The sequence below is a fragment of the Juglans regia genome, chromosome 12 (genome assembly GCF_001411555.2).
Source record: "Juglans regia cultivar Chandler chromosome 12, Walnut 2.0, whole genome shotgun sequence".
NCBI classification, from domain to species: Eukaryota; Viridiplantae; Streptophyta; class Magnoliopsida; order Fagales; family Juglandaceae; genus Juglans; species Juglans regia.
This window is the reverse complement of record NC_049912.1, coordinates 20,612,810-20,741,564: the sequence shown is the minus strand read 5'-3', so window position 1 is coordinate 20,741,564 and position 128,755 is coordinate 20,612,810. Positions and strand designations below refer to the sequence as shown.

Genomic DNA, 128,755 nt, shown 5'->3' with positions numbered 1-128,755 from the left:
CATACACCTTCAAAACTACGTCTAGTGTTTATTAATGGATCGAAAAAGAATGATGAATGTGATAAACAGATAAAACTACAAGGCAATCTAAAACTTGCACCAGCTTTTCAAACAAGTGAAGGGCACAATCATAAGGTTACTCTAATGGACTCTTTACAAGACCTATCCCTCCAACTTGATCCTAAAAGAATGAAAGAGGTCATCTCAGTGTTAATGATGTACTTAATTTAATAAAGATGTTTTAGTGGCTAATTTAATGGTACTGATCTCCAATGAGTCCCCTAAGTGGAATGTAAGCTTTTCAAAGCGACTCGAGATTGGAAAGTTGACACATTCACATACTTTTTCAATTTATCAAATTCTACGAGAATAAAGGCTGGAAGCATAGACAATTAAACTTCATTAGAGTCCAATTAAAAAAAATGAAAGTTCATTGCTTGCTCATTCTAATAGGCCCTAACTATTCAAGACACGAATTTCTTTTCTTGGATGAAAATATAGAAGACTAAGGGCGCCCTTAAAAGCATATTTCTTCATTTGGATAGCCTTTTTAGGAAAGATTGTAAGAGAGATAACTTAAGGAAATATCAGATTATTATAACAAACTGATGATGTATGCGCAAAAAGGGTGGTTAAACTGTAGACCATCTTCTACACCATTTTGAGGTTTGTAGTGCTTTGTGGTATGATTTCTTTAGTAGAGTTGGTTTAACACACTCACCATCTGCTGAAGAAGATCTTGCGCCTATAAAAATCAGTTTGTTGATTCAACAAAGATTGGATGCCAAATCACATCAACTAGATAGCTCAACAATTGTGCTCAGGAAAATAAAAAAGAACAAAAGCAAAGAAAAAAAAAAAGACTTTTCTATTGCAAATTGCATGTGAAATAAATTTGAAAATTTTAAGAACTTACAACAACTGTCATATCACTAATATTTTGTTTTGGTTCATCTCCATCATGTCCGTCTGCAAAACTGAAATGAAGATGTGCCCAAAACAACATTCCACACACATGAAGGCCACTACGAGTTTCTAGTCATGCCATTTAGGCTGATAAATACACCATCCACATTTCAGAGCCTCATGAATGAGGTGTTTAGACCAAACTTGAGGAAATTTGTGTTGGTGTTCTTTGAAGACATATTGATCTACAAGAGGAGTGAGAAGGAAAACATAGAACATCTAGAACTGACTCTGAGTCTTTTAAGGAGACACCAGCTGTTTGGGCTTGTTTGGAAAAAATTTTCAACTCAAAGTTCTTATCTCATCTAATCTCATCCTATCACATCTTCCCAAACATCACTCAAATAAAAATATTTTCAAACTAATCGTTATAACTTTCCCAAACTGTTAAACAAAAGATAAAAAATAATTCAACTTTTCAAATCCCCAAACAAGAATAATATTAAAAAATTATATTCTAACAATATTTTTAACTTTATAACATTTCTTATTCAACTGTTTCTCTCTCCTTTGCCAAAACTCCATAAAATACTAACTCAAATTATCTCTCTACTATTCACAAATTATCTACTACTATTCACAAAATTCTCATCTCATCTCACTCTCCAAGCTTCTCCTTTATGTTTGCTAAGCTGTCCAAATATAAATTTGGATGTATTGAAGTAGGGTATTTGGGTCATTTATTTTCTAGACAGGGAGTGAGAGTAGATCTAGAAAAATTGAAGGTCATGATAGACTGGATACAACCCAAGAAGCTAAAGGCCCTTAAAGGATTTCTAGGCCTTACAGGCTACTACAAAAGATTTGTACAAGGGTACAAAAGTAAAGCTACTGCCCTTACTGCTTTGTTAAAGAAAAACAATTTCAAGTGAAGTGATAAAGCTAAAGCAGCCTTTCTGAGTCTAATGGAGGCTCTAACACAACCCCCCGGTATTAACACTCCCAGATTCCTCCAAGACATTTATTATTTAATGTGATACCTCTAGTAAAGGCTGAGACCTATGTTGATGAAGCAAGGTAGAGCAATTTCATTCTTAAGTCAAGCCCTTAAGGGTAGGGCCCTTTCTCTATCTACATATGAGAAAGAACTGTATGCATCGGTGGTGGCAATTCAAAAATGGAGTCCTTATCTGCTAGGAAGACCTTTTGTGGTCAATACTAACCATCATAGTCTGAAGTACCTCTTAGACCAAAATATAGGCACACCCATGCAACAAAGATGGGTGAGCAAACTGTTGGGTTATGACTTTGTTGTTGAGTACAAGAAGGGCCCTGAAAATAGAGTGACTAATGCTCTGTCTCGAAAATAAGAGATGGAGTTGACATTGGCTTTGATAAGTGTGCCCTATCTAGAATTGTTAGAAGAAATTAAGTAAGGGTATAGTTGTGATCATAACTTATAGGAGTTGGTGGCTAAATGTAGGCAATGGTAGTTAAATCAACATTATTCCTTAAGGGAGGGGCTATTGTTTTACAAAGATAGAGTGTACATAGCTCACAATCTAGAGTTTAAGGCTAAACTACTACAGTTTATACATGCAAGTCCCTGGGGGGGACACTTTGGGTTTGATAAAACCATGTAGAAGATGAGAAGAGAGTTTTTTTGGCCGGGTATGAAGTCTGATGTCAAAGGGTTTATTAGGAGTTGTGAGGTTGCCAGTTATAGAAAACTGACACTTCCCTTCCCAGAGGCTTGTTACAGACCCTACCTATTCCCTCTCAGTCGTGGTCTCACATCACCATGGACTTCATAGAGAGACTACCTACTTCTGATGGATTCAACACTCTGTGGGTCATGGTGGATAGGCTGACCAAATATAGCCATTTCACACCCTTAGGCCAGCCTTATTCAGCCAAAACAATGGCCTAACTATTCATCAAGCACGTATTCAAACTGCACGGATGCCACAGTCCATAATCTTAGACTGAGACACCACCTTTACTAGCCTATTCTGGAAGGAGATGGTCAAGACCAAGGGGCAATCAGAGGCTGTAAACCAGAGTTTAGGGTCCTATCTTCTATGTTTTGTAGGTGACCGACCTAAAGACTAAGTCAAGTGGGTGCCACTTGCAGAATGGTAGTATAATATCAATCCACATATTTCATCCAAACTGACGCCCTTTGAGAACCTATATGGGTACCCCTTTCTAAGTTGATGTCCTACACACCGTGCACTACTAAAGTTGAGGAAGTGGAGTTGACTCTAAGGTCTAGAGACCTCATAATCCAACTCCTATGCCATAACTTGCACAGAGCCCAGGATAGGATGAAAAAGAATGCAAACTTGAAGTAAAAGGAACAAAATTTGCAAGAGGGGGACTGGTTTTACATAAGACTCTAACCGTACTGCCAGATCTCAGTGGTTCAATGCTGAAATTTGAAGCTTGCTCCCCGGTACTATGGGCCCTTCTAGATTGAATGAAGTATAGGAGAAGTGGCGTACTGGCTAAGGCTCCCAACCACGACCCAGAGCCACCCAGTATTTCACATCACCTATCTCAAGAAGTGTCTGGGAGAAGGGATCGCGACCGTGACCCAGCTACCTCCAGTTGATCAACAAGGCGTGTTACAACCTGCACCAGAAGAGGTCCAAGATCGCAGGGTCAGGCCCGTGAACAACCGACCAATGACAAACCTCCTAATTTGATGGCAGGGACAAAATAGGGAAGAAGCAAAGTGGGAGAACTATTACAAAATCAAAGCAGTCTTCCCGCACCTTGTGGGCAAGGTGCTTTAGAAGGTGGGGGCATTGTAACACGCTTGGCTAACGAGTAGCGGAGGTAACCAGGGCATCGAAGGCAATTCGTATAGGTTAGGATTCAAAGGAAGGAAGAGATAGAGTTGGGAGAAATGAAGTTGATTAGGGCAACTCAGAGAATAATAAAGGGTTCGGGCCATGTGGGCCGACATTAGGCTACAGGACTCTGTGGGCCGACATTAGGCTACAGGACTCTGTGGGCTTATTAAGTCCAAAAGCTTGTTATCTTTTCTTATGTTTAGTGCTGCTTAATAAGATGTAAGGGGTTCTGCCTAGTAGAGTCAAGGGCTCGTTAGGCCCATTAGTTACTTGTCTGTTGTTTTCCTTAGTTACATACGTAGGTGACTTTACAGAATTCCTTAAGAGTTTGTTACAAAGATAGTGGATATAACGTTTGATGTAAAGGAAATTTCCCTTATGCTAAATACAATAATAAATTCTCTTTATTCTCTTGTCTTCTTCCCCACCCATCTGGAGATCCCTCACCCTTGAAGTGAGCTTTTTCCCATTGATTTCATTGGCGTGTAACAATTTTATAAAGATGAGATTGAAAAAACAAAATACCATTTTCGATGTTTTCTCCTAGGTGAGTAAGGACTTCTTAGGCTTCAGTGAATAGCAGCTATAGTGCAGAACAGAGAAAGGAGTAGTGTTGTTACTCATTTCGTTGGAGGAGTGGCCATGGGTCGTAGTTTAGCGCTTTCGCCGAACTAAATTTATAAATTGATATAGTTTAGTTTTATGCGATATGTTACGTCTATCTATAATAAAAATAATTTTTTAATTTAACGTATCATATAAAATTATATTAATTTAGAAATTTTTTTAATTTTTTTTTATAATTAATTTTTTTATATAATTAAAATATTTTTTTATTTTAAAATTACTACATTTTTTTATTTTTTGAATTAATCTCTTAACTCTATAATGCGTACTGTCTGGAACCCAGTTAAAGGCGTAAATTCTTTGACTCGGGTGACAACTTATTCTTGGCACAACTTAATGAATGGGTTGATAAGGAGAGGGTTGTTCATTATAGTCCATAATCTTTTGATAAACATATAGTGCTTTTAATAGACTATGTTAGGATTTACAACCATAAAGAATTACCCTAGATTTTGCAGCCTTTTGGATTAGATTGTATGACTTGCCATTAAAGGGTATGAATATTATTGATACTGTACGCAGTATTGGGGAGACAATTGGGTTTATTGAAGATGTTGACTTGTTTGAGCAATCCCTTGCTTGGGGTGCATTCTTAAGGGTGCGTGTATGGATTAATGTTTGCAGACTATTGCCTCGAGTTAAAAGACTCTGCCTAGAGAAAGGAGAGGTGTTTTGGAAATGACTCCCTAAGTTTTGTTATTTTTGTGAGAAATTGGGGCATTCTGATCGTGAATGTGAATTGTGGGCGACAAAGAGGGTGATTTTTGAAAAGGAAGGCTTTCCTTTCGATGCTTGGTTGTGTGTGGAGGTAGGAATTAATCTCTCTTGTGGGCGTAAAATTGCTTCTATGGTGGGCTCACAGTCAGATCCTAAAATGCCATTAGTGGATGGTACTCGTGAGAGGGATGATTCTATGATGTAGGAAAATATTGTGAAGGGGCTCCGAGTCATGGAATCTGTTGGAAAGGATTTAACGTTGGAGTTGATGGAAGTTACAGTTACTACTGAGAGTAACTGCGTGTAGATGTTGAAGACGACTAAGGAGGGTCTTTCTCAATGTGGGTCGGGTGGTCAGTTTTTGAAAAGGAAGGCTTTCCTTTCGGTGCTTGTGTGTGGAGGTTGGAATTAATCTCTCTTGTGGGAGTAAAATTGCTTCTATGGTGGACTCACGGTCAGATCCTAAAATGCCATTAGTGGATGGTACTCGTGAGAGGGATGATTCTATGATGTAGGAAAATATTGTGAAGGGGCTCTGAGTCATGGAATCTGTTGGAAAGGATTTAACGTTGGAGTTGATGGAAGTTACAGTTACTACTGAGAGTAACTGCGTGTAGATGTTGAAGACGACTAAGGAGGGTCTTTCTCAATGTGGGTCGAGTGATCAGTTTTTGAATGGGCTTGGATATCTTTCTAGTTATGATGCTGGAATTGAGCCATCGGGGGCTTCATCTTTGAGTGGGCCATTTGAAGGCCCACGTGCACTTAGTTAGCCAAAACTAAAGAATAAGCAAGTATCGGACTCTTCACTATTGATTGAGTCATTTGAAGGCCTAGACCCACTTACATGGCCACAAAAAACGAATTTGTAGTTTGTGAATCCTAAGGCTTCTGATGCAAAGAAGAAGATCAGATCACGACGGAGGGGCAACGGTGTCTCTCTAGGGACTAAAGGTAAGTGTCCGAACATATTACCCTCTAAGCATATTTTTGATTATGTGTTATTCTCTAGGCATTCAAATTTATGTGAACTTAAGAGAATCAAATCCTCTTATAAGAATAGTGTGGATGGTGATTTTGTGGAATCAGCAGAAGCTGATAATCAGCCCCTCCGACAATCATGAAGATACTCAGTTGGAACTCCTATGGGCTTGGGAACCCAAAGGGAGTTCGAGTCCTTCGAGACTTTGCCAAAAGAGAAGCTCACAATGTGGTTTTCATTATGGAGACCAAATCTGCAGCATGTTCTATGGAACGTTTAAAGTTTTTAATTGGATTTTTCTAGTGTTTTAGCAGTGGATTGTGATGGACGTAGTGGAGGTCTAGTGTTATTTTGGAAAGGGGATATGGATTTAACTTTGTTATCTTACTCTAAGCACCATTTTGATGCGTGGGTTATGAATTGAAACAAAGGAGTAAAAAGTAGAATTACAGCAGTGTATGGACACCCTATGGTTAGTCAGAGATGTTTTAGTTTCAAATTTATTGAAACAATTGTCGGGTTGGGCTGATGGTCTTTGGTTATGCTTCGGTGATTTTAATGAGATTATTTTGAATGCTGAAAAAAGAGGGGGCAAGGTTCGTATGGGTGGTCAAATGCATGATTTTCTAGATGCAATAGATTTATGTGGTCTGAAAGAGATTGATGCTGATGGTTCTTTATTTACTCGGTCAAACTTACGTGAGGGAGAGGCACTGATTGAAGAATGTCTTGATCATTTTCTTGCTTCTTCAGATTGGCTTTCTATGTTCCCTCATGTTACAGTAAATAATTTTCTTACATCGCATTATGATCACCACTACATGTTATTAAACATTGTTGGTTCTGTTGAACGTTTTCAAAAAGGGAGAAGACCATTTTGGTTTGAGGCAATGTGGGTGGGCAGTAAGGGTTGTGTAGAAACTATTACTCATGCATGGCAGGAAGCAAATTGCATTGATGTTGTGAATGATTTGTGTACTGCAATTTCATCATGTCGACATGATTTGAAATTGTGGATTACTGTTTAGTTTGGTGATATTAATTCACAATTGAAAAATAAAATATTAGAGCCATCTCGTGCTTTGTGGTTCCTAAGCAGATTATTCTAGGTCTTATATTCAATCATTACATTATGATATTAACATGTTATTAGAAAGGGAAGAATTAATGTGGAAACAACGATCTTGTGTGTTATGGTTGGCTTCGGGTGATTAAAATTCAAAATTTTTTCATAGAAAAGCTTCACAAAGAAAGACCAGAAATTTTATTACTAAATTACGGGATGATGTGGGTATTTGGCATGAGGGGCAAGTTTTGGAAAATCTTTTCAATGATTATTTTGAGGCGTTGTTTGCTAGCTCTAATCCCTGTCATATGGAGGCTATTGTTGATGCTATTCCATTGAAAGTAACTGCTGCTATGTATGAGGAGCTAATGAAGCCATATTTTGAAGAGGAGGTCAAATCTGCATTATTTCAAATGCAACCTTTGAAGACACAGGGTCCCGATGGTATGTCTCCTTTATTTTTTTCAGAAATATTGGTCTATGGTGGGGAGTTTGGCGACAAAGTCTGTTTTATCTTGTTTATCTCATCAGTCTATTCATGCAGATCTTAATGAGACATTTGTGGTTCTTATTCCAAAAGACAAGAAATCTGAAAATATGAAGGATTTTAGGCCTATTAGCTTATGTAATGCGGTGTATAAAATTATTGCTAAAATCATTGTTAATAGGCTTAAAATTATATTACCCCCAAGTAGTTTCAGATTGTCAGAGTGCTTTTGTACTAGATCGCCTTATTACAGATAATGTGTTGGTTGCTTTTGAATCTGTTCATGCTATTAAGAATAGAAAAAGAGGTCGCAAAAGTGTTATGTCAGTGAAGCTTGACATGAGTAAAACTTACGACAGAGTAGAGTTGTGCTTTTTAGAACAAGTTATGTTGAAACTTGGATTTAATAATCATTGGGTGGGTTAATCCTATCATGTATCAATTCAGTTTCATATAGGGTGTTATTGAATTGGGTTCCCACCTCATCTTTTGCTCCATCCCGGGAATTGAGGTAAGGGAATTCTTTATCACCTTATTTATTTGTTTTATGCACTGAAGGTTGATCATCTCTACTAAGGAATGCTGAGAGTCTTCTGTTGATTAATGAAGTTAAGGTTTGTTCTTGGGCTTTAGCGGTTAGTCATCTTTTTTTTAAAGATGATAACTTACTATTTTGTCAAGCCACTCGTTTCGAAAATGAAGCTTTGCGACAACTATTGGCTACATATGAAACTGCTTCTGGGCAACAATTGAATTTAGATAAGACTGAGCTGTTTATGAGTCCAAATGTAGGTGTGGAAGAGGTTAATGCTATAACGTCTATTTGGAATGTTTCTTCTCTATAGCACCATTCTTGATATTTGGGACTGACTTCATTTATGGAGAGATCTAAAAGTACTACTTTTCAAGATTTATGGTGCGTTGTTTTGATCTTCTGAGTCAGCTGTTATTAGAGTCATCCTACGAGATGATTATGGAAAAGTTTTGATTGCTTCAAGTCATAAGAAACATGGTATTTTTGAAGTTGATGGTAACGAAGCTCTAGCACTTTAAGGGATCTACAATTAATTTTGCATATGGTTGTGACTAATATGATTTTAGAAGGGGATTCTTTAACTATTGTTGAAGATTTTCGTTCTAAAGACACTAATCTACCTAATCAGGGTAGCTATAATTCAAAATCTTCTTCTTCAGTTTGGCTCATATGATGTATGTCATGTTGGTCGTCAAGGGAACGAAGCTGTCCATCTTCTTGCACCACGTGCTTACTTTATTGAAGATACCTTACAATGGTGGCATGCTTGTTTAGATTTTATTCATTCTAGAGTTATGATAGATTCTGCCATATAATTGTATTGTATTGTATTGGATTATGTTCTTATCTTCTTTATGAATGAAGGCTTGCTGTTTTATTAAAAAAATAAATAAACAACGTTAAAACATTTTTTTAATCTAAATTTAATTATTAAGATGCAAACTAATACATGAACATTAGGAAGGAATTAAAAGCACACGAAGCGGAATCCATATTTTATGTAAATTTCTTAAATTGTTCGGTCAATTGACTTTATTTGAATAATAAAACAAGTTAGAAGTGTCAACTTGGATAGCAAACAACGTAGTAACAAACAATATTACACATGGATTGATTTATATTTGACTTTGAATCCGACTGATTCAACACGGAGTCCATTCAATCCGACACTGACACAAATTTTAAAGTCATTATAAATATTATTTTTCTATCAAAATCAGTTGCTATCCACCGCGTGACACTGTATGAATTCATTACACAAGTCAAAACTTTGATTTTGTCTCACCGTAAAAACAGAGATATTTAGAAAATGAGATAATATAATTAAAAAAGAGATAGTTTTAAATAAAAATTAAAAAGAATATTATTAAAATATTATTTTTTAATATTATTATTATTATAGTATTTACAAAAGTTGAATTGATATTTAAAAAGATTAAATTATTTATTATATTTTATATAAAAATTTAAAAAATTTATAATAATAAAATGAGAGAAACGAAACATAATTTAATCGAAACGGACCTCAGTAATAATACACATCGCATCCAACGTATGCTCTGGATCCCAATGCCTGTCTATCTATCTTACTTCAAGTCATTATGTTTTCATTCAATATTAGTGGATGCCATTATGTTTTCATTTAATATTAGCTGTACCTTTCAGTCAATGTCAATGACTTTACATTAATTCGATCTCATTCATCTGGTCTCTCTTGGTTAAAAATGATAACAGAATTTAATTATTTAACAGAGTACATCTATAAATAAATTACATAAAAAATAATTTTATAAATTAATATAATTTTATTTAATTTGTTAAATTTATTTTATAATAAAAATAATTTTATAATTTAATAAATCACATCAAATTACGTCGATTTGAAGAATTATTTTTATATAATTTATATTTTCTTTTTTTTTATTTTCAATCATCTACTATCATGTCGAGATAATAAAAAAAATTACAATAAGAGCAATTAAATTTTGTGTAAAATGATATATGAATGTATGAAATTTAAATAAGTAATTTAAGATTAAAAAAATATTTAATAAAATAATATTGTGATATTAAATGATTAAGGTTGGATTTGGATATTAAATTGAATTGAGATGATAAAATATTTTTTTAATATTATTATTATTTTAAGATTAAAAAAAATTAAATTATTTATTATATTTTATATTAAAAAGTAAAAAAATTATAATAATGAGTTAAAATAAATTAAAATGAATTTGATAATTAAACGAAAAAAAAAAAAAATACCTCTCACAGTTTTCCAACTGGTGGGACCTATCAAAGAACGTACGCTGGACAGTGCAGTGGTATCCTACGTTATCAACCGCGATTACGTGCGAGAACGAAGAAAACCACAACTATTCTGTAATATAAATTTCTAAACTCAACAAATAAATTATTGACAGGCAACATTCAAGAGAAAAACAAATAAAACAGAACAGTGGAGACAAAGGTGTCGGAACATACTCGGTATTTCTTCTCTCTTCGTCCTTCCTGTGCCTTTCTTGCTTCTTCAGTTCCACCGACGTCTAATTCCCAAAACAACACCCTTTACTTTCTCCCTATTTACTGTCTCTGCCCATCAATCAAGGGCTCCTTTCGAATTGGAACTTTCGTCTGAATCGGTCGCCTCGCCAGCCGTTCAATAGTAGGAAAATGCTGGTGCGGTGCCTGGGGGCCCGCCGAGTCCGCCAGATCCAGCGCGCGATTCGACACAGCACCGTCACATTCCTCTGCCTCTTCCTCACAGTCGTCGTCCTACGCGGCACCATCGGCGCCGGCAAGTTTGGCACACCCGGGCAGGACTTCGAGGAGATCCGCGACCACCTCTACTCTCGTGGCCGGCGCGTCGAGCCCCACCGAGTCCTCGAGGAGGTCCAGCCAGACTCCGAGTCCGACCAGTCCAACAACTATGCCACCTTCGATATTTCGAAAATCCTCGTCGACGACGAACCCGAGGATCAAAAGCCCGACCCGAACAAGCCATACAGTCTCGGCCCGAAGATCTCGGACTGGGACCAACAGAGAGCCGAGTGGCTGAGAAACAACCCGGATTTCCCGAGCTTCATCAGACCCAATAAGCCCAGGGTGCTCCTGGTCACCGGGTCCTCTCCGAAACCTTGCGAAAACCCAGTCGGTGACCATTACCTATTGAAGTCCATTAAGAACAAAATCGATTACTGCAGGCTGCACGGGATAGAGGTTTTCTACAACATGGCCCTTCTCGACGCCGAGATGGCCGGTTTCTGGGCGAAACTTCCACTGATTCGGAAACTCCTGCTGTCGCACCCCGAAATCGAGTTCCTCTGGTGGATGGACAGTGACGCAATGTTCACCGACATGGCGTTCGAGGTCCCCTGGGATCGCTACAAAGACCACAACTTCGTTATGCACGGTTGGAACGAGATGGTATACGACGACAAGAACTGGATCGGTCTGAACACTGGTAGCTTTCTGTTAAGGAATTGCCAGTGGTCGTTGGACATTCTTGATGCGTGGGCTCCAATGGGACCCAAGGGAAAAATCCGAGACGACGCAGGGAAGATACTGACCAGAGAGCTCAAAGGTAGGCCGGTTTTCGAGGCCGACGATCAGTCCGCAATGGTGTATTTGTTGATGAAGGAGAGGAATAAATGGGGAGATAAAGTGTATCTAGAAAGCGCGTATTATCTCCACGGTTATTGGGGGATTCTGGTCGATAGGTACGAGGAGATGATAGAGAACTACCATCCGGGACTCGGCGACCACCGGTGGCCGCTGGTCACCCATTTCGTGGGTTGCAAGCCCTGTGGGAAGTTTGGCGACTATCCGGTGGAGAGGTGCTTGAGGCAGATGGACCGGGCGTACAACTTCGGGGACAATCAGATTCTGCAGATTTATGGGTTCACGCACAAGTCCCTTGCTAGTAGGAGAGTGAAGAGAGTGAGGAACGAGACCAGCAATCCGCTTGAAGTGAAGGACGAGCTGGGGTTACTTCACCCTGCATTCAAGGCTGTCAAGGTATCAACGTCTTCTTCAATTTGATCTTCACTGCCACATTACCCTTCCTCTGTTCCTCATTTTGTTAAGTTACTGATACGAGTCAATGTTGTATGTTGTTCCAAGTAATGTTATCTTTTTTGCTTTCTTTTAATCTTTTGTGCGTTAGTGATCGAGAACTAGAAATTATATTGATTTTTGGAAGGAATTACAGCCGTTCTTACTTGTATATTAATTTGTTGGAGAATGCAACTGTAGTCTTTACTTAAGCTCTCAGCTAGGTGGTATCCAACGTACCCCACCTAAAATAACCAGTTTTTCCATCTTAGTGCTTTGTACTGGTGCTTCAGAGCTCTGGCTTCTGGACAGTTTGATAGCCAAAAGAGTTGAGGCATGGAAAAGTTCTGGCGTACTATGTATTGGACACATCTTATAAAAAAAGTGCCTTATATGATATATGTTACAAATATGAGAAATTGAGGACACTAAGATGACCCTCTAGGACACCAGAGTTGTCATTATCAAATAAAGGCAGATGGTTGAACGATGTGCGACTCGTGAGCTAACATACCCTTGCCCCATCCCTTGCTTTACTCGGCAAATATTGTGATTTCTGATTGCGGCAGTCATTAGCTTTCCCATTGTCTTTAATTCAGGTGATGCTTTTGGGAATAATTTCTAGATAGTAAGAGGGCTGTTATAAATATGTGATGTTATTTCAGAATTAATCATCTGACATTTTATCTCATGGAAGATGATAGTCATCTAGTCATTGTATGTCAAAACACAAAGATGCAAACTGCATTTAGCAGCAAATTCAAGTCCATTTAGCATACATTGCAACATGAACATATCAATTGGTAAAGTATAGTCGTGGCTATAAAATTCTCATCAATGTTGCACACACCACTGGATGGAATCTATGACTAATAGGCTAATAGCATCTTCGCGAAGGTATGAATCTTGGGTTTCCAATAGTGTTGTATAATACATGCAAATTTCTGGAATTATGTTGATGACCGGATGGTTAGGGCTTAGGCAGTAAGGTCAGCATTGGATCATAATTAGCTTTCCGTTTCTCCATTTGAGGTATATATCAAAAGAGAGGAACCCAAGTTTATAGCTGCTTCTTAAGGAGAACACTTTCACCTCCCCGATGGATGATTATAGCTCCAAGCAGATTAATCTTGATTGCCTCTTGTTCTTCTGCCATCTTTCTCTTTATGCATTGTTGTTTATTTTGCATGTAGCTAAATATTTTCAGTAACCATAAAAATCAAATGGACAAAGCAACTGCCACGTGATTGATGAGTATGGTTTGATCAGTTGTTTCTTTACCTCCTTTGTTACTGCATTACTGTTGATTATATAAAGAGAAAATTTTCATACACACAGAAACGGCATTTTGTCATTAAGCATGCCAATTAACATGAGGTAGTTGGTATTTTATCATAAAATGTGCATTTTAAGGAGGGAAAGATGCTGATTAAGTTTGTTTAGAAAATGACTGGAATTTGAGAAATGGCATGAAGACTCAGAAAGAAGCATGAAGTTTGAGAAATGGCAGAAAGATGGTTAAAGACGCTGGGGATGTCAAACATGGAATACCATTCAAAGTTTGAGGTTGGACATGGAAGACAGGGCTGTATCTGCGCACCTGGGTGTATGTGAATTTACAGTGTCTCTTGCAACTACAATTCTTGTGAAACTTAGGAATGAATATGCAGGTGAATAGAGCAGTGAGAGTGGAATGTTTTGGCCATGAAGGGGCAAATTGTGACGAGGAAAGGGATGCTGTGCAGGGAACAATGGGAATGAATTACAGTTAAGTGAAGGAATAGTGCATGCAGTTTGACTGGGGGGATCTTTTCTTGAGTTGGGTAACTGGAAATTGATGAGAACGAAATTGGAGAATGGTCTGTGCTCAATGTTAATACGAGGGGTTCCTTTGTTTAGTGGAAGGAACTATGGTAGTGACTTTGAAAATCTTTTTTTACGTGACATCAAATGATTAATAGATGAGTTATTTTATTATCGAGTCGGTGTGTAAAACATACTATCTACATCACTTAAATGATAATAGTTGATTTGTAGGATTTAAATTTTAAATTTTATCTTCAAAATCAAATTATGTCATATAAATGTTTTATTATGTATGTTTTACATACTGATTTGAAAATATTTAATTTTTTCTTAACAAATAAATTAAAAATAATCGAAAATATTTTAGACATCTAATTGCTGGGCAATAGATATTCTAAGTTACATGAATCTTGGTTAGGGGTGAGATTTGGCCCGTTCGGACCGGAGAAACCGACAGAACCAGCCATTTTAGTCCAGATCGGACCGACTCGGGACTAGGTCTAGTCAGTCTCGGTCCAATTTCTATAGGATCGAATATTTTCGATCTAGTCCAGGACCGAATCAAAATAAATAATTTTTTTTTATTATTTATATAATAATTGTATATAATTAATTATAGAATTTTTATCTAACCTAATCTTATCACTAACTCACCATTAAGTAATTATTAACTAATACTAATAGTCTGATAAGGTATAAAAAAAATATTAATAGTCTAATATAGACTATAGTTATACTAATCACTATAACTAATACTAATATATAACTATACTAATAGTCTACTATTAATACTATTATATAGTTATACTAATTACTATAATTAATACTAATATATAGCTATATAGTATACTTATACGGTTGTACTAATACTATTAGTCTATTATATAGTCTAAATTCTAATATAGGTTATATAGCTATAACTAATACTAATATTTGTATTAATACTAGTACTCTAGTCTCTAATATAGTAATGTAGAATATAGTTATACTAAACCACTGATTCACCATAACTAATATATAGCTACACTAATAGTCTAATACTAATACTATTATATAGTTATACTAATCATAATAACTAAATCACTATAAGTCTATAACTATATATATATATATATTTAGTATCGATGTATTATTATATTCTTTAATGTATAACTATAATATATAGTACTAGTATATATTAACATATTATAAATTTATAAGAGTTATAGTATAAATTATAATATATGTATAAATTTGTAATAGTATGGATAATTAAATTATTTGTGCTTATTGCTTCATATACAAAATGTAAAAAGTTGTATATGGTTCATTATGCATTAATTTTGAACTATCATAATACATTGACATACTCTAAGTTAGTAACAAAGTAACAATTAACATCATCAATATAATTATAACTAAATCATTGCAAGTCCATAACTATAAGTCTATATATAGTATTAATATCACGATGACTAATGACTATATCATTATGAGTCTATGAACATATATTATTATATAGTATTAAATATTAATATCACTATTAGTATAGTATATAGTATTAGTAATAATTTAGTATCAATGTATTATTATATAATATATAATATATATTCCATAATGTATAACATATAGTTTTAATATCACTAATGTATGAAGTAAAAGCAATTACATCTCCATCAATTACAAATATTAATGTATTAATTAATGTATGATATGAATATCAATTAACTAATCTATCACCAATTCACCGTTAACTAATTATTAACATCTACATCTATAATCTAATTAAAGTTACTAGATAAATTTTTTGTAAAATACCTACGGATAAATTTTTTAATATAATAAGCATGTATGGACCTATGGATAATTCAATTATTTATGCTTCATGTACAAAATGTAAAAAGTTTAATATAACTCATTAATACACTGACATACTCTAAGTTAGTAAAATATCAGCAATTAACATCATCAATATAATTTTAGTTAACTATTTTTTTTAATGAGTTAGTTAAATAATCCACATTAAATAATTTACTTAATTTTAAATTTACTAATTTAAATAATTTTTTTTATTAATTTATGTGCCAAAAGGATAAAAGAATTGAAAATCACATTTTAATCATTATAGAAAATGGTGTCGTTTAGTGTAAAATTGGACCAAGCACCATCTAGGTCCTGTGGTAAGGAAATTTAAAACTAGATTGCGTGAAAATGCGCTAGTTTATTTTTTTTAAACTTCGTTATGTTGAAATGGTGCCATTTAGGGTTATTTTAACCCCAAACGGCGCCGTTTTGGTCTTCGTTTTAAAGGACCCCCTCCTTCTCTCCCTATTCTCCCATAATCCCTAATCTCAGTCCTCTCACCTTTCTCAGGAACCCTAGCCCCTCCGTGACTCTGTCCCTGCCAGCCTGCCACGTTGCCCCCTCTCTTGCCCCTTCGTCCGTTTGTCACCTCTCCAGCCCATCTGTCACATGCCCTCCCATAAACCAACCCCTCCGTCGCATCCCCTCCCACAAACCAACCCCTCCGTTGCGACTCATAACCCTTGCCAAGTTGCCCTCTTCAGTCCCTCCTTTGCGACTCACAATCCCTAAAGGTTATAAACTTATACATTGCAATCTCTTTTTGTTGTTTTTAGGTATTGTAATTTGTATTTGTTAAGGGTAGCCTACCATATATTAATCGTTTTGATCTTGATGTATTTGTTTTGATCTTAAGTATTAATCGTTTTATCTTGATGTATTTGTTTTGGTATTCGTTTGGTCTTAAGTATTGATCATTTTATCTTGTGTATTTGTTTTGGTATTGGTTTGGTCCTCAACACGATGGAGGTCTTCGTTTGCTTGCCTATATATTTGGTGTCATTTTTTAATTTGTTCACATCTCTTGTTTTGTGTAAAAAAGCTTGTGCTTCCTATACAACAGCTTTTTTTTTTTAAATATCATGCAATCCTGGTGTAAAAACTAAGAAGGTCCCTAATAGTGCAATATGTTAAATGAAAATATATGGCATTTCAACCACTGAAATACTATCTACTATTTTTATATGTTAAACATGGACCCATGCATGTTGAAGGCATTTTTAGTATTTTTTTTTTTTTAGTTTAAAAATGTACAAAATGTGAAGTGAGCCGAAAATAATTGAAATTGGACACATAAAAAAAAAAACAATATTTAAATTGGGCTGAATGGCCCATTTTGGACATGCTTCAAACTGAATGGACTGACCGGACTAGATCGAACCTGGTATGTATTACTCGGTCTGGTCCAGGGTGGAAAAATTCTGGACCGAATAGGTCCGTTCCGGTCCACAAAACTCCCTGGGGACCGACCGGACCGGACCAGATCACCCCTAATCTCGGTACTTATCAAAAGTTACTGTAATTTTTAACAAAAAAAATTACATCAAACCGATAGTCGAGTCAAAAGGAGGGAAGAATATTTGTATATTGATTGAGGCAACAATCAGCTAGGGTTGCGTTGACAAATAAGAATAACAATGTCAACATTTTCAAGACATAATCCTCATCAATTAAAACTAGTGGTTCGGATTTCGCGAAATATCTATTAAATTGAAGAGTTTTGCTACACACAATTATGAGTTGTATAAGTGACGTACACTTCTGATAAAGAGTAGAATTTACTATTAAAAAATTAATTTTTTAATATAAGTCTCAAATTTATTCATTTTTCAAAAAGTGCTTATGTATTCTATAACTACAAATATTATTTCTCTAAATCGAAACTAATGTATTTGGATTTAAGAGAACATGCACCCTTTTGATCCACGCTCAACAAGGTGCAATCAATCCACAACCCTTTTGATCCATGTGCTAGATATTCTCTCAAGATCTGTTCGTGGAGGAGACAAGTTTTCCCCTTTAGACCCAATGGACCCGTTACGCAGCCCAGGGGCCAAGCCCAGATAACTGGCCCCTAGTAAACACACCACACGGGCTATAAACCATAACCAAGGCTCCATAGCAGACGAGAGAAGAGTCTAACAAACTCCCAACGACCAAGAGATCTCGATAACTCTCCATAGATTAGATAAGCCGCAAGTAACAAGAGGGAAATTCAAATAATGAGCCCTCGATCTGATTTCAAATTAAGGATAACGCTGTTATAAGGCCAAAAGGGAGCACACGTTGCCACTTGATACATATCCGTCAGCTAGCACTCCAAGAGATACGCAAAACATTACTTTTCTATCCTACGACTGACACTAGACAATTCTCTTAACTTAAGCATCGAAAGTGTCTCTACACCGTTGAGCCTCTTCGTTCCTTCTTGTTGTAGGTTGCGAGTGACCGAAGGTGCGAAACATGTTCATAACAGTTCGCATTCTAAAATCCAGCACGCCATCAATTGTATCAAAACTAACATGTGAGCGTAATACACTTAGTTCTCGTTTGGTTACACAGAAGAAATGAAATAAAAGTTAAAAATTAAATAAAATATTGTTAGAATATAATTTTTTAATATATATATATATTTTTAAGATTTGAAAAAATTGAATTGTTTATTATATTTTATGTGAGTGCTTGAGAAAGTTGTAATTATTAAATAAGATAAAATGAGATGATTTGTAAAAACAAACGAATCCTTAGCCTGTATTTGGTGAGTAAAGTAATTTCACTATTATTAATAAATAGTTCATTATGTCTTATAAAAAATAAATAGTTTATTATTATTTATAAATTAATTAATTAATTATTTTTATTATTCACAGATTATTTAAAATAATCCTCAGCACAGTCTTAAACGCACACAACGGGTAGCGCATGAGGACAAGCGCATGTGTCGTGTCTCCCTCGGAGTACACTCTTCGCAGTTCACACTCACGCTGCTTTATAAAACTGAACCTTCTGAACAGTGAACACCCACACACACTATAAAGTCCGAAAGCTGTCGTATGTATATTTGCTTCTCTCCAGTCTCTTTGTCGGCTCTCAAAGCATCTTCGAAGATTTCTTCTGTCCTCATAGAAACCCTAAATCCCTTGCAGCATATATATACGTTAATATATGTTTTAATCAATTTTCTTATTCTGAATTTGAAAATTTTTGGACCTGAGCTTGGTGAGAACGATAATGGAGGGTCCGATAGGGCAAAAGCAGCAACAGCAAGAGTTCGCTTTGGTCTCGGTCTCTGAGCTTTCTTCGTCTTCTTCAGCATCTTCGTCTGAGCCGGCAGTTGCTCGGTTCTGTTCCGATTCCGGAGTCGCCGAGCTTCGATTTCACAAGGAACCTGAATCGATTGCTGCCAAGAATGTTAATCTTCGGATATCTCAGGTGAGTTTTTGCTTTTTGAAGTTATATTTTGGTTTCATTGCTGGTGTTTGTTGAGAAAGTGGAGGAAAAGAAGGGAATGGGAAATAAAATAGATTAAATGAGCATTATTATTGTTTAGTTATAAATAAGTCATTAATGTTGTTATTTCATTTTTGTGGAGACTGAGCAAAGGAACAAAGTTCTCTGAAGCTAATAAGTTGAACTATTAGATTAGACAATGTGGTTTTACTATGTTTTCTATGATATAAATTTCTTCCCCCCCTCTCTACAGTTTCAATGAACAGATGGAGACATTTTTTTCTATGTTTTTAATAGATAAAGTTGTGCATTAGATTTGAAACATTTGAAACTGACGCTTCAAAGAGGTATAATATGATTGGCTGTGTTTTTTTTTTCCCCCAGCTTTTCAAACTGGGACCTGTTCGATCAGTTTGCATATCTGAAGGTTCTGATGCCAGCAAGGAGGTACGGAAGACAATTTTTAAGTATATGGGTGATCTAGTTTGTTCACTATATTTATATATGCACACACTTCTGTGTGCGTGTGACAGAGAGTGCAGGTTAGTATTCAGCTATATTTTATTTTAATCAAGTGCAAATGTCATGCATTTGAAATCCCCGCATGAAGATAAGCACCATAACTTATGTGGTATTTACCATGCAAAGTGCAATATGTCAGTACAATTCTGCTGCATGTTGTTTTTGAAAATATGCAAATCAATGATTGTGGTCATGTCTGATGTACTTGTAATGTAGGATTGTTGAAGCACAGTGAAATGATTGTGTATTTTAATAATATTAGTTTTGAAGCAGACATCATATACAAGCGGAGTCACTGTTGAGTTCAGAAACGAGGAGGAGAGCAGGGCCTTCCATTTTGCATTTGAGCAATGGAAAAATGAAGTTATTCAAGGTATTTTGGATATCTGCTCTCTCTACTCACCCTGTCTTGCTTTGAAATAGGTGGATATATAAACAGATGTTTAAATAATAATTTTTGAAACCTTAGTTGGTTTTGTAACTAGTTATTTTGTGGTAATTTGGTTGAAGTCTGCTTGCAGAGTGCTTATATTATGCTATAACTTGATTGATATGATATAGCATTCCCAGCCATGTAAAGGTACTAACTTATTTTTTGGATGAGTAATTCAAATTTCATTAATAGTGCAAAAGAGCACAGCTCAAGTACATTGATAGAAAGCACCCAATTTGAATGGAGGAAAACAAGAACTAAGATGGCCGGAACTACTCTAAGCATATATCCATACATAAAGCATTTTCAAAACTAACGAATTTAGCTTGTCCACTGTCTTTATGCAATCTTTGAATTTCCGAACACTTTGTTCTATCCATAAGCACCGCATCAGACATTAATGAGCCGGCCTAGAGGTTTCCATACTGTAATACTTCAAATTGTGTGATTGTGTATTGGAATTTGGTGAATGGGACCCACATTGCTTTGGAGGGAGAAGTACGAGTCCTTTATAATGATTCCAAGGTACTGTAGTCGTAACATTGACTAATACTTTTGGAGTATGGGCCCAGATGTGGTTTAGGCCTCCCTCATGTTGTTACAAATGGTATCAGAGTCAATCCCAACCAGCATAGTGGGACATGAGTCGTGCCACTTAAGATGGACTTGGCCTAATGAAGATGTCATAGATTTAAGGGGAAGATTGTAATATCCCGCATCATGTATTGGGAGGTGGTGAATGGGATTCCATAGCATATATGCCCTCTTCAACCAAAAATTCAAACCACTTTGCTTCGATCATAATCTCACTCACTTTAGAGTTGGTTATTTGGTAATGAAAACGGGGAGTTGTTCAACATTGAGGGTGTACAAGTTGTAAGGGTCATTAAGCAGTGGATAATCAAGCTTAAAAAAGACAATCAAATCACATAAGTTATCACAATAGCTAATTTTTGGGAGCAATTTCTGCTGTCAGACTATTGTGCATCTGATACTTGATACAAGTTAAGCTATGACCTTGATGGTTGAGTTACTCTTAAAAGTATTTTCCGAAATCTCACCGGTCATTAAATCTTATCGGTCATATAATGATATCAGTTAAATCTTTCTACAAAGTGCTGGCTGGACATCAGCCCATTTGGTTCCCTTGGAAGGGTATTTGGAGAGTCCCCGTACCCCCTAAAGTTGCATTTTTTACTTGGACTGCAGCTTTAGGAAAGATTTTGACGGCTGATAATTTAAGGAAACATGGAAAAGGCGTACGATCATGTTAATTGGGAGTTCCTCCTTTATTTACTGGGTAGGTGTGGGTTTGGTGAGAGGTGGAGGTCATGGATCAGATGGTGTATTTCTACGGTACGGTTCTCGGTGTTGATTAATGGTAGCCCAACGGGTTTCTTCCCAAGCTCTCGTGGCTTGAGACAAGGGGATCCGTTATCTCCTTTACTATTTGTCATTGTTATGGAGGCACTGAGTAGGATGATCTCAGCCTTAGTGTCTAATGGTTCCATCAGTGGATTCCAGATTGGAGCACCGAGTAGGGGTATTACAACTGTTTCTCACTTGTTGTTTGCAGACGATACGCTTATCATGTGTGAGGCTGATCATGCTCAGTTGAGGGCGGTGAAGGCTTTGCTGCTGTGTTTTGAAGCAGTATCTGGCTTGAAGGTGAATTATGATAAATCCGAGTTGGTACCGATTGGAGAAGTTCAAGATATAAGGGCTTTGACGGGCATTATGGGGTGTAAAATTGCGTCTTTACCTATGACTTACCTGGGATTGCCGTTGGGTATAGCTCCGAAATCTCGTTTGATTTGGGATACAGTGATTGAAAAAGTAGAGAGGAGATTAGCAGGGTGGAAGAGAATGTATTTGTCGAAAGGGGGTCGGACTACTTTAATCAAAAGTACACTTTCCAACCTTCCTACTTACTTTTTATCCTTATTCCCTGTACCGGCAAGTGTGGCGGGTAGACTTGAGAAGTTACAGAGAGACTTTCTGTGGGGGGGCTTGGGAGATGAGTTTAGATTCCACTTAGTTAAGTGGGAGATGGTATGTCGGCCTATCTCCAATGGCGGTTTGGGTGTCAGAAATTTGAGAGTTTTTAATCGGGCTTTACTAGGCAAATGGTTGTGGAGATATACCAAAGAACCAGAGGCCTTATGGAAGACTGTGATTGCAAGCAAATATGGTGATCTAGGGGAGGGGTGGTGTTCCAGAGAAGTTAGAGGAACAGCGGGTAAGGGGTTATGGAAATACATTAGAAGAGGATGGGAGGTTTTCCAGCGTTACACTAGATTGCACTTGGGGACAGGTGCCAAGATCAGATTTTGGAAGGATGCATGGTGTAGTACCAGTGTTTTACTCGATCTGTTTCCATCTCTTTTCTTGATTGCAAGTAACAAAGAGGCCACAGTGGCGGAGGTTATGGAAGTCTCAGTCTCAGGTAGAAACATTCACTGGAACATTAATTTCAACCGGGCGGCACAGGATTGGGAGATGGAAAGTTTTGCAGAATTCTATAGCCTCTTATATTCTGTTAGACCGAATATCCAGCAGGAAGATGAGTTGTGGTGGCATCCTGCAGGGAAAGGGGTATTCTCAGCTCGCTCTTTTTATAAGGTTCTCACACAAGAACCAGAGATACAGTTTCCTTGGAGAAAGCTTTGGCGTCATAAGGCTCCTCCCAAAGCCTCTTTCTTTGTGTGGACAGCGTCTTTGGGGAAGATCCTCACTACGGATAATCTAAGAAAGAGGAGGATAATTATTGTAGATTGGTGTTGTATGTGTAAAAGTGGGGGTGAGTCGGTAAATCATTTACTTTTACACTGTGAGATAGCTAAGGCTATTTGGGACGCGGTGTTTATAAGGATGGATATGGCGTGGGTGATGCCGGAAACAGTTTTGGATGTATTGGCTTGCTGGAATTCTATCCGTGGGGTGAGACAGATTAAAGCAGTATGGAAGATGATCCCTATCTGTATTATGTGGTGTCTATGGCAGGAACGAAATGAGAGGACTTTTGAAGACAAAGAGAGATCTGTGGAGGAGCTTATATTGTTATTTTTTAGAACTCTTTGTACTTGGGCCATAGCTGTAGACTTAAATGGCATGGACTTTCACGAATTCCTAGTTTCCAATATGCCTACATAAACAGGGCATTTTCTTTGTATCGTGTTACTTTGGTGATTTAATAAAGTCTTTTTTTACTTATAAAAAAAAAAATTTAACGAAACATGGGATGATTGTGATGGAGTGGTGTTACATGTGTAAAAGTAATGGCGAATTGATTGAGCATCTTTTTTTGCATTGTGAGGTGGCAAGGGAGTTATGGGCGGGTATTTTCAGTCGAGCTGGGTTGTCTTGGGTCATGCCCAAGAGTGGTGGAACTTTTAGCTTGTTGGAATAGGCATCATTATTGCTCCCAACTGGCAGCAACGTGGATGATGGTTCCTTTGTGCCTATTGTGGTGATGGATGGAACGTAATGAGAGGTTCTTCAACGACAAGGAGAGAACTGTGGGGGAATTATGGAACATTTTTGTATTTTCTTTAGTTCAATGGTTTGCTGCTATTGTATTAAGGGGAGGGAATGCCCATGAGTTCTTGCTTTCTTTTCAGCTTTCTAGAATGTAATTAGGTGTCTCTTTTGTATACTTTCTGTGTATATGGGTTGTGCCTAGTTTCATTCAATCAATAAAGTTTCTTATAAAAAAAAAATATAATGATATCAGAATGAGTTAAAATTCAATGTCTATACTTATGCTAGCAATTCTTTTGACTGAGTTCTGCTTGCTTTTTGAAGGTTTTTTTATATGCCTATCTCCTAATTTTTTGTTTGTTTGTTGTGTGTTTTTTATAATGTTTCAGGAAATCAGTTACCAAATGGAACAGTTTTGGATGCTAGAAGCAAGTTTGATGATAAAATAGAGCCATCTTCTGCTAAAATGTATTTCCATTATTATGGACAACTGTTGCATCAGCAAAATATGTTACAGGATTATGTGAGAACAGGTTATATCATCTTGATCTTGTGTTATGCTCGCATTCAAATTTCTAGTTGAGAAATTTCTTATGCCTTACTCATGTTATGCATTGAGATAATCTACCAGTACTTGAAATGTGCCAAAAGAAAGCTCACATTGTGGATACTTCAATGATTCGTTATGATCATTGTCTCAGGAACCTATTATGCTGCTGTTCTTGAGAACCGATCAGATTTTACTGGTCGTGTAGTTGTTGATGTTGGTGCTGGTAGTGGAATTCTATCATTATTTGCTGTTCAGGTACCTAGCGTTTTCAGCCAACAGTTTATCATACCATGTATAATGTTGCCTGCATCCTTGTGTCTTGTGTGTTGTTACATATATCTGCGGCTTAATTTCTTTTCTTATGGTTGGTCTCTCCCCCCCTCCCAACAAGGCCGGTGCAAAGCATGTTTATGCTGTGGAAGCTTCCGAGATGGCAGAATATGCACGAAAACTTATTGCTGGAAACCCATCTCTGGGTCAACGGATTACAGTAAGATTTTATTTTGTTGTCTCTTACTTTTGCTAGTGTCATTGGTCAGTTATCTAATTGAGTTCATGCACCATGCCATTGTAAAATGTAGGTAGTCAAAGGTAAAATTGAGGAAGTTGAATTGCCAGAGAAAGCAGATATTCTGATCTCAGAACCAATGGGTTAGCTTATAATAGAACTTGCTTTACAACAGAATCAGCAGAAAATATTCCTTTTTTCTTACTTAGAGTTTGTTGGATTTTTATTTTATCTTTATTTTTATAGGAACGTTGTTGGTTAATGAAAGAATGTTGGAGTCCTATGTTATTGCAAGAGATCGATTTCTTACCCCAAATGGGAAAATGTTTCCTACTATTGGCAGGTAAATCTGAGCCTTTAAATGCCTTCCCTTCCTCTGTTATCTGAGAGTCGTACTGTAAGTGTTATCATTGTTGCCAAAGTTTTCTTTGTTCTCGAATTAACAAAATGACTTCTTGTTCGGAAATGATATAGTGGATATGCAGTCTGTACATGAGAGAGTTTTCTTTACTTGATATTTATCTGGGTTTTTGGTGATTTAATTGCTCTATAATAATGCAAATGATGAAATGATGCACTGGCAGCTATTATTGGATCATAACAGCATTCTATGGATCTTCTTAGAACTTTTCTCAACTTAATTCTTGATTTTGATATGTGAACTTTGTACCCATTAAGTGCAACTCTCATAAACTGATTCACATCCCTGTCCTTCCTCTTTTCATGAGTGCTATTAACTCCTTTTTATGCCTAGGTTATATCATAATTATGTTGATGGTTTATGTGAACTTAAGATCCTTAGACTTGCATTTTTTTTTACCTTCCTAGGGTTTCATGAGTTCAAAGATCTATAGTTTTTAAGATTTGTTATTTCTTGGCTCTCATAATTTTTAGTTGATTCCTCTTGTAGGATGCATATGGCACCTTTCAGTGATGAATATTTGTTTATTGAAATTGCAAATAAGGTGTGTATTTGAAGTAATTTTACTCAAGTTTCATTTATATCTTTATTCTGTCTTGTGCACTTCAATTATGCTATGGTTACATTCTCAGAATAAGTAGCTCAAAAATATGAAAGGGATTTTGCCTTTTCTATTGAACTTTTCCAGGAATATAAATATTCACTCACCAAGCATTACTGTTGCACTCCCTTTTTGCCCTTTTTCTAATGACTTATTCAATGCGCCTTGAATTATACTCATTTTGGCAGAACATGTAAAATTAGCATGATGTTCTTTTCCTACAAAACCTGAAAATAAAACAACAAAAATACGTACTTACCTCACCCCACCTTGCCCCAACAAAGAATAAAAAACATTTAGCAAATTCCTCATCAAGTTACCCACATTTGGTGAGGACATTAGTGATGATCCTGACTTTTTGCTGAGAGACATTCAGTAGCAACATCTTATGTATGCATGGAATTGCTAGTATGGTCAAGTTTTCATTTGTCCCTTATCATCAGTTATCAGTTTATATTGATATTCATCTTTTCTTATTCTTATTATCATTCTTTATTTGTGAACTGCAATGTATTACTCTCTCTTTTTTTTTCTTTTTTTCCCCTTTATTTTCTGGAGCAGGCTCTATTTTGGCAGCAACGGAATTATTATGGTGTTGATTTGAAGCCCTTACATGGGTCTGCATTCCAGGGATACTTTTCTCAGGTCCATAAATCTTGCCGTTAACAAACTGTTTGTCTTTTAAACTGGAAATTCATTCTGATTGAGTTTAGGTGTAGATCACACTCTTTGGAATTTATAGCACTGTTTTTCTAGGCGACTATCTCAGATATCTCTGTCTAGAGATTAAAATTCAGTAATCTCACACCTCATCTCTTCTTAGTAACTTCTTGTTAAAGTTCTGGCTTGTTCAGTCATTTTGAGGGATCTTATGAAATATTCGGGCTCTAAATTCTTTTTCACTATTAGCTCCAAGGAACTCGATAAGTTCAGTAGGTTACAAAGAGAATAGAGGGCTGTCTGCCCTTGTGTTTTGTAAGGAGATGCTTGGGGAATGAGATGAGATGAGAATTTTGTGAAGAAAAAATCTATTCATCATCCATTTTTTCATCCTCTCATCATCCCATGATGTGACATTGGATGATAGGTTCACAATGAAATATAATAAATAGTCTCCAATCATTTAATGTCACATCATGGGAGGATGAAATGATGATGAGAATTGGGATGATGAGTAGAATTACTCTTTTATGAATAGTAGTAAGATGATTTGTGAATAGTAGTGAGATAGTTTGAGCTAAGTATTTATTGGATTTTGGGAAAGTAGAGAGAAAAAGTTGAATAAAAGATGTTATAAAATTAAAATATTGTTAGAATATAATTTTTGTTTCGGGATTTGAAAATGTTGAAGTGTTTTTTGTTTTTTATTTGAAAGTTTGGAAAAGTTGTAATGATTAGTTTGAAAAAATTGTAATGATTAGTTTGAATATATTTGTGTTTGAATGATATTTGAGAAGTAAATGAGATGAGATGAGATGGAATGAGATGAAAAAAAATTTCAAACATCCCCTAAGTGATAATTAACATGTTTGAAAGCTAAGGTGTTGATATATGCGTGCTTCAAGTGTTTTGTTCTTTGTTGTGATGGTAATATTTCTCTATTATGTTGTAATAACCATTTACTGCATTTTGCGATGCTTTCATGTTTGATGGATTCTGTTTTACTCGTCACACAGCCCGTGGTAGATGCTTTTGATCCCAGATTGTTGGTGGCTCCTCCAATATTTCATGTGATAGACTTTATGAAAGTTAAGGTACGAGTTAACTTGTTGGAGAAGATCTTATGCGTTTTACCGGCTATATACTCTTCCATACTCTTTGAAATACTAGTAGTCCTTCTAAGAAGGATCTGTCCGAATTTATTTCTGTCTTGAGATTTATTTTCAGCCAAACTAGGGCAATTTGGTGTGCCTTATTGAGTTCTATATTTATAGAAAGAATTTATTAGAAGCATTTAGAAAGATAATCTTATATTGTCCTAGAGTCATGTTATTGTCCATGTAGTTGTATCTTCTTCTTTAATTGAAGTTTTAAATTCTTCACAATAGTTGATTGGTATTTTTTTCTTAATTCGTCCTACAGGAAGAGGAGTTATATGAAATTGATATTCCATTGAGATTCATCTCCTCTGTGGGCGCCAGAGTGCATGGGCTAGCTTGCTGGTTTGATGTATTGTTTGATGGGAGGTAATCTGTTGATCCGATCGGGATCAATAATATGTGCTTTTAGATTTGCATAGGCCTGTATCTTCCAAATTTTCTTTACCCTGCGTATACCTGGCTTCCATCTATTTAATCTTTTTTTTTTTTTCCTTTCAAAAATGTTTTGATCTACAGCACTGTACAAAGATGGCTTACTACTGCACCTGGTGCACCAACAACGCACTGGTATCAATTGCGCTGTGTTCTCTCTCAGCCGATTTATGTCATGGCAGGACAAGAAATTACTGGCAGACTCCATATGACTGCACACAATGCTCAGAGTTACACGATATATCTTACATTATCTGGTTGGGTTCTATCTTTCTCTCTTGCTTCTTCTGTGTTGCTGCTCTTTGGTTTTCTAACAAGTTATCGTTGACCTTCAACAGCTAAAATGTGGGGCCCTGGTGCTGAACAGGGAGGAATACTTCAGGCATCATCATGCAAACTTGATCTCAAGGAGCCCTACTACAGAATGTCTCAACCGCAGGCTTATCCATTAGCCCAAGATCAGCAACCACATCAGCTAATAAGTACACAGGTATTGAAAATCCCTCTCATCACATCTCTACCCTTCTGATATTTGATATCAATCAGGTGCCGAAGAGCAGAAACTTTTTACTTGGGGCAGGGGTGGTCAATAATTAAGAACTCCTATATATTTTATTCCTCATCTCTACCTTATCTTGCCATCTTATCAAAACAATACACCTGCTCCAGTATTTGCATACTAATTTGAGGACCTTCAATAATATATATATATATATATATTTATATGAACACGTACAAAAAGAACAAACTAGATTAAGAATCTTCAATAGCAATTGAATCTAAATGGTTTCTTGGACCATTGGTAGTTTCTGTTTTTACCTCTATGTTGTAAGGGAAAGTGAGGGGGTGGGCTTGAGATGGACGCAGCAAGCAATGTCACCCTTTTTCTGGGGCTAGCTATCATTATGCGAAGACCTTTTTTCTTACTGGTAAGTTGGACACGCCCTGAGTATGTCATTGGACCCGTGTCATCACTTTCCATCCTGTTCTTTTGACAAGGGGAGGTGCTGTTTAAGCTAGAACTCGTCGGTGTAATTGAAGAATTCATTCTGAACCTAGGTCTATTTATAGAGTTTTCTGGTTGGGTTCCCTTCACCCGCTTGGTTTCACTATGATTGATGCGGGCATTTAAAGTTCTGTAGAATAGTTAGTGTTTTTGCATCAAGGAAAAAAAATTCCGATAGGAGAAACCAATTGAACTCCTGTAATTAATTGGGGTCCTGAAGAGGTACTGTTGAGTCTAAAGTTTTTGTGTACATGTGGGTCAAAATTCTCTTATATAGTACTCGTATTGGCATTTAAATCTTAGCAAATTTCATAGTGTTCTTATCTTAACTCCTGGTGCGAGAGGAAACCCAATTATCCATGTGACTTTCAGTTGCACTTTTTCTTGCATTTATGTGCAGCATTATTTCTGATTTTGTTGTTCTGTCCCAAGAAAAGAGTTGTGACACAGTCTATTTGTGGCAGGATATACAAATTTCGTCACAAGATTTAGAAGAGCCTGAGTTAATGCAGCAACCATCACCAAACTCTGGCGCGCAGCTCAATTCTATGATGGAAAATATTTAAATTTAGAGATGCAAACGGAACATTTTTAACACTTGCATCTGTTCGTAACATAAACCTGCTTTCCCTAGCAGTGCAAGGATAGGCGTCCGTCCAACAAGTTTATTTATGGCCCCGCTTTGGCTCCGCTAGGTCTGATCCCTGTAAATTATGGTGGCATGATTTAACCATGTATTATTTGAGTGGTTGTGCAGCAGGTCCTGTTCAACCATCATGATTTAACCATCCAGGTAATAAAAATACCTTTTGGTGCAAAATCTGAGCTCGATAGATTGCCTTCAATTCCTGATAATCTGCTCCTTGGAGGTAATGACCTTGAACTTGAGGAAAAATTAGACAAATTGTGGAACTAGTGCCCCCTTAGAATTGGTTTCGACTAGTTGAGGTGCCCCCCAATCCATTTACCCCGGTGAGTTACTCTTCAGGTTATTAGAAGGTGAAACTTAGCCAACCATTAGGCCTGGCTACATGCCACTTGCAGGTGGGCAGCCGGCCACCCCGCTCCCGCACATGGGTAGGGGGCCTAGTTTGGTCCCTGGATTGTGGCCCCTATCTCGCAAGAGTTGGTGACTCCTTCCGGATATCGGGCTGTGGATTGGCCTAGAGGTTGTCAACCCACCTGTGATTGCTGTTGTAGCGATGGCACTGGTTGAACTCGAAATTCGAAGAGACTAGAGACAAGTTAGAATGAGGGAGATTCTTACGTGAGGGCTGGGAGTGGAAAGTACGAGATGGAGACGGCTACGACGCGTAGGTCCGTTTGGGTAGTGAAGTGATTTTAGATGATTTATAAATAGTAGTAAAAAAATAGTTAAAAAATAATGATAAAATATTAAATAATAATGAATAGTGATAAAAAGTAATAAAAAATAATAATAAAATATTAAATAGTAATCTATCCAAACACATCTTAAATGGCACTGTTTAGAAAGTTTTAACTACCTAAACTTATTTGTTTTGATATATATATATTTATATATCAATGAAATATAAAATATTATATATTTGTATATATTTATGGAAAATTTTATACATAATACTACTATCTTATTTTTATTTTACTAAATATGATGTTATATATTTATCATTATTAAATAATTATTTATTATGTATTTTTTTTATCATTTAATAATAATAAATTTAACATATTATATTATTAAAATAAAATGAGAGTGTAACGTATAATATTATTTTATATGTATATATGCAGGCGGGCGGTATCTCCTGGCAAGTGGAACCCGCACCTAGGCCCTGCCTGCACTGTTGGTAGGGATGGGGATCTGCACACCTGCCGACAGTGGATGAAAAATTAGACACAAGTAGGCTGCTTTGAGAGTTCTTTAAAATATATAATTAAAATTTATTTTTATTTTATTTTATATATTTATTTTTATAATATATCATATATTAATTTATTTTTTTTATATTATTTAAATATTATATTTTATAATATATTTTCTTTATTTTTAATATTTTCTTTAACTATTAATAATATTCTCTATCTTTTAATATTTATAGTATTTTTCTTTATTTATTTATCTTCTTCTTGACTTTTCTCTTCGAAAATCAGAAATCACTACCTCCTAAATAGAAGTTGAAAAATTCTAGAACTCAACATCAACTAGCTTCCGATTTGAACCCAACCCCACCACTTCACGTTCCTCTAATCCACCAAAATCACCTTTAAATCCGTACTCAATCGAACTCACTAAGCACCATCACCTGCTTTGTTTCCAACCAAAGCAAATCCCACCCTCATCTCACACTCCAAAAACGCATCAAAATCAGTTTTATCGCAAACCCATTTCTGGCAATTCTTCAACTTCACAAACCCTTCATTTTGCGTCTCATAAGTGAACTTTGGATGCGGAAGAAATTTTACCCAGAGGCCAGAACCCACTCAGACAAGGAAGAGCAACTAGAATTGCAAATTTGAACTGGATGACAGGATTTTTGAACTGAAATTTGAAGCAAACTAAATGCGTGGTTGTTGAAATTGACGAGAATTGATGAAGGGAAGATGACGCCAAACACACAGAGGGGCTTTTGTGAAATAAGATGAACTTTGATGCAGATGAAAGAGTACAAGAAGGCGGAAAAATTAATTAAAAAATATTTACATTCATGAATAGTGTCACGCTACATATAGCAGTAATACCAAATTGTAAAATAGAAATGAAGTAGATAATCGGTTGAATGTGTATTTTAAGCTAAATCTTTTAAATTTTACAAATAGATGGATTTTACCTAATCTATTAGGAGTGCTCTAAGTGAAATTGATTGTCGTGTGCTTTTAATCCGTTTTGGTAATGTCCAATCGCGCCAGAAACAATGTCCAACTCCAACTTGTTGAGAATGTCTACATGGTTGTGGTTGGTTGTAGCAATCTGGGTGCAATTTTATGCATTCACAGTGTTTCCTCCTGGAATTTAAAATTTTGAGTTTAGTTTCTTTTAGGTCTTGTTTAGATAATGAGTTGATCTCAACTCATTTCATTTAATCATTATAATTTTTCTAAACTTTTAAATAAAATATAATAAATAATTCAACTTTTTTCAAATTTCAAAATAAAATAATATTAAAAAATAATATTTTAATAATATTTTATTCAACTTTCATCTTAACTCAATTCACTATCCAAACCTCACAATATATTATGTTAGAGCATTAGCATTGGTCTATGCATATGCATATGCAAAGTTATATTTGCATAATATGGCCTTAAAATCCTCCACATTGACTTATGCATATCCAAATATTTAGCTACCTATAAATAGTATTTATCTAAATTTGGATAACTACTATTCACCCTACAAATCATATTTTAATAATTATTTATCTCTCCTCCCACTCTCTCTCACACAATCCTTTCATTTTCTCCTTCCTTCAACAACAAAACAAACATTCACTTGCACATTTATTTTATTATTATAATATATTATATTTTGTTTTCATTTTATTATATTTTTAATATATTATTATTAAAAAATTATATTTTTTATTATTACATTTGTATCATTAATGTCAAATGTATGTAATGGATATTAATTGTAAAATATATATAAAAAAATTGATTTTAGCAAAAAAGTAATAATAATAAAATAATAATATTTTATTATTATTTTGTTTCAAATATGCATAAGCCAATATAGGAATTTTACTTAAATGACAAAGTGGATATGCAAAAGAGGTAATTTTGCATATGCATATATATAAACCAATGTTAATGCTCTTAGGGATGTGAAAGGTGTGTCTTCCGTGGCAAACCAAAAGTTTTATGATTTATAAGGCCTGAATTTAGATGCAAAAAGTGTTTCATCTCATCTCATCGTTATAATTTTTTTTCATATAAAATATAATAAATAATTAACTTTTTTTAAATTAAAAAAAAATTCAACTTTTATTTCAATTTTTCTTATCTCAACTTACTATCCAAACGACACCTTAATGATCCAGCAACCCATTTAGCCATTGATCAATTGAATTCACGTGATTTAACGTGGCAAATCCAATCATGACACAAGTGCTTTCAATTAAAAAAATGAATCGGGCAGCAAACCATCAAAAATAAAAAAAGGGTAAAATTCTGAAGTTCTAGCAAAATCAAAATTATGAAATTCTGATGCGCAATCGCGTAATCTATAAATACCAACTCGTAGTTCAAACCCGCTGCATCGTCTCTCATCCGTTTCACAAGAAGAACAACATTTTCACCACATTTAGCAATCAAGAACCTAATTATTCTCCGTATGTGAAGAACAAGTATAGCTTTATAGTTAGTCCATAAAGGGAAATAGTAAACAGACAGCACAACTATCTAACTCTGCAACTACTCCGACCTTAACCTTCTTACTAGCCTCCCAGTTGTTCATATACTTTTCCAATGAAAGATTTCAAATTTACGCTCAATTCGTTGTGCGTGAAGGATCAGCCGAGTGTATAATTAAACTAGATTTGGATTGGGTGCGCCGAGCCCTTGCATTAGTGCAACGCATGGGCGACGCTCGAAGTCCCCAGCAGCAAGCTACTGTGGTGGGGCTTCTCCCTTGAAAAATTAATTTAATATCATGTGACCCAATGGGTCACGTATCAGATATTAAACTGATAAGAACAGATACTACACTTGATCTTAGCCAAAAGGCCGAGAAAGGTATGCTTTGTTCTCGCACTCTGCTCTGTATTTATAGTTGGCTATTCACTTCGGCTGCGCTTATACCCTCGATGTGGGACTGCAAATTCTTCCGCGCTTAGAATTTTGAGTTTTGAAGACAGATATATAGGTTACTCTGTTTCTGGGTCAGAACCTCTATACACAATTGTTGCAAGGAATTGAACGAATATCAACCTGATGATTAGTTGGAATCTTGGAGACAAAGAAAACGCTTATTATTACTCAAGACACTGGAAATGAAAGTTTTTCATAGAACAATAAAATCACGTAAGATATATATATATACACACACACATGTAACAACAGGACCTCAGCTAACACCAAAGCAAATGAAGAAGAAATGAGTACTTTCCCATGTCGTAATAGGTTTATGTTCTCTGTTAATGACTTCATTATACTTAATTAATAAAATGGGAAAAAGTATGGTCCAAACTTTCCCCCCCAAGGTCTCGGAGACTCAGAATTCCTCGACCTCACCAGCTTCTCCGACATGCGATTTGTGCCGGATATTTGGTCGGTTGAAGAGTCCAAATGAAGTTGTCGAGGGGAAACAGTTTGAGGGCCATGAACAAGTTATTGTCATTTTCAGCATTTGTTACCATCTTGGTATATATGCCTGAAAATCCTAAACAAGTTACTGCTCGAGAGGTCCATATAGCGTCTACATGGATAGGAAAGTTGTAAGCAGTTAATTAGCTCCCACCATTCACAGTTGTGTGCATAGAAAAAGCGAGTGAACCTACAAACAAATGCCTCTCTCTCTCTCTCTCTCTCTCTCTCTCTCCAATTTTCTAGAGCAACCATCTCAAGTGATCATGAAGTGTGGAATTATTTTGGGAGTCTCTAATAACCTCCTAAGTCATGGAGAGGTGCAATCATAACAATCTAATGTGAGCCGTAAGACAAGTAAAGATTTAGAAACTTGTGAAAATTCCTCTCCACTTGAAGTAATTCAAATTAACATCATCTAACAGTGTTGACGCCACATTTCTATTGGAATTATTCCAAAGATCGGCATAATTTTAGTGTTAACATTGTTTTGGTATCAATAAGAATAGATATAATAAGGAAAATATTTTAGCTATAAATGGATTACATAAAAATAAACAAACAAATTGATATCGTTTGATATGATATGTCAGATTGTAAAGTTATTTTTATTATAAAGTAGATAGATCTAAAAGATTTCATGAAATCAAATCTGTTTGTGAGTTTATTTTGTATAATTTTTTTGTGTCTGTAGCAATTCTCATGTAATAATTACTTGAATTCCTTAATCTTTGACTTTACCTTATGCATAATGTTTTAAGAGTGGCACTACAGCCACCAAAAAATTGTCTCGAAGGATGTCCCGAATAATGCATTTCAATTTTTATTCTTTCTTTTCTTTTCTTTCATGTATATTTTAATCATCATAAATATTTAAAAAAAAAGTAAAAATAAATTCACAACATCATTAAAAAACAATTCCTTAATCATTAAATAAAAAAATAAAAATAAAAATTAAAAAAAAACCTTTCAGGAGAAATGTCCAGGACTCATTTTTAGGATCCCCAAGCATTTCTCATTTTTTAAAGAAAAACACTATGCTCACATAAGATTTATAACGAAATCTTTTTTATTATGTTTAAATTTGTTTTCTGACTTAATGATTAAGTAAGTATTTTTAAATAAATATGTAATTTTTTTATTTTTGAAAAATATCTACATAGTTTAAAAAAATGTATAAAAAAAAAAAAAAACAGTTTCAGTGTTCGATAGGTACTAGGTAGAAATTCGACGTAGCAACGTCATTTTTTAAATGAGTAATGCTAGATACAAGTTTTAAATAGATAAGTCACATACAAGTCTTTTATAATATGGAGTCCACTTTTTTCAAAAATTTATATGAGACTTGTCTATTTAAGACTCGTACAAATCATCTTTTTAAGATAGAGTCCACTTTTTTAGTGCTAACATTGTTCCTTTGACTTTATACCTTGTGCATATTTTGTGCACATTCCACACCTGCGCAGGGTATTTTATGGCTGCTGGGGGATGTTGACCTTGGTCCAGGAGCGTTGGCCTTGTTTCTATCATCTTTGCAATAATCGCTTCGGGCTTCTCTTCACTATGTTTTCCTCCATCTGTGCTTTTGGGAAAAATAGCCTGCAGTTCTCTCTTACTTGTGGATTCGAACTTTAGACATCACTCTGATACAAATTATTTAATTATTTGTATTCTTGACTAATTTGGTTTTTGTTGTTGCAGTGGCGCACTGTAGGTGGCTGAATAAGAGATCTAAAGGTAAAGGACTCTCTCGGTTTGTTTTGAAATTAATTTATATACCAAGCGGCTAGTTTTTTAATGTCGAATGTGAAAAACGACATTCATACAAGTTTCAATATTCCATGTAGAAAAACTACATAAATCAAGTGGACACAACAAGTTATTGAAAACTACATAAAAACGTGTCACAACATCTTTCCATATGTAAAAGGCAGCATTTTACAGGAAACAAATGTTCATTGTGACAAGACTGCGACCGGCACCATTATCTACTGAGAAGGGATGATCTTGAGCATGGACTGAGCATGAATGGGTGTTAAATTAGACAGGCAAAAGCTTTGCCATGCCTCCTGCTTCTGCTCTTCATTTTCTGTAAACGCCTCATATATCGAAATCACAATACTTCTCGCGGCTTCTCTTGCCTCAGGCAGCCTATCTTTCAGCAAGTCCGCTGCCATTTGAACCAATGCCACCAATCCAACCTCTTTCATTCCTTCCAGTTCCTGCCATTTAGACCACACCAATTTTATAACCTGCTTTCATATTTACAACTTGAAAAGCTGCACAAAATTACCACACAAGAAACAAAGAATCCTAGCTTAATACTGTTAAGTGGCAAATTTACCATCTTGGAGACACAGTTTGAAAGAGAAATGGCGGCCTTGGCTCTGACTCTAAAGTTACCATGGCTAACATATGCCCGGAGCTTATTAAACAGAGGCAGAGGAGTCATTGCCTTAACCATTGCGTTCAATGCCTTGTCTGCTTCTTCACACACAAACCGTTTGTCTTGGGACGCTTTCAGTATCAACTGCAGCAACTGTAGACCCACCACAGATTAAAAAAAAAATTATTAATCATTATACATTCCTTTTGCCCTTTTGCCCAATCCTTTACCTACACATGAAATTAAATTGAAAAAAGTGGATGCATACCAAGTGGTCAAACGCCTCAGAGGGGAAGGAGTCGAGCAACTTGTCACCGAAAGCGTTAAAAATATCAGATGAAGCCATGATTGAGGTCTTGCACAAAGCGCTTCTTGGATTCTTCATCGCCTTCACCAGCACCAGCACTACTTTTTCCCTGTGCACACCATCCATGTTAGCAAATCCCATCTCGACAACAGAAAATTGGATACCATACGTGATGACACATTCATTTACCCGCTTAGCATTGAACGGGGTAAGAAACAAAACGAGGAGAAATATCTTACAAGAGCGGAAGCAAGAGAGTGGAATGATACAGTGCAAACCGCCTGGCATTATTCAGGAACTCGCAGACTTTTGTCCAATCCTTTGAATCTAGCCCTTCAATCAAGCTCTGCATTTCCAATCAATCGAAAGTTACTTACACACACAAAAACGACTGAAAAACAAACGCGTATCATAATAAGAATTTCTGTGTAAAATGTCCGAAGGACCGCCTTTTGAAACAGAGGACCTACTTGGATCTTGGTTTCAGGATCTGGTATGGCCTTCAGATTCTCAGACAAAACATAATCAACGACGGGATCAGCAGACGGTGGCTTGTTTTCGTCCTTCACAGCAGAATCAGATTGTTTTTGAATCGGAACCACGACCTTGGCTTGCTTTTTGGGCCTTTCTGGTGTTGTTGGGAGAGCATTATCAATTGGTCTCAACGCCATTGTGAAAGAGAAATCGATAAGGGGCAGGTGGGAATGAAAGAGTGTGATTTAAAGGGCTTCCCCGGAGGTGGGTTGGGGGTGGGGTTCTGATCTAGCAGGGGAAAGTAGCGTAAGAAAATCCATCCTTGCATTTTTCTTTTAAATTCAAATTTTGAAAAAGTTTTGGAAAAGAGACGTTGGGCACTTTCGGCAACGGTTACATGCGTCAAGGTTATTCTGCAGCGGCAACATTTGAGTCTGTTTGGACGCGCTGCATTTTGGTTTTGACCATCATTCATGTTGAGCAATCAAGGGCCGTTGATCCTGGTATCTGTCACCTTTTAAGGCAGCCTTGATTTTTACCCTTTTCTCATGCCCAATCGGTAATTACATCCATCGAAAGGCTAAATTTCACTCTATTCTGGAACATATCAACTATCATCGAGGACATTCATCACATATTCCAACATCATCAAGACTGAAAATTTGTAAAAAATACATCGATTTCAAAATCGATATACGTACTTAGTGGCTCAATGGGCATCTACCAATCATGCTTTTGGAAGCTTTTCTTTAAATAAAATTCATAGTTGCTTTTTATATATTGTTAGTGGAAATGATCCACCTTAAACTTTGTACCTTTAAATATTATTTTATAATATGCTTGATTAGAAAAAAAAAATCAATTTTACCAGCCACCTAGAATAAAAAGAAAATTAATTTATAAAAAAATTTTATAAAAATAAATTTACAAAGTGAGTTAATTTGATATAGAGTAATGCTAGATACAATCATACGATATGCATGCACCGTCCACTCTCTTTGAAATAAGTGGAGTTTACTATTAAAAAAATAAATTTTCTTGTGAGTTTTAGATTTACCCACTTTTTTTTCGAAAGGAGTGCATAACATTTGTGCATTCCAAGACTGCAAATATAATTTCTCTTAGCCAAATTCCTCGGGAGCAAAACTGGAAGACTGATAAATTGACGCGATTCGTGTCAAACTTGGACAACACAATTCTACCTTGGAAAGTGACCATCAAGACGATAGGAATCCCCGTTGTTGGGCTAAAAGTCTGGGAGGTAAGATCAGAAACCCAGGAATAGGCACTAGACGTGACCAAATTCCTATCATGGGAAAGCTTCTTGGTAACAAATGGGAGGCGAGAAATGTGAAGAATAGAGTGGCCCAATTCACTTTGGTAGATGGAGTGTTGTATAAGCGAGACTTCTCCACGCTCCTCCTGAGATGCATATCACCAAAAGAAGTCTTGAACTCGAGTGGTAGGCCTATAAAAAGATATTACAAAACTGAAATTTATAAACTGATGTATTTTAGATAAATGATATTTGTAATTATAGAGTGTGTAAGCACCGCACACTCATTTTGTTAAAAATTGAATAAATATGTGACCCATATGAAAAAAATTAATTTTTTAATAGTGGACCTTACTTTTTTTCAAAAGGAGTGGGTATCACTTGCACAACCTGTAACTATATATAACATTACCCCTCAACTAATATGGGAATACTATAAACGATCACGCCTCTCTCATACTTGCGGCGTATACTTCTTGAGTCTTTCGCCCTTCGCTAGGTATTCCCCTATTACTTAGTTGACCACAACTTCAAAGTTTGCCTTCATATCAACTTCGTTGGCACCCATGGTCTCCACCATGGAGAGTCCTACCAATTTAGCCTCGTACCCTGCTTCATTGTGATAACTTTCTTTATCATCACTTGCTACTACGTGTAAATTGCTCCCTCGCCAATGTGGCAAGAGAAGCCATCGACCTAGATTTGTTAGGCTTGCCGACTAGGGTTCTTGGCACTTCTTTGGGAAAGTTGGTAAACTCAGTTATAAAGGTTGCTAATACATGCCCCTTCACTGTGGTCTAGGGAAGATAATCGAGATCGAACTCACTTAGCTTAATCGACCAATTCACTAGGCAGCCCGAAGTGTCTGGCCGCTGCAGTATCTTTTTTAATGGTGCTTTTGTTAAACCTTTTTATTGGATGTGTCTGGAAATAAGGTATTAACCGACAGACGGCTACCACTAGTGCAAATGCCAACATCTCTACTCTGGATATCTAGTTTCAGCTTCTCTCAAGGCTAGCTCTTGTAATAAAACGATCTTTGTACCTTCTCTTCTTCTCGAACCAAGGCAGCCGACACAACTTTTGGTGAAACTAATATATACAAATACAGGGTTTCCCCTTCTCTGGTTTGGCTTAAGAGTAGAGGATTCAACAAATACCCCTTTAGCTAGACGAACGCCCTTTCGCATTTGTCATCTCATTCATGGATCTTCCGCAAAATACATAAGAATGGACACGAACTTGTTGAGCGTTACTATTCCTCCTGTTAGCTTCTACGCCTCGTTCAGGTTTTTGGGCGACTTCATGTCAATGATTGCCTAGATCATCTTTGGGTTGGCTTTGATTCCTCTCTCTTATACAATGAAGCTTAGGAACTTACTCGACCCAACTCCGAAAGCTCACTTGGTCGGGTATATGTTATTTAGGATTCTTATTCTTAACCAACATGTCATCAGCATATATTTCCATATTTCGGACAATTTTCTCTTTGAACATCTGGTTCACCAACCTCTGGTTGGTAGCGACAACATTTTTTTATCTGAAGGGTATCACTTGGTAGCAATACAATCTCTGGTTTGTTATGAAGATGATATTTACTTGATCACCTTGGCTCATCTAGATTTGATTTTATCTTTCAGAATAACATCATGAAACTCACCATCCAGTGGTCTACTGTCGAGCCTACGATTAGATCGATGCGAGGAAGGAGAAAACTGTCTTTTGGGCATGTTTTGCTCAGGTCTGTGAGGTCAACACACATCTTCTACTTGCCGTTTGCCTTCTTGACCAATACGACATTGGAGAGCCATTTGGGATAGTGGGCTTCCCGGCCAAGAAGCGCTTGACCTCCTCCGCTATCGCGACATACTTTTTTGTGCTAAGACTCTTCCTTTTTGCTCGATTTTTTTTTTCTCAGGGTCCACTCATAGGCGATGTTCAATCACCTTCGTGTCGATTCCAGCCATGTCCTTATGGTTCCAAGTGAAGATATCCCTGTGCTCAGTGAGTAACTGTTTCAACTGTTGTCTTATTTTGGGCTTCATTTTGGTGCAAATTCTCACCATTGCTTCCGAGCAAGCCTTGTCCAAGGCGACTAGGTCAAGAGGTTTATTGACCTCACCTTATTTCAAATTTCACTCTTCTTGGGTCTTGACCTCACATTCGATGAGCTCAGTTGGTAGGGTTGTACAGAAACCAACGCAACCGACCGCCGCCGATGCGAACCAATCGGCTGCGTCAGGAACCGGCTGGAATGGATGGAGAATCGGCCGGCGTGCGGTGGAATATTACAGAAACCGACGTTCAACGATTCGGTCCCGGTTTGAGGCTGGGCCAGACTGCTGAACCGACCGATATCATAAAACTTATTTTTTTTTAATATACACTAATCAAAACGACGTTGTTCCATTTAAACTTAAATGGAATGGCGTCGTTCTATACCTATATGTATACGATTAGATAATAGAAACGACGCCGTTTGGTTTTAAACCAAACGGCGTCGTTTTATTTGGGACGTTAAAAAAATATATATGTCTGAAACTATGCCGTTCCACTTAAACTTATATGGAACGACGTAATTTCGGTATGGGGTTTTCTTGTTCCACAACCTTCTTTCATCTCCCGTCTCTTCTACAACTCTCTCTCTCTCTCTCTCTCTCTCTCTCTCTCTCAGTAGAATCTCGCCGATAGGGGAACCAACGCCGACCGAGAACCGCCTCCATCGGTTTCCTCCTCCCCATCGACTGGTTACGGTCGGTTGCTCCCCCAGTTTTTCATACGTCAGTCGGCGTCGATTTTGCCCAAAAATTACGCCGACAACGTCGGTTTTCACCCCTATTAGGTGGCGCTCGTTTGTCGAGCTCGAATGGTTCGGTTCCCTTCACATCCTTTTCCTCGTCCTTAAGTTCCTATATGTAGCATTCTCTTGTTAACATGTAACACCCCTCTCCCCAAAGTAAAGAAAGACATTTTTTTTAGAAAATCACGGAAACCGGAATGCTACTACCGAACCTACTTAAAAATATATTTATTTATTTTTTCTAAATGGAGCGCCAAGTACAAAGATTCTTTATAATAAATAGAGTCGTTTTGAATTAAAATACTAAAATCGTAAATAAGAGTGTGCGGAAGCATTTACTAAAATTTCTCAAAGTTCGTGCCATCAAAAAATCATAACTTAAAATTTCTGTATTTGATCTAGGCTACTGTCACATCTTCCTGGACTAAGTCTCATCTTGCAGCTCTACCTTCATAAATATTCTAACATGGGGTGGTTTAAAAACATAAAACAAACTAAAATGAGTCGATGACATAGTAAAACACCATCATAACATAAATATACTTAACATAAGATTCTTCATAAAATATTTCATGTTGAAAACTTAAAATCATAATTGTTCATACGTATGGTATGATATGCATGACTTATCTTGGCTTATTTGACTTAGCTTACTTATCATACTGGTCAACACACTTAACCATTTATGCAAGGTTGTGCACCGGTCACACATCTCACAGTCGCAAGGGGAGCCGCTAATAGTATTCTAGCATACTATGGTGGATCACGCTTAGCTCCATAGCTTGCACATTCACCCATAAATTATATTGGTATCATGCATCTAAATGGTCATCTGATTAACTGTTCTAAGCTTATCTTACACTTAATCTTATGAAAACTTACGTTTTTTATGCAAAATGAGATGCATGAGGTGCATAATACATACATAACTATAATATGCGGAATGAAACATGATGAATGACATGCTTGCAAATATCATGACATGTGTAGTACATAAATACAGACTTTCAAAGAATTGGTTTTAATAATAATATATATAACTAGCTAACATGTAATAATCCTAATTTATGATCAAACTACTTATTTCACAGTGTTAATTCAATATTTTCGGCATGAAATCGATTACGTGACCTAAAAGGAGAGAGAAAACGTAAGGGATGTTGTGAGAAGAATGAGGCAGTCGGTTATTAGTGTAGTGAACGTGGGACATGCATGTTGCTGGACTGAGTATCATGGGTTCGGCCGCTGCACTTACGGAGGTTATGGTTTTTCTAAATAATACACGGAAGGGAAGATATTTATAGAAAGATTTGGGAGAGGGTGCCGATAAGTTCGAGTTCGAGTTGGACTCAGACTCAGTTTCAATCATTCAAGAAAAGAGTTTGAATTTAAAAACATGATCTAGTAGTTCATTCAATGTAGGATTGACATTGACTGAGACTGCATAGGAGACTTCAATCAGTGATGATTTTAAATTAAAATAAATTTCTCATGATAAATCTTTAAAGTCTAAAATGAGTTTAACTCGTTCAATAAATAATAAATGTGATTTAACCTAGTTATTGAGTCTAATTAAAACTCCTAATCAATCTCAATAATTTATTACTCGTAAGCTTATCCACTATGGCCCATTAAATATAATTTATGCCCAATAAAAATTATCAATATTCTGGCCTTAGAATTATTGGGCCAGGTTGTTACATAACGCCTGCTTGTAGCCCACCTCTCCGACACCTGCCTTGGTAGGGAACTTCATCTTCAGATGGTACATTGAGGTGATAACCTTCAGGGCATTCAAGGTTGGTCACCCAATGATGAAGTTGTAGGATGATCGAGTCTTGACTGCCAAAACATCAGTCATGGTGGTGGTCGTGTCTGGCCCGACCCCTGTGGATACTTGTAGGCTGATGGAGCTCATTGGTTCTACCGTTTCCCTTGAGAGCCCTTTCAGTGAAGTGGCGCTGGGCGCAATCGGCCTTGGTCGTCTTCACAAAGGCATCCCAAAAAAGGATGTTGGCTAACTGATGTTGTCGACCAATATTCTTCGGGTGGTGAAATTGGCTACTAACATTGTTACTACTAGCTCGTCATTATACAAGTAGATTACCCCCTTACAGTCGTCGTTGTTGAAAGAGATGACAACTGTTGTTTAGGTTATTGCTTACTTAGTCGGCCTCCTGATGCTAAAGACTTCTCATGCCTTGCTCTTTGTGCATAGGCCCTCCTCCTCTTAGTTGATGTTAAACCGCCCCAGACGAATCCCCCTGCGATTGTGCTGATTTGGCCAAGGGGGTGTTGCTCCCTTCTAGGCTTTGGTCAGGGGCTCTCATGGAGCTCTCTCGCCTGGTTCTCCTTCTTTTAAAACTCTCACTCCAGTGGGGCCTTTGCTGCCGTTCTTGCCTCCTTTCGTCTGGTCTCCTTAGGGGCAAGGAATTCTGGGCAACCAACCGCTCTAGCACCCATTCTCTTGCATTTCCTTAGTCCTCCGCTTCAAGAAGTGACAGTCTTCTACCTGGTGCCCTTCAATGTTGCAAGCAATACCGACAGGTTCTTTGAGCATGACCGTTGTCGCCTCAGGTTCTTTCTCCATCCCTGGTTTGCATATTCATGCTAGAATACGTCGCCCTAGTGCTCAGGGTTCTTGAAGGTGTGTTTTCCTCTCTCCTCCTATTGTATGGGCCTTTCCTTGCCTTTTGCTCTTTTTATCAGTCTTTCCCATTTTTGGTTCCCTTGATTGGCTTTTGGCCTGTTCCACCTCTGATTTTCTCAGGGTGGTTAAAGCCTAGATGCTATATTTGGTGTTGACAAAGTCATCACCGCTTTTTATAAATTCCTGCAACGTGGTTGGGGTTTTTCTCACCAACTCGGCCATGAAGGGGTTTCTAGCATAGATTCCTCCCAATAGCACTGCCAACGTGATTTTCTTACCTTTGTCGTAATCCATCATGCGTTCTTTGTTGAACCTGGCGCGGTACACTTTTAGGCTCTCATCTTCTCTCTATTCAACAGTGAGGAGATATGCAGCGAGTTGTCTCCTTCTCCTATTTGTCATGAATTGGATCAAGAACTGTCTACCTAACTCCTCGAAACTGTCTATGGAGCTTGGTTTATACACTCCAAACCACCCCCTCCCTGCTCATTTGAGGGTTAGGGTAAAGGTCGGCACGATCTTTTTTGGAAATTCGTAGAGCGTCGTGTTGGTTTTAAACATCTCCAAGTGTTCGATTGGGTCTTTCGATCCATTATACATTTCGACATGTGGAACCTTAAACTTTGGCAGGAGTGGCATTGTCATTATTTTTGTAATGTAAGGTAGGTTTGTGCTAGCGAGCAGGTGGTCGATGGATGAGGGTGCACCTATCCTCCTGGTCTTTTCTTCATAGTTGTCCATAAGGCTGTGTAAATCGTGATGCATCTTTTTCTTCTCGTCATTGTCGAAAGGGGGCCTGCCTATGCTCTATGATTCCCCTTTGGCCCGCTCGTTGTGGCTTGGAGCGGCGTCTTCCCTTGAACCAGCATTCCGTCATTTCAGGACTTCATTCTCATGTTGGAAAGTCTCCATCTCCTAGGTCATCTTTCCCAAATTCTCCTCCATTTATGCAAACCTCTCTTCCATGTTTGATGAGGTGGCCTCCAGATCTCGGGTCACTTGAGAACGCGTTGTGATAGGTATACAAAGAGCAATTCGAATTTACTTCAGTTAATCCCACAGATAGCGCCAACTGTTACGAATGTGTTTCTCACTCCTGCCAACAGTGTCCAAGGACCTGCACCAGTAAACCAAAGAAAGTTTTGGGTGATGGGGATAACTCTGAGGCCTAAGTCAGTATAATGCTTGTATGGTATTTTTTCTCTGGGAAGAGAATGATTTTGGAGTTACCTTGGGTGTGTGCTTCCATTTTGTATATATAGAGCTGACATTTAGGTGATATGGCTTATCAAATGGCTCAATTCCCCCAATCCAGGTTAGGTTACGGGTTGTTAGTACTTTGAACCTACTCTCATGTCAGGCGAAGGTATTATTCTAGGCGAGCATTCTAGGCTTTTATCTCGTTGATAACGGTTTGCAGTAATCTTATCACCCTATTATTAATGGTGGTTGGACCGGAGTTCCATGCCAACATGTCTAATAGTCACTCTTTGATCTTGGATCCATGGGTCTTCATAGCATGGCGGTTCGGCCAATTTCTCGAGAGAAGATATTTGTCCCTCCAATATGGTTGAATAACGGTGAATATTACTTGATGATGTGATGTCGGAGGAGGGAATGAAACTAGATAAATATTTCTTTGGATTAATTACAATGAGAAATGTTTAGTCTACAATTAAATATTGAAATATGTAGTTTGTTAGATTGTAAAGCTTATTTAATTGTAAAATAGATCAACGTCTCGTATTAAGTCATGTCAATTTATAAGTTTACTTATATATATATATATATATATATATATATTAGATGTAGCACTTTTCAATTAAGATTAAACTTAGGAAAATACTTTAACCATAAAGTGATTACACAAAAATAAACATACAAACTGATATGGCTTGACATGGTACGTCAGATTGTAAAGTTACTTTTATTATTAAGTAGATCTAATGAATTCTATAAAACCACATCAATTTGTGAATTTACTTTGTATAATCTTTTTGTGTCTGTAGCAGTTCTCTTAAACTTAACGTTAAGTCGCTAACTAAGGGTTCTAATAATATGATAGAATTTAAAATGCAATAAAAGTTGTGTTTGTGTGTGTGAGAGAGAGAGAGAGAGAGAGAGACAAGTGCAAAAGCTACCATGAGTCCATGACTCCCATCTTTATTAGTATGAATCAACTAAATTGCATAGGTATATATTTATTGGAAATTATGAAAATCAAATATATCGATAACAGTTCTGCTTTGTACAACCGCCCTTGCGGAATCGTGTCTAACCGGATGACGTGACTCTAACAGAATTTAACAACTCAGCTAAATCACTATCACACAAGCACTCTCTCTCTCTCTCTCTCTCTCTCTCTCTCTCTCTCTCTCTCTCTCTCTCTATTCTCTGAAAAACCGAAGTGTTTGCAGACTCAAGCGAACCCACCATGTTATGTCTGAGACCATGAGACCAAACCCTTCGTTTTTTTTCTTCTTCTTTCTTTATCTATCTTCCTCTTCATCTCTTCAGCCTTCGCAAGCTCTCGAGTCCACTTATATACCTCTCTCTAAAATTCGAGATCATCCGTCGTTGCTTAGCACAGGATGGAATCTCAAGTGAAGCATGTCGTGGTAGTGAAAGTAATGGGTCGGACCAGATCGAGAGGACATGTGACTCAGATGAGAGTCAAGTTTCAGGACGATCAAAACCGGTTCGTCATGAGGAATGTCAAGGGACCTGTGAGGGAAGGTGATATCCTTACCTTACTCGAGTCTAAAAGAGAAGCAAGAAGATTGCGTTAATTGGCTACTCGTTGCTCCCCTCCATCTCAAGTTTTTTTTTTAAAAATAAGATCAAACAATCTTGCAATCCAAACTTGAAGTTCATATCCATCAACTATCCGTCAACAATTAAATCAACAATAGTACATCTATAAGTGATATATACAAGTAAAAGAGAAGTTCGTATAATAACTTGGTATGAAGTTTCACAAGTGTTTCAATACTACAATTGCATCAGGCTTGAGAGGTGACATATCCATTTTTTCCTAGTTCCTGCTGTCTTGCACGTTCCATCTTCCGTTTACGCCATTCCTCCAAATCTTTCAAGCTGCCAGCATCATTTAGGGAACGAAAATCCTTTAACCTTTTAGAAAGATCAATTGCAACAGTTTGCTTTGGATCTTTTTGCTGGACCGTCTCTGGCTTTGCATATGCTTCTTGCTCAATTTCCATCACTCTTTTAATCAATTCCAATGGTTGCATAGCAAGGCGGATCCCTTCAGATTCTTTGATATACTGGATTTGCTCAGAAGTGAATTGAGATGTAGAGATTCTGTAGCGGGAAGAGGCCAAAGAGAAGAAGTTCTGAAGCAAGAGAAGAGCAGCAACGGCGTTCAAGAAGCAAACCACAATGGTTGTGTTCTTGAAGGAGAACACTCTCCATGAGTGCAGTACCTCCATGTTTCTCCTCTTTTTTTTTTTTTTCTTCTCGAGCTAAAATAGCAACAGAATTCCAACAAGAGTTGCCTCTCTCAGCAAATTGCCTTGTTCGTGGGTCCCCGACAAAGACTCCAACTTTGGTTGGATCTTGCCTCTTAGGGTCCCCCGTCTCTAGTGGGCGGTACCCCTGCGTCTAAGCCATCCCAGTAACAACAATTTGCGGTCCTCCTTCTCAAGTTCTTGATGGTTTCTCTTTGTGGTTAGCCAATGACACTTTAAATACTGTTGGTTTAATGAAGTTTGATTTTGCAATTACTGAGTCTATTATTCTTTGAGGTGTACACAATACCGTTCCATTTCAGAAAGTTTTGATTGAAGAGGGTCAGAAATGTTTTGATTGAAGAGGGATTGCACTTGGGAGTGATAACTTTAAAAAATGTTTGTGATGTGCAGAGGAGAGAAATGCAGAGAGAGGAAGAAGAAGGTCAGAAAAAATTGATAGAGAAAGAGAGAAGGAAAGACATGATAAGGTCAAAATGTTAAAAAAATAATATTTTTCATCAAAAGGAGCGCCTGTTGCATGAGGTTTCCCAAGCCCGGTTAAAAATAGAGTTTCTCTATTGATAAAGCAAATGATCAAATAATGTTTTGACTTGGTTTTATCTCCTAGTAATCGCTACGAAGGATGGCCCTGAGATTGTATCGGTGTGTTTCCACGCATTGGTGGGGTTAGAGTGGCATGATCAACCTGTGCCTCGAACTGCACCACCTCGACCTCGATATTATTATAATTGATTGTGGAACATGTCTCTTTGTTGCAAATTATGCTTCCCATTAACTAACTGATATTGTGAAATTTTTTATTTTTTTAAAGAAAGTATACGAGATTTATACATCTTAAGTAGGAGTATAATTAGTTCAGTTTAGTCTATTTTGGATAAAATTTGAAACCGAACCAGAATATATCGTTTTTAAAAATTTAAAAATTTAAAAATAGATACGGACTAGTTCATCGCTGAAATCGAAACTTTCAGTTTTCCAATTTCGATTTGATCAAATTAGAGTTGTAAAAAAAAACCGAAAAATCGATTTTTTGGTGCGGTAGTGATTCTTAAGAACCAAAACTGGTTCTAAACCGATTTTTATATTTTAAAAACTGGTTTAAACCGAACCAGACCGGTATATATATTTTAAATTTTTTATATTATATTATATATGTCATATGCTAAATTGCTAATTAATATAACATGAAATTCTAATCTTATTATTCAAGTCTATTAATCTTATAACATAAAATTAATATAACATTTGATGTAAGTTAGACATTCCTTATACTAGTATAATTAGACATTAATTATATTATTTTAATCTTATTATTCAAGTTTATTAATCTCACTAATAAGTTAATCACTACTTATACTATACAAATATAATTGAACATTAATGAATTAGTAATTGTTAATAATAAATACTAAATTTTAACAATTAAGTTTAGTATTGAAAAATTATAATATTAAACTTATATAGTGCGACATGTGTAAACAGTAAAAACTGAAAAACCAAACCGGACTGGAGCGAAACCGAAAAAATCAAAAGTTTCAGTTTCGGTGATGAATCGGTCTATATTGATTCTTAAATTTTCAAAACTGCTGTATACCGGTTCGATTCCAAAATTTGTCTAAAATCGAACCGGTTATACCGCTAGGTCCAGTTTACTGTTTACACATGTAACACTACATAAGTTTAGTATTATAATTTTGTCAATACTAAACTTAAATGTTAGAATTTAATATTAACAATTATTAATTCATTTGTGTCTAATTATACTAGTACAATATAAGTATTGACTAACTTATTATTAAGATTAATAGACTTGAATAATAAGATTAAAATTTTATATTATATTAATTAGCAATTTAGTATATAATATAATATAATATAATAAATTAATATATATATCAATCCAGTTCGGTTCAAATCGATTTTCAAAATATGAAAACAAGTACCAAACCAGTTTAAAATTGATTTTGGTTCTTAAAAATAGATACCAGATCGAAGTGGTTACGAACCGGATTGAAACCACTGATTCAGTTTGGTTTAATCAATTTTTTGATTTTTTTTTTACACTCTTTAATCTTAAGACTATTTAATATTAGTCATATAATTAGTGTATCGTTAATCGCTAATGCTTGTTTAGTTATTTTACAATAAAAATGAAAAAAATTGATTATTGAGTTATTTTATTTAAGTTGATGTATAAAATATATTTTTTATGTCAACGATATGCCAATACTTAATTTATAAGATTTTTAATTTTTTTACAATTAAAATTTGACGTAAAAGATTGTTTTACACAGTAGTTTACAAATAAAAGTTTTATTGATTATTTTCCATTTGTGCCGCGAAAACAGAAACCCTTGCAGAACTGAACAGAAACATTTTCAACCCGAAAGTCCTTAAAAGATCCGAACAGACTAGACGACACCGATACCACCGTCCAACTCTACGATTGCTTTCTTTTGCCAAAACAATCCCGAACTTCACTCCCTTCTTTATCCCGAAAATTGATCTTGCTTGCCTTTTGCGCACACTTTCCAGAATTTTTGTTTCAAATCAGCCCCGCTCCCTCCGATGCATTATTAGGGTTTTCGAGTTTCTCAATTCACGGTTTTTTCCTCAGTTTTTGATAATTTGGCTCCAAATAATCTCTCCCGCTCCCTTGTGACCCCCAAAAGACTGATTTCGATTCCAATTGCGTCTCATCTAGGGTTTAGCAAGCTCATAGCGTTCCCCGCCCCAAAATAAAGGCCCTAATTGCCAAATTCCAAATGGTGGTTCTCTCCGACAATGGTTTTGTTTAAATGGGTTTGCGATTTCTAGGGTATAAAATTCCCGGGTCGATCAATGGGTGCCCGAACGACCAACCGTAAGCGCGGTGACGAGTGCTTGAGCTTCAATCACACTTATCCATATCAGAATTCCTTAGATTTTCACGTTTCAAAGAAACCCAGGTTCTCATCCATTCATCAGACCCCGGACCGACCCATTGTTTCCTCGAATAGCACCGTTGCAAGGCTTTCTCGGTACCCCGAAGCAACACCACGGCTGGGTAGAGAAGTCCACGCCCCTTGTAGAATACTCAATTACGGGTTTTCCTCAACGTGTTTGAATCGGAACTCGGGGCCCAGGACTAGTGGGATTTATATAAAGGAGGAGCCCCTTGATGAAATGGGCAGTACTTTGAGTTACAAGTACAATAAGGCGAAGAATATTGCACTCCGAACGATTCGGTACATGACAAAGGAGAAAGAGAAGGAAGTGATCGAAATAGATACGGATAATCAAAAGTATGGGGGAGTGTCTGAAGACTCGAGTATTGAGGAAGTCGAAGTCCTGGAAGATGGGCGAGGTGGCCGGTCCGAGGTGTCGGAACATAGGAAGGTCGACAATGGGGTTGTGGCTAATGTACAGGATGCACATGCCAAGGTTTTGGATCGTGGGCTTTTGCCATCATCGTCTTCAGCCGTTTCAGACTTGACAAATGGGAATAATTTGAGAGTGGACGATGCCGAGAAAATGTTGGATTCTCTGCAGCTGAATCCTGAGCGTGATATGAGTGTCTCGGCATTCAGGAAGTTACTTGAGGTTGCAGAGAGGCGGAATCCGAAGCTGAGAAGCTTGAGTTTTGAGATTGAGCTAAATGAAGAGCGTAGGTCTATGTTTCAATCATTGCGTCCAGCAAAGAAACCGGTGGAGGTGAAATTCTTGTACTTGCTCTCCTAATAAACTGCTTATTGATTATAAGATTTTTTTTAATAAGGTAAGTTTTATTAATGATTGAAAATGTGTTATCCAAGTACACAACTATTCATCATATTTACTTTTTTTTTTAATATGTAAATTCATCATATATACTTAATTTGAGAAAGTAAAGAGACAAAAAAATCCCCGAAGTTAAAGCTAGAGAAAAATTGGTGGGTTGCCATTCTTTGGTAAAGTGAATTAATAATGAAAGTGATAACGTCCTCCGTATTCCTTATTCTATCTTCAAAATTTCGATCATTTCATTCTCCTCATGTCTCACATCACACAAAATGGCACCATTTTCTATGAAACCTGACTATGATGTCTTATAAGGACCTGTTTGGGATTGTGATAAGAGTCTTAAAAAGTGCTTAAATAGCCTTAAAAGCTCTGTAATGGAAAAATTAGGTTGTTTGGATGATACATATTAAAGCGTGTTTTGTCCCAATAGGGCTTGGTGTATATTGGATAGGTTTCTAATTTCTCCCTCTTTGGGCGATGTTCATTTAGGGGCTCTCTATTATGGGCTAGGTGTTCTATCTTGTATACACTCAATGTACTTGGTTACGTCTATTGATATTAATATATTTTTATTTATGAAAAAAACATATTAAAGCAATTTTTATAATATCAAACGAGTTTTTTCAAATAATACGAAATGTAATTTGAATTTTAAAAAGACTGTCAATGAGCAAAAATACCCATACAATTTTCAGATAATTACAACTTTTAAGAATATGGTCATAATCTTTAAAAAAATCAAATAATCGTCATTTTTACCTCAGAAAACACCTTTTTAAATTTTTTCTAAACAAATGTAACATGTTAGGAAGTGTTTTAAACATATGGTTTCCAAACAACAAATTACTTATTAATAATAGAATTTATTACTTAAGTTATAAGCTATAAGTCATAAAGCTATAAGCTATATTTCCCACTGCAATCATAAACAGGCACTAAATCGCCCTTTGCAATACGCTAAGAGTTTTACCATCCATCCAGCTATCACCTAATCTAACCCAATAGGATTAAAAACAGCTTGTCAAAAAGTGCTAGTTACCATAATGGAGTAAAAGATGATCCACGAATTTCTCGTTCCTCACACACATACAATATCATTCTATCATCTTAAATTTTTGTTTCTTAATTATCCAAAGTAAGGATCTTCCTTTGTATAACCATCCAAACAAAGAAAGTGGCTTTTAAAACAGACAGACTTCTCCAAATGGTCTTTAATGGGAAAGTATTATTGTCATGCGGAACTTACACCTTATAGAACGATTTAACCTCAAGCATCCCTCTCTTAGATATGGTCCTACGCAGCTTGGTTTCACCGCTTTATCTCAATCTAAGAGAACACGACCAAGCATAAGATGGTGCTAATGTGGCCCCCCCAGACTTGTGTCACTCGAACAAGTACACTTTCCATTGAGGAGAGCCATTTGAAATTCGTGTTATTTGCCACCGATGACTCCTTAACCCTAGCAATGTTCAATAGATGCTTTATGGATAGTCTTTGAAGCAGCTTTGTTGCTTCTGAATTGCATCAGGTGCATTTCTATGATGAAATAATTAGTGATATGAATCATTTAATTATGTTTACATGTTTTGCAGGATGTACCTGGAGAACCTTTCCTGCCTCTTACAAAGGAAGAAGAGGCTGAAGTTGAACGTGCATTTAACTCCAACAGGTATGGTTTGATGCACATGTTTTGTAATTGAGATTAGTGTCATTCTTATTGTAACACTATTGGGTGGACTCGTATAGGCGGAAGGTGTTAGTCACTCATGAAAACTCGAATATCGAGATTACGGGAGAAATTCTGCAGTGCCTTAGACCGGGTGCATGGTTAAATGATGAGGTAATTATTGGTAATGCAATGATATGTTCTATTACAAGTCATCGAGTCCATGAATATCTTTGTTATTGCAATGATGAAGGGTTTTTTTATTTGGTGACAGTGGATAAGAATTAGGTGGTTGCGCTGAGCTGGTAATGTAGTTAATTGATACAGATGGTCTTCCTTCTTTTGCAGGTCATAAATGTGTACCTAGAGTTGCTGAAAGAGAGGGAAAATAGAGAGCCACAAAAATATCTGAAGTGCCATTTCTTCAACACATTTTTCTATAAAAAGGTTGGTTACTGGTGTTCCTAAGATTTGCTTCAACTTTGGGTAAACTTTGTTTTATCTTTACGAATGACTTCGTTGATGCACCTAACATTTACATTCATTTTTCTGAAGATTTATAGAAGGTTTTCTTCACGTTGCTTGCTTTTGTATGTTTACTTATGCTCTAGTTGTTGGAGTTCAAGATATTGTCTTCGTATCGATTTTTTCTTGAGTCTTAGTTTCTGGTTTTTGAGCATCAAAAGATGAAATTCCGGCTACCTACTTTGTAAGGCTTGTCTGTGTTTCAAATATTTTGGTAGAACCATAGTCAATCAATCCACTTATCAAAAAACGTAGTCAATCATTATATTATTCATATAATATAATATATGAATAATGTGTACATGGGCCATGCCTATTTCATTCATATCAATAATAGTATTTCTTACTTATCAAAAAAGAAAAAAAAATTGTAGTCAATCATTTCATTTTGTAACGACCCAAGGGAGGTCCAAGCTACATCTGGACCCATACTTCAAAAGGACTAGTCTGGTACAATTGGAGCCTGTTGGAATCATTATAAAGAGCAAAAACTTCTCCCTTGCAAGTAATGTGGGACCCCATTCACCATCTATAATCACTCACTATAGGGTATCACAATCTCCCCCTTCAATTCCCAACATCCTCGTCGTGCCATTCCATCATAGGTGGCACGGCTCAAGTCCCACACTTCTAATTGAGAGTGGTTTTGATACCATTTGTATCGCACCAAGGGAGCCCAAACGATATCCAGATCCATACTCCAAAGGCCTAGTCAATGATACAATTGGAGCCAATTGGAATCGTTATAAAGAGCAAGAAATTCTTTCTCCCAAGTAATGTGGGATCATTTTCACCACCTATAATCACTCAGTACAGGGCATCACATATTTTCTAACTTTGATTGCGTTGCATGTCTTCTTAGTTCTTTCTGAAATTAAACTTTCTTTTTTCATTTTTGCTGCTATTATTCTTAGGAATTGGTCCACCTTTTTTATATGTTTCCTCTTTATGCTCTTACTACTGCTATTTGTTTTCATTATTTTATCTCATTTCATCCGGTGCTAATATCGGTGCCTTTTGTTGTTCCTAACACGACTGTTAATGCCTAGTTAATAAGTGGGAAGAATGGCTACGATTATAAATCTGTCAGAAGATGGACAAGCCAAAGAAAATTGGGATATGGCCTCATTCATTGTGACAAAGTAAATTATTTATTTGCCTTTACTTGTTTTCTCTCTGTATATTTTGTTTTATTGGCCACTTTGAACTTTAAATTGGATTTTGGCATTGTGTACAGATATTTGTCCCTATCCACAGAGAGATACATTGGTGCTTGGCAGTTATTAATAGGAAAGATGAGAAGTTCCAATATCTCGATTCACTTCGAGGGATGGATAACAAAGTGCTGAAAGTACTGGTATGCTTTTTGGTCATTGGTTCAGCTTTATGTTTCATATCCTGATGTCAGGAAAATAAGTCAAAGAACTATACATCCATGGTGAAAAAGCTGTGGAGATTTTCTTTTAACTAAGCTACAGTTCAGTCAAACAAGTCAGTAGTTTATAGGGTAATAGGGCTGTAAAATTCTATGTAGTTTATAAACGTGAAAATATAGTGAAATCAGGAGCAACCAGTAAATGCCACCAATAACACTTGCATATTACCACTGCCCAGCTTTACCTGCTCACAGTTGCTGTCACCATGATCATTATTATACATGCTAATTATATCTCACCAATCTCATTATCACTTTGTGTGCCACAACCATTGGTGATACATCATCTATCTATTTATATAATTTTCAAAGCATGAAGCTTTACTCCTATGAAGTCTCACCACCATCTCACTATAATTTGATTAAACACAAATTAGTCCTGTAAAGTCACGTCCTCTACTTTCCATTTGTGTATATTATCAAATAAAATTAAAAGGGGTAAATTCATTTATTGGATCCTGGGGTTTTGCCCAATATTAAATAGTTCCCTAGGGTACATTTTTCGAAAAACAAATCCTTGTGATATATACCAAATTTCAAAAAAGGTCCCTCCATCCAATTTCAATTAATTATGTAACAGAAAATGATGATGTTGCACTCACTTGCCATGTTAGGACCAATCCTGTGATACATGGAACAATTTAAAGGTTCTATTTATTATATGATGCCTCAAGGTATGCTAACTTAGTTCAGAGAGCATTTCATTTAATAAATTTAGCTATACTTAGGCATCACAACACCAACATGACAATTGTTGTCGTCATGAGCACAATGGGTCTCCAGCAACTGTTGGAAGCTCGAATTTGTCATTAATATGGCATATTACATAATCAGTTTGTAAGTTCTTAGAAGTGGCATTGCATACTAAGAGTGTGCACGTCTGCTATTTTCTTCTCTATTGTTTGCTTTTCACCTCAATGGTTTTACCTTTTAGAGTTATCTAAAGAAAACCAAGTTTGTTCTACTGATTCAGGTTTGCAGCTAATGTTAATTAATGATTCTTCCAGGCTAGATATTTTGTGGATGAAGTGAAGGATAAGAGTGGAAAAGATGTCGATGTAAGTTCCTGGAAACAAGAATTCGTTGAAGACCTTCCTGAACAGGAGAATGGGTTTGTAATCATATATTTTATGCTATTCAGGCATTTTCTGAAAGCCGCTGGCTTAAAAGTATTACGAGCTTATTATAATATGCAGTGAGAGTGCTGCTTATTGAAATATTTATCTGAATGAATATTTTGTGTTAATAGGTTTGACTGTGGGATGTTTATGATCAAATATGCTGACTTTTATAGCAGAGATATTGGCCTTTGTTTCAACCAGGTAAGACGCATTGTAGAAATGTTTCTCTTGCATGATGAGTTCAGCTGTATAAGCAGTTGTGCTCCCTCCATTTATTACTATATCATTTATTCCTAATTGCATCACTTGAAAACCAAAGATAGGAGGGGTGCTGGTAAAAGATAATCTGCCGAAATTGACCAAATATTTTGTCTGGTCTGATGGTTCTTGGCCCATAGACCAATAGAGGGCCCTAGGAACTGTAGTTTCTGAAGCAGTCCAATGGCTCGACTGCTTGTAGAGTCACACTAGGGTTGTCTGCGGAGAGATCATTGCAGAGTAACTCCTCCCCAATCTCCAGCAAAAGAAGAGCTCAACAGTAGACATGTGAGGACATTGTATGTACCATAATGTCATGGATTTGTTGCTTCATGCTTGGGAGGTGTCGCATGGGGTGATCCATGTGATCTGGAGGGGCGCTAAGATCTACTGTAGATCTAACCGCCAAAACAAAAAGAAAACATAAATAAAAAGAAGGGGAGTGGGAGAGGAAGAGGGAGGGGGAGGAGCAGTCTACCACATGGGGAGACAGTGGGGCTGGATGGGAGAAAAAGAAGGGGAAAGGGACAATGGGGGAGAAGAGGGGAGAGGAGAGACTAGAAAAGAGGTAAGATCTAGAAGAAGAGGGCTCTCGCAAGGGGTATAGGGGGCTCTCAAAGAGGTGGGGGAGAGGTGTTTGGTTTGGGGGGGGTAGCGTAGTTTTTTACTCTCGATGAAAGCCAATTTCATTTGAGGCATGTAAATCAACCCCCTGCAACCATTAACACATTGAGATTTTTTTCCCGAATAAGTAAATTATTCAAAAACTCTATGCAGTCACTTTTGCGTACTCTGTTAATGTGATTGGCTGTGTCACTTTTTTTTTTAATATAAAATAAATATTGAGTTCCGCCACATCAGTAGAGTGCACAAAGAGTACGAAGTGACTGTATGTAGCAGAATTCATAATTATTTCCTGAGAAATGATAGTTGCAATTGTGAGTTTACAAGCATCGCACAATCACTTTGAAAAAAGTGAACGGGATCCACATGAAAAGAAAATTAATTTTAAATAGTGGACCCTACTTTTTTTCAAAGTAACTGCACGACACTTGTGCACTCCACGACTGTATGTAGTATTACTTTTATTTCCTACTTATATTGCTCCTAGTTAACTTGGTTCAATGAATCTACATTGGGGGATGAGTGCACCTGAATCTGTGTTTCTTTTCCACAGGCACACATGCCGTATTTTCGGCAGAGGACTGCAAAGGAGATTCTTAGATTGAGAGCTGACTAATTGAAAATGTCAGCCTGTTGCTTTAGATTATGCATGGTACCCAATTGAATGATGAAGTATGAAATTGGTAGCCTTTGCCCTTTGGAAGAGATGCCTTTACTTATATCAAGGATCTTTCTGGTTCGTTCAAATGAAAGATCAAGAGTATCCTGGTGAGCTGATTTATGAGTGGCATCCCGGGTAGCATACAAGTCTGGAGTGGTAACTTGTATATACTATACAAGAGTGAGCTGACCATTTGATAGCGTTCACATGCAACATCCAGGATCTTTTTTAACCCACCCATTTTGCCTCTTAAATTCTTTCTGCTTAGTGATTGAAGCCATTTTTTCCGCCTGATGCAAGTATTGGAGTTGATTTTACAGATGTAATCATAAGTTTCTGGTGCTCGAGGAAATGAGAAATCCTTGTTTGATGGTTGTAGACAAGTTATTATGTTTTCACAGGTGGTGTTTCAAATGAGAAATCTTGTGCCAGATTTGTTGAGCACACCCTTTGCTCAAACAACGCCAGACACTAAAAACTTCTGTAGTTAATAATTAATGTTGCAAATTACCACCAAACGTGGTTAGGCAAACCGTTGCTATAGATGTAAGGTTACAATTTTATCTCTATTTACCTCCGTTTATTTTTGGAAAAGTATAAACCAAAATTACCAATTTCAAGCTTACATCATTTGCAATGGCACACTTCTCTTTTATTCAATATATAGTGAGTCTGCCAAGCCTGTGGCCTGGTTAGCATAACCTCCGGCCTCTAAAATGGAGGTCTGGAGTTCGATACTCCTCTCCAAAATAATATATACATATATATATAAATATATATAGTGAGTCGATTTAACTACTTGGTGAATTCTGCAGGCTAATAATACACGTGGATTTGTGGTACTGTTCCTGTTGTATGAGCAATCTCATCAGTCACGGTTCTTTAATACAATGGTCAAATATCATTTGCGGAAGTACATATTCAACGAGTAATTCTACAAATCTGTTCATAAAATCAAGATAAAATCCATAAGCAGCACAAGTGAAATTCATAAAAAAAATCCAGTGTTCATAAAAGATGTACATTTGGTTATACACTCCAAGAATAATGATGATTTCACAATTTGAAGCCCAACCTCGCCCTTGGTTTACTGTAAAGCTTTCAACAGAGTTCTCATAACGAACTAGCACGTAGCCTATTAGCAAAAACAAATATCAGTATAGAACTGCAAATCAGAATCAGATAATAATTCTGCAGCAATATTATGAATCATGTGTATCTGGATCAATCTTCAACTAGAATGGTAGTAAACAAAGTTGAGGAGGTGGAGAAAATGATTTCAGAAAATTAAAGCATCTATATCACCTTTTTTCCCATTTTCTAACTATAATTTGTGAATCAAGTCCAAGACACCTGTAAACAGCCAAGGTCCACAAACCCTTAAAATCTGGGGAAGATCAAATCAGACTCGCCTACAAAATACAATTGTCAACAGTAAAACTTTGATTACAGACATAAAACCTCATTCTTGTTCAAACCAAAAGTTTGGATGTGACATCGACCATAGCCCTCAACTACAGTTTTTCTGTGCATTGCCTCAGATACTCTCCCAAAGTACCTCAATCCTCTGCTCGTGGATCGTGACTGTGAGAGGAAGGAAAAATAGTATAATTTCACTGCCAGAAAAGATCCATCCATATACATAGCAAGAAAGCCATTCAACGACAAAAAACTAGCACTGCAAAATTATATATAAAAAAAATTACATGGCAGTATATGGTGCACTCATTAAAGCAAAGAAACAAAGAGCTGCCTTAGCGTGGCACCCTTTTCCGACTAAGTATCTCCTGTTCTTTCAATCGGTGCTGGAACCTTGCAAGGCGAGCTTGCAGACTAACCAGACCTGCTGCCTTGCGAGAAAGCGCAAAGTTCAACTGAGTAACATAGTTGTCGATGAGGCTGCCTGGTTGATCCACTTCTGCCAGCAGTTTCATTTCCTAGAATCCAGTGAACGGTTTAGATATTAGACATGTTCGAAATTAAATTTGAGAAGCTATGAAAAAGATATGTACCTGAAGTTTCTTGGAATTTCAAGCTTTTTACTAAAGATTAGGGTGATAATGAACTGTGATTAACTCACATGTTTCAAATAAGTTAACTATCTCTCTTTTTCAGAGGATTATAGAAGATTAGAACTCATTGTCATGATTTCATATGCTTTGGGATTAAGAAATTAACGGCACATAATGCCTTTGAGCAATAACCAACCTATCAAGTCAAAACAACTCCAAAGTTAGAAACCTATTAACTGATCAATTTTTCACTTACTTCACGAACAATCTCCATCGTGTCTTCAATTTCTTTTCTATGAGCAGCAATTAAGGCCTCTTCTTCCTACAGCAGTCAAAACAGCATATAAGATAAACAAGAGGCAAAAAAAATCTCTTACAATTAAAATATTTCCAGGAAAGGACAGGCTACACAGATTTCCAACCTCAAGTATTGCATTAATATTTCCATCAGGCAGGGGTTCTGGTTCATATTGCCGGGGTCCTACATTATTTGAGCTGTAAGTGACTGTATTCTGCTGCTTGGTCTTTGCGGTAGAGAGATCTGATCCATTAAGATCTTTTCTCAGCCAGTTCCCCAGCTTCTCTGATTTTTCTTCCCTAGACACTTTTCTACGAGGTGGTGAAACCTTCTGCACTTTCTCTTCTGTATCTACTGAGTTTTGGGAATAAGAGGAGTTTGATTTTTGAATAGTAGAATCACCATAAGAATTTTTCATTTCATACCTCTCCCTGTCCATTGAGCCGGAAGCCACCCCTTTCTCCTCTCGTCCATTTAAGGGGTAACTAGATGAAACACTGGAGGGCTGTTTATTGCTATAATCAACAGTAGGATTGTATGAGGCATTTTCCTTTTCCACAACCCTTCTTCCTACATCTGGTACTTTCACCTCTTGCCACTGGTCAAAAACATCATCTGAGTCAACAGAAACTGGCAGAGATGATACTGATGAAACATCTTTATTAATTGGTGGTAATGAATTGATAGCCTGATCCTTTCTCGCATTTCCGCTTCTGGATAGACTTTTAACCCTGTTCATTTAATAGCCATTCTTGAGATAAAGTTACATAAGATAATAACCACTGATACTGGGATACTTCAATTTTTTGAAGCAGGTGATAATAAAAAAGAATACCTGTCTGCATATCGCAAAGTATTAAGCGTATGCTCACAGGAACCTGCGTTTGGAGAAATGCAAGAAATCATAACAGTCCTTGAATTGCCAACAAACGAGTCACGAAGCACTTCTGTGAGTTTGCTCCCGCGGAAAGGAATATGGAGCTGATCATTGTCAAGTGCACGAATGCACTCCTTGAGAGCCAAAAGACTCTTGTTGATTTCAGCTCCCTCAATCCTGCAGTGAACCAAATGATCCAGGAAAGGCATATATAAGGTCAATTTCCACAGCAATAAAACAAAAGTCCAACATCGACATAAAAAGCTTCAAAAAGTGGTTTACAAAATGCAATATCTTTTTTTTTATAAGTACTAATTTATTCAAGAAATAGGCATAAGCCCAAGTACACAGGACGTATACAAAGGAAACACCTACAACTTCCACAAACGAAAAGAAACTAAACGCCAGAAAACTAAAACAAGTGCAGAAAATTATCCTCCATTACAAACACTTTAACCCAAGAACTCAAAGTACTCGAGAAAAAATCCCTAAGATCTCCCAATGAGCGTTCTTTATCTTCGAAGCATCTCCCATTTCTTTCAATCCATATGCACCACATAAGACAAAGAGGTATCATCTTCCAAACTCTCACCGCCGTAATCCCTAAGATCTCCCAATGAGCGTTCTTTATCTTCGAAGCATCTCCCATTTCTTTCAATCCATATGCACCACATAAGACAAAGAGGTATCATCTTCCAAACTCTCACCGCCTTCTTATAGCCCTTCAAACCCTTCCACCCTTCCAATAAATCCACCACTTCTCTAGGCATTACCCAATGTAAACCTGTCCAACTCAAAACCTCAGTCCACAAGAATCTTGACACTTCGCAGTGAAGAAAAATATGATTTACAGATTCTCCTGCCCTTTTACACATGACACACCAATCAGCTATAAACAGACCTCTCCTTCTAAGATTATCAGTAGTCAATACTTTACCCAAAGATGCCACCCAACAGAAAAAAGCAACCTTACTGGGAACTTTCACTTTCCATATACTTTTCCAAGGAAAAACACAACTACTATGACTTGACAAAAATCTGTAATAAGATGAGACTGAAAACTTAGCATTTCCAGCAGGGATCCACACCATACTATCCTCTCTTTCAAGCACCAACTTTGAACTGTAGAGTTTAACCAGCAGAGCCTTAACTTCATCCACCTCCCAATCATTGACATCCCTTTTAAAAATGATATTCCATTCAACCTGGTCATTATTACTGCAGTAAGAATCATAAATAGATGCATTATGATCCCTGGCAATTCTGAAAATTGAAGGAAAAACCAGCTTGAGAGCAGTATCCCCACACCACAAATCATGCCAAAAGAGAATCCTCTTACCATCTCCCACCTTCAATCTGAAATTATTGGAGAAGGAATCCCAACCTTTTCTAATAAATTTCCACAAACTAACCCCATAAGCACCGCTGGCAGCTTTAGAACACCAACCGCCCCACAAACTTCCATATTTCACTTCTATCACACTTTTCCACGGGGCTTTACTCTCCAAATGATATCTCCAAAGCCATTTTCCAAATAAAGCTCTATTAAAAACCCTTAAATCTTTTATCCCCAAACCACCACGATCCAGTGGTTGACAAACCTTCTTCCAACTAACCAAGTGAAACTTCTTTATCTCACCATAGCCTCCCCATAAGAAATTTCGAAATAAACTCTCAATCCTCTTTTCAACACTTGCCGGAAGAGGAAAAAGAGAAAGGAAATAGGTGGGAAGGTTGGACAAAGTACTCTTTATAAGAGTTAGTCTTCCACCCTTAGGCAAGTAGATCCTCTTCCAACCCGCTAACCTCCTTTCAATTTTTTCAATCACCCCATCCCATATATTGACAGCTTTAAAAGAGGCTCCCAAAGGAAGCCCAAGATACCTAAGGCAAAGAAAAGATTCTGCACCCCAGTAAATTTGCCAGGTCTTATAAATTCTGAACATCACCCACAGGAACACTTTCAGACTTCTACAAATTAACTCTTAACCCCGAAGCAGCTTCGAAACATAGCAAAAGTGCTCTTAAAACACGAAAATTATCCGAATCAGGCTCACTAAAAATCAAAGTATCGTCAGCAAATAACAAATGAGAGATCTTTAAACAATTCCTAGTCTCATTACCTACCACAAAACTGGACAGCAGATTACCCTCCACAGCCCTCTCAATCATTCTACTCAAAGCTTCCATAACCATAACAAAAAGAAAGGGGGAAATGGGATCGCCTTGCCTCAAACCGCGAGAACTACATATAGAAAATTTTGAAGTCGAAACAAAATGCTTAATCCATGAGCTCCATTTAGCACCAAAACCAAATCTCCTCAGTAAATAAACAAGTAAATCCCAGCTTACATGATCATAAGCCTTTTTCATATCCAATTTAATAAGAATCCCAGCTTTCCCCACCTTCAACCTACTCTCCAAACATTCATTAGCAATTAAAACAGAATCTAAGATCTGCCTTCCTCTCACAAAAGCATTTTGAGATGGTGAAATAATCCTCTCCATCACCCTACTCAAACGATTTGCCAGCACCTTAGAGATTATTTTATAAATACCATTCGCCAGACTAATAGGCCTAAAATCTCGTCTCCACAGCCCCTGCCTTCTTCGGAATAAGAGCAATGAAAGTAGCATTCAAGCTCTTCTCAAACCTCCTATATGAATGAAACTCAGCAAACACCTTCATGATATCATCTCTAACAACGTTCCAGCAATCTTGAAAAAAAGCCAAAGTGAACCCATCTGGACCCAAAGCCTTATCCTTGTCCATACCCTTTACCACATCTAGAATTTCATCTTCTTAGAAAAATTTTCTGAAAACAGCTGCTCATGAAAATTCACAATGTGGGCCTTAACATCTTCTTGATACGTAATCAACCTGTCCCCATTACGAAGGACCTCAATCGCATTATAACTCTGCGGGAACAACTTAGTACATTCAATTAACGTTTCCAGATGCACGAGTGGCCTTCCAGACCCAACATGTGCTAAAGTAAATGAGTGGCCAGGATTTGGTCTCCCAGTAGACACTTGGAAAAGATAAGGAACACCATTTAAGTGAAAGAACTCACTAGGCATAGCCCTAACAAGTTAACGAATGCCACAAAATCCAGCACCTCTAAAAGACCAGGATTGGTTGGTCATTGCCAGCAGATTCAGCTCTAGGGCTTGAGCTCTGGCAGGGCACCTATCCAACCTGTGGCCCAATGTGAAAAAGGGCATTGCCCAATCCAACCTGCAGCAATAACCTCTGATAAAGGGTGTTGCCTTTAGTACACAGCAGGATATACGTGGGAAACACCTAATCAGAAAATGAAGAGGAAAAAAAAAAGCATAGAAAACTCCTGGAGGTAAATCACATAAAAGTGGAGAGTGCCTGCTACAGATCCTTCCCTAAAACAAGCTAAGCCGAACAAGTCAGGGAAGGCTGCCTTATGTGTCTGATCCCCCACATTACACATGCCAAAATCTTATCCTATTCCATTCCTCCCAGAAATCTAGTCAACTGAACAAACTCCCCCCAACCCCTCCTGATATTATTCCACAAGCCCACCAGCCCACCCCATTTGACCCATTTTCACTTCAAGGTCGATAGGGTTATAACAACCTACTTCAAATCTTAAGTTAAATCAAAGCGGAATCTAAAAACTTGGATTTTGATATTAGACACTCCAATTCTTCATGCTTGACTACACAAGAAAATAAGAACAAGATGCACAAATCTGACCTTGTTTGTCGGTCATTGTCAGTGGTGTCAGCACCTCTTTCACTACCAGCAAGATCAATAAAAGAAATCTTCCCAACAACCTTCCCAGGTTTAGACTCATTTCCTTCATTATTACGCCTGGAATCTTTCACCTCATTGTGCTTCTTAATGGCAAGTTGCAAGATAGCATGCGACCTGGAAGATTCCTCATTGGCACCAGTGGATCCTGTACTTCTTGCAGCATTACCTCTCTCAATGTATTCTTTAACAATTTGTACATCTGAAACTTCGAATTCTTGCAGTCCAACAATACAAACTTGTTGCTTTCCGTCTTCCCTCATAAAAAGTTTCCTATTGGAAAAAAATGGTCATTAGCAATTCCATACAGGCATACATGTGAACGACTATGCATCCCACATTAATTCAAATGGCTACAAACTCATATTATCAGATGCAAATCTACTTAACTTGTATAAAAAATTTTGGTAAATGGTATCTTATCTAACCAAAAATCATGCATTCTTGATGTCAGACAGTCACACCCTGCATGTATGTACTATGTACTAGTTACTCAGAATGGTATTTCAAAGAATGATTTAACATCCTGATCCAAGTACTTCGGGTGGCATAGTTGCAAGTAGTGACCCTTTCAACAAATGCTTAGCATGCAAAATTACGCAAAAAATTGAGTACTTGAAGCACAAGGACACATTTTATTTGTGGGTTACCGGAGCAACAGATGCTTCACAGCATTACCGCATGATAAAAATGAATCATGCACATACAAACACATGAAAACAATGCCATTAACTAAGTCATACACCTTCAGCTTTTGCAAGAAACAGGCATGCTGAAGTTGACTTTGCAAAGCAAGGACTACATTACTTTTCTCAATGAAAAATGACATATACATATGGCTCTTCATGCCTTCAATAACCGCTAAATCAAATGAAATGCATCCAGGTTTTAAAGCCAAATAATAGTAGCAAATGAAAAGCCAAAAATGATGAAAAACACTAACTTTCTGTCACTGAGAAGATCAAAGAGTTTCCCGCCATATATCTCAAAATAGCTAAGCCACAATTTAAATCTCTGATTACGGTAGAGTGGTTTATGTAACAATCTAGCAAGGTCTTCTGCAGCTCTGAGAGGTAACGGTTGCATTGTGAATGTCTTACCACTACCTGAAATTAATCAGAGCAGAAAATCTAATAAGAACTTACCTCTAAAAAATGTAAAAACCAGGAGCAGTGGCAATGAACAACAAAATAGAGAAAATTCAGCAAAAAGTTGAGAAACTTGAGATTAGAAATTATTTCCAAAGAGAGATCTATAGATAGATAAAAAATTACATTGAAACATAAGTGTGCCAATAACTAAATAAGAAGCTTTAGCCAATATTTTTCTTTTTTTGTACTTTTTAATTTTAAGATGTGGAACTCCAGCAAGGCAGAGCCATTCAAACTAGGGATGAAATTGGTTCAGTTCGGTCAGGGTATTGCATGTTTTTCAAACCAAACCCGGTCTGGTTGGTTTGCTGACCGAAAAATTCAGAGAAACTCCTTGTGTGGAATTGAACCTAGGATATCTGAGTCTACAGCTCATAACAAACCTGCTCTTTGACAAATTGGCTGCAGCCTGATGGATAAAACTCCATCCAAGATAAATTCTCTATTCTAGAAGATTAGGAGGATTCCAAACATGGGACCAGATTTTATGCATTACCACTTAAACACCTTACACAACTTCTCCTACAAATCCTAAACAACCATTTTGTCAAGACACTAAATACTGTTCCCTCCATCCCATTATAGATTATTTGCTTTACTTCTTTAGGCAGTTAGATGATAAATGGAACTTTCTCCCCTTGAATTACTCAATGTGCACTTGCAGAAAACTCCTTGCCGAGGGCCTGTGCACCCCTAGGAGTAGTCGGGACTTTGTTCTTGGACACCCAATACCAATCAAAAAACAAAAAATAAATGAAACTTTCAAAAAATGAAAGCATATATATCATGTAAAAAAGAAAATAAAGCACATCATTTGCTTTGCTTGACTTTCAAGATTACTTTTAAATTTAAAAAACTTTTTTCAAATTTAAATCCAATTGTCCTGACCCATCCAAGGGCATTTTAGGAATATTTTATTAAAATGTGTCATTTATTAATTTTCATGTAATGTGGGGATGGATTGAGCATTTTTTTTTTTTTGATAAGTAATCAAAGATATTGTATTCATAGAACTAGGCAAGGCCCAGGTACACAGGAAGTATACATGAAAAAGCCTAGCTAGAGGTTACAATAGAAAGGAGAAGATCATGGACACTAGATCCATTACAAACTATAGCCCCCGCCCATAGGAACAATGAAGGATTGAGCATTTTATAATATAATAAAATTAAAAAACACAGACTTCAGACTTTTTTTTTCCTAAGTAACTTCAGACTTCAAATAACATATTTTAACCTTACTATCGTACACCAATAATAAACATGATCTGGCTGGAACTTGTTACTCTTCCTTTTTTTAATGGGATCCGGTTTCTCAACAAGGATTTAACATGGGGGAACTGTTTCAACAAATATTGTTTAAAATTCATAGACAATTTTATCATTCCTCCATGACTTCAGCACAAATATCTTCTTCATCTCATTCAAGCAAAAATAAATTATGAAGATCACATGATAATTTTCTTTGAAACTTAAAAATTTCAAGAAACAACATAAGTCCATTATACGTCCAAATTTCTTTATACCATTTGTGATACATCCACAAACACAAGTTTAAAGAAGCTACACAGTATGAGATGCATCCAAATTCCTGATATTCTGAACAATTCATATTATTCAACAGGACAAGCTTTAATCTTATTAAATGATTATGACATAATTAGTTTGCTATATGGTAAGGGAGATGATCAGAAACTCAACATACCAGTCTGGCCATAAGCAAAACATGTAGCCTTTGTTCGCTCAAAAATGGTAGGAATGATAGGTTCAACAGTGACCCTGTATACCTGTCTCAGATACCATGTAAAGAAGTCATGCATGGATCTAAATATCAACAATCATAAAGAAAAACCAAGTGCAGATAAAACAAAAGTCTTGAACATCAAACCGAGAATTTAACAAAATCATAAACATCAAGGAATGATTATATCAACACATTTCAAAATATTCATGTCTACAAAATATGTCAGACAAGCAGTGATGTAGGGTAGAAATGAGATAAGAGATAGAGCAGAATATTAAGAAAATAGAGAAGAGAAAAGAACGAGAGAGGAGGGAGAGAGAAGAAGAAGACACTCGGGATTGGAAGGGGGCGGCTAGCGCATCTGTTTTGCATTCAAAATCAACTGCCTACAAAATCCCTTCAAAAGTCTTTAAGTAGTAGGGCAACACAAACCCTAAATGAAATAACTAACACATTAATAAAATGACAAAAATAGAAAATGTCTTTAATTAGTAGGGCAATACAACCCTAAATAAAAATAGACAAAACATTAATAAAATAACTAAAACAATAATAGAAGGAGATGTCCTCATCAACTCTCCCGGGGTGGAAAAGCTTGATTCTGCCAAGTTGATGAGTCACACTAAGGCTGCAATCAATCACCCAACCATAAACTAAGTGGTTGAGCACGCTTCTTCCGACGGCCATAAACACGTGTGAGTGGAGGTCTGAATCTGGTGTCTCTGCCCACTTCTCTAGAACAGGCGGCTGGTGACCCAGGCAAAGGAAGGTCCTGCTGGCCCCGATAAAGCTCTAATAAATCTGGATCAAGCTGCTGTAGTGTCTCTCTGGGAATCCATGTACAGTCAGAATCTGGTCGATCGACCCAACGAACAAGGAAACGTTGAACCTCTCCATCATTGGTCAACACAATCTGTTCATCTAGAATAGTATCAATTTTATCTTTGTGTGCTGTGATGGATGGTAGTGGAGTAGGAGTTACAAAAGGTTCAGGATTAAGGCTCACAGACGGAGGCAGAAAAGGATCACTGGAGGGATTGAAGTGGCCTTTATAAGCAACTAAGTCCTCAACATTGAAAGTAGGGTGGTAACCAAAATGTGATGGAAGATCAATAATGTATGCATTTGGACCAACACGCTTTAAAATTTTAAAAGGACCAGCACTACGTGCTTGCAATTTGGAAGCGGATCCAGGTGGACGCCGTTCCGGTCTAATTCGAATCATAACATAATCCCCAACTTTAAATTCAACATGTCGTTTATGCAAATCAGCTTGCAGTTTATATGATGCATTACTAGCCTCAAGTTGTTTATTGATCTCAATATGCAAGTCATGAAGATGTTGAACAAAAGCCTCAGCTGACACAGATACATGAGCATGAGGAGACATAGGAATAAGGTCTAAGGGCTTCCTAGGTTTGTAGCCATGAACAACTTCAAAGGGACTTATACCTATAGACCGATTCACCGAACTGTTATATGCAATCTGAGCTGTAGGGAGGATCAAATCCCAATTCCTAAGATTCTCCTGAACCAGACATCTTAATAAGTTGCCAAGACTGCGGTTGACAACTTCAGTTTGACCATCTGTCTGGGGGTGGTAAGCAGTGGAGAATTTCAATTTAGTGCCAACCATATGCCATAGGGTTCTCCAAAAATGACTTGTGAAGCGAACATCCCTATCTGACACAATGGTTTTAGGAAGACCATACAACTTGACAATCTCGTTAAAGTACAACCTAGCGACCTTAGACGCATCTGAAGTTTTGCTACAAGGGATAAAGTGAGCCATTTTTGAGAAACGGTCCACTACAACAAAAATAGAATCATACTTCTTCAGAGTGCGTGGAAGTCCCAACACAAAATCCATACTAACGTCTTGCCAAGGACAACTAGGGACAGGAAGGGGTGTGTAGAGACCAGTATTTTGTCGCTTTTGTTTGGCTAATTGACAAGTGTTACAGGTGCTAACTATCTTAGCCACATCTCTTTTCAAGCTAGGCCAATAGAATTGACGTTCAATCTCTTCTATGGTCTTATCACGTCCAAAATGTCCAGCCAAGCCTCCAGCATGAACTTCCCAAACTATAAAGTCTCTAACTGAAGTCCGGGGGATACACAACTTATTGGTCTTAAAAAGATAACCATCCTCCAAACGGAAACCATCAGTGGTATCCGACTGCCCGCTTTTCAAAGCGAAAAAAGTATCCCTAAAATCAAGACAAGATTCATACTCCTCCTTAAGTCTTTCAAAACCTATGACCTTGACATTCATGATAGACAAGAGGGAGATACGGCGGCTCAAGGCATCAGCTGCTTGGTTCTCAACGCCCTTCCTATGCTTTAAAGCAAAAGAATAAGCTTGCAAATACTCAACCCAACGGCCATGCCTAGAATTCAATCTTTTCTGGGAATTGAGGTAGCGGAGGGCCTCATGATCTGAATAAAGAACAAACTCCTGAGGTAGCAAATAATGGCGCCAATAGCGCAAAGCTTGCACAACCGCGTACAGTTCCTTATCATAGGTAGAGTACCGTTGTTTGGCATCATTTAACTTCTCACTGAAATAAGCAACAGGGTGGCGTTCCTGGCTAAGAACTCCACCTATTCCTACCCCTGAAGCATCACACTCAACCTCAAAAACTTTGGAGAAATCAGGAAGTCGCATGACAGGAGCTTCCGTCATTCGCTTCTTAACTAACTTAAAAGCCTTAGCCGCTTCCGATGTCCACTGAAATTCGCCCCTCTTCATGCACTCCGTGATAGGAGCCATGATTGTGCTAAACCCCTTAATAAAACGACGATAAAATGTGGCCAGACCATGAAAACTCCTGACATCGTGTATAGTCTTGGGCTCAGGCCAACCAACAATGGCCTGAATCTTTGTGGGGTCAGCAGATACTCCAGTAGAAGACACAATGAATCCTAGGAAGACAACCCTATCGGTGAAGAAAGAACATTTCTTCACATTAGCATACAGATTTGTCTCACGAAGAGTGGAACAAACCTGTGTGAGATGATCTAGATGTTGTTCCTTAGTCCTACTGTAAACGAGAATGTCATCAAAGTAGACGACGAGGAACTTACCCATGAAAGGCCGAAGAGCTTGTGTCATCACTCTCATAAAAGTACTTGGGGCATTGGTTAGTCCAAAAGGCATGACCAACCACTCATAAAGGCCGTCCTTCGTCTTGAAGGCAGTCTTCCACTCATCACCCTGGCGAATCCTAATTTGGTGATACCCACTCTTTAAATCAATTTTCGAAAATATTGTGGCACCAACCATCATATCCAACATATCATCAAGCCTAGGGATGGGAAATCGATATTTCACTGTGATCCTATTAATGGCACGACTATCAATGCACATCCTCCAAGAACCATCTTTCTTAGGAGTCAAAAGGGCAGGAACTGCACAAGGACTTAAACTCTCACGGATAAAACCTTTGTGAAGAAGTTCACCCACTTGTCTTTGGAGCTCAGCATGCTCAGTGGGATTCATCCTATAATGAGGCAAGTTGGGAAGGGACGCTCCTGGGACGAGATCTATGGCATGTTGAATATCTCGTAGAGGAGGTAAGTGGTCAGGGAGGTCTTCAGGGAAGACATCCCGAAACTCCTGAAAAAATGATTGGGCCTCATCAGGGACCACTACTGGAGATGCCAAAGGAACCTCCATAACAACTACAGCAAACACAACAGGAGCACTCACTAGTGCACGCTCAAACTCCGTAGAGTTAATGATATTTAACCCTTTTCGTTCCACAATTTTCTTTGTTTGTTGTGACCCAACAAGTTTTGGAGGTAAAGGGTTAAGATGAATCTTCTTTCCATTAAACACAAAGGAACATGAATTGGATCGACCATGGATAGTCACATCTAAGTCGAATAACCAAGGCCTGCCAAGAATGACATGACCGACATCCATAGGAATGACGTCACACCATATACGATCCTTATACTCTAAGAACTGGATAGGAACCAGACAACGCTCTTTCACAGCTATGGAAGAGGTATCAACCCAAGAAACACTATAAGGCTGAGGATGAGGTACTGGTTGTAATCCAAGACGGGACACAGTAGCCACAGAAACCGCATTAATGCAACTCCCACTATCCACAATGATTTTGCAACCCTTATCATTGATTTTGATATAAGTATGAAAGATGGCATGACGGCGCCAATCATCAGCACCTTTTGGTTGGGTAAGGGTGCAACGTACAACACTTAATCTGGGTGTGTCGGGAGCGTAAGGTACAGAACTTAAATCCACAGGAAAGGCTCGGATACAACCTAAGAATGTACCCTCATCATCACCTAAATCACCAAACTCTTCAAGATTAGGCTCATAGACTTGATCTTCTAACAGTTCTTCAACTATACCCTCATGTTCCTCAATGACTAGGGTTCGACTACGACAATTGGAAGAAATGTGACCAAAACCCTTACATTTGAAACACTGCAAGCGGGAGGAAGTCCTCGGAACTTCAGGACCTTTACCCTTATTTTCCCATGCGGGGGACACATTAGATGGCGGAGGTCCTAAGAGAGACTTAGGGGAAAGGGTGGGCGCTGGGGTGATGGAAGGGCGGTTGTCACCGCGCCTTCCATACGGAGTCCTCATGACCGACTCATAGTCTCGGACTAAAGAGTAAGCATGGTCAAGTGTAGCGACACCCCGAAGGACAAGCTCACGTCTAAGGTCATCCTTTAAGCCTTGTCTAAACCTACTCAAAGTCATGGCCTCATCCTCAACAATATGACATCTCATTCGGAATTCATCAAATTGAGTGACATACTCGGTCACTGGCCGATTGCCCTGTGTAAGGGCATTCCATTGGTCCAACAAATTACCCCTGTAAGATTGGGGCAGGTATTTCTCTTGAAGACGACGCTTCATTTCTTCCCAACTCCCAACGGGAGGCGCATGACGCCTCTCAAGGAGATCCTCTACACTTTCCCAAAAGAGTTGGGCAGTGCCAGTTAGTTTCAGGCTAGCAAATTGAACTCTTCGATCTTCAGGGACTCTATACCAGGTAAAGAAACGATCCATATCCCTAATCCATTGAGTAAAAACTCGAGGATCTAAGCAACCATCAAAAGTAGGGGCCTCTAGCTTAATGTTTCTGAATAGACGCTCCTCATGGCGAGTAGGGGACTGAGTACCTTGGCGGTAATGGTCTCGTTCTCGCTCACGATCATAATCCCTACCCCCACGATCATGTCTGACATGTTGTCGATCACCTCGTCGACGACGATGGCGTCTATTTTGGGACACTTCAGAGTTGTCAGACGAATGAGGGAGTTCCTCAAAATTGTTCAACCTAGCAGCTAGGTCCCTGTTCTCCTCACGAGTAGCAGCCATCTCAGTTTGGACAGCCGCTAATTGAGTTTGTACATGTTGCTGGTTATTGGCTAGTTGAGCTAATTGCCGAGTGAGGGCATCAAATTGGGAAGGGTCCATGGTAAAAGTACTGGAATTAGAGGTGACAAGACGACCACTACGCAACTGCATGCAATGCAACACTCGCTAAATGAAGTGCAATGGAGAGATCAATGAACAATAAATACAAGCAATGAAAAATATCAACTGAGCCAAATAATAATGTCTTTTTTTTTTTTTTTTTTGGGATTAAGTAAATTCAAAATACGGCAAACAAATAATACTGACGTTTAAAATAATAAAGCAATGGACAAATGTTTAATCATCAAACAAGTCCAATCACGTAGCAATGCTGATTTTTTTTTTTTTTTTTTTGAAAAGACAATCAATGCAAAATGAGAGTAAAGCTTCAGGCTATGAAAGTGAGAATGGAAACACAAGACATAGGAAGTAAAACGAAATTCAAGTGTCGAATAAATCTGGCCGTAGCAAATGCGGGTTTGGCTAACTTCTCTATGGTAATAGCAACACAGAGAAACAATTAATACATTTTCAAAAACAAACCGATAGTGTAAACCAAAGAAGGAGATAGTAAACTTCCCTCTGTCCGATAACTGTGCACTATCGATGAGAATCACGCGGACGTATAATCTGAAACCACGCGGTGTGTATGGGCTGAAACCACGCGGAAGTCGCGAATGTATGGGCTGAAACCACGCGGAAGTCGCGCGAGAGGAGAACCCGAAGGAGAGTTCGACGTCTGGTAGAGGGAGAAGAATCGGAGCTGAGATGCTGCGTTTCCGGCGTCGTCTGCCTCCAGTCTAGTGATTTCGGCAAGGTCTGTGATCTTTTTTTTTTTTTTGGACTGTTGTCTCTGTGTATCTCGGTACTGGGTATTTCGGGAGAGGCCGAGGGTGAGACGGAGGTAACGGGGAGGGTCGAATCACTGACTGAAGAGAACCCAGTTCTCGACAAGGTCTTCGACGGGCTTTGCTTTGGCTTGGATCGAAGGGAGCTCAGGTGGGTGGATTTTCGGCGCTGGTTTTCGGAGGAAGGAGATGAAGCGAATGGCTCGGTATTGTTTGAGAAAACAATACAACCGGCTCTTGATACCAATATGATGTAGGGTAGAAATGAGATAAGAGATAGAGCAGAATATTAAGAAAATAGAGAAGAGAAAAGAACGAGAGAGGAGGGAGAGAGAAGAAGAAGACACTCGGGATTGGAAGGGGGCGGCTAGCGCATCTGTTTTGCATTCAAAATCAACTGCCTACAAAATCCCTTCAAAAGTCTTTAAGTAGTAGGGCAACACAAACCCTAAATGAAATAACTAACACATTAATAAAATGACAAAAATAGAAAATGTCTTTAATTAGTAGGGCAATACAACCCTAAATAAAAATAGACAAAACATTAATAAAATAACTAAAACAATAATAGAAGGAGATGTCCTCATCAAGCAGCAGATAGCAAACTTCAATCTATAGTACTAGAACGATTACCTCATCATTGGAGACATCCTCATCAAGAACAGCATCAAAACAAAACTCATGCTTCTCCACATATGCAGTCAAGTCCACCTTTAACACCAAGATAAAAAACAATATGCTCGTTCAACATGTGTCTCTAAGAGTGTGTTTGTACAAAGGAATAAAGAGGGGAGAGAGAGAGAGAGAGAGAAAGAGAGCTCAGTATCAGCAGCACAATTTAATTTACAATCAAATTTAGAAAAAAAAACACAAGCTATGGTGCTTTTTAATAACAAGCAATAATTACCTTCAGTTTGGGTTCATGGACAGTCAAAGCATTGTCATATACACTTACTATATCCTCCTCCTTCCGAGAATTCTCCTTTTTGTTCAAAGGCCTTTTACGTACCTAATATAACAATTAGAATACAATGGTTTCAGGATTTCAGGAAAAGAAAATTTGACGAATGAAATCCCAGCTAGTTGCACAAGCAAGAAAAGTGACAAACAACATTATCTGTAACCATGTGCAATGAAGTCACGAAAGAAAATTTGGGACCAGCATATGCCCAAATGCATATGTAAATATTTTTTTGATAATTAATAAGAATTTTATTACCATGAATAGGCATAGCCCAAGTACACAAGAAGTATACAAGAGGAAATACCCATACACGGCAACTAAAAAGATAGAAAAAACTAGATTAACTTCAACACATCATCACCGTTCATTACATTAGCCTTAGCGCATAGACATAGAGTTTTAAAGAAAAATTCCCTAATTTCTACCATCGATCATTCTTTGTCTTCAAAACATCTCCCATTCCTTTCTAGCCATAAACACCAAAATGCATATGTAATTATCAATAAGTGATACACAACGTTCATGGTTCCAAGTTCTGAATAACATATACTTTGACAAAAAGAAGAAAAAAGAAAACTTATCAAAATGTTTTGGTAACATATTTGTAAGCAAACAACCCCTAGGGGTTGGCTCAAGTGGTAAAGGCCTTGGGCTTGGGGATATGCTCCCCCCTAAGGTTCAAATCCACTTGTGTGCAAACAATCTCTAGGGGGCCATCGGATTGAGGGATTTTCCCCTTGAATTACCCGAGGTGCACTTGTGGGAAACTTCTTGCCGAGGGCATGTGCACCTCCGGGATTAGTCGGGACACTGTTCCTGGACACCCGGTGCCAATAAAAAAAAAAAAAAAAAAAACATATTTGTAAGCAAACACGAAGACAGATTTTCTTCTATGAAATAGGCAGAAGATTTGATGGAGTGTTTTGTGCAGAAACAGCTAACATTACATAGGCAATCAAAGAATGTGCATAGGTATCTCAAAATCAGTCTTGTCACATCATGGATATGGAATGGGCATTTATGGACTTGTAATAGTCAATCAACATATTGTGTTAATAGAGAAGAACAAATAACAATCAAAACTATCTTTTAGTACAGAGTGTATGCCCCAAACAAACAAACAAACAAACAAATAGAGCACCCTACCACAACTTTAATTTTAGCCACATTATTTTCCTTCGTGCTCTCTTTTTCATTCGCAGGTAATGGAAATGATGCATCTACATCTGGTCGCCCTCCTTGCTGTCCGCCACCCGTCACATTGAACTCATCATCAAATACTTTGGCACTGCCAGGCATAAAGGGAGAAGCCTCGAAGGGTTCTGAAATAACATGCTGAGAGTGGAAACAAAATGATGATCCATAGGGAAAAAATATATATATAGAACACGCTTTCAGCACAGATAAAATCATCCTAACCTTCTCACAAAAACAGATAATACAACACTGGTAAAATTGCACACAATAAAAAAACAATTCAAATTATTCAGGAAAAAAAGAAAGAAAGAAAGAAAGAAAAGAAACCATTACAAATTGCTATAAACTTCAAACCATGTCTGGATGATAATACGATGGACTGGGGGTAAATAACTAATAGGCAACAGAGCATTATTCTCCTTTTTTTCCATGAAACTCACAACCAACACCAACAACATGTTATCATTCAAAAAACTTCAATCAACTTTATCGCAAAACTGGTGTGCTTAAAAGAGCAATCCAAATCCCAACCCAAACAATAAACAGCCCAAGAAGAAAGAAAAAAAAAATCGAACATAGTGCCTTTTCTCTTACCAGTAAGAAAGCAAAACTGATACCCTATTTTTTATTACTTATAAAAAAATTAAATCAAGCCTTCGATTTGTCACAAAGGTTATCAAACCAATCCCTAGTCCCTACAGTAACAATAATCAAATACTTTTTGGATTCCATAAGATAGAGCTTTCGTATAAAAAATTAAAATATATATATATATAAAAAAATAAAAAATAAAAAATAAAAAAAGAAATAAAGAAGAAGAAGAAGCAGCAAAGAATCCCACAAAAAATAAGCTCAAAAGCAGGTAATCCAATGAATCGTTCTAATGCCCTTTTTATTCCAGCACAATTTACTCCCCATATTTCTTATGCTTTTTATTTAAGTTAAGAAGCTAGTTCCAGCCCAAAAAAGGTCGAGTAACTCATCCTATATGCATATCTATATAATGTAATATAAAAGGTACTTTGAATTAAGCTAAAATGCTTGTGAACCTCTGTAGTTGTTGGTGACTGAAGGTTCAGTAAATAATGCCACATGTATTTAACAGTTTTTCTCATGTAAGGGGACAGAAAGACAAGCATATATTACTGAATAAAAATCAAAAATCAAAAAATTGAAAGGAAACCTCTTTGTGTTTATAAGTAATTGAAGTTTTACTAAAAACTGAAAGAAAACTTTGAGCAACAAGGACTATATCCATTCCATGGCTTTCAATCTTAGTTCTTAAGACTACACTATAAGGTACATTATAATCTGATTTTATCAGAATAACTTCACATAACCATTTATGAAGTTTCCTGCACGGTTGAACAGAAAACCTTTCAAGGAAACATACCTCAGACAAAAGCTCTGTATCATCCATAGCATGAAGATCCAAAAGCCCAGCACCAAAATCGCCCCTAAACTCCGGAGAATAAAACCCATCAGATGTGGCTACCCCTCCTGAAGTTTGGGCAGTATGCATGTATGGCTCAGAAGCAGACTCCCCATTCAATTTAAGGTTTCTCATCAACTTAAAAAGCCTCTGTTTCTCTTCAGCAGACTGAGCTCCGTATCCCTATGACAATATCACATACCTCCTCATCAAGTCTCAAACTTTACTCACGCCCAAAGTACATAGAAAAGCCAACTTTTAACAGCATTTCAACCATCAATATCACATGAAAAGTACTACTAAAAGACAAGCTTCACATGTCAATAGACACAGAATGATCAAACCGACCAAGATTAGAACTGAAAATCCCTGAAAGGATGACCAGTGTCTTAACAGCAAAATCCACAAACTTTGACAGGAAATATGCATTGATTTCTCATACAACTGGGAAAAAAAAAAAGAAGAAGAATCAAAATCAAACATGATTATTTTTTAACGTTCAAAAACTATGAATATAGTTTATTGCTAAGTCACTTAAAATAAGTTTATTGGTAAGTTTTTTTTTATAAGTAATTTTATTGGTAAGTTATACACTTGAACAGCTCTTAGGCCCACATCCTTATCCTTCAACCAGTTTTTATGGGAGGTATAAGTGTCGAGTAATGCTAATATGCCTCTTAATTTATACCACTCACTTTGCCCCTTGACATGGCACCACAATGTGGTGCCATCTGGTTTATTAAAAAATATTTATTCAAAACAAAATGGCTCCTGAAAACACAAAAAGAGGAAGACTAAAACCCTAGATTCCCTATCCTTGAACCGTTTGTGTTTTTAATTTTTTTTAATAAGTCAAGTGTCACATCAAGGGGACAAAGTGAGTGGTATAAATTAAGGGGCATGGTAGCATTTCTCATAAGTGTCGGTTATTTCCAATAAGCTATAACTCATTAGCAATAACACCATTAATTCAAATAAAAAAACATTAAATTCGCAAAAAATCTAAAGCCTATCAAAGAAATGAATAATCCAAATGAAAACCCAGGAAGAAATTAACTTCTCTAATTACCTTTCCCCGAAAAATAATGTCAACTCTAATGGGATCACCGAAAAGAGTGATCAAAACGACCACATAAACGTACAGAAATATTCTGGGCAAACTTCATACCTAAACAAAACTACAGGCATTCATACCAATCATTAACAAACAAAGATACCATGTTCACAACCAGCCGATATATCAATAAGCATACCCTTAATGTTACTCAGGGAATGAGCTTCAGCAGTGATACGATTACCTGCATGAGAAGACTGATAAAAAAAATGATTACCTGCATGAGAAGATTAGGCAGGAGGTGGTGATCGATACTGGCGGAGGCCAATGGAGAGGCCAGATGCTGCAACCCAGCGGACTGAAGCCACCGCGCCATGACCGCATCGCCAGCGTCGCTCGCGGGGCCTGCATTGTGAACAGACCCGCCACCGGCATGATCGTATAGGGCGGTTGCCGCCGCGGCATTGCTCTGCTGCATCTGGCCACCCATGTGGCGCTGCGATCGTCTTTGAGGAGCCAACTTTAAGATCTATTGGACAACGCTACACACGCAAAATTATCCATCAAGTTCAAAACTAAGGGAAAAAAACTGAAACAAAAATCACAAATTCAAAATATAACTATTAAATTTCTAATCCAAATAAAAATCAAAACGACAAACGAGAAGGAACTCTTGAAGCCAGTGATATGAACGAACGGTACTCAAAAGGAGGGGAAAATTCGAATTCAAAGTAGAACATGAAAATGATGACGCGAGAACGGGACTCAAATACACGGAATCTGTAATTAGATGAAATCAGGTTTCAAAAAGACAATAAAAAAGAAGAAAGAAAGAAATTCCAGTACTCCAAGTTTCAAATTTACAACGAAATAGTTAAAAAGTTACAAGCATTTCCAACACATGAACACGCGTACCGGGCTGCGGTAAGAAAATGGACGCTATCAAGGTCTGTCTTTTGAAATTCTGGTTTGCGATCGGATCCGAAGCGAAAAACCTAAATTGATCGGACAGAAAAGGTTCGATGTCTCTCTCTCTCTGTCTCTGTATCCATCTCTGAAAAAAGGCTTGAGGCTCCAAAGGAGAGAGTACGCCTTTGTTGATTTACGATTGGTACGTTTATTTATTTTCGAAGTGTATTAAACGGCTATTTTAAACTTCTGTAAAGACTAATTTACCCTCATTATTATTCGTAATTTTCGGGTGCGTCGCTTTAGTCGACGACAAAGCGTTTGAAAAGGTAGGTGCCGACCGTAAAGGGTAGTTTGGCAGCGTGGGTAAAAAGTAAAGAAATCAATTTCTTTATATCAAATTCTCAATGAAAATAAAATAGTATTTTTTTTTTATGGAACAAAATAGTATTGTTAGTTACAAGGAAAAGTTTTATATAATTTTCTTGCGAAAAAATGAGTCTCATTAATAAAAAATAATTTTTTTATATTTTTTTTAGACAGAATCTATTTTTTATAAGAATTTATATGGTATTTATCTATTTAAAATTTGTACAAACTATTTCTCAAAATGAAATAAAATTAATGTTATATGCAATTTTAGAATGTGTAACTTGTAAGTCTCGCATGCTTTTTTTTAAAAATAAAAATAAATTAATTAATTAAAAATTAAAAAAAAATAGAAAACATTATCTATACTTACAATTTTATTTATATAAACATACGTGTTGATGTGTTAACTATTGTCAATGATAAAAATTTTAAAATTTGAGATTTGAAATTCAAATTAAAAAAGAAAATACTGATAAAATGAGGTTATCACTCGGTACTTATAATATTATGTGTAAAATTGTATGTACGTGTAGCACTATTTTTAGAAAATACGAAATTTAAATTCAAAATTTATTTATTTTAATGGTTGACTTCACTATTTTTTTTAAAATTCATGAGGCTTACACACATTAAAATTATAAAAATGATTGCTCAAAATAAGTTGATGCAATGGAAATTGATCTCATAAATATAAATACTGTATTTCTTATAAAAGTTTTTTGATAAGTCTTTCTTTTAAATGTTATTATGCTTTATTTTTTAGAAATAGCAAAATCATATGCTTTGTTGCATTGTCTTGCAAACTAACGGCTAAAGACCATTTTTCTTTTCTTTTCTTTTGTTTCGTAATCAATATTGTGTTACTTTCAGCATTATTGGACACATTTATTTCCCTTTTTTTGAATTTATCTTTTGTAATTAAGGGAATGCTTGGGGAATGAATGAGATGAGAAGTTTATAAATAATAGTATGATGGTTTATGAATAATAGTGTGATAGTTTGAATTAAATATTTTTTAGATTTTGAAAAAGTATAGAAAAAAAAAAGTTGAATAAATAATATTATAAAGTTAAGATATTATTAGAATATTATTTTTTAATATTATTTTCGTTTTGAGATTTGAAAAAATTGAATTGTTTTTTATTTTTTATTTAAAAATTTTGAAACTTGTAATGATTAATTTAAAAGTATTTAGATGTTATAAGTAATGTTTGAGAATGAAATAATATGGGATAGGATAAGAAATGTTTCCAACCATCCCCTAAGGCTATGTTTTCAAGTTCGGTAGAAACCAGAATTTTTCTTAATCCGATCTTGAATGATCTATAAATAATAATAAAAAAAATAAATAATAATAAATAATTTATAAATAATAATAAAATATTTATAAATAATATTAAAATAGTATGAGACTACTTCTCACTCACCAAACCCAGCTTTAAATTCATCGGATTGAAAGAGATTTTCCTTTGAGGGCTTGGATTTTTAAAGCTTAAAGCTTAGTAATGTTGAAGTGTCCAATAATAAAGCTGAAAGTAAGACGGCAATTTTTATTTGGTTGCCAATTAAACAAAGCAATTTAGTCAAAACCAGTCGTAGATAATTCCTTTAAATATTAATCAGAAAACGTTAATGTCCAGACTGCATTTAGAACAAGACACCAACAACCATCAAATATGTTTATTTTTGTGCGATCTTTTTATTATTAAAGTATTTTTCTTTTCGTAATGTTAGAGAGAAGTCACTATAACAGTATATACTTTATACTCACTGCATGACTGCTTCTAGTTGATTGTTTTTAATACTCATTTGGAGAGATGTGTGGTCTAAATTATGCCACATTATATATGTAAAATGAATGTTCTCAATAGTAACTTCTATCTATATTTATTATTTTCTTTCGGTATAAAAACCACCCTCTGTGACAGTAATTACTATGGATAGTTTGGCTGGGAAGGAACACACAGAGGCAGCACGAGACCACCCATGCCCTCTGATTTTGAACAATCATGCAGAAACGTGCTCTTTCAAAAGGGAACAATATATGTAAGAGTTTGTACTTTAATTAGTTTGATGTCTCCGTATACAAATAAAAGCATACGTTTCCTTTTGCATAATGCACAGCTAAATATTTTCCAAATCAAATATGGTATCAAGTTTACTGCCTAAATATTCTGTTTTTTAATTATATATTCTTATAAATATAAAAGGTTTTGATCAATGTTTTGAATACCGTATTGGATGGCGTACTTGTCAAGACACTGAAACGAAATATTTCGATATCGATACCATTTTGTATACCGTTTCGAGATAGTCGATATATAAATAAATTATATTTTAAAATAGTTTATATACGAATAAATTATATATAAATACATATATATAAATTATAAATAGTCTAATATGAATTGGGGATAAAAAAATAAGTTTGTAATTTGAAAAAATGAAAAAAAAAATTAAAGCTGAAATACAGGCCAGTATTTAGACCGATACGAAACACATATGATACATGTACCGGCTACAGGGCCGGTATGAAAAATTTTGGCAATACCCGATTAGTAAAGTACGAAATTAAAAACACTAATTTTGATAGTACATATGATTTTTTCATATGAAATTATAAGATGATTATTATACAGTTTATCGTACTTTTATTGTTGATGTCATGGAAGTCTAGCAAAGCAACAAGATGGAATCTTTTTATAAGAAGATATAAAAAATATATATATAATTATATAGAGTAATGTTAAATATAGTTTTAGTATGTGCAAGTATCGCATATTCTTTTTTTTACTCTTTTTTTTTTAAGAAAATAAAGTCTACCATTAAAATTATAATTTTTTATGTTTGTTTCAAATTTACTTGTTACAAATGAAGTGTGCAAGACTTGTATATCCCAATGCATTATTTGAATGGTGAGATGAGATTAGATAGTTTTAGATAAAAATTAAATACAATATTGTTAGAATATTATTTTTTTAATATTATTATTATTTTGATATTTGAAAAAATTGAATTATTTATTATATTTTATGTGTAAATTTGATAAAATTATAACGATAAAATAAGATGATATGAAACCGTTTCTATATCTAAATGAATCTAAAACTACAATATCATTTATCAATTACAAAAGGACAAGATGTGTAGACCCAACCAAATGCTCTACAACAAATACAATATTGCATGATTCGAATAAAACAAAAGTGAAAGGCAAAGAAGTCAATATTTTGTATGAAATCATTGTTTCAAATTTGAGATAAGGAAGGAACCGTTGTAAAGGTCGTTGTTTTATTCAATCTCGATAAAAAAAAAAAATTACGTGGTTTTAACTACTGATTCAAAATTCAATGGATAATGATGCAACAAACTTGTTTGTTTCGGAGTATTCGATGGAGCATTTAATGCCCCATCCTTTACATCTTTTAGAAGAAGAATAAAGAGTTAATAGATGGGTCATTTGGATTTTAATGTAATTTTAAATAATTTGAATTGATCTGTAAATAATAATATTTTATACATTCTATTAATATACAATTCTGCTACAGGTACTCGCCTTCGAGTATCCGTTGCGGAATCACGTCAGTTTTATATTATTTAAAAAAAAAAATTAAGAGTTGAAATCTGCAGAGGCGTATAACAGCGACATGCACTGTTTTTACTGTACATCCATCTTCATCGTTTTTACACTCTCAGAAATCAATTACAGGCAAATTCAGCATTTGAGCTTCATAGCAAAACCAAGAACCACAAAAAACATGAAAATCGCAAGAGTTAAATTGCAAATAATATTAGTAGGTATGAGGAATCATGAACCAAATAAATCGCTAATTATATCAAAAGATTGAAATTCATTTCCTTAACATTTTCTCGGCAACCAAACACAACCAGAGTCAGTAATCAAAAAAATTAAGTTACTAAGAAATCAAGAGAACCACTGTATCCTACTTGACGATAAAGAGCTTCTAGGGTTTCTTGGGTGGCAATCTCGATAGGGCCAACGAATATGCAAGAGGGACCCTCAGCAAGAGCGTTGTTGCATGTGGGGGATCCATTGGCCTTGGCAGAGATCCAAACAAAAACGGAGCTACGGTGTGGTTAATTCTGGAAAGTTCGAAGACCATGGATCCAATTACGTGTGGAGTGAAGGAGGAGGCGCTCGTGTGGAGTGTGGGTATGCTCTGTTTTAGTCCCTTCGTCTTTCGTCTGGCAGCACGGCCGTGGGAAGCTTGGAGGTTTGAACGGTGCGAGGTGAAGATTGGGGACCGAAGCGTTCTTCCATGGGTCATTCGCGAGTTCAATCGTCTTCGTCTGAAGCTCTGTTGATTTCATTTCGTTAGTCTTGATTTTAGACTCTTCGTGCCTCACCAATGTCTCTTGTGAATATGAAAGACTAGTTCACTAACACTTGCAGTGGCTCGTTTATTGTTGGGTGTCTGTGACGAAGACAGAGGGGGGTCTATCAGTTGAGTGCTGCAAATGAAATGCAGCGTTTCTATCATCCACGTGAAGGCCTGTGTACGCGGGGGTACACATCCCGAGTGCAAATAGAGTTTTTCATTAACATATATTTAAATATAAATAAGTTGAGATATATGTTTACATATATGAAATGAGTTTAATTTTTTACGAAAAGTTGAAAAAATACTACATCTCATTAATAATTGATTTAAAATATATTGAGATGATTTTATTTTCGGAACACAATCTTATTGCAATTTGCAAAAGAGAGAATAATAGTTGTCGGGGGAGGCAGCACATGGCCCATTTCAAAATCTAGTGAGAATGCTGCTATCGAGTGAGAGTCCAACCCCTAAATCTGAAAGAAAAAAAGAAACCTTAAAAAAGATAAAGACAAAAGATTTGGATCTTTCTACAAAATGTAGTCAATGAATGTCGTGCATGCATGAATCCCCATGTCAAAATGGAGATCTCAAATTTACCAACAAAAGTTTTCGATATGTCGAGAAGCATTGGCAATGGTTTAGACTTTAGAGTCCAAATTTTTATTAGAATTTAAGGTTTTAGTTATAGTTAAAATTTTTGAAGAAATTAATCCACATTAGACTACTCATTTGAAGGTCAAAGTAGTAATATAATATTATATATTTTAATAATATTTTTAAAAAATTAACATTTTGTAAATACACTTGTATTAATATTAAAATTTAATATTAAAAGAGAGAGATGAGATAGTTGGATGGAAAGATTATAAAATATTGATTTAGTCATTTTGCAGTGATTCTCCAAATATGACTAGGAGCCCTAAATTACTAAAGCTTAAATTTTCACAAATATCATTTTGGTTAGTCTAATGCATGAGCTTTTAACTCAAAAAGAAAAAACTAAAATTTAGACTTGGACTAGGTCATTGCCAATGCTCTAAGAAATATATTGTCGACATCTTAGCTATTTTTGTTGAAGTTCCTTGCAAAACTGACAATATTTATGGTTGAGTAATTCTACATACAACCGTGAAGTACGTAACCGCCGCGTAATCGCTTTGAAAAAGAGTGGGGTCTACTATTAAAAAATTAATTTTTTTCATGTGAGTCCCATGTTTTATTATTTTTTTCAAAGCGATTACGCGGCGGTTACGCAATTCACGGTTGTAAGTATCTTTTCTCTTTATGGTTATTGACGAAGCATAAACAACATGATAAATAAAACAATCACATGTTTAAAATAAAATAAAATTTAATAACTTAATTTGATATATTAGATTATAAAATTATTTTTATTAAAAAATAAATCTAATATATGATATAAAATTAATTAAAAAAAGCAAAGCATAAGGATACATAATTAATTAAGAATTGTACATGTAGGTTGTAAATGATGTGTTGTTGTGATGAATGTGGGCCAGCAAGAAGGATTATAATTATATTGCTGTTCGATCAGAAGGTGGTGGGGGGGGCCACCTGAAAAAGACCGAGCCTTTTCAATTCTATCATACCTTGCAATGCACTTCTTTTCGAATAAAGTCTTGCTTTAAGTTAAAGCATGTAAGGTAATTTGAATTAAAGTTTCATCATTTGTTGGGCGGATTTGCTCTTGTTGTCTCTCATCTTTTCTAATCAACCTCATTGGGAACCCTATTAATGATTTCAATGGACAGCAAGTCCTTGTTTTTTTATTTTTTTAGAGTCTTTTTTAAAGTGTAATTATATAGGGTTGGTGTCAGGCTGCAATATTAGTCAATGATTTTTGAAAAATGATATGCGCACGGACGAAAAACATGAACAATAGACCCTACATACATTATTGTATTGATTTATGTGGACTTTCTTTTAATCATAGAAGAGAAAGAATTACGAGATGAAAGAGAATTCAAGATATCATAGATGAGGTTAGAGTTGAATAAGTGGGTTATAGCCCATTTGAAGACATCAATTTGACTAAATTGTACACTATAAAGTTGGCACTTACGTGGATTTGATTTTTGGATGAATTCAATAAAGTCCGTGGTGTCTACCAATTTTGCCATATCCCTCATTTTTTGTTTTGTGTACCCTACTCTCGAGCTAGCAGCTTTCGCTCGTTATGCAGTCACTTTTATATATTTTTTATGCATTTCATTAATGTAATTGATTGCATCACTTTTTCTAATATAAAATAATTGTATTGGCCAATCACATTTATTGAATGCCCAAAAAGTACGTAAAAATGAATATATATAACATAACTCAAAAAAATGGATTTGTTTGGATGAGTCCATAGATTTTACAGATTCCAAGGCTCAGTGTGTATCTCATGCATGCTGGTGCTAACGTTTAGAAATGGCAATTGCTGTATTTGCATGGGGAAATAAATACTTACATTATTATTATTATTCTTTTTTATAAATATATACCAACTTTTAAAGTAAGAGTTGATATAACATATTGGGAGGCATTTAAAGCCTTTGGATTGGACCTAACTATGATCCATACAATATTATCTCCACTCACTTTCGACACATTTTAATCGCATACAGACAGTCCATGCATGCAACCCACCTAACTGCAAGACCTGCATAATCAATTAATCGTGTTTTGGGCCATTTTAACAAGTCATTTGTCCTTTAGTTTTGGAGATCTCAAACCCATCACACAACAAAAATGAGATATTGAAAACATCTTTTGTTAAAGAGGAAAAACAAAAATGGAGGGGAGAGGAGGCAGGGACCATTTGCATATGCACAGTACACTAAAGATTACCAAGAGCCTGGAAATTGCATTTGCTAACACAACTTGTTATATCACTCAATGCATCGTTTTAGAATGAATCGATTTTCAACCATTTCCGACTACCATTTTGAAGCAAATACATAAATCAGTAAATCTAATTATAAAAAAGTGAGACTTTGTTATAACATTCGTGACTAGCTTGGTATTATGGTTTATCAAAGACCCCCTCATATACCTATGACAATTCTTAAGATATCTTTTTTTGATAGGTGTCCACTCTTAATATATCTACATCGGTAAAGACATCACAGAAACCATGATGAATGCCAAAACTAGTTTAGGATACTCCTATCATTTTTAATTTTTATAAATAATTTATACTCCCTTCAACTAAACACAACACATCTCTTGATGACAAGGAATACCGGTGACCATGTGAACGCAACATGTCTTTTATCCGGTTAAACCTCAGACCCCTGTAACACTTTCCAATAAAATCATCGGCTTTTCACTAATGGGACATAACTCCTGAAAATAGTTTGAAACCAAAGATCTGAGCCTTAGACCCAGGGGGTAAATGGAGCATACACCAAGGCCCTTGAGCCAACCCATAGACTAAACTCAAACATAACACCCATTGAATCAGAGAAAACACATTATAATTATGAGAAAATACCCATCAAAACCCAAACACTAGGCACAAAGCCTTATGTCAACAATAAAAACATCAGAAGAGAAAACAAACAGATAACTGCAAATTCATCAAGAACGTCTTGGCAAGCAAGCTACTCCACTTCTTAGCACTTGACCTCCTTCAAAGCATAGCCAAAGTACAAAAATGTCGGGTCAGTGGCACCTTCCTTGTAGTAAGCAAATACGAGGCAGCCATCATCATGCATGCTCTCCCCCACAAAACTGCAAAGGGCATAAAGGCTTTGTTTGAGCTATTTAACTTTTAAGCCAAAGATACAGGCATTAACAACTAAAAAACTAACTTTCAAGCTACTCAGTTGAGCCTGATATTATATCAGAACATAGAAGAAGAGGAGACAAATTACAATTACATGCGTTGGCATAGACACAACATTGACACAAGGAAGTGGTAGTGAATAGGTAACTATTTCGAACAGCATCATATATAAGAGGGCCTTACAATTGGAGGTCACTGAGCTTCGAAAGCAGGAACTTGGTTGCTGCCTCAATGTTTTTCTTAAATTTCTCTTGCTGCTCGCCCTCAAGCTTGGGTGTCAACAACTTGATGAACCGCTTCATATATGTGACAAATTGCTTCTTGTCAAAAGGAGGTTGCTCCTGCAAGCATGAGATAATAACCTAGTCAAACACTGCTTTGCAATAAAAAATAAATGATGTCATAAGATTTTGTGGGCACAACAAACCTGAAGCCTAAATGTGTCAACAATGTCAACCACCTTCGCAGCTTGGTCATCAACACCCTCATCATCCTCTCCACCTTCAGCAGAGGGGTTTGCACCAATGTCTACATCAACAGCTCCTTGAACAACCCACTGAACATGCAAATACATCGAAACCATAATTAATTGAATTCCAATATATATATAAAGTCAACACAAATAAAATCCCGGATATCCTAATCAAGCCACAGCATTGTTTTCTTTTAGTTCTTGTACTGCATAAACATGTAATGGCACAAGTCAGTCACTTGTATCAAAACCCTTGTTAGCATTACAAAGTAGTGAAACTCTTCAAACTAGGTATTCAAACTAAGATTTAAAGTGAGGAAGTTATAAACACCAACCTTTCCCTCAACTTCCCACAAAATTCCATTCTCGATTTCCTTATATGGAAACGAGTCCGAGAGAAGCTCATCGCCTGATATCAATGCAACATTTAAACGGTCAGTCAACTTCCTCCATAACATCCCAATGCAGAAACAAATTTCAATAAAAAAAGTAATACCACTCAAATATATATAACATTCCGTTAGTCAACAAAACCAATAAATTAATCCATCAGAGGAAAAAAACGCAAGCATCAAATCATCACAGCCAGAAAGAGAGACTACAACAAAACTAGCAACACTCTAATATGTATGCACATTCAAAAGAAGTCTCAAACAAGTTAAATCAAAGGACAGTAGAGTATGAACCAATTAGCAAAGTCACCCAAAGCAATATAAATGGAGCAAACAAAGCGAAAGATTGTTCAAATGGGTCACTTTTTTTTCTGGACAGTTGAAATGGGTCAGCTAGATTATCTGATATATGGCTTTAAGTAAACGATATCTCAGCTAAGGGAATGATAATTCAAATGGGCCCATTAAATTAGATCACACAAACTTTTTCAACTTAAACCGATATGTAAAACCTCCAGATCTCAACAACATACGCAACAACGAACACCAAACATATGGAATAACAAGCAATAAACGAAAACATACCTTCAGAGATAAAACTTGATAGACAACACACCGATCGAAAACATGTGTGATGCTTAAAACAAGACAAGCCTCGATTTAAACAAAAAGGTCAATCTGAGAGAGAAGCAACGGTACCTGTGAGGAGGTCCTGGTAAACCAACATGCTTGCGGAATCTCTCGGACCGTTCCAACAAAGAGTTAAGGGGCTAAGGAGGAGAGAGCGAGGATGCAGCCGAGGGGGAGCGAGAGAAAGAGGGCTCTGATGCTTTGAGGACAAGGAGTATTTATAGTCGAGGGTTTGGGCGAGACGCCGAGAACTAGAAGGCAGTGTTGAGGGGGTGTTCAGTAATTACGGGAAAAGGACTTCTGTTCGTGAATAATGGCCAATGGGTCCTTCGCCTCGTAGTGCGAATGTGGTGCCAATTCGGAGTTGGGCCAGGTATCCATGGGCCAGGTACCTCCAACAAATATATTTTCTCTAGGCAAAGATGGCACTCTACTCAACGGTATTAGAAATAACATATTTTACTTATTACCCATTTAAAAATGATATTTGCAGTCGTATAATGTCTAAATACCTTATAATTATTTTAAAAAAATTGAATAAATATGAGATGTATATAAAAAAATTAATTCTTTTTAATAATGGACCATACTCTTTTTTAAAACAACGATACGACGCTTGTACATTCTACGATTGTATGTAGCATTAATCATATGTGTGTTTAAATAGAAGAACTAAAATGACAAATCACATGTTTGTGTGTGGTGTGTGGTGTGTAGAGATGATAAGTAGAAATTTTTTTTTTTCGTTTTCTATATTTTTCCAAATTTTTATATTTTTTAAATAGAAATATTTAATCAAAGAAAATCTGATAAAAAAAAATAGAAAAAAAAAATACCAACTGGGTCAATCGAGGGGCCAACTATAATTTTCCTTGAATTTGATCTAATTTTCTCAAATCGTTATGATCCATCTACTACAGAACTACAAGTAATGGAATGGACTGAGGTGCTTTGTTACCCAGTTGAAAGTTATGTTTGTAATGAAGAAGATGTTGTAGATGTCCAGATATCCATGTGTGATGGGCCTTCGGATCTTTATCAGCCTTTGGGGCTGAGGATGCGCAGGACTTAGTTCAAACCTGCATGCATGCCCTCTTTGCCATTTTCCTTAGCCTATATACAGTTATGGGTCTGGCCTTAGGCCTGTATACAAGCACTTCACAGACCCATGAATAAACCGAGTTTTAGATGTGCAATCCCAACCCTTTTGATAATTTAAGGAAAGACTTCTCAAGTTCATGGCCTCTGACAATTATGAGAAGTGGGACAATTATATAGAGATTTTATAAAGATAAATTTATAAAATGATATAATTTTTTATGATACGTTAGATTTATTTCATAATCTAAAATATCAAGTGATGTCTTTTGTGAATTATGTTTTATGACTAAAGCATTTTTTAAAAACAATTGTATACATTTAAGTAGGGGTGGGCTCCGACTCCGACAAAAGTCGGAGCCGAATTGCCCCTCCGACTCCGACTCCGAACTGAGTCGGAGTTCGATTCCGAACGGAGGTCAGAGCTCCGACTCCGAATTAAATTTCCAAACTCCGTTTAAAAATAAATTTCTAATTGTTGTTTTCTATTCTTTTTTTATTATTATTTAAATTTTGTTGTTCAATTTCGTTTCAGATAGTGAGCAACATATATATTTTTTTAAAAGTGAACCATCTATAAATATTTGATTTATTCAAGAGTTTTCAATAATTTAAATATTCATTCTGATTTTGTTACTGAATTTTGATTATATCTTTAATTTGTTTTATGTCCGCCTAAAATTTAGCATTAAAAGTGCTCATGACTCATGAGTCAAAAATTACACAAATTTAAAATTTTATAGAGAAGAATGATGGTACGAATTTGTATAATTCGATTAATTTCAGTTGGATAATATATTAAAAAATTTCAGAGTCGGAGTCGGAGCTCCTTGGAGCTCTGATTCTGACTCCGACTCCGACTCTGACTTCGACTCCGAATTCTGACTCCGAATTCTGACAACTCTGACTCCGTCGGAGTCGGCATCGGAGCGGAAGTCGAACGGAGTCGGAATTTTTGAAATTTTGCACACCCCTACATTTAAGACAATTTGAACATTAGATCTAAAATGAGTATATTACCAAAATTAAAGTGCTTGCCACTTAGCCAATCATATCTGAAAAACTGACTTCTCCTGACTAGGCCTGCAACCCGTCCAACCCGCACTACTTTTTGACCCGACTCGTCCGCATACTTAGATAAAAACGACCCGACCCGTAACATGCGGGTCGGGTCATTTGATATTCACCGACTCCTAAGAAAACTTTCCCAATTCCTCAGTCACAACAAAACAAAAACCCCAAATTCCTCATAAGCAAAACGAAAACCCCAACAAAATCCAATGCCATTGCAACGTCGTTTGCATCAAATACTTCAACGCAGTGTCATGCATGAGCTTGAACGAAGAGCTTGGCTTGTTATATTGGAGTCCATCAACGCCCACAAAGATGCCATAAATGTCGTCGTCGTGGGCTTTGATGCCTTTGTGTTCACGGGCTCGGCAGATGGAATTGTTAAGGTATGGTGAAGGGAGCTACAGAACCAAGCACTTCTTGGTTCACATTTTGTTGAAACAGGAAAACGCGGTGATTGTAAACAAATCGTCGGTCGTTGTATATTGGGGATCCTCGGATGGGCTGGTGAACTTCTGGGAACGCACGAAGAGGCAGAGCGAGAGCCAGACAATGGTGTTTTTATTTTCAAGCCTTTTGAAGAAGAGGCAACGGTCGCCTGAGTTGGGGAAGGGCAGATGAAATCTATGTAAAATCTTACCTGATCAATGGTCATCTGACGTTGGTTGCAGATGAAACAACAGGCGATTCGTAATCATCGTTGACCAACAGGGGCGACTTGGCTGCTAGGTTTGTGTTTGAAGATCGAACACGTAAGTGTTTTTTATTTTTGTAAGAGTCGGGTCTGCCTGTTATCTATTGGGTTCGACCCGACGTTGATGCAAAACCGTTTTCTATCGGACATATCTAATTGGGTTAGACGGGTTAACAGGTCCAACGGGTATTTTGCACAGCCCTACTCCTGACCATACCCAACACTTGGGCCTAATTTACAAATTTTTGAAATCATTTTATCTCATCTAAACATCTAAACAACAATTTTAGATTTTTAGTTTTTTCATCTAATCATTATTTAATTATTATAACATTTCAAACTTTTAAACAAAACATAAAAAATAATTTATTTTTTAAAATTTCAAAATATTAAAAAATTATATTCAACTCTCTTTTAATTTTATAATTTTTTTATTCAATTTTTTTTTTCCTTCAAAATCTCATAAAAAGTTTTACTATTTATAAATTATCTTATTATTACCGTTTATAAAATTTTAATTTCATCTCATTAATATAACGAAACGAGAAGATTTTGATTATTTTAAGAAAACATGTCTGAGTGGGGATCTCTGCAGTGCAGATTATGGTCAGTATCCTCTGTGCTTCATAGAGCGACAGACTGTACCATGTGAAGCATTGTTATAGGTAGCTGACACTTCCCACAACAGATTCATTAGCCGTACAAGAGATGACAAATGCATACAATTTTTAATAACTTAGATCTGAAAATAATGTACTTAAATAATTTAAGATAATATGCAGCTCGATCCCGATAATTCAATGGGTGATACTACAGCCCTGGAGCTCCCGTTGGGATCTCGTTGGGATTATAATATTATTTTATATATGTTTTATTTAAATAATTTTTTATATAAATTTTTTAAAATTTTATAAAAATAAAATAAATTTAAAATATCATTAAAAAAATATTTTTTTAATCACAAAATAAAATAAAAAATATGATTAAGAAAGTATTTTTTAATAATATTATAATTGTTTTTTAAAAATATTTAAAATGGTCATGCAATAATCTCACTAGGGCTCCCGTTAGGTTTAGTATATATTTTTTTATATGTATTTTTTTAATTTATTTTTTATATAAATTTTTTTTACACTTTTAAATATTTTTAAAAAATAAAATAAATTTAAAATATTATTAAAAAATATTTCTTTAATCAGGAAGTAAAAAAAATTATTAAAAATTATTTTTTATTCTACTTCTTAGTTAAGAAAGTATTTTTTAAAAATATTATAATTTTTATTTTAGTTTTTAAAATATTTAAAATTATTAAAAATATCTATGTAAAAACAATTAAAAAATATATATAAAAAAATACTACAACCCGTGGAACCCCAAGCGGGATATGTAATTTTTTCGTAATTCAAAATATATATATATATATATAGAAATAATATTTATAATTGTGAATGTGTAAGTACCATATAGTTATTTAAAAAAAAAAAAATAAATATAAAATTTATATAAAAATAAATTAATTTTTTATGAGTAGACCTCATTCTTTTTCAAAATAACTATATAATATTTATACATTCTAAGACGGTTAGCATTACTTTTTTATATATATATATATTGAGAAAATATACTTATAATCGTGAATTGCATAACTGCCGCGTAATCGTTTTGAAAAAGATGAATAAAATATGAGATCTACATGAAAAAAATTAATTTTTTAATAGTAGACCCTACTATTTTTCAAAGCGATTACGCGACGGTTACACACTTCGCGGTTGTATGTAGAATTACTCATATATATTTTAGAATTGAGATAAACAAGAGCCACGTGGCAGCACGAAGTTGAACAAAGAACAAGGGAACCAGGAAAGGCCACAGAAGCAACCTCAACAAACGACAAAAATTGTTACGAGAGTAGTCTCTGTGAGAGAGACGGCCACCACTGACAACGCGCCACGGTCTGTAGTCACCGACAGTGACCAATTTAAGTAATTTAAGGTCCGGTTAATTTTCAAAACTAAAATTTTAAATTTTAAATTTTTTTTTATCTCTACATTATAATTTTCTTAAAATTTTATATAAAATAAAATAAAAAATTTAATTTTTTTAAATCTTAAAATAAAAATAATATTAAAAAATATATTTTAATAATATTTTATTTAATTTTTTAACTTTAATTTAAATTTATCTCATTTCATTTTTAAGAACAAACGATGCAAATCCAAATTCGAAAAAGCAATAGTCTCTTCTTCGTTGGTGATGACAGAATTTAATTATTGAAGTCTCTAATTTAATTATTTTCTTAATTATAATACCAACATTTTTACTTCCTTCGTTATATCATTTCACTTGTCTTTTGAACTTCTTTTGCATTATTTAAAGGAACATTTATCCCCCATTTTAATTCTTAAAAGACCCTTCAATTTTTGCTTTTTATGACCTTTCAAATTTCAGGTCAATCATAATTATCATCCCAAAACTAAAATTTAATTTCCCAATGAATTTAAAGACCTTTCTCCCGATTAGTTCATATCAAGAGTCTGATAAAAATAATTTTATAATTTAACAAATTACATGAATATATGTAAAATTATTTTTATTTAATCTCTTTATAATTAAAATATTTATCTTAAAATAATGCTAAAAAATGCTTTTATCTCACACATTCATCTACTTAATAGGATGAATATGTGTGACGTAAGCTAGTAGCAGTTAAATGAAATTTTCGTCTTGATGAAGGGAAAAAAATAAAAAAAGAACAGTCTCTCAAAAGGGTAATTCTGGATTAATAAAATCAAAGCTCTAAATCGTACAACTATTCTGATTTTTCTGAATCATGAACAGAATAATCTCGAAGTCTTTCATCACCATGTGTATACATGACAATTCTACGTAGGTACTCTATACCCATATACCACAAAAGTAATTAAAACCCAGAAACCAAAGATAAATCAACGTCTTGAAAACCAAGATCCAATATCCATGTTATTCACCGGAGTCGTCACCGCCGCCGAAGATCGATACGCGATTGTACAAGAGAAACAAGACGATGATAAGAACGAAAGCCACCCCCACCGGCGACCCACTAACCCTGTGGATGGTATCGGGCTCGCCGGTAGAGAAAATGCTAGAGATGAAGGAGCCGCGCTCGGAGGAGAGGAACTGGATGGTGAGGAGGAGGAGGATGGGGAGGAGCAGAAGTCCAACCGGGCTCAGCAGCTCGGAAATGGCCTCGGCGATGGCCTCGCCTTGGTCGCCAATAAGGGACGGCACCACAAGCACTAGGATCACCACGACGGCCAGCAGGACGCCGTGGGGTGCTCCGGCTTGTCTTTCTTCTATCATTCTGCTTGGGGCTGTGATCTGTGAAGTTTTGTGAGCTTTGTTTTCTGATTGACTTCGGTGTTTTGGTTATGGAGGGCAGTGATGGAGAGAGGTGCAATGACTTGGCCTTAAAATAAGTGCTAGGAGACGCGTTTCTCCATATAAGCGTGGAGTAGTTTCGCTCTCAAAATAATACAAAAGTAATTGTTTAATAGAGTATACTCGGGTACTGTTGAAACTTGAAAATAATATAAAAAAGAGAAATGTTAGATATAAATTTTAAATAGATAAATTTTATATAAGTCTTTTATAAAACAATGAATCCCGTTAATAAATAATAATTTTTTTTATACTTTTTTAAGGTGAGATCTATTTTTTTTATAAAAACTTGTATGAGACTTGTCTATTTGAGACTTGTACAAATCATTTCTATATAAAAAATAATTTACACGTAATATTTTTTATAATATTTTACACAACTCTATTTAAAATAAGAGATATTTTTATAAAATAAATTTTAAAAATAATATTATTTTATAAAAATATTCTCATTTTATAATATTATTATATAATAATAATGTGTTATAAAATATATTATGTATATATATCATTACTCAAATAATATACCCGTGTATTGTCCAAAATTACAGATAAATATGTTTTTGACATTCTGAGTTTGGGTTTTAAAACGTGAGAAAGTTGAATTCTCTTATATTTTTAAAAATTTTATATCGTTTGAAAGTGACGTACATTCCTTCTTATCATTTTCTTATTCAAAGATTAAACTAAAAATAAAAAAACATATAAATACAATTAATAGAAGGTCTCCCCTTCACCTTCACCTTCCCCTTCTCCCTCCCTCTCGTAAAAAATCAAAGAAGGAATATGATAGCAAAGTTTCGGAAGTACTCGAAATGAGTTCGATTCGCGTCAAATGAATAGTAGAAAGCAGAAGAAAGTGAATGAGAACGTGGAAATTAATACCAAGATCAGACGAGTAATTAGGGGAAATGCAGTGCAATTTCCTTTGATTTTCGATTCGTTAATTTCCGCGTTATGAGCGAAGTTGGGAGGAAGATGCTATAAGAGCACATGGCCCACCTAAACTGTTAAGCTAAAAAAAGTTCATTTGGATACGTTAATCCTAAAGGTATTCCTCATTAATTATTAGTTCATCATTTATGTTTTGTGATCGTCGTCTCAACATTTTATAATACAATATCAAATATTGTAATTATTGAAATCTCATAAAAATAAACTCGTAATCTGACGTAATTTAATGTGATATATATATGTTTGAATGTAAAATTATTTTTATTGTAAAATAAATCTAACGTATTATATTAAAGTCATGTCAGTCTGTTGAATTACTTTTACGAAATTTTTTTATATTTATTGATCATGCTTGAGATAAAGAGTTTTTGAAAAATTTCTTAAAATATCATCGCTCTCAATCTAAAAATGATATTTGTACCAAAGCAATCTCAATCATCAAAACATTTTGTGTCAATTGTCGTGACAAACACAAACCAAAAAACCTCCACAAAACTTGAAAAAAATTTCACATTACAACTTTGGCAAAATTTTACAAAACCCGAAAATTTTTACGATTGTTGTGTTTGGATAGAATAATTTGAATTTAGATTTAGATTTAGATTTATGGCATGATTTCAAAGGTTAAAATCTGATTTGAACTTGGTGTAAAATCTAAATTTATATTTTAATATGCAATCCAAGCAATAGATTTATAATTTAAAGATCTAAATCTAAATCCTCCACTCCAAATCTAGTCCTCAAAACACATCATAAAAATCTTTTAAAAATATCATACAGTCAAACCATCCTCAAACCTAAAACATAAAAGAGTGCCTCAACGGTAACCGGTATGGTGCACCTACCACCTACATGATCGACCGGTTGCGTAGATGGTAGGGCTATTGTTTATTAAGTTAATAAGTTTTATTAGCTTTAGATAGAAGTTTAGCCTCCAAATGCAGTTAATTCTATGCAAATTAGCTATCAGTTAATTAGGAAATACAGACCCTTTTTAGGCAACTTTTACATGACTTGTAGAATGGAAAAGAGCTAGTAATGTTAAATACAGTTTTAGAGTTTATAAGACTTACACTCCCTTTAAAAAATAGTGGAACCTATAATTAAAAAGTAAATTTTTTCATGTAGGTCTTAAGTTTATTCATTTTTTTCAAAAGGAGTGTGCGAGACTTGCATGCTTTATGACTGTATAAATCATTTCTCTTAATTGAATACTAAACCGTGTGTAAACCAACTTATATTGACTTTGTGGAGCATAAATTAGAGGGAGTTCTTATATTTAATTACTATATCTCAATCTCACTCTCCACCCACCCTAGCAAAACTTGTAGCTAGGATTTTCCACTATAACAAGCAACATGAAGGAATAGGAGGCATTGAAACTCTAAAATGTATACTGGAATATTTCACCTAAAACAATTAGATATATATTTTGTTGTATCATGTAGTTTTTTGGATGTGAAAATCAGTAACAAGGTCACTACTAGAGGTAGTTTTGGAAAAACACTCTCAGTTAGCAGAAAGAATACAAGGGATTGTCAACAGGGGTGCCATACATGTATTTGAAATGATGAGCTATTGTATCTGTCTTCCAAGTGCGGAAGCGCGCTTTCAAAGTAATACAAAGATGAGTTCCAAAATCAAATTTATAGGGACAATGTGGTTCATGTGAGCATTACATTTCATTTGTAATAAAGCAAGTTAGAAAACAAAAATTCGAAAAAGATGTTGTAACTATTATATAAACAAAGATGAATTTACAGTAATGCAAAAATGAATACATGGTATCTATTTACATATAAAGGGCTGAATGGATGAGAATAAAAATTTTGGGTTGATTTTGGTAAAACTGTATTCCATTGCTGAATGTGAAACTTAAAAGAAAGAGTAAAGAAATTAACAATGGACAGATTCGAAACACTCCAAAAGATACTGTGCAAAATGTAAACCAAAAGTCTAAGGGACAATAAATCTAACACCTAAGCTTCAGGTTTCACCCATTCACGGATTGTTGTTGAACAACTCTCAAATTCCTCTTTACTCAACCATTTACTCATCCATAGAGATGATGATTGCAAAATATAACAATTCAGGTCTAGTTTATAGCTTATCCGAAATTCCTTACTAGATTGCAGAGCAAGTTTGGACAATGAAAGAAGAAAAACTATCGGAGTCTTATATCATATTCAAGCATTAGTTGTGCCTTACATCTACAACAAATCAAGATTAAGAAAATAGAACTCCATGCTTTTACAAATATAAAATACCACACAACACAGTAAGTTTATGAAAAGGAAACCAATGGGAAAAAGAGATATCAACCCCAATTCGATTTTGAGTTACTCCCCGAAACTTAGGATAATAAATTTAGCCTAAAATATTTGAATCAACACTCTGTCTCAACATTATAGAGTCATGAAATTGTATAAAAGAAAATAGAAAGGTGAAAAACGATTTGCTGCTCCTTGTTCTCTCCCTGAAGAGAGTGTTTTTCTGCTTTATATATTATGCCTTTGTATCCCCCTCTCCCCTCATGTGCATGCACCTCTCCAGCTGCCTTCACTGATTTCTTCTAGTCTTTTCTCAAGTCCAGAACCTTCCCCCCAGCTGGAATGCACACTAACTCAGCAAAAATACCAAATTCAGTTGGTATTTGCTCTTCCATAAAGGCCTTGCAACATATATGTGCAAGTGCTCATTATTTTAAGAGCAAAGATGGAACTTTAGACTTGATATGGCTTAGCAATATGAATGTCATGGTTATTCCTAGTACCACCGGCTACAACTTCAATATTTTTACATGCAAAGTATTGGTAGCAATCAATTTTGGCTCCAATACTAAAATCTAATGCATAATTAAGTGCTCAACTCTTCTTTGATGAAATAATTTATCACTTAAGCTACTTAGTTACACATTTTGACACTTTATCACACCCCAACTAGCTTTTTACTAGTCTCTAGCAAATAAAGTGATCAAGAAAGCAAGTGGATTCAACTTTCATCCAAAAATCTATGCCACATATAAGATTGGGTTTAAGAGCATTGGAGCTGATGTAAATAAGATATTAACTCTTCATAGAGGTTCATACATTATCTAGCTAATCAACAAGGGGAAGATGCAAAAATAATGCTTAACACTGAGTGCACAAGTTCATGTGATCAGATTTCTAAGATTGATTGCCAAAATCCATTAAAAATTCTAAAAACAACAGCTGATCAAGAAAGACCAATTGATCTTAATCTAATTCAAAATCATTTTAATGGTGGCTTTCACACTATTACACTTTAAAAGGTCATTTTCTTTTTTTAGAAGCCTCGGTGATAGACAACCCTTTCCATTACACACAACTTTTTCTTGATCCCTAGCCGGTCCCTTTTCTCATTTGTTTTTCATGCTTTCATTCTCTTTTTTTAATTTTTTATTTTAATGCTAACACTGCATTTTTTTCTTTACAGTTTCTTCATAAGCCATTAGGATATGATTCATCAAAGTTTCAAACAACTAAAATGTCGATCAACAAATAATGGCATAATATTATCAACCAAGGTATTCTGAATTTATGTGTGTTAGCACCAATAAGTAGTTTTAAGCAAACCTCCTTTGGTTTAAATAATTGAAAATTAGATAAACTTCTATTTTGAGCTAAAATATGGATAATTAGAAGTTAAAGTAGCCCATAACTCCAACAAATCCTTTCACAGGCATAAAAGTTTGAAAGTAGAAGTTCTAAATCCTGTTGAATCATAAGAAGTTCATTTCTTTTCAAAGGTTCTTCTGGAGTGCAATAAAATGTGTCTAACATAGAGCATAACAATGCAAGATTAATGATTCTGCTCCCACCACTCAACTGAAAATGAGCATTGTCCTCAATGATAACAAAGATAGAAAATATAAGAAGACAAGAAACAAAAGAGAAAGGGTACCTGAGCGAGGATGAAAGGAGCAATAAGAAAGGAACAAGTAGGAAAAAGAGATACAGAAAGTAATACCTGCAAGAAAAAGAATACAAAACAATACAAAAAGAAACTAGGAAAAAGTGAAAATTAACTAGCTGGAAGAGAGACAAGATCAAGCAAATGGAGAGTGGAATCTTCAGGTGAAAAATTAGTGAGGAAGGGCTAAAGTCTTTGACCATTAACTTTGAAAACATTCTCATTTTGTGGGTTAATGATATCTATAGCACCATGAGGAAAAAATGTTTGAACAATAGAAGGACCATTCCACCGAGATCTCAACTTGCCAGGAAAAAGGTGAAGTCTAGAATTGTAGAGAAGCACTTGATGATTAGGTTCGAAGGATTTTCGTTGAATATGCTTATCATGTAAAGACTTCATGCGTTCATTAGACAACTTAGAGTTATCATAAGCATCCCTCCGAAGTTCTTCTAATTCAAAAAGGTGTAACTTCCTTAAAGATCCAGCCTGGTCAAGATCAAAATTAAATTTCTTGATGGCCCAAAAGGCACGGCGTTTAAGTTCAACATGGAGGTGATAAGCCTTACCAAAGACTAATCGATAAAGAGACATGCCAATAACAGTTTTTTATGCAGTCCTATAAGCTCATAATGCATTGGGTAATCTCAAAGACTAATCCTTACAGTTAGGATGGACAGTCTTTTCTAAAATGGTCTTAATTTCTCTATTAGCATGTTCAGCTTGGTCATTTGTTTGAGGGTGATATGGGGTAGAAACGTTATGATGAATGCCATTCTTATGTAAGAGAGTAGCAAATGGATTGTTGCAAAAATAGGTGCCATTGTTACTTATGATAGTTTTAGGTATGCCAAAGCGAGAGAAAATGTTTTCTTTTAAGAACTTAAGCACAATCTGATGGTCATTTATTTTGCAAGAAATAGTTTCAATCCATTTAGACACGTAATCAACAACAACTAAAATGTATAAATAACCAAAAGAAGAAGGAAATAGTCACATAAAGTAAATGCCCCAACAATCAAAGACTTCAAGCACCAAACAAGTTGTAGAGGCATCATATTTCGCTTAGTTATTCCACCTAATTTTTGACAAGGTTCACAAGATTTACAGAAACTATAAGCATCCTTAAATATGTTAGGTCAGTACAAACCACTTTACAGAATTTTAACCACAGTCTTATGAGCAGAAAAGTGGCCATCACATGCTTCAGTATGAAAAGCAGCAAGAACAACATATATTTGAACATTTGGGACACACTTTCAAATGATTTGATCTGATCAGTATTTAAATAGATAAGGGTCATTGTAGAAGAAATACTTAGCCACAATTTTGAATTGTTTTAAGTCTTGAGCAGTCAAATGTGGTGGAGTCTAACCTGTCACTAAAAAGTTCATGATGTCAGCATATCAAGGTAAAGTATCAATCGACAAGAGCTGGTCATCAGGGAAAGAATCAGATATGGAGGAAGAGGGTTCAATTCTTGTATTGAAGTTGAGAGACATGATCAACAACCACATTCTCTACACTCTTTTTGTCCTTAATGGTAATATCAAACTCTTGAAGAGGAGAATGATCCATTGGATGAGGAGTGGTTTAATATCCTTATTTGTCAAGAGGTATTTCAAAGCTGCATGATCAGTGAAAATTACCACACGAGAGCTAAGAATGTAAATCTGAAATTTGTCCAAGGCAAAGACAACAACAAACAACTCTTTTTCGGTGGTGGAATAATTCTTTTGAGCTCCATTTAAAGTTTAACTTGCATAATATATGACAAAAGGGAGATTATCCAGTCGTTGTCCAAGCCCAGCTCCTATGGCAAAATCAATGGTGTCACACATAATTTCAAAAGGAAGGGACCAATAAGGGGGTTGCATGATAGGGGCAGTGGTGAACAGATTTTTAAGTTGGTCAAAGACATTTTGATGTTCAGCAGTCCATTTAAAAACAATATCATACACAAGTAGAAGACACAAAGATTTAGAAATGGAACTAAAACTTTTGATAAATCTTCTATAAAAACCTGTATGATCTAAGAATAACCTAACATCCTTTACTATCATACACAAAGGTTTCGACACACGTATGCTCATGAAAAATGCCTTTATCATGAAAAAAAAAAGATTGCATTTGAGTAGACAAAAATTCTTGGCCATTATCGGTGTGAATGTTAAGAATGGGCCGTTGAAAATGAATTTTAATTTGGGATGAAAACGGGTGAGGTAAGTATATGTTTCAGGTTTTGTACGCATCCAATAAATCCACGTGGCTCAAGAATAATCATCAACTATGGCTAAAAAATAGTGAGCACCAGAACTAGAAGTAGTAGAATAACCACCCCATATATCACAATAATTTTGATGGAAAATAAAATAGCTTTTATTAGGATTTAATGAAAAAGGAAGATAAATATGTTTTGCTTGTGCACAAACATCACATGGGGAATTAAAAGGGGAAATTGACAAAGTTTTGGGAATACAAGATGAGGACGAGTGACCAATAAGTTGATGCCAAAGAGAAGGGTTGTGAAGACGTTGAGAGTCTAAGGCCATGTAAGTGAGTGGTTTGTAGTGGTAGAGACCATCACGTACTTCACCCAGTCCAATCAGCTTTCTTGTGGACAAGTCCTGAAAAATCACAAAATGTGGAAAAAAATAAGCAACACAATTGAGGGCAACGATGATTTTTCTAATGGACAATAAATTAAATTTTAAAAAAGGAAATATAGAGCATCAGTTAAGGAAAGATTTGAGGACAATTGAACGGTGCCAAGTTGTGTGATAGAAATGGTATCACCAGTGGGTAGTTGAATTGGGCACTGAGTATCAAGTGGGTAGACATCCACAAGATCATAAGATTTGGAGGATATATGATCTGATGCACCTGTATCAATGACCCAATCCAATTCATGAGGGGAATAAACAAGATTGCAAGAAGATAAGATACCAACAAAGTTGGTGGAGGTGGAGGATGTAGGCAAGAGCATATCCATTAATTGTCGATATTGCTCGGCTAAGAGGCCAGGGATAACACTGTTTGTCGAAGAACTTGGAAGACTACTGACATTGTTCATTGTAGGAGAGGACATGGATTGTGTAACACCTAGGCCAACACCTAAGCCTAGGCCCAAGCCATGCGAAGCCCAACCCGTTGGAGAAGGAAACAACGTCGTTTCCTGAAGGTTAGTACCCCCTCTGATTTCCCTCTTCTTCCCCACACCCTGACGGTTTCACCCTCTCAATTCCATCTCCACTCCGATACTCATCCACGCCACATTTATTTTCACTCCCAGATCCCTCTCTCAACAAACCAATCCATCTCTCTCTCTCTCTCTCTCTCTCTCTCTCTCTCTCTCTCTCTCTCTCTCTCTCTCTCTCTCTCGTGCTGAAGACCCAAGCATGGTGACTTGCACCACCAAATCGACTGCCCTACCGCCTCAACCCTTCGGTTTCTCCACCAAAGCCCACGCCCAACCCCATCACACTCCTCACGGTAACACCACCGTGAGCCTCACCACCACCAAATGTCGAGCAAGCCACCGGAGCAACAACCTCTCCTCCATAGTGAAGCACAGAAGCCAGCCTCGTTAACACCATACATCAACATCGTGAGAGGCAAAATTCGCCCCCACTCACACATCCAACTGTAAACCACCAAGCATGAAGCCCAATCTTGCCCAACCACCATAGCCTCCATCATCAACCTGCCTCCCTCAGCCCCTATAACACTAAACAATAGCCTCCACGCACGTCAAGCAGGACACCCAGTGGCATCACCCAACCATTGCTTTGCATCACCAGTACCCACCCTCTGTAAAACCACCAAAATCCCTTGTTTTCCCTACACCCATAAACAGAGCCTTTGCTTTCTTCCCGTGAGACACAAGCTGTAATCACCTCTCGCCAGCCCAAATCTACTGCACGTTCTCCCCATAAGTCCCCCGTTGTAAAATCTCTCCCTACACTCCGTTATTCTCTAGTTGAGACCATGGTGCCATTTCCTCCCATAAGACTCCACCACATAGAGGGAACCACCTTGATTGGCGTTTTCGTCCGACCACCTAGGATTCACCACTGCACCTTCCTTCTCCCTTGGTGAGTTCACTCAGTCTCTCCCTCTCTCACACACCTCTCTGTGCGTTTCTTGGCCTTTTGTATTCCAGAGTTCCCACTCCTTTAAACTGGAGATGGGTTGTGGGCCTCAAATCCCTTAGGTCAAGTGGCCCTTCTTAATACTTTTAAATGGGTTGGCTCTCACATGAGCTTATAAAAGAAACTGTTTTCTTTTAAATTGGGTTGGACTTATGTTTGAGTTGAGTTTTAACGATCGAAGTATCGATTTATGAAAGGTCATACTATTTTAGGAAAATCGACGAAACGTCAAGAAATTAAAGTTGGTCATATGAATATTAGATTTATGACTTTAGTGTTAATATTATGGAGTTAATATAATTTTATGAATTAATCAAGAAATTATTTGGAGAAATTATATGGAAATAAAAGTATAATTTGGGGAGTGATGATGTTTTTTTTTTTTTTGGGTTATGACTATAGGCTAAATGAAGTTTAGGTTATTTACGTATTTCGAGTTTTAATTAGAAAGTTACGTACTATTTGAAATTTACGTAAATTATGTGTCTATTTTATAAGTGATGATTGATATTAATTTAGTATTTTCCTTAAAAAATTCAGAAAAGTTAAAAATCGAGATAAGCGGGATTTCTATACTAGACTTTGCATAAAATGAATGGGTAAACAACCTAGGTTCTTATGCTACTTATAATTTACTCAGGTGCATGTATATAGAGATGTACATCTTTCAATTCTGCTTATGCTAGTTTGGATATATGTACATCTTTAAGTTCTGCTTATGCTAGTCTGGATATATGCTAGTTTGAAATTTTTTTGCTACATGGGTTCTTGTTTTGATAGGCTGATTTAACTTAATGAATGGTATAAGATATATGTCTTAGCTAGCTTATTTCAATGCAAAACATCATCTCATAACACTAAAACATGCACCAGCTTGAGATGATGGGGGAACAATTTTCATTGAAACATGCACCAGCTTGAGTGTTCCTATTGCGTGTAAAGTCACAATGTTTAATGATGGGGGAAATATTATAGTTGCATAGTTTTGTACATCTGAGAGTAGTGGTGACAGTTGACCATCTGATACTGCATTGTGCACTAGGTGATGCCTGGATTGCACTAGGTGATGCAATCATTGCATATTTGAATAATTTCTATGCATGCTCTGCATCTTCAATTTTGTTATTTCCATTTTTTCTTCCTCTTTTTTTTTTTTTAAAATCTAAATACTTATTTTTACCCTTTGCAGCCAGCAAGTGCAAGTTGGTTGAGGAGCAAGCTAGCTAGGCATTGATCACTTCAAAGGAACCATTGTGCCCTGCATTAACCTTTATCTCTGGCCTGCAACCTATGGCAGCTCGCTGGAGGTAAAAATGTAGCCTAGCCATCCATAATTCTCTCCTTGTAGTCTTTTCTTTATTTCATTTCATTTATTTATTCAATTATTCTTATGATGTATATGAGATAGCCTGCCTTTATCACCAATATGCTAAATAACAATGGAGGAGAAAATATATAAAAAATCTTGCCATGGGAAGTTATAGATATTAATGATGTAATAGCAGAACTTTGAAAAATGTTGAGTATCTACGACTTGTAAGCACAAAACTTCCCAGCACAGGTGCCCTTGAGATACAAAATATGTTGTATTGGGACTGTGAGAACAAAATTGCTAGAGGACCTTGAACAAACTACGGATCAGGAGCTCAAGACTTTCCTTTCCGATGCTCTACTCCTTTGGACTACTACTACAATATATAGTCGACTTTAGTAAGCTGTACTTGCATGTTTTGAGGGATGATTTCTTTTTTCAACAAATACTTGAGAATGAACATGTTATTGTAGATTGTACCTGCTATAGCCAAGATATATATTTTTTTTTTACCTTATATTGGACCATTTCTTATGATTATTTTTGGCTCAATGTCATTTTTTTTTTGTTTTTACAATTTTTTTTTCCTGAAATATCTTAGTATTTGTCATGAATATATAACTCGCGGCAAATACTTTTTTTTTTTGGTGTCAAAAGTGATTGTTTCCTGCAATAGAGTTCTTCGTAAAGACTTTTTTTTCTCACGATTTACAACAGAAGGTTATCATATTTTTTACGGTGAAATAATTTTTTTTCCGTACTATTTTTATGGGAAAATGTAGGCATTTCCCATGAGTTGGATTTTTTGTGGAGAAAAATACTTTATCTTATCAATTTTATTCCACGAGCATCCACGATAAAAATTTGTGCTCTTTTCCTATGGAATGGAGGCTTTTTGCCACCACAATCCCTCGCGAGTAAAAGAAATATTTGTTGTAGCGAAGTCACAACTAGCTCAAGTAGTACTACGTACTTTAATTGGCCTCATTGATCATGCATGGCTACGATCCTAGCAGTTACTGAGTGGTTGTTCCTCACTGATTTATGGTTCAATATTAATCCAAATAGTACTTTCACTGGTTAATTCATCTAAAAAATTCCGCACCAAAAAGAAGAAGAAGTAAAAGAAAGCGTTTATACGCACTTGTAAGATCAAGTACTGATAATTAATTTGTAAAGGTAGCAAATGATCTTGGTTTTTGATGACATAAATAATGTTATCATTTATTTTTTAAGATAATTAATTATTTATTAATTTGCTCGTGTAAGCTTTAAGACTTACGTACATATATATATATATATATAAATCATGATCACAATTAATATTTGTCACATAAATCATGCATGCATATATAAGCGCAATGTGAGCAGTTAATAATTTCGTCATGCTAATCAAAACCATAATTTGCTCAATATTCCAATTAAATCCATGAGTTTTTTTATTTTGATTTTTTGAGAACATGCATGCACCATGCATAAAATAAAACTTGATCATCGAAGACAATGAAATGACTAATATATCAAGTCAATTATATATAGCAATGTTAGTCATGTGAACCGGTCTGATTAAAGCGGATCCTCGATCTAAAGTTTTTGTTTGAAATATAAAGTCTCTATGATCTAGAATTAACGGAGAGAGAGAGAGAGATAGACACGATCGGAATCCTATCCTATAATTAATATTAATTGTTACTTCGATAATTTAATATAGAAATTAATATAATTATTATTAATTGGTTAAAAATAATTAAATTATAATATAGAGGTACGTACAACAATCAAATCAAATTATAGTTCTCATATATATATATATAAGACAAATATAATACAATAATTAGAACCCATAGATTAATTTTGAGGGAGTTAATTAGTTGTCCCCCCCCCCCCCCCCAATAATGCGAAAGAGATGATGAAAATAATAGGCTATTAATGCATCATGTGCATGGTACTCCTTGAAGCTAGATATAATAACGATTATTTTACATACTAATTTTAACAAATAATTCATTGAGAACGAAGATATGAGAAACAATTAAAATTTAGAGAAAACGATTCTGATGTTCAATTCAAAATTGTCAAAATTCAAGAATGATCAAATCAACCCACAAGCCGGGTTGTAATAACTGAAAATCGATCATATCAAAATTTTATAAAAAATAACAAAATCTCAATAATCACATCAAAAATAAATACGTAATAAAAGAAGTAATCTGTCAAAAATCTTGCCTAAATCTAGTTCAGAATCACTTCTAAAAGATAAATGAAATATTACTATAAAAGGCCGTATCAAAATAATTAAAAATAGAGATTCAGAGGGAAAAACAGTGGAATTTAGCCTAAAAAATTATGCACATCGAGCATAGTCACAACATGCGCGCCAAAAAGAACTTTCCAAATTGGGGTCACATGCACAATTCTGAGACCCCGTAGCCAAAATTATAGTCAAAATACCGAAACGTGTCCAAAACTATTCCAATCAATGAAAGATTACGATTTTCAGTCATCTTTGCGCTGATTTGCCACCTTAAGGTATTTTAGCGCAGTCAATGTGCAATCTGACAACTCAATATCATCTGACTCGGATCCTCCTGCATCAGTTTTTCAAGCTGGAGAAACACACCATCCATGCAAGCATGGACCCCTTCTTAGCCTGGTCGGCCACGGATTATATTGAGTACAAAACCCTTTAATGATAGATATATGTTTAATACTCGTATTAAACATATATACATCAAAATCATACATGTTTCCTTTAATTCTGAAGTTGGAACCTAAATTTATATATAAACAAATTATCTCCAATAATAGAGTATTATTTCTAAAAGGGAAAATAAAGAACAATTGGTACTGATCAATATCAACCAAATCAAAACACATGCATTAACCAAAATTTCCTTGTTTTTTTGGGGGTGGTGGGTATAGGCTCATGTGATCTTGATCGAACTTTGAAAAAACTAGAAAAATTTATATTCTGCTCGTGACAGACGACAGACAAGCGTCCGATGCCAATTGTACAAGAGCAAATATCAAAAGCTGACAGTCAATGATGATATCTTCACAGCTGATACTGCAGGCATGCATGGATAAGCTTATATGTATAAGACTTCCACAGCAACAATGGAGAAGGGGCCAGACGGCAGACTACATACATAAAAGATAAAAATGGATAAATTTAGCATAGGCTTGATCTGCTGCTTCAGTAGGTCATGTCCCTTTCACAAGTCACGGATCTGCATGGACTCGACGATCACGTCACGTACGTAACAACGGAATCAAATTAAAGGTCATTTCTATATCTTATCATTTAAGTGCTTGAATTAATGGCTCTAATGCATGCATCAGCCATGATCCATGCATGCCTGTACAATCTCTCTACTAATGAGGTAGAGGAAAAAGCTGATCATAAAAAATAAAGTATAAATTAATATCAGATTGTACGTCCAAAAATCTAATCATATGAAGAAATTATTTGTTACGGCAAGTCTGCATGTTCTGTATGGTGTCACTAGGTTTGCATGGTTGTCAAGATGTGTAAACAGGAGAGGAATAGAGACAAATGATTGATGTAATATATACTTCCAAATTTTAAAATACTTCCAAATTATGCTCATGTAATACTTCCAAATTTTAAAATAGTTTTATGTGTAGAGAATTCTGAACAAGATTACTAAAAGAGGTTCAATGATTTACTTAGAAACTACATAACCCTAAAAATTATACGGAAAAATTTTCTTGTAAGCGATTTTGCACACCAAACCGTGCGTGCATCAATATTAAATGTAAGATATTTTTTTATTTTTTATAATAAAAAAAAATTATATGAGTGTTGATACGTGATTTGGTATGCCAAACTGCTTGTACCTAACAAGTCCCAAATTATACACTAGCTTTTAGAATGGAACTACCACCTGATCGAGTAATATTAATTAGCAGCTAGCTTGCTTAAAGAGAAAACTCCCGTTGTTTTCACCATTTGAGTCATATAATTTATTTGGGTGGGAAACCCAAATAACACATGAGAGAGAGAGATCATATGCAAAATTAACGAGAAAGTGATGGTTCACTTAGGCGCAATTGAATATTTAGAATATCTCAAAATATTTACAAATATTACTAAAATGGTTTGAATTAAAATATTTTATTATGTTTTACGAAATGAGAGAGAAAAAATTGAATAAAAATATTATAAAGTTAAAAAACTATTGAATATAATTTTTGTTTTAAAATTTTAAAAAATAGTATTATTTTTTGTGTTTTGTTTAAGAGTTTGAAAGATTTGTAATGATTAATTAGATGAAAAAATTAAAAAAATAAAATTGAAAAGTATTTTGTATTTGAGAATGAAATATATGAGAATATATAAGAACACTTGAAAACGGTTGCGTTGCCAAACGGACCCAACTCTGACTAGGATATTTAATTGCCTCCATGCCTACAGAACAAGATCCAAGACAACTAATACATCAGAGTTGTATGTTTAACATTTTCCTAAAAAATTCATAGCTCAGAGCTTCTAGCAGCCAAAAACTAGAAAGAATCACAGTTACTCTTTTCCCAGATAATTTTAATTAAGCATAATTATCAGGAAACACAAAAGGCACCAAAGCAATATGATATATTGGCATGAGAAGGTAATTATCAAGGATAATTCTTGTCATTAGCCACCATTCACTACCTCATACTCTACACTTTATAAAAAACACCCCAAACGCTATAAAAAAAAAATTGTTAAGTGTGAAATGTGAGAATGTATAATGACTGATGTATAGCAAAACTCAATTACCAAATGAATGTTCTCTCTCTTTTCTTTCCCACCCTTAAATGAAACAACGGTCAAGTTTTTGTCTGTGGCCAAGAGGGTCCACTGAAGTTTAGAGATTTGGCTGGTATAGTCACGGGAAATTGTTGCAGACGTCCACAACTCTGCAACACTATTAAGTCTCTCTCTCTCTTTTTCCTATGCATATTAGGCACAATCTTCTTCCTCAAGACATGAACATGTCTTCTAATTCCATGGTTCCTATCTCCTCCTTCCTCTCCTCCTCCTCCTCCTCCTCTTGTTCTACATCAATTGTTCCATCCAATGATTATGAAAGACCAGACATCAACTCCATACAGGTACTCGTTGTTTCAATCAATAATTACATCACTGAACTGTTAGGAAATGCTGAGGCTAGGAGTTCTCTACACTTGATATGCACCTCAAAGCTGAAATATCAAAAGCAGGAATTCTTCGAATTCAACGAGCAATCTGTACTGGCAAACTTTTACTGGGGCATTAACAGCATTGAATCTGCAATTCAAACAAAAATGCCGGAAGAGACAGATTCTCGACTGAGGAAGTCAGAACAAATGCTTCAGGTCCCAGCATTGCTTGATAAGCAACATTTCACGGCCGGAGTTCCAAACCGTCATTTGGTGTGTTGCTCCTACTTTTACCTCTCGGTAGTTAGTAACCTCCAAAAAGATGAGTGGCAGGCTGCTCTGCATTTCATCCAAGCGCTTTTGGTGTATCCAAAACTTGTTCGAACAGCATTGGCACCGGGACTTTGTGAAAGTATTATTCCTTCATGCACTGTAGATGAAAAGAAGGAAATTGTTAGAGAGAGAAGCTTGGGGTCTACATATCTCGTGGTGTCTGAAGAGGATGACTATAGTGACCAGATAAGGCAGATGGCAAGGAGCTACAAAGACTCGTTAATATATTATCAGGTCATGTCATACGGAGAGACTCCTCAGTGGCACTGTGGCTGCAGAGATATTCCATCCCGAGACAGTGAATCACAATATAAGACGTAAGTTCTTCCCTAAACCTCATCATAAAATTAACAGGGAAAGCCAAATACAACTCCATGACTGCTGCAACTCAGGATTTGAATGTTCAACTTGTATTTGAAAAAGAAGTTGGAATATTGTGAACAAGGAAAGGAGTTTGATTTTAGCATGAAATTATTTCTAATGAATGTCATTCTGCAAGAGCTAATTATGATTCACTACTCATGAGCAGGCATACAATACCTACCAGCTCTGAATCTTTGAGTTCAATTGATCAAGGACAACTCAGCGTGCGGAATTATTATAATGTAAGCCATCGCTTACTTTTTGTCACCATTGTTATTTCATTATTTCAGATGCTCTTTTAAGTATTTGCAAGTAGGATTTCCCATATGTACTCTGCAGATGCTTCATACTAAAAACAAGAGAATTGTATACACTACCCACAAAGTAAACCGATATTATTGGCACACTGCATTGACTAAATTTTTTTCATTTAATTTATATGATATGAAACTAGATTTTGTATGATGTTAAAACTTGGTGTAGTATGAGAAGGTGCATCCGCTTGATCCTCACGATGTAATAGATCAAATGGTGGAAAAACCTAAGGCATCTACCGAAGTTCCAGAGTTTGAAGGCCATAGAAATCCAAGTATCAGATGCCTAAAGGAGTCAGTGCAGGAGTCACAGTCAGATGCAACTGCTTCAGTAAGTTCATGGTACGATGATTCATTCTACGACAGTGACATGGAGGTAATTGTTCACAAGACAATAATATTGCCAAGGATTTTGTTGTTAAGAAGGCAAACTTAAATAAGGATGCCTCTTTCTGTATAATTGAGGAACTAATGTTTGCAAAATACTTTTGCATCTCTTTATGAATCAGGCAGACATGGATGGAACTAAATGCTCAGGAAGAGTCCCAACAATAAATGCTGATGACCGACAACCAGAAGTTTGTGATCAGTTCAGTACACTATCACAATAACATATACCATTTTCTTTTATATTTAGTACTAATGAAAACCTGATATCCATATCCAGACTATTTATTAAATTCATTGCACTGACCTGCACAGGAAGGTGCAGAGTCCTTGCTCAACATCAGAACCAGAACTTACAGCATTATCATTGCCATGCGCTCCCAAGAATCCAATGCCCAACATTGAAGCCATCGTTGAATTAAGCGCAACCATTATGCAAGATAGAGATAAAAAATCAAACACCATTTGGAATATCCATGCAGAGAAGGAATCAAATCAAAGGACATTAAATCCAAACAAATTCCTGTTCTTTGATCATATAGCATCTTCTACATCGCTGCAGAAACATAGGATCACCCTGACAAATTATCAAGGAAGTGCTGCCAGAGATATACAGAATTCAAGTAGCTGGAAAAGCTTCAATAAAGTTTGTTCACATTCTGGAAAAGACTCCACCAGTGAACTATTGGGGATATTTGAAAAGACAATTCCAAAGCTGTGTTTCTCCAGAGGATTAGGAAAAAGTGATGAAGATTATGCAGAGGAAGTTGCAAAATTTTACAAAATGTTGAACAATAAAACAGAAGTAAAATACTGTATGCTCAAGGATGTAATTCTGGATCAGCTGCTTGCAGGTATTTCAACTTCCAATGAGGAAAGAGTAATTAAGACATCGGTGTCTATACTCACAGCAATCATTTCAGCAAACAAGTCAGCTATCGAAGACATCAAGAAAAAAGGCTTACAGCTACATGTTTTGGCAAGTGCTCTAAAGCAAAACGTGCATGAGGCTGCAATTCTAATCTATCTAATAAATCCATCTCCTGGGGAGATCAAAACATTAGAAATATTACCAGCACTGGTGGAGGTCGTGTGCACCCCAGGCAGTTACAAGGGTGGGACGGCATCGCTTCTGCCGACACCTCCTGGAGCATCACTTAAGATTATTGAAGTATTAGTAACTGCATTTGATTACACGACAAATAACAAGCACTTGGCTGCAATCAATTCTCCTTGCATTATTTCCAGGCTCTTAGATGTAGCAAGAACTAATAATCTGAATGAGTTTCTCTCTTTGGCCACTATTCTTATAAAGTGCATGCAATTTGATGGGCAATGCAGAAAGTATATATTGCAATTTACTCCTGTGACTCGATTTATTCTGCCACTACAAAGTAACAACAATCATGACAAGTTCATAGCACTTGAGTTTTTTCATGAGATCCTTCGAATACCAAGGTATGAAAGATGATTTAACTTCATTAGTTTACCTGTTATTTTGTATTTGTTTTTTGGAGAAAAATGCAGTTAATTTACGTCTAGATATTTAGGTATATGAAACAGGAGTGCTGAATTTTAGAGAAACCAAATTTTGATCCATAAGTCTATGCAGCCAAATAAGATTTGGACATGGACTGAACTCTTTTTTTGTGGAGCATGTGGGCATAATTCTATCTGTGAACCAGTCTGCATGTACTTACTTGCATGTCATAGAGAATTGTATCTCATTCATTTGTAAGGATTATCTGTTAGAGACTTAATTGTATCTCATTCATTTGTAAGGACTATCTATTAGAGACTTAATTGTATCTCATTCATTTGTAAGGACAATCTGTTAGAAGCCTCTTTTTAGAGTTTCATGTCTAGTCTTCTGAAATTTATTTATCATTTTCTTCAGGTCATCAGCCATTAGCTTGTTGCAGAAAATACAAAAAGTAGGAAGCACCGATATTATGCACAAACTAATGGATTGTCTCCAACAGCTGCAACCCGAATACCAACTTTTGGCAGCAAATGTACTTCTTCAATTGGATACAATGGTAATTTTTATGATCATATAGGTCATAGTTGTCATTTCCTAGCTTACAGTACAGAATCACAACCAAAAATTGAACCAGGCAGTTAATGCATATAATATTGTCTTACTATCTTGCACTCTGCAGTTATAGTTATCAACTGACTAAGGCAGAATCCAAGGGCATAGATATTGCAGTTCTCTTGAACTGTTGCCAACTATAGCATGTATGATACACCCTTCATTAAACAGTTACATGTCTAGACAGAGTTTTGCAACCAAAAGTTTGGGGTATCACAAAGCTAATGTAACGGAGGCTTAGGTCACATATGAGCCCTATACTCTAAAAAGACTAGTCAATAGTACAATTAGAGCCCATTGGAATCATTATAAAGAGCAAAAACTTCTTCCTCCCAAGTAATATAGGATCCTATTCACCATCTATATACTTACTCAATATGGGGTATTACAATCTCCCCCCCTTAAATTCTTGATGTCCTCATCTGAGTATTCTATCATAGGAGTTCCAGACTTCTGGTTGGGATAGGCTCTGAGCATTTTGACCAAATATGATAAATTCCCTGTTTAGAGGTAATAATAAACTAGAAAAATACAAGAAGTTAGCAGATGTTGAAAATGATGGAGTGTGCCTTTTGTCACATAGATGCAAGGGAAACCAGCATCTAATATTTGCGTATAGTACTATATGTTTCCTTAAGATAAATTCAGAGGATTTATTGTTTCAAGACAAGAAGGCGAGATTCCGGAAAAATATATTACGAGTTCTCAATGAAGGGATCTAACAAATCAAAACTAATTTTATCAGCATGGCTACCCATTTTTCCAAGAAACAGATGATATATTTTCTTGCATTCAAACCGATCTGATGGGCCTTGTGATTATTGAATAATTAAACTGGAATTGGGCATGATAACTTTCAGGGGGTATAACTTTGTGGTACAAACATAAAGACTACTTATCATGCATTTCAACCTGACACTGTTGCTTCATAGCCTTGTTAGTATTGAGTTTGGTGTTTACTCCACGTCAGTTGATTGACTTTGAACCTCTAAAATAAGCTTTCATTAACCTAGTTAGGCAATGTATTTTGCAGAATAACTCACCTGGCAGAAGCGTGTTCAGAGAAGAGGCTATGCAGGTTGTTCTGAAGCACCTGGCATCTGAAGAAGGATCTTCTATGCAGCTATTATCTGCATACATCCTATCAAATCTTGGTGGAACATATGCTTGGACAGGGGAACCATATACAGTAGCTTGGTTGGTTAAAAAAACTGGGTTGGCATCTCCATATCACAGCAATTTGCTGAGAAATTTTAACTGGTTGGATAAAAGTCTGCAGGTAAGCTGTAATACAAATCTATGGTTTTCATGGTATCAGACAGGCCAACAAAGAAAAACTGCATGGACTTGCAGGATGCTTTCACAGACTCATGGTGCAGCAGGATTTCCAGAAGCATCATTAACATTGGGAATCCTATCTTCCACGCATTAGAGAAGGGGCTAAAGAGCAAGATAGGGATTGTATCCAGGGCTTGTCTAATAACCATTGCATGGCTTGGATGTGAAATAACAAAGAGCCCAGATAGCATACGATATTCTGCATGTGAGATTTTACTAAGTGGCATTGAGCAATTTTTGCATCCTGGATTGGAGCTTGAAGACAGGCTTCTAGCATGTCTGTGCATCTATAACTATGCTTCTGGCAAAGGTAATGCCCACACTTCAAAATATCTCTATGTAATATACACTTTACAGTAACAAAGAGCACAAAAAAGTATAAGATTGGACTCTGCTACCCATGCAAATTCATCCCATATAACCACTATGAAATTTGATGCAGTGGTTACACAAATGATTGCCAATAATTCTTCACTCATTCAGTGGTTCAGTGGTTTTCAGACAACTCATAATTTTTTTTTTTAAATAAATAGAACTTTCATTAATCAGAGACAAGTTCAGGCAGTACACCAGATTGAGTACAATCAGGAAACTTACTGTGTTGCGCTTCAAATACAAAAAATATAACATTGAGCTTTAAAGCACTTGCTGTAAGCATATTGAGAACTATACAGAACTCCATTCCACATTGCATTAGTAAAATACTTATTGCACATCATGACACGAACAGCTCATATGCTTATTAGATTCTAGGTTCCAAATGGCAGAATTCTACCTCATATGCTAAAGGTCAAAATGGAATAACTTCCCCATGGTCCAAATGCCCTCGAAATATAAATATATTTTAAAACACTGAAAATTAAGCTTTTTAACTTGTTGGCTGTGAAAATCTCTACAGTCAAGGACGCAGCCCTTGATCTGATTGGCTAGGTTCACCCTGCAAGCAGGTCAATAAATAGTTATATGCCATTTTACAGTTTGGCTGATTATATACATATAATCCATGTCTAATTTTCTTTACAGAATGGGGAGTAAGATTTTTTATTTTAGAAGTGCAATTTTCCTCATGCAAACCTTAGATGAATTCTCTTTCTGTAGGAATGCAAAAAGTAATTTATTTCTCCGAAGGAGTAAAGGAGTCACTAAGACGCCTTTCAAGCATAACCTGGATGGCAGAGGAATTGCACAAAGTAACCAACTATTACCAACCGAACAAATCAGTAAGTACTCATCAAGTGGCAGAATTAATCCTAGCTTACATGTAGGCCCTCTTTTTTATGTACCTTCCACTTCTTCTTCCTCTTCTTGTTCTAACTCAGAAGCAACCTAGCAATCAGTAAATTATTTCCAAATCAATATGCTCCAGATATTTGGATTTAGAAATACAGAGAGACAGAAGAAGCAGAATTTGAGCTGACAATTGATAGGGCTAAATGTTTTTGTTTTTAAAAGCAATATATATCATGTCCTTAACTCATGAATTATACTGGGAAAAAGATATCATCAAGTAGATGCAAGAATGCAACTAAGAACGCATCCTTTATTAGCTCACTCAACATGATGCCACCATTATGTCCAGTTTGTGTTTGCCATTTTGAGCAATTAGCATAAAAGATGCCCTAAAGTTAGTTGTCAATCATAAGCTGTATAATATTGACCTTCAATAATGGGTGTTGATTCACTGTGTTCCCAAAATCATCACAATTGCAAGAGCAGCGTATTTCTTGTGTTCACACACAAATCATGGAAGCGGGTCTCAAATGCAATGGAGCTGTATGTGCCCTCATCTACTACAAGGGACTGCTTTACAGTGGATACTCAGATGGTTCAATCAAGGTGAGGAATTATGTTTACCTACTTCTAATATGAAGACCATTACCTCACTTGAAATAGGGTTGTGAGGCCTTGGTGCTACCACAGAGTGTGGGAAATAAAAACAGGAGAAATATTAGGTTGGTAGAAATGCAAACAATGACATCCGCTGCCCTGAATAGGCGTGGGACATCAAGGGCCAATCAGCCATGCTTGTATGGAACATGAAGGAGCACAAGAAGGCAGTGACATGCTTTTCACTTTTTGAACCAGGAGATAGCCTTTTAAGTGGCTCTGTTGATAAAACCATCAGGGTATGGTAAATTTTTATTGCAGCAACCACTTACTTTCTTGAATGGGCTGCAGAAAATCGAACTGAATATCATTCACAATTGAATCTTCTACAGGTTTGGCAAATTATTCACAGAAAGTTGGAGTGCATGGAAGTAATAGCAGTGAAAGAACCGATTCAGCACATGGATGCATATGGTGAAATGATTTTTGTAGTTACTCATGGCCATGGATTGAAGGTAACACAAATTATGAACGTACAATAAGAAATATTCAGCTCAAACACCAAGACACTTGCATCCACATATAACACAGAGAAGCTAAAAGTTCAGAAATTTTGTAACAAATAAAGATCTTGTGATCATCACCAAGAACTAGAAAAAATAAATTAAATCTCTCAACACACAATAAATCAAGATTTTATCATAATTAATGGAGCACAAGAAAGTATAAAAAAAAGACTCATGTCAAACATTTTTAAAATGGCCATCCATGATCCAACTACGTCAAGATGTCATTTCTCCAGGTATTTGATGAATCAAGAACAGTCAAGGAGATTGGCAAGAACAAGAATGTGAAGTGCATGAGGGTGTTTCAGGAAAAGATTTACGTAGGCTGTACAAATTCAAGCATACAGGTTAGCTAAAAGGCCATGCATGTCAGAAATACAGGCATCAACTGAGACATAAGTGCTATGTCACTCTTTTTCAGGAGTTTTCTATTACAAACAACCGGAAACATGAAATTAAAGCACGGGCAAAGGGTTGGAAGAGCCAAAAAAAGCCCATCAATTCAATTGTCGCGTATAAAGATTGGCTTTATTGTGCTGGTGCAACTGTTGAAGGTTCAAGTTTTAAGGTAATATAGTATATACTCTACTTGTATCCCCATGTACTGGGAAAAGCCTTCCACTTAAATGGTCAAATGGCGTAGGAATGGAGAAGACAATGCAAACCCCAAATGTCAATAGCAACAGACAAAGGAGATCATGTGCTGGCGATGGGAGTAGTTGAAGACTTCATATACCTAAACTGCAGCTCATCGACACACTACATTCAGGTGATTAATTTATTCTCTCAAAAGAATGCCATAAATGACAGATTCTAGAATATTAAAAGTGGCTGCTCAACTTTTGAGTTCATATTCCTGTGGATTTTCCTGCAGTTTTCTTAAACTCTTAAATCATTAATTTTAATTTCTCATCATCTTTAAGAAATCTTTGATCTTTTATTAAGATTGTTCGGTATTATCATCTAAACCATTCAAGTTAAACCTAATAGATATGATGTTAAGAACTCTACCGTGAAGTTACTAAAGACATCATCATAAATAAGTTTCGAACTTCCAAGTATTCTGAAGAACCGACAAAAATTTTACTCTATTTAAGAAAAAACCTCTGAAATTCTGTATACATAACTACACAGAGTGACGTTTCAACTTAACAAGAATTTCAAAAGCTAAGGAAACGTCATTGAATTTTTACATACCTTGTGAAAAAATAGATCTGGTTGAGAGAGACACAGAAGAAGCTGGGGAGGATCTCAGCAGGCAGCAGGATAACAAGCCTCCTCACTGCCAATGACATGGTACTGTGTGGTACAGAGTCAGGGCTAATCAAGGTGTGCACGTTCGATTCGTATATAGTTTTAGCCGTTTCACTTTTTAATTTGGTTTGAACGATTTTCAACTTAACTCAGCCATCCCCATAAACAACAGGGCTGGATTCCGTTGTAGCAGAAGATTTGCAACACCAAAATTCAAATTTCACCAACCCATCAAGCATGCACTCTGTATAGAAGTGTGGATTTGATTTGTTGTTATTACAATGGGAAAAGCAAGTGTTAAATATATGTAGATCTCAAAGGGGAAGATCAGAACTATACTGTATCATTATTGATATTTCACAGAGAATGTAAGATATTAAGGGACTGGGGCTATGTATTGGTGCCAAATGTAACTTGTGAAAGAAAGAACAGATTAAGGTTGAAACAAGCAATATGAAGAGACTTGAAGAGTTTGAATGTAACACGGGGTTGATGGAATGTTTTGAAACGAGGAAGATGACAGGGAGAGTATTGTTCTACTCTTTATGTGTGGGTTTTATTTGTTTTTGGATTAAAAGAGTTATCGGATCAAAATTTCTTATGTTAGATCTTTATGGCCTAAGGAGAGATATATGGCACCGTTTAGATACTGAGTTGAAGTGAGATAGGATGATTTTATATAAAAGTTAAAAGTTGAATAAAATATTATTTTAAGATTTGAAAAAGTTAAATTATTTATTATATTTTATATAAAAATTTAAAAAAATTATAATAATGAGATAAGATGAAACTATTTCTATATCTAAACAGAACTAATCACGTAAAATATGTTATAATATTTATTAAATATGTAACGATGTAAAATATATTTTATATGTCTATCTCTTTTTCATTTTAAGTAACGGTAGATATCCTAATTTGATAAAAAAGATATGACTTGTTATGACTTGTTTGGATGTAAATTTTGTTTTAAATTGTTTTAAATCAAGACTAAAATATTTAAAGATTATTTTTGAGTGGTCTTCTTTGAAAAGGGTGGGGTCAACAAAAAGTTAGAAAATGCTAGTTCCCGCCATGTCTCACAAGGTGCTCCTAGTGTATTTTGGATTTTTTTTAAATAATTAAAAAAAAAAGTTACTGCTAATAATTTTTGTATGTTTAAAAACACTTTAGGAGGCAACTAGCATCATTCCAAAAGTATATTTGGATTAATAAGATATGTTCTTATTTATTTTTTTAAATCAACATACAAAAATTTTATTAATTAGCAAACATTACAAACTTTGTCACTCACAACAGCATTAGATATTGAAGATGGAACTTCTTCCATCCATCCATCCTCTAGCCATGTCAAGAGATGGAGCAAGTTGTGCATATTCATGAGCAACAAGCTTCTCTAAAAACAGATGACTCTCCACCCTGGCCTTCCATTCAGCATGTGTTGTGTATACACAACAAGCTGCCCATGCAAAGGCCAATCCTCCTGTACTATTTGTCGCTCGAATGAGAGTCTTGGCATCACCTTCAAACTCTATCCTTTGGAATCCAAGATCAGCACATAGTTCCATAGCTCTCCTCAAGGCATTGGCTTCAGCTGCATAAGGTACTAAAAGATGATTGTATCACGCACACATTGAGACCAGAGGTTCACCCTTTGAGTCTCTCACTAAAATTCCAAAACCCACCTTTTTATTTTTCTCATCCACTGCTACATCCCAATTAGCCTTCACCTAGCTGTCCAGGTTTCTTCCATCTGGCCATATTTCTTGCATTTTTGTCAATGAAGTTTTTCTGGGTTTGCTGGAACTCCTCCAGGTGTGCTATGGTTGCTGTTACTATCTTCTTTGGAATGTCAAAATGATTTTTGAAAATGACTGCATTTCTTCTAGCCTAGATTTTTTTTCATGATCATGGCTACCAGATTTAGCTGCTCTTTCTTTAATTTCTCAACCATCTTCTGCCATAATCCTAAACATTATTATCTGAGCTCGCCCATTTTTGTAACAGGTCTTTTTTCTTCTGACCACACATCACTAGCTACAGGACATCCCCACACAGCATGACACACGGATTCCTATACTTTCAAACAAATCGGGCATAAAACAGAATCCACAATATGTCTCGCATACAAATTCTTTCTAGTTGGTAAGATTTATTGACTAGCCTTCCAAATAAATTGTTGAACAAAACCAGGGACTTGTGCTTCCATATCTGCTGCCAGTACTCATATGCATATTGTTCATTCGATGACTCACCTTTACACGCTCTTTTCCTTGACATTTCAAAATGGTATTCACTTCTAACAGAATATTTTCCATCTTTTGTAAATCTCCAGACCCTCATATCTTTTGCTCCCATTTTACTAATGGGAAGACTACGGATTGATTCAGACTCTTCATTGTTAAATATATCTGCAATGAAATCCTCTTTCCAGCACCAATTTTCAGGTCAGAAAATTTAGGTGATTGCACTTTGAAAGAAGATGGTATTGGATGTAAAAATACACGAAAATACATGCTAGAAATCAGAATCTAAGATAGCAATATTGAAAACGAAAATGGTGAAAATATACCTGCGGAAGCCATGTTTGCAGAATGCATATAGACAGATCTTCTCCTCCTTGCTCCTCACAAATTATCAGCTATCAATAAGACAAGCCAATGGACATATGGAGAGGAGGAGGGACCTAGCCTCTTATAAATGAAAACTAATGGAGTCCACCCATTAAGGACTCAAATTAATATGGGTCTATAAAAATTCCATAATCAAGACCCTTAGTTTTCTAGGCCTACATACATAATTATACCACAATATAAATAGGATATAATCTTATATTATTAAGGTGCAACAAACCCCAAATGATCACTCAACTTAGTGGGTTAAAACAAAATACCATTGTGAGCTATATATATAAATATCTAACCCGTTTTATAAAATGTGCAATCAAATAAAGCCCATATTTAAAAATATTCTAACATTCTCCCACTTGGGCAAACATTGATTGCTATAAAATAAAACTTGTTTAAAAAAAAAAAAAAATTGACTCTCGGGTTAGACTACATATGTGGCCACACAAATACATAGCTCAAATGATAGCACCTTAGAAAACACGATCCGGTCCAACAAGAATATCAACATCGAACATAGAAATCGTTACACCACTTAAACGATGTAAGACCACTCCACAACTACAAATGCTAATATCCTTATCGACATGGATCCCCATCCTCCGACCAATGTGGTAGTATGTAGTATGAACTTAGCACCAATGTGATCAAAAGCTGTGCTAATTCATATCAGTCCTCATAATGCTTCAAAATGAAGCCATGTCTCTAAAAGAGACTCATCTTACGTCTTTTGCCCATATATCTCGAGATCATAATGATATTATAATAAAAGACATAAGTCAAATGCATGCTCAAAAAACTTAGTGTATGAATATGGGAGATTTATTATTATTATTGGAAAGGAGCTGCACCCTAAAACAAATGGGTTACCTACATACCCAGTAAAGGGATCAAGCCAAAACGTAGTTCTTTTTACATAAGTAACTCCCACTAACCAAAAACATCAAAAGTTTCCACAATACCCATATCAGTAACATGTGTTTTAAAAACTTTAGGAGCGAGTCCCTTAGTCAAAGGATCTGCAATCATCGCCTCTGTATTAATATGCTCTATCTTTGTCTGCCCTTCTTTAATTCTATCTCTGACCACTAAATATTTGATGTCAATGTGCTTGGATCTACTAGAACTTTTATTATTCTTTGAAAAGAATACTGCTGCACTATTATCACAATAAATAGTAATTGGCCTCGAGATGGAATCAACAACTTTCAGTTCAGAAATAAAGTTTTTTAACCAAACAGTTTGGATGGTAGGTCCATAACACGCCACAAATTCAGCTTGTATAGTAGAAGATGCCACCAGAGTTTGCTTAACACTCTTCCAAGAAATAGCCCCAGCTAGCATAAAAACATAACCTGAGGTCGATTTCAAATCATCTTGACATCCAGCAAAATCAGAATCTGAGTAGCCTACCACCTCAAGGTGATTTGAACGCTGGAATGTGAGCATGTAACCTTCAGTTTTCTTCAAGTATCTCATAACTTTCTTAACTGCTTTCCAATGCTCTTGCCCTGGATTCGACTGAAACCTGCTAAGAACACTAACTGCATAGGCAATATCTGGTCTAGTGCAAACTTGAGCATACATCAAACTCCCCAAAGCACTAGCATATGGTATGTTCTTTACAAATTCCCTTTCAAGTTCATTCTTGGGACATTGAGTTTTGTTGAACTTATCTCCTTTTATGATTGGTACATCACCAGGTGCACAGTTATGCATTTCAAATCTTTGCAGTACACGCCGTATATAAGATTTCTGAGAAAGCCCCAACAAACCACGAGCTCTATCACGACATATTTCAATGCTAAGCACAAAAGAAGCTTCTCCCAGATCTTTCATCTCAAAATTAGCAGATAACATTTTCTTTGTTTTATGAAGTAGTCCCAAGTCACTGCTGGCAAGCAAAATGTCATCTACATACAGAATAAGAAAAATAAAGTTTCTCCCACTGGTCTTGCGATATATACACTGGTCCACTGCATTTTCAACAAAACCAAGCGAAGTTACAACGTCATCAAACTTCAAATACCACTGTCGAGACGCTTGCTTCAGGCCATATAAGGATTTATTTAACTTACAAACCAAGTTTTCTTTTTCCTTCTCAACAAAACCTTCAGTTTGTCTCATATAAACTTCTTCATAAAGATCTCCATTCAAAAATGCTGTCTTTACATCCATCTGATGAACCTCCAAATCATAGTGCGCCATGAGTGCCAAGATAATTCTAAAAGAATCTTTAGACGAAACTGGTGAAAAAGTTTCATTATAGTCAATGCCTTCCCGCTGAGTGAACCCTTTTGCAACTAATCTTGCCTTCTTTCGTTCAACATTCCCTTTCGAGTCTAATTTACTTTTGAAAATCCATTTGTTGTCAATGGCTTTAGCATCTGGAGGAAATTCAACAAGTTCACAGACTCTATTCTTTTCCATAGAATTCATTTCATCTTCCATAGCACTTAACCACTTATCTGACTCAGAACATGTCAAGACTTGCTTAAAAGTAACATGATCAACTACATGCCCAATATTAAAATCACTTTCTAACAAATAGGCAATGTAATCATTAGGCAATGCTGACCTTCTTTCTCTTTGAGATCTTCTGACTTGTGGCTCAGAAACTGACTCTACCATTGTTGGAATTTCTTCTTGTTGTTCAGGTTCTTCACTAACAATCTCAATTGGCAGAGAAACTGCTCTTTCCTGTACAACAGGAACTTGAACAACAACTGGATTAGGATCAGCAAATAACTCATTCAATACAGAACTCCCACTGACACCAACATCATTTTCCAAAAATTTTGCAGTAATGGACTCAACAATTCTGGTACCACGATTAGGACAATAGAACTTATATCCTTTTGATCTATCTGGGTATCCAATAAAATAACCAGGAGTAGATTTTGGGTCTAGTTTCTTTTCAAGAGGATTATATATCCTAACCTCAGCTGGACATCCCCAAACTCTGAAATGAGCCAAACTTGACTTACGGCCTGTCCACAATTCAAAAGGAGTTTTTGAAACAGCTTTACTGGGAACCATGTTTAAAATGTACATAGCAGTTTTCAAAGCTTCACCCCATAGATATTCTGGCAAATTTGTTCTGCTCATCATACTCCTAACCATGTCCTTTAGAGTCCGATTTCGTCTTTCAGAGACACCATTCTGCTCGGGTGTTCCTGGCATGGTGTATTGAGGCCCTATTCCACACCCTTGTAAAAATTTTGCAAAATCGCCCATATTTTGACCAGACTCATCATACTTCCCATAATACTCGCCGCCTCGGTCAGATTTTACAACTTTAATACTTTTCCCACATTGATTTTCTACTTCCATTTTGAATATCTTAAATTTCTCAAGAGCTAGAGATTTATCATTAATCAGGTAAACATATCCATAGCGTGAAAAATCATCAATGAAAGTTATGAAGTACTTATTCCCACCTATGGTAGAAGATAAAGGTCCACTAATGTCAGTATGTATTAATTCCAAAATACCGTCACTCCTAGTAGAACCCTTTCTTGTGGATTTAGTCAGCTTTCCTCTTATACAGTCCACACATGTGTTAAAATCTGAAAAATTAAGAGAGGGAAGTATTTCAACTTTTACCAATCTCTCCATTCTTTCCTTTGAAATATGTCCTAATCTCTTATGCCACAACATAGAAGATGATTCACGGATTAAAGACATTTTCTTCGCTGCATTGGTAACACAAGAGACTTCACCAAAAGAAGCCAAAGTCATTCTATATAAACCATCACACAAAAGACCATTTCCAACCAAACGAGAATCATAGAACAATTCAACTTTTCCATTGCCAAACTTAAAAGAAAAACCAGATTCATCAAGTTTTGATATAGAAATCAAATTCTGTCTCATTGACGGTACAAAAACTGTGTTCTCCAAAACAAGAGAAAAACCAGACTCCAAAGACAACTTTACTACTCCTATAAACTCGACCTTCACTTGAACTTCATTCCCAACTCATAAGCTTACTTCATTCTCACTTGGCCTCCGTTTGCTTACGAACCCCTGCAAGGAATTCGCAATATGAATACTTGCACCTGAGTTTATCCACCAAGAATTTAAAGGCACATCTACTAAAAAAGACTCAAAACAAACTAAGGCCAATGGGGTACCCGTCGAGTTCTTCTTATTCTTCTCAAACCAAATTTTAAACTTAAAACAATCCTTTTGCCAATGACCATTCTTCTTACAAAACTTGCACTGATCATTTTTCTTCACAGTTTCTTTAGGACCACCAGAAGTCTGACCTTCAAACCTTTTACTGTGCTGATTTCGGTGTGACTTATTTCCCTTGTGGAACTTAGACTTATGATTATGAAAGGACCCCTTGTTCTTTTGTGGTTGAAAAGCTAATTGCACAATTTCAACAGTCTCACGACGCATCCTACACTCCTCTTGGGCACATACTACTATCAAATCATTTAAATCCCATTTATCTCGCTGAGCATTGTAAGCTACTTTTAGCTGATTAAACTGGCTAGGAAGACTATTAAGAACATGATAAACTAGAAAAGGCTCAGCTATGGGAATTTTGATGGCTTCTAGCTTAGAGGATATATGTATCATTTTCATAATATATTCCATAACTCCACTAGAACCATCATATTTCATACTCATCAGTCTATCCATCAGGTCTCCAGTTTCAGCTTTATCTGATTCAACAAACCTTTGTCCTATGGCACCCAAAAATTGCTTAGCATTATCATTGTCTGGAATAGCTCCCATAATGGAATCTGATATAGAACGCTTGATAATCTTTAGACAAAGTCTGTTTGCCCTATCCCACTCTTGATATTCAACCACATATTCGGCAGTGCTCTTATCAGTAGATTTTGAAGGTTGGTCTTCTAGGACAAAATCCAATCCCAAAAGACCAAGAGCAATTTCTACGTCTCGTTTCCATCTCACATAATTATTCCCAGTCAAAGTTTCAATAGCAGATAATTGACTTGAAATAGATGAGGCACTCAAAACTGTGGAAACATGAAATAGTACATTTTATTTAATTATCATCCAAACAGATAGCATGCAGTCAATAGATGATATCAAATATTTCTAATTAATATGAGCTATTAATTAGACAATACATAATTAAGCTCGGAACCATATGAGCTTCATTACAGTAAGAGCCTTGGTGCATCATTGTAAAGTCACATTTGGGCTAACTAAACAACATGCTATAAGGTACTCTTAAAACATATCACAAAACTAATTAATAAAATCACATCAGTTTCAAAATACCATCACCTTTAGGCAGAAGGAAATTTCTAGACTAATGTAATCTCATTAAGTAATTCACACTATTTTCTAAAATGTCACACACAATAACACCTTTGGGCAAGATATTATGTGCAATAAATTAGAAAACAAAGATATCCTGGGTTAAATATCAATGAGTGTGCCACTTTGGCGGCTACCACCCACAAATATTTCAAAAATTTTATTTAAAGGAATAATAAGGATAATCTAAATGCCTATGAATTACAATCACAAAATGATAATAATAATCATCAACTTGATACAATCAAAATTAGAATTCAAATGTGATTGTGATACTAAAACAGTGTGAATAGATCAAACATATAAGATAACAAATATGTCTAAAATTAAATATGAATTTGGAAAGCATATATATACAAAATACTTATAACAAGTCACAAAATTAACATGCATCCAAAACATGTTGAGAGAGAGAGTACACATATGCACAGATCATATAAAATACTGACTATTCACCACAAAAAATATTATAATATTCAGTACACTGTAGCCCACAGAAAAATGTGTAAATAACATTCAAAAATATAAAACAGTGTCTTATAATGTTACAAAAATTTTTCAAAAAATATATATAGATTTAATAGAGCGAGTACATAAATACTGGAAAAAGAAAACCAGAAAAAACACTGTTTACTGTCCTACACGCGCCACCTGCTGCGCGTGGGCAACGTTCTGGTTGGAGGTGAATTCATCTTCAACCTCCAGCCGGGTCAGCAAGCGGGTCGCGGGTCTGAAAACCGGGTCTACGGGTTTTTAAACGGATTTTTCTCAATTTCTTGCAATTCTTGGATCAAAAACTAAAATTAATTTAGGGGAAACAATATATAGTGCCCGAAAAATACATATATGGTGTTTTAAAATAATGGGTATCTATATTTAAGGAAGATTAATCAAATTTTGAAATGGGTATTAACCCTAGTTTTGTAAAAACTCAAAACCGAAATAAAGCATCGATTAAACACATCTAAAACAAGTAAATAGCATTCCAAAAAACCGATCTTGATATGAGTTTGATCAATCGATTATGTAATACGATTTTCTTGCCCAAAAATGGTTCCGAAAATTAAAA

At 36.0% G+C, this 128,755-nt stretch overlaps 10 protein-coding genes and 1 non-coding gene across 17 annotated transcripts; 5 read left to right on the top strand and 6 right to left on the bottom strand.

Annotated features, from left to right (window-relative positions):
* Nucleotides 1-10,598: 10,598 nt before the first annotated feature.
* Nucleotides 10,599-14,208, top strand: LOC108994813 (xyloglucan 6-xylosyltransferase 2-like). Its single transcript, XM_018970189.2, has 2 exons — nucleotides 10,599-12,195; nucleotides 13,675-14,208. The coding sequence occupies exons 1-2, from the start codon at nucleotides 10,852-10,854 to the stop codon at nucleotides 13,690-13,692; spliced, it is 1,362 nt and encodes a 453-aa protein (XP_018825734.1). The 5' UTR covers nucleotides 10,599-10,851; the 3' UTR covers nucleotides 13,693-14,208.
* A 4,695-nt stretch (nucleotides 14,209-18,903) lies between these two features.
* Nucleotides 18,904-29,940, top strand: LOC108994824 (probable histone-arginine methyltransferase 1.3). Its single transcript, XM_018970206.2, has 15 exons — nucleotides 18,904-19,311; nucleotides 19,714-19,776; nucleotides 20,125-20,224; nucleotides 24,154-24,297; nucleotides 24,466-24,569; nucleotides 24,706-24,804; nucleotides 24,896-24,965; nucleotides 25,069-25,165; nucleotides 25,733-25,787; nucleotides 26,406-26,489; nucleotides 27,521-27,598; nucleotides 27,927-28,030; nucleotides 28,181-28,353; nucleotides 28,435-28,586; nucleotides 29,567-29,940. The coding sequence occupies exons 1-15, from the start codon at nucleotides 19,111-19,113 to the stop codon at nucleotides 29,666-29,668; spliced, it is 1,626 nt and encodes a 541-aa protein (XP_018825751.1). The 5' UTR covers nucleotides 18,904-19,110; the 3' UTR covers nucleotides 29,669-29,940.
* A 3,683-nt stretch (nucleotides 29,941-33,623) lies between these two features.
* Nucleotides 33,624-33,819, bottom strand: LOC118344125. The gene has a single exon (XR_004797890.1). It is a non-coding gene; the product is annotated as a U2 spliceosomal RNA (small nuclear RNA).
* A 2,323-nt stretch (nucleotides 33,820-36,142) lies between these two features.
* LOC108994721 (TOG array regulator of axonemal microtubules protein 1) lies at nucleotides 36,143-37,864 on the bottom strand. Its single transcript, XM_018970047.2, has 5 exons — nucleotides 37,549-37,864; nucleotides 37,318-37,424; nucleotides 37,040-37,187; nucleotides 36,730-36,924; nucleotides 36,143-36,607 (listed from the first exon to the last, which is right to left on the bottom strand). The coding sequence occupies exons 1-5, from the start codon at nucleotides 37,747-37,749 to the stop codon at nucleotides 36,374-36,376; spliced, it is 885 nt and encodes a 294-aa protein (XP_018825592.1). The 5' UTR covers nucleotides 37,750-37,864; the 3' UTR covers nucleotides 36,143-36,373.
* Nucleotides 37,865-46,842: 8,978 nt separating this feature from the next.
* On the top strand, nucleotides 46,843-47,067 carry LOC108994764 (40S ribosomal protein S28-2-like). The gene has a single exon (XM_018970085.2). The coding sequence runs from the start codon at nucleotides 46,870-46,872 to the stop codon at nucleotides 47,065-47,067; it is 198 nt and encodes a 65-aa protein (XP_018825630.1). The 5' UTR covers nucleotides 46,843-46,869.
* Nucleotides 47,068-47,277: 210 nt separating this feature from the next.
* Nucleotides 47,278-47,727, bottom strand: LOC108994739. Its single transcript, XM_018970065.2, has one exon. It carries the CDS (start codon nucleotides 47,725-47,727, stop codon nucleotides 47,281-47,283), a length of 447 nt encoding a protein of 148 aa, XP_018825610.1. The 3' UTR covers nucleotides 47,278-47,280.
* A 2,344-nt stretch (nucleotides 47,728-50,071) lies between these two features.
* On the top strand, nucleotides 50,072-58,243 carry LOC108994812 (ubiquitin-like-specific protease ESD4). Its single transcript, XM_018970187.2, has 9 exons — nucleotides 50,072-51,462; nucleotides 53,125-53,201; nucleotides 53,279-53,372; nucleotides 53,547-53,645; nucleotides 54,773-54,865; nucleotides 54,961-55,080; nucleotides 56,166-56,269; nucleotides 56,408-56,480; nucleotides 57,715-58,243. The coding sequence occupies exons 1-9, from the start codon at nucleotides 50,611-50,613 to the stop codon at nucleotides 57,775-57,777; spliced, it is 1,575 nt and encodes a 524-aa protein (XP_018825732.1). The 5' UTR covers nucleotides 50,072-50,610; the 3' UTR covers nucleotides 57,778-58,243.
* A 541-nt stretch (nucleotides 58,244-58,784) lies between these two features.
* LOC108994786 (kinesin-like protein KIN-13A) lies at nucleotides 58,785-79,682 on the bottom strand. 5 transcript variants are annotated; one of them, XR_004797772.1, is made up of 16 exons: nucleotides 79,505-79,682; nucleotides 78,867-79,131; nucleotides 77,497-77,718; nucleotides 76,053-76,241; nucleotides 74,850-74,951; nucleotides 74,576-74,653; nucleotides 67,652-67,733; nucleotides 65,740-65,902; nucleotides 64,740-65,069; nucleotides 60,968-61,186; nucleotides 60,257-60,863; nucleotides 60,091-60,156; nucleotides 59,529-59,759; nucleotides 59,277-59,406; nucleotides 59,128-59,175; nucleotides 58,785-58,957 (listed from the first exon to the last, which is right to left on the bottom strand). XR_004797772.1 is itself a non-coding variant. In XM_035683414.1 (14 exons), exons 2-13 carry the CDS (start codon nucleotides 79,077-79,079, stop codon nucleotides 59,577-59,579), a joined length of 2,454 nt encoding a protein of 817 aa, XP_035539307.1. In that variant the 5' UTR covers nucleotides 79,080-79,131; nucleotides 79,505-79,682; the 3' UTR covers nucleotides 58,785-59,406; nucleotides 59,529-59,576. The 5 variants fall into 5 exon arrangements, 1 of the variants encoding a protein (XP_035539307.1); XR_004797773.1 differs by having other exon boundaries at nucleotides 59,284-59,406; XR_004797771.1 differs by having other exon boundaries at nucleotides 59,128-59,406.
* Nucleotides 79,683-87,531: 7,849 nt separating this feature from the next.
* On the bottom strand, nucleotides 87,532-89,782 carry LOC108994805 (translationally-controlled tumor protein homolog). The gene is made up of 5 exons (XM_018970175.2): nucleotides 89,573-89,782; nucleotides 88,817-88,890; nucleotides 88,437-88,565; nucleotides 88,193-88,350; nucleotides 87,532-87,954 (listed from the first exon to the last, which is right to left on the bottom strand). The coding sequence occupies exons 1-5, from the start codon at nucleotides 89,598-89,600 to the stop codon at nucleotides 87,837-87,839; spliced, it is 507 nt and encodes a 168-aa protein (XP_018825720.1). The 5' UTR covers nucleotides 89,601-89,782; the 3' UTR covers nucleotides 87,532-87,836.
* Nucleotides 89,783-95,121: 5,339 nt separating this feature from the next.
* Nucleotides 95,122-95,859, bottom strand: LOC108994706. The gene has a single exon (XM_018970022.2). The coding sequence runs from the start codon at nucleotides 95,703-95,705 to the stop codon at nucleotides 95,346-95,348; it is 360 nt and encodes a 119-aa protein (XP_018825567.1). The 5' UTR covers nucleotides 95,706-95,859; the 3' UTR covers nucleotides 95,122-95,345.
* A 14,970-nt stretch (nucleotides 95,860-110,829) lies between these two features.
* LOC108994822 (putative E3 ubiquitin-protein ligase LIN) lies at nucleotides 110,830-120,294 on the top strand. 3 transcript variants are annotated; one of them, XM_035683408.1, is made up of 18 exons: nucleotides 110,846-111,251; nucleotides 111,360-111,928; nucleotides 112,141-112,216; nucleotides 112,458-112,664; nucleotides 112,798-112,877; nucleotides 112,991-114,133; nucleotides 114,573-114,714; nucleotides 115,804-116,049; nucleotides 116,124-116,418; nucleotides 117,207-117,328; nucleotides 117,825-117,944; nucleotides 118,103-118,234; nucleotides 118,328-118,450; nucleotides 118,738-118,848; nucleotides 118,923-119,069; nucleotides 119,145-119,270; nucleotides 119,714-119,830; nucleotides 119,928-120,294. In XM_035683408.1, exons 1-18 carry the CDS (start codon nucleotides 111,093-111,095, stop codon nucleotides 119,943-119,945), a joined length of 3,933 nt encoding a protein of 1,310 aa, XP_035539301.1. In that variant the 5' UTR covers nucleotides 110,846-111,092; the 3' UTR covers nucleotides 119,946-120,294. The 3 variants fall into 3 exon arrangements, with proteins under 3 accessions (XP_035539302.1, XP_018825749.1, XP_035539301.1); XM_018970204.2 differs by having other exon boundaries at nucleotides 110,845-111,928; XM_035683409.1 differs by lacking the exons at nucleotides 118,328-118,450; nucleotides 118,738-118,848; nucleotides 118,923-119,069; ... (1 more) ...; nucleotides 119,714-119,830; nucleotides 119,928-120,294 and having other exon boundaries at nucleotides 110,830-111,928; nucleotides 117,820-117,944; nucleotides 118,103-118,233.
* Nucleotides 120,295-128,755: the final 8,461 nt, after the last annotated feature.

Bases quoted from the DNA above. Each gene is read 5' to 3' on its own strand.
- LOC108994764 (XM_018970085.2), top strand. From the start codon at position 46,870: ATGGAATCTCAAGTGAAGCATGTCGTGGTAGTGAAAGTAATGGGTCGG.
- LOC108994786 (XM_035683414.1), bottom strand. From the start codon at position 79,079: ATGGGTGGCCAGATGCAGCAGAGCAATGCCGCGGCGGCAACCGCCCTA. The intron at 60,864-60,967 runs GTATTCTTTTTT...TTAAATGAACAG, and splicing joins ACTTTGCGATATGCAGACAG to GGTTAAAAGTCTATCCAGAA. The intron at 60,157-60,256 runs GTTGGAAATCTG...TGACTGCTGTAG, and splicing joins ATATTAATGCAATACTTGAG to GAAGAAGAGGCCTTAATTGC.
- LOC108994812 (XM_018970187.2), top strand. From the start codon at position 50,611: ATGGGTGCCCGAACGACCAACCGTAAGCGCGGTGACGAGTGCTTGAGC. The intron at 53,646-54,772 runs GTTGGTTACTGG...GTTAATGCCTAG, and splicing joins ACACATTTTTCTATAAAAAG to TTAATAAGTGGGAAGAATGG. The intron at 56,270-56,407 runs GTTTGTAATCAT...TTGTGTTAATAG, and splicing joins CTTCCTGAACAGGAGAATGG to GTTTGACTGTGGGATGTTTA.
- LOC108994721 (XM_018970047.2), bottom strand. From the start codon at position 37,749: ATGGCGTTGAGACCAATTGATAATGCTCTCCCAACAACACCAGAAAGG. The intron at 36,925-37,039 runs GTATGCATCCAC...GTGGGTCTACAG, and splicing joins CTGAGGCGTTTGACCACTTG to TTGCTGCAGTTGATACTGAA. The intron at 36,608-36,729 runs GTAAATTTGCCA...TCTAAATGGCAG, and splicing joins CAAACTGTGTCTCCAAGATG to GAACTGGAAGGAATGAAAGA.
- LOC108994805 (XM_018970175.2), bottom strand. From the start codon at position 89,600: ATGTTGGTTTACCAGGACCTCCTCACAG. The intron at 88,891-89,572 runs GTACCGTTGCTT...CATTGATATCAG, and splicing joins TTACCAGGACCTCCTCACAG to GCGATGAGCTTCTCTCGGAC. The intron at 88,566-88,816 runs GTTGGTGTTTAT...TTGCATGTTCAG, and splicing joins TGTGGGAAGTTGAGGGAAAG to TGGGTTGTTCAAGGAGCTGT.
- LOC108994813 (XM_018970189.2), top strand. From the start codon at position 10,852: ATGCTGGTGCGGTGCCTGGGGGCCCGCCGAGTCCGCCAGATCCAGCGC.
- LOC108994706 (XM_018970022.2), bottom strand. From the start codon at position 95,705: ATGATAGAAGAAAGACAAGCCGGAGCACCCCACGGCGTCCTGCTGGCC.
- LOC108994824 (XM_018970206.2), top strand. From the start codon at position 19,111: ATGGAGGGTCCGATAGGGCAAAAGCAGCAACAGCAAGAGTTCGCTTTG. The intron at 25,166-25,732 runs GTAAATCTGAGC...TTCCTCTTGTAG, and splicing joins ATGTTTCCTACTATTGGCAG to GATGCATATGGCACCTTTCA. The intron at 28,354-28,434 runs GTTGGGTTCTAT...GACCTTCAACAG, and splicing joins GATATATCTTACATTATCTG to CTAAAATGTGGGGCCCTGGT.
- LOC108994822 (XM_018970204.2), top strand. From the start codon at position 111,093: ATGCATATTAGGCACAATCTTCTTCCTCAAGACATGAACATGTCTTCT. The intron at 118,235-118,327 runs GTATGGTAAATT...AATCTTCTACAG, and splicing joins CTGTTGATAAAACCATCAGG to GTTTGGCAAATTATTCACAG. The intron at 118,849-118,922 runs GTTAGCTAAAAG...ACTCTTTTTCAG, and splicing joins GTACAAATTCAAGCATACAG to GAGTTTTCTATTACAAACAA.
- LOC108994739 (XM_018970065.2), bottom strand. From the start codon at position 47,727: ATGGAGGTACTGCACTCATGGAGAGTGTTCTCCTTCAAGAACACAACC.